General features: G+C 48.7%; 2 protein-coding genes across 3 annotated transcripts; one reads left to right on the top strand and one right to left on the bottom strand.

Annotated features, from left to right (window-relative positions):
- Positions 1-36,617: 36,617 nt before the first annotated feature.
- Positions 36,618-61,224, bottom strand: ADAMTS8 (ADAM metallopeptidase with thrombospondin type 1 motif 8; the record flags this gene model as incomplete). 2 transcript variants are annotated; one of them, XR_013997813.1, is made up of 10 exons in its annotated part: positions 36,618-41,381; positions 41,436-42,321; positions 44,101-44,276; positions 44,417-44,589; positions 47,020-47,203; positions 49,364-49,665; positions 50,583-50,750; positions 51,395-51,530; positions 52,303-52,542; positions 60,499-61,224. XR_013997813.1 is itself a non-coding variant. In XM_081123031.1 (9 exons), the coding sequence occupies 9 exons, from the start codon at positions 61,222-61,224 to the stop codon at positions 41,751-41,753; spliced, it is 2,676 nt and encodes an 891-aa protein (XP_080979157.1). In that variant the 3' UTR covers positions 36,618-41,750. The 2 variants fall into 2 exon arrangements, 1 of the variants encoding a protein (XP_080979157.1); XM_081123031.1 differs by having other exon boundaries at positions 36,618-42,321.
- Positions 61,225-76,078: 14,854 nt separating this feature from the next.
- On the top strand, positions 76,079-101,054 carry ADAMTS15 (ADAM metallopeptidase with thrombospondin type 1 motif 15). Its single transcript, XM_081123030.1, has 8 exons — positions 76,079-77,973; positions 88,215-88,347; positions 88,643-88,810; positions 89,027-89,310; positions 94,230-94,407; positions 95,419-95,600; positions 95,706-95,881; positions 97,662-101,054. The coding sequence occupies exons 1-8, from the start codon at positions 77,017-77,019 to the stop codon at positions 98,431-98,433; spliced, it is 2,850 nt and encodes a 949-aa protein (XP_080979156.1). The 5' UTR covers positions 76,079-77,016; the 3' UTR covers positions 98,434-101,054.
- Positions 101,055-126,558: the final 25,504 nt, after the last annotated feature.

Genomic DNA, 126,558 nt, shown 5'->3' with positions numbered 1-126,558 from the left:
AAAACATCATATTCGGTAAAACTTTCCTTTAAAAATAAGAGAGAAATTAAGATATTCCCAGGAAAACAAAAGCCAAGGGAGTTCATTACCTCTAGGCCTGCACTATAAGAAATGCTAAAGGGAGTCCTTTGGATTAAAATGAAAGGATGCTAGACAGTAACTTGAAGCTGTATGAAGAAATAAAGATCTCTGATGAAATATTTGACACAAATTCATAAAAAGTAATTATAAAGGTAAAAATATTATATTATTGTGTACTATTTTGGGTTGAATTTCATCAAATTTGGGATGTTTTTGCAATTATTTCCTCAAATAATATTTTTCCCTTTTTCTCTCTTCTTCTAGGACTCCTATTTGTGTATGTTGGTCTGCTTCATGGTGGGCCACAGGTCCCTTAGGCTCTGTTTACTTTTCTTCATTGTTTCTGCTGCTTAGACGCCATAATTTTGATTGTCTTATTCTCAATTTGTTGGTTTTTTCTTCTGCTTGCGCAAATCTGCTGTTGAATCTTTCTAGTGAATTTTTCATTTCAATTGTAATTTTCAGCATCAGAATTTCTTTCTGGTTCCTTTTATAGTTTCTATTTCTTTGTTGATATTCGCATTTTGTTTATATATCATTTTTCTAATTTCCTTTCATTTTTTACATTTTTTTTTAAACTCTTTGAGCATATTTAAGTTTGGTCTAGTATGTTTGATATCTGGACTTCCTCAAGAATGGTTTCTTTTGAATGAACAATGTTTTCCTATTTCTCTGTCCTGTGATTTTTTTTTTTTTTTTTGCTGAAAATTGGACATTTAACTATGATATGGTAACTCTGGAAATCACATTCTCTCCTTCCTCACAGTTTACTGTGTGTGTGTGTGTGTGTGTGTGTGTTTTGTTGTTGTTGAAGGCTATAGTAGTCTGTTTTCAGAGCTTTTCTAACTATTTTTGCAGAGGGTATTCCTTGTCATATGGATCACGAAGTCTCTGTTCTTTTAGCTCATTCATGGTCAGCTGATCTTTTGACAGAGTTCCTAGAATCCCAGAAAAGTTTCTAGTACTTGCAGATTGGCTCTGTCTTAGGGCATTCCTTCAATGCTTAGCTAGGGTTTTACTGAGGCTAATGGTCAGCCCGAGCTGAAAGCTTATTTTTCTCAGGTCTTTTCTGAGCATACATCTTGCCTGGATGTGCATATGGCCTCCTAAATTCCCTAATGCATTTGTCTCCTTTGGAATGTCCCAATTTTCCTGTCGCACCTCAGCTTTTCCTCTGGGCCTGAGGTGGTATATTGCATGTCTCCACCTGTAATCTCTTGCTCTAGGAGTCTACATCTGTAGTTATCTTGCAAGTTTTATGAGCAGTTCCCATCACTTTTCCCACCTGAGTTCTGTGTTACACATAGCATAGACAAGCTTCTTGTGTCAGTCCTTCAGCTATCTACCAGGTAATTTATAACAAATATACACAATAATTTGCAAATAAGGTCTGCTCTGCTCCTTCTAGTTTGTGGTATGGCACTGGAAACCAGGCTGCCACCACTTCAAGACCAAAACAACTGCCATCCTGGGGAGGAGTACAGCAATGGAGAGTAAAATCGCCACAAAACAACCCTACCATTTTGAATATGACTTTTTTTTTTTTAAATTCAACATTTGCTTGGTGGCCAGAAGCCTTTAACTATTCTCCAGAGCTCCAGTACGGTTGGTTCAGACAGTTTCTGCCTTTAAAAAAAAAAGTTTCTGTGGGGGTAGATACAGAGAACAAACTGATGGTTGCCAGATGGGAGGTCAGTTGTGGGGGGGAAGGTGAAAAAGCTGAAAGAGATTGCGAAGTACAAACTGACAGTTATAATCATAGTCATGGGGATGTAAAGTACAGCATAGGGAACATAGTCAATAATATTGTCATAACTATGTATGGTGTCATATGGGTCCTAGACTTATTGGGGTGATCACTTTGTAAGGTATATAAATGTCTAATCGCTATGTTGTACACCTAAAACTAATATAATATTGTATGTCAGCTGTAACTGAAAAATTGAAAAAAAGTTTCTGTGGGGGAATGAAAGCTTAAAGCTTCCTAGTCTGCCATTTTGCTGATGTCTTCAACAAAGTTTTGCCTTCATTGGATGTTCACTAAAGGGCATCAGAAGACTTGGCATGTAACCTACATGAAAGAATGTACAGTCACAAAAAATGGTGGGAACAGAGAGACACCCTTAGCCGCTGTAAAGAGGCCCAGAATAGAAAATTGTTTAGGGAATTAAACTTTTATAGATGAGGAATCCACAAGGATACTGGATGACAGTTGAGCATCGATAAGCTTATGAAATGAGTTCTGTCCAGATAGAATAAATTGTTTGGGGAGCTGGTACTTGCTGCCAGTATGGGACAGCTGCAGTTCCATGCTACAAATGGTTGGGTCTGATTTCTGGATGCAAATTAATTCTAGCCCATGAAGGGTCCTGAGCCATGCCAAAAATGACCAAGTAGAAGAATATGTGAAAAGAATGAGATGGCTCGTTCTGGCACTAAATTAGAGCTTTCCCTCAGAGCTCAGAGGATCTGTATAATTCAGTTCATTCCTAATGGTAGCTGTCATAGTAGCTTGTCTCAGCCCTTACTGCGGTTCACAGCGTATCTGAGAAGTGACTTAGAAAGTGAGCTTTTAGTAACTGCCTTCACCTCTCCATTTCTACTCTCCCCCACAGTGCTCCCATCAGTAGTACCCTCTGCCTCTCTTCTCAAGTTTTCTACTCATCTCCTTTGCCTCCTACTCCCTCAATGAAAATATGCTCCAAGGAAATAGTATGCTAAATGAACTCACAGCAAGGTACACATTGTCCACAGGACTCCAACGGAAACCCTCCCAGGGGCTATTTGCATTTTAAGAGAAGTCTGTATTTCAAGCTAAAGAAAAGTTCTAATTCTGAAGCTCTAAGTGTTAGCTGTTCCATAGGAAAAAGAGTTTTCAGAGGACCTGGTTCCAACTGAGAATATTTTTCTGTTTTCCTGGTACACTCTATTTCAGATAGCGTGAACAAATTCCAGACTGTAAAGGAGCTTCAGAAAACCAAATTTCTCCTCCCAATATGAAAAGAAACTCTGGGGCTGATTCAAGTGTGACATCATTGAGTAGAGTGACCTTTCACACCCTTCCAGCCAGACATTAGGGATGAAGCCAAGACCTTGACCGCACTGGGAAGTCAGGTCAGGGAGATTTTCACCTTGCTGCAGAAAAGGCAGGCCGATGAACAGAAATAGAACAGATCTAATTCAGGATCTTGCCTATTTTAGAGGATCATAAACAGCCTCATACCGTTATATGGCCTTTTTCCTGGCCATCGGTGGAGAATCTTCCTTCAGATGCAATAGACTGTGGGGAGTTGCTGGTGCTGAACGTATGAAGGCCAGAAAGCAAGAGCTAAGAGCGGGAAATACATCATCACTGTGACTGAATTTAACCTCTGCAGCCTCTGTTTCTTTTTCTGTAATTGGGGAACAACAATATCTGTTGAAGAGAGCCAGAACTCTTTTGATTGCAAATTACCAAAAAGCATTTAAACTACGTTAAGTAAAAAAAAAAAAAAAAAAGAGGCTTTCATTCCTGGATGTCCAAGGGGCACTGGCTTTTGGGCAAGGCTGGATCCAGAGACCCCAAGGACGCCTTCAGAACTTTCCGGCTCTCTATTTCTTAACTCTGCTTGTTTTTACTTAGTTTTATCCTCAGGCAGTTTTAATTTATGTGTCAGTCAAGATCTAAAAAACTTATCCCGCAGCTTAACAATTCCAACAGAAAATCTAATTCAAATATCACTCCCAGGGAGGGTTATATTGCCTTGCTCACGTCAGATGTCTAAGCCCTTACAAATCACTGTGGGGCGAGATGTTTATGTTTTGTTCTGTTTTGTTTTTTAATCCTTACCCGAGGATATTTTTTCCATTGCTTTTCAGACAGTGGAAGGGGCGGGGTGAGAGAGAAACATCAATGTGAGAGAGCCACATCGATTGGTTGTCTCCCACTCCTGCTGGATGAGACCAAGCCTGCAACTGAGGTACTTGCCCTTGGCTGGAATTGAACCCAGGACCCTTCAGTCCACAGGCCAATGCTCTAACCGCTGAGCCAAACCGCCAGGCTGGGGTGTTTTTGATTGGCCAGCCTAGGTCATATGCATAACCCCATGATTTGGCCAGTATACCACAATCTCCTGCCTCTCCAGGGTCATTGTGTGGAGGGAGAGTTCCCTGAAACATTCAGGAAGCGAAGGATGGGAAAGTGTCCTGGGCATAAAAATATCATAACTATTATAACCTACCAATCCTACCTCTCCAGGTTAAAAATCAAATGAGCAGGCACAGGGAAGCTGTTTATAACTACAATTACAACTGAAACTTATTCAAATAATTATAAATACCATGGCTATTAAAATCAAAAAAGCTGTATCATATAAAGATGGCTTTACAAATCAGTGAGAAAAGATGAACTGTTCAACAGTTGGTGTGGGATAACTGAATAGGCCTCTGGAAAAAAAATGAAAGTAGGAGCCACACCTCCCACCACACACTAGGATATGCTCTAAAATGAGTAAAGATTTAAATGTAACAATGAAACCACAAAAGTATAAGAAGAAAACATGAGAGAACTCTTTTATAATCTCAGAATGGGGAAAGTCTTCCTAATCATTATTCAAAACTCTGAACTCATAAAGAATATGACTGATAAGTAAAAGTACATGAAAATGAAACATTTGAATGGTGAAAAAAAATCACTCGAGAAAAAATAAAAAGGCAAGACAAACGGGATGAATAGCAGTGACCTGTTGGAGATGGCCAGCACGGTTTCACACGAGCCGATCAGTAAGTTTGTAGGAATTTTGCAAGCTGGTTGTCAAACACAGCCATTGCTTAAAATTATTATATAAACATATAATTAAATTAATTATGTTACAAACAAAGGTAAAAAATAAATCCCAACTCATCGCTCTCTAATTGTTTAACTGTATTTTATTGTCACCATGCTCCTGAGGTTCTTCGCATCTATTATCTCTGTATTGTGGAGATATTCTATGATGGTCTGCTGGACATCTCTTTCCAGCTCCACGTTTAGTCATGTCATGTTGGCAGTTTGAGTTTGACTGTGGTGGGGATATCTACATCATGGAAACTGGCAAATGCTATAAACCAGGGTTTATTTCCCCCAAAACTATTGTTAAACATTAACCAACACAGCACGGGAAGACAGGTTTTGCAGTCACATTACAGAGAAAGGGTTACTCTCCCTATGTATAATGTACTTCTATAAGCCATGTATAGCTCCCATTACCTAATCGAAAAGTAAGAAAGGTGCAAAGTGCCCTGGCCAGTGTGGCTCAGTTGCGTGGGCATCATCCCACGCACTGAACGGTGGCCGGCTCCATTCCCAGTCAGGGCACATGCCTGGGATGCAGGCTCGATCCCCGGTGTGGGGTGTGTGCAGGAGGCAGCTGATGGATGTTGTACTCTCACATCAATGTTTCTATCTCTCTCTCTCCCCCTCTCTCTCTAAAAAATAAAATTTTTTTAAAAAGGTACAAAGTGTCCATTCATAGAAATAAAGAGGTGCCTTGTGTCACAAGAGAAATGCAAATCAAAACCATACTGAGATGATTTTTTACCTATTAGAGTAGCAAAAATATAAATTTGACAAAACTTTGTTGGCAGGGCTGTGGGGAGACAGGCATTGAGGATATAAATTTGCACAACCCTTTGGAAGGCAACTTGGCTATATAGATATAAAATTACCAAAACATAGACTGTTTGACCTAGCATCCTGTCTCTGGGAATTCATACTATTTTATTGTATAGAATGCTTCTGTTTTTTTTTTAATAACAAATGATTGGAAACAACACAAATATGCATCTACATGGGCTGGTTTAATAAGCTGTGAAAGTTTTATATAATGGAATGGACCAGAAGTGTAAAAAAAAATCGAAGATACTATCGAAGTTGAGTATAGAAGAATCTCAAAGTTACATCTTCTCCTCCCAGTTTTATTGAGATATAATTGACATACAACATTGTATTAGTTTAAGGTGTACAACTTAATGATTCGATATATGTATATATTGCACCACAATAGGTTTAGTCAACATCCATCACCTCATGCAGTTACAATTTCATTTTCAGGTGATAAGAACTTTTAAGATGTACTCTCTTAGCAACCTTCAAATATACAATACAGTATTGTTAACTATAGTCTCTGTGCTCTATGTTAGATCCCTAGAACTCATAACTGGAAGTCTGTACCTTTTGACCACCTTCACCCATTTCTCCCACCCCTACCCCCTGCCTCTGGCAACCACCGATCTGTTCTTTGCTTCTATGAGTTCATTTTCTTTTTTTCAGATTCCACGTATATGTGAGATCATACAGCATTTGCCTTTCCTTGTCTGACTTATTTCTCTTAGCATAATGCTCTCAAGGTCCACCCATGTTGCTGCACATGGTAGGATTTCCTTCTTTTTAATGGCTGAATAATATTCCATCATATATGTACCACATTTTCTCTATTCATCAAGTTACATTATTAAGTGAAAAAAAGCAAGGTTAATATCAGAGTGTAGAGTATGTTATCTTTTGTACAACAAAATAAAAATATAGTTGTATTTGATCTGCATAAACAAGGTCTGGAAGGATAAATAAGAAACTAATAAAAATGGTTTGGAGGGAGAGTTTGCTGTGCAGGATGTGGGAACTGGATAGGTAGGGAGTGGGTGAGAACAGGACTTTGCTTTATCTTTTTGCACTAAAATAAATGTTGAACTATGTCAACATACTACCTTTTTATAAAATTAAGTGAAAAGAAATAAATGAAGGCTTCATTGAAGAGCACTTGATTGCTTAATTCACTAAACACTCAATAGTTTTCGAGCATCTACCACATGGCAGGCACTGTTCTAGGAACTGTGCCCAGAAGGTAGCACCAGATGTTGTAAGAGTTGTCTTCTGTTGCATAAACCACTCTGCAAATGCCACATCTTCCATTAAGCCTGTCCAACAGCTTTCTCTGTCTTGTCTAGTCTCATATTCATCACCTCAACATGGTAAAAGTATCCTCCAAGCCATCTAGGGCTCATAATAATTCAGTGTCTGTGTTCCTCTTTGTGTATGTTCTCTCTGTATGTTCCCACATCTTTGTAGTCTTTATTTTTGAGTGTGTTGTTTAATGTAGTCTGTAGAATATGGTATTTTACAAGTTCAGGGCTTTCATTTTTAAACTTTATTATTTATTTTTTACAGAGAGAGGAAAGAGAGAAAGAGAGAGAGAGGGAGAATATCATTGATATGTTGTCCCACTTATTTTTGCATTCATTGGTTGATTCTTGTATGTGCCCTGACAGGAGACTGAACCTGCAACCTTGGCGTGTTGGGCTGATGCTCTAACTAACTGAGCTACCTGGCCAGGGCCTAAAAGTTCAGAGCTTTATTTTATTTTATTTTTTTAAATATGTCTTTATTGATTTCAGAGAGAGGAAGGGAGAGGGAGAGAGAGAGAAAAACATCAGTGATGAGAGAGTCATTGATCAGCTGCCTAATGCATGTCCTCTGCTGGGGATCAGCCTGCAATCTGGGCGTGTGCCCTGACCGGGAATCGAACTGCAATTGCCTGGATCATAGGTTGATGCCCAACAGCTGAGCCATGGTGGCTGGGCGACAGCTTTAATTTTATGGATAGTGACTAAATATACAAAGATCCCAGCGAGTTTACATTCTGTAGATATGAAAGATATGATGAAGTGTGGCTTGTCAGTATCAGGGATTATGCTTGTAGGTTCATAGTAATTATTATTTCTGCTGCCCTCAAGGAGATTGCAAAACGTTACACATGTACATGTACCCTCTCCCCTATATTTACCCTTATTTATGAGTATAATGCTGCTCCCAAACTACGTAAGGGCTGTATCCTCCTGATGGCATATCAGATGATAGGTCTGAACGAAGCAAACTATCTGTGGTCTCCTGCTCTGGCCCCCCAGTAGCTAAGGACCCAGTAGACATGTGCTAGGCCCCTGGCTCAGCTTGATGGGTAAACCTGTGGACACAGGGGCTTTATTTTTGTTCAAAATGAAGCTAAATGGTCCATAAAATTAAAACCTTGACTTAAAATTTTTTTTTAATTGATTTCAGAGAGAGGAAGGGAAAGGGAGAGAGAGAGAGAAAAATCAATGATGAGAGAGTCATTGATCAGCTGCCTCCTGCACGCCCCCTACTGGAATCGAGTCTACAACCCGGGCATGTGCCCTGACCCGGAATCGAACCGCGATCTCCTGGATCCTAGGCTGGTGCTCAACCCGCTGAGCCACGCCTGCTGGGCTAGAGCCCTGACTTTTTAATATCATATTCCACCAACCAGAGCAAACAACACACTCAAAAAGAAAGACGACCAAGATGTGGAACATGTATAGAGGATATATACGGAGGAGAACACATTAAATTACTGCTAGACCTTCACCGCCGTGGGGTTGGATAAGAGAAACTGTTGGGTGGGCATAATGTTGGGTGGCATTTGAAGACTGATTTGTGTGTGTTTGAAGATACTCGCAAATCCTTTATCTTCAGAGCACAGCTTACACAGTCTGGTGCCTATTGCCAGGGCTCCCACAGGATCTGTGCTCTCTTTTATCACAGCTCCTATTGCATTTCCCCTTTTTTGTAATTGTTTACTAGGTGGTGAGCTCTTTGGAAGGAAGTACACAAAAAACCAAACCAAACCAAACCAAAACAAAACGGAGGAATGAAAAGGAGGAAGTACATATTTCCTCATGACCCCAGCCCCTAGCACAGCCCTGACATTTAGAAGGCTTTTAAGCAGTGTTTGTTGAAAGACTGTGGAGACGCCCTAGGAAGTAAGAAACTGGGTGACACTGGAGATGTCTCTTAGGTTGGGGGATTTGGAGTCCAAAAGGCCTGCTTTGTTTTTCCAGTTGGGTGGGCTGATGGGAGGCTGGGTGTTTTCAGTAAGTGTTAGGATTCCCTCCTCCCAGTTCGCTTGCACTCTGCACACACGAGGCAGCTGGCTCAGCAGAGCCGGCTGTGACAGTTCTCAGCTCCCTGCCAGCCAGTTAGGCTCTCCCGTCCATCTGTCTCAATGTGTCCCACTCCCTGTGATCTGACAGTAATATAATCCCCGTGCTTAGATTTCTCCAATCGCCCGCCCGTGCTCTCCTCACCTCTGTCTGCTGCTGTCTGAGCTGCTCAGACTTGGGCAGCCATGAAGGGCTAAAGCAAAGTGAGTTCATCCATAGAGCATGTGCGCAGGCAGCCAAGTCCTCCAGGTTTGAGTAAAATGACCCAATCTATTTGGTATTTACTGGGCAGGCACACAGGGACATGTCCATTCTGGGATGTCCCTCAGCAGGACAGATGCTGCCTCAGCCAGATTTGCCAAAGGTCCTCGAATGGGGTTCCTGGTGGGAGTCATGGGAGGTCAAAGTCCACTTTCCACCCCTCCCCCCCAATTCTACTAGCCACTGGTTTTGCCTTAATAAGGAATTCCAGTAAGAATTTCTATTCCCAATTCCAATTAGATTTTTCCCAAATTGAAATCCCTCACCTGGCCAGCCTATAGCTGCAAAGTTAAAAGACTCCAAATTTCGGCTTTCAAAGACAATGGACTATTCTGTTTCCAGGGGTAAAGAACTGGCACTGGCTAATGAGTTATATTGCAAAGTACAATGCCCTCTGATTGTGTATTATATATTAGCCTCTGGACTTGAAAGAGACAATTGTGCAATGTTTGCCTATTAACAGAATAATCATCTCAGCTGCACAGTATTGCACACCAGCCAAGCTTGCGATTCTCACATCCAACAGCTTTTAATTGTTGTATTGCCCTTTAATGGCAACCTTTCTCAGAGTTTGGGAATGAAAAGAGAGACCTACCTAAATATCAGCCCCTTCCCACCATGAGAGAAAAGAATCCATTTAGATGGAAAAGATTTGAGTTTCCTAATCCCCAGAGAATGGTCATGCCTTGGAAATTTCTATTATCCATTAAATCTAAATGCTAAGGCCATAGATTGCGTCTTCCTAATAACGTTAGGAAGTATATCAGACAAAAAAAGGCTTGCATGATTACACAGTAAGCTGGAGACTAAAATAGAAGAAATGCCTTAAAAATCATTGGCAGGACCCCTTTGGATGCAAGTAGCAGAAAATGTAACTCAAAATGTCTTAAATAAAAGTTTTTATTGTCTCACCTAACTGAAACGTCCCGGGATGGGATGGCTTCAGCATGTCTAGATTCCAGGGCTCAAACATGTCTTCAAGATTTGGTCCCATGCTCTCCGCAGCTCAGCTCTTCTTTCCTCTGTTACTGCATCCTCAGGTGGTGGGTCCTCCTGTCCTCTGGCAAGATGGCAGCTGGCAGCTCAGCTCCAGGCCCACAGTGCCAGTGAAAGACCCAAGATTGAATGTCATCGGACCAACTTGGGTCATGGTCCTCCTTCCGAACCAGTAATGATGGCCGGGGGGAATGCTGATTGGCCAGGCTTTCATCATGTCACCCCCAGGGGTGAAAGGCAGGGTCAAATCCATCAACCTGAACCTTGTCAACTAACAACAGAAGGAGATGGCGGTTTTCCAAGAAAAAAGAAAAAAACAGGCAGTTACCAGAAAAACAAGACTGGATGCTGAACAAATAAACAACAAAACGGAGGCACTGTACCTTCATCTCAAATTCAAGAATGAATGTCTTTGTAGGCTGGTAATGTAAGCCTCATGTCTTCTTCCAGAGCCTGTCTAATAATAAAGATGACCATTTACTGAGTGCCAGACATGTGTGAAGTGTTTTACACATAACCTCTCATTTAATCCTCACGACTACCCTACGGGGGGGGGGTGGGGGGGGTGGGTGGGTGTGATTAACGCCCTTTTCTAAATAAGAGTACGGAGGCGCAGGGAGGTTAAATGACATGCTCTGAACCACACAACTCTAAAGAGTGTCATTATTCAGTCCTGGCCTAACTCCAAAGCCCACGCTTATTACCCTTTAGTGTGTCCCAAACTTGTTCGTTTATAAGACTTTCTGGAGTGTCTATTAAAAATACTTGTTCTCAGGCACTCTCTTCACCCCCTCACCCCCCAAAGACTCTGATTCAATAAGTCTGGGAGTATCTTCTGTTAACAAGCATGCTCTGTGATTCTTCTGATCGAACTAATTTGAAAATGCCCAATATCATGCTGCTTCACACAGGTTAAAAGACCTGCAGGTGGCCACTGCCCGGTGCTGGCCCCTCTCCCGTCCTCTCCCTTTCTCCGCAGGTGGCCTGAGGGAACCGCTCGAGCTGCCGGTCATGCTCAGCTCTCTCCCTAGTGTTCCCCAAAGATGGGGTACATAATAGGTTCCACTGCTGTATGAGGAGGCAACATTTTCCCATTTTCTTCAATAGCTATTTACTTATCTAAAAAAAGAAATCTAGCTTTACTAAAATTTGATATCCAAATTGACACTGGCATTCTCTCTCAACCATGAACCCAGGGTCACCTATGGTACCCTAGGTGTCCTGAGAGGGGACTGAGTGTCCCACGATACAGAGGGACAATGGCACCCCATCCTTTGCTACCTTCTAGACAGTTGAGACCTTATCTGTAGCTAAGTGAATTACAGGTTATATTCTCCTGCCCCCTGTTGCCCAAAGTCGCCAGGCTCAGATGGTTCCAGAGACAAGTTTTACAAAATCAACAAACATATAGTCTTCATATTATACCTATTTCAGATGATAGAAAAGCAGAAAAGCTAGCCAGATCTTTTTATGAAGTTACTATGACTTTGGTACTAAAGCTGACAAGAACAAAACAAGAAAAGAAATTTATTTATTAATCACACTTAAGAATGAAGGTGCAGAATTCCTAAATAAAATATTAGCAAATTTAATTCAGCAGCATAGTAAAAATAATAGGCATCTCATACTTCATGTCAATAGGATGCATGCATGGGACATGGTCATGCAGTCATCTGTTCGTCTTGCTAGTGTCCTTGTAAGCTGCATTGTGGGGCTAGGTCTTTCTTACCCCTAAATAAATGAAAAGTCATTGACCTCTTTGGCCACCCCAAGTAAATGGTCCTTTGCTGTATAGTCCCAGGTAATAGTCAAAACTTCCAACATTGCGAAGTTAAGGCTTATCCTCACCTCTGACCTGAGCCCGCAGTAGGTGGAGTAGACAGCGTGGTAGTGCCCCATGTTTCCCTCCGCTAGATTTTCTCATTCCCCCTTGCATTTGTTAGGTGGTCTCTGACTCCTCTGGGGTTGAACCAGGGGAAGGGAGAAGGGCGACAGGAAGGGTTCTACTTGCCCAGTGCTGTTATGAGGTGGTATCAGAACACCCTGGGCTGGGTGGAAGTTTAAAGCTGATTCTCTATAATGGAGCTCTTCTGGGGGCTCTTTTTGAGTCCACCCGTTTCTGGGAATCTCCATCCATCTGCAGTTTCATTCATCTTTTCTACCTGGTTACTTGGATTCCTCCCATAGCAACTCTAGTTCTTTATAGAAGCTGGCCTTCTTAAAGGGAGCTAAGATGATTCCACAAAAGGAAATAGTCTCTTTCTTATGGCCCATATCTGGCCTATGGGAAATAACTCCATGCTTTGCTCAGATAAATTCTGGGAATGTGGGAGTGCCTCCCTTTGCTCCGCATGAGAGCAGCTACCAGCCAGTCTCTCATTGTTTGGATTTCTCAGATGTTAGACATGGTCTACACTGTCCTTCAAACTCTAAAAGGCTCTATGAAGAGCAAGGGGCCAAGAACCCAGATTCATTAAAAAAATGGTGGGACTTGTCCTATGAAATATGAAAGCTTATTTTTAAATGTCATAGAAATTAGGACACAGTGGGATGGTGCAAGAATTGGAAAACAAATCAATGGAACACGCTCACTCATTTCTGGACATTCGGTATATGATAAAGGTAGAATTACAGATCAATGGGAAAGTAATGACTATTCAATAACTGGTGCTTGGAAAGTTAATTATCCATATGGGAAAACAAAATTGGATCCCTTTCTTACATCACAGGTGGGCTAAAATGCTGCAAAAAAACAAAAACAAAAAAAACACTTTAGAATTTTAGAAGAAAATATAGGTTTTTATGACCTCGTATATAGAGAGATTTCTTAAACTTTATACCAAAAACTCAAATTATATAGAAAAAATAGGGATAAATTTTTATTACATTACAGTAACATTAGATGTCCTGCAATAACAAAAGATACCATAAACAAAGTAAAAAAGACAAATTTCGGACATTTGGGAAAAGATATTTAAAATGCAAACTCTGACAAAGAAATAGTCACCAGAATATAGAAGGGAACCCCACAAACCAACGATGATGATGATGACGACAGCCAGGCACTGTCCTAAGCACTTGAAATATATGAACTCGTTTAACTTTATCATGTGCCTATGAGATAGGTGTTTATTATCCCCACTTTACAGATCAATAAACAGGCACAGAAAGGGTTAGATAACTTGTCTAAAGTCACACAGCTGGCAAGTGGTGGAGCTGCACTTGAGCCTAGAAGTCTGGCTCCAGTCCCTACGGTCTTAACCACTATGTTTGCTCTCAAGTTCAGCAGAAATGGAGACCCAAGTAGTCAATGCATATATAAAAAGAATCTCAACCTCCCTAGCAATCAGAGAAGTGCAAATTAAAGTACCAAGGTGAAATCACCACACACTCATGTGTCGAACAAAAAATTAAGAAGTCTGATAATACCAAGTTTGAGTGAAGATGCAGGAAGAAACTGGGAACTTTTGTACATTGTTGGTGGAAGCAATTTGGAGAGCATTTTGGAGAGCAATTTGGCAATATCTAGTAAACTGGAAGATGCTCATACCCTATGACCCAACAGTTTCATGTCTAGAGATATCCCCTAGAGAAACTCTCATGCTGTGCACAGGGAGATATGTTCAAGAATGTTCATTGCAGTATTGCTTGTAATAGCAAAATTCGAAAACCTAATTGTTCATCAACAAGAAAAAGAATTGTGATATATTTATACTGTGAAGTAACATGCAGCAGTTAAAATGAACCAGCAATATATCTACCATTACAGGTAAATATAAACAATATAACTTTGTGTGGAAAAAAACTGGTTGAAATAAGAAATGTATAGTATGGGGGGCTCTGGTCAAGGTGGCAGTCTAGGTAGATGTTGTACTCGAATCCTCTCACAATCAAATAAAAATTGAACCTCCTGAACAACAGTCATTGAGAACTACCTGAAATCCAGCTGAACCAAAGTCCTACAACTAATAAAGAAGCCACATTGAGACTGGTAAGAAGGGGGGAGATGGGGACAAGCTAGTTTCACACTTACATGTGGCAGATAAAAATCAGGAAGGGCATCTTGGCTCCAGAGGTCCCCACTGAGGAACCAGGGGTCCCAGCCTCACACCAGGCTCCCCAGCCCAGGGTTCCAGTGCCAGGAAGAGAAGTCCCCATAACTTCTGGCTCTACAGACCAGCAAGAATTGTGGCTAAGGGAGACAGAGGGCTGCTGGAGCCCCAGGCATTCCTCTTAAAGGGCCCACATACAGACTTACTCAGACTCACTTGTTCTGAGTTGTAATGCTGTGGCACCAGGGACGTTTAGGAGGAACTGAGTTGTTTGGCATCAGGGAGAGAACTGGAGGGGCAGCTTTCTCCCAGAAAGAAGTGCTGGCAGAGGCTATTGTTCCTTTTCTGAATCCTCCCCCCATGGAGCCGGCAAGTGGCGCCATATGTGAGTCTCCATCAACCTGGCTAGCACACTGCTCATCCACCCTGTATATTCCCTGAGACCCCACCCTACCCTACTTGGGGCCCACCCAAGCTGTTTCCAGTGCCTTTTCCATACAAATGGCTTGTTGTGCCTTATGCTTCACAGACTTTCCTAAGATTTCTCAAACAGGTAGCATCTGGCCTCAGCATGCTGTGCACCTCTCTCTAAGTGGCTCTGAGCCCAGCACTACTGTCAACCAGCTTTGGTTCACAACTTCACTTTTCCCAGGTACCTCCAAGCTCAGCACAAGTAGCAGCCATTTTCAGATCACTTTGTAGCTCATGCCAGGTAGGATTAAGCAGGGCACAGGTGATGGCTGACCTTGGCCTGCACCTCCCAGGAGGCTGCAGAATCAGCGCAACAGGTGGATAGCTTCAAAACCACACCTGAGCATGACTCAACATTTTCCACAAGGGACACACTCAAGGGATGGACTCAGCAGGCACCAGAGTCCCACTGAAGTAAGTCCTGCTCTGTGGGGTTGGCCCCTGCTCAGCTGATCCTCCATGGTGGTTGCAGCCAGTTTTTGTAGCCAATTGGTCTGGGAGGTAAATCTCTTCCATTGAGGTTCCAACACAATCAAGGCTCAACTACAACAGGAAGGTGTACACAACCCACATGGGGGTGCATCTGGAATGCCCAGCTTGGATGATCAGGGAGGCTGTGCACTGGACCCTAACCCTATAGGAAATCTACTGCATAAAGCCACTCTACCAAGCCTGGGAGATGTAACAGCTCTATCTAATAAATAGAAAAAAAAACACAAAAAAAACACAGCCAAAATAATGATACAAAGAAACATGCCCCAAATGAAAGAACAGAACAAAACTCCAGAAAAAGAACTAAATGAAGTGGAGACTTAACCTACCAGACGCAGAGTTCAAAACACTGGTTATAGTGAAGTTCAATGAACTTAGGGGAAGAGTAGACGAACTTAGTGAGAACTTCAACAAAGAGAGAGGAAGCATAAAAATGGAGATAACACAAAAAAGAATCAGTCAGAAAAGCAAAATACAATAACTGAAATGAAGCATGCATTAGAGGGAATCAACAGTGGAGTAAATGAAGCTGAGAATCAAATCAGTGATTTGGAAGATGAGGAGACAATAACATCTAATGAGAACAACAAAAGGAATTCAAAAACATGAGGATAGTGTAAGGAGCCTCTGGGACAACTTCAGGTATACCAGCATTCACATCCTGGGGATGCCAGAAGGAGAAGAGGGAGAACAGGAATAAAAAACCTCTGTGATCTCTGACTGGTGTGGCTCAGTTTGTTGAGCATTGTCCTGTGCACTGAAAGGTTGCTGGTTCCATTCCTGGTGAGGGCACATACCCAGGTTGTAGGTTTGATTCCTGGTCAGGGTGCGTGTGGAGTGTTTCTCTCTCTCTCCCTCCTTCTCCCTTCCTCTCTCTCTAAAGTCAATAAAAACATATAAACAAAAAGCCCATGTGAAAAAATAATGAGGGAAAGCTTTCCTAAGCTGGTGAAGGAAATAGACATACAAGTCCAGGAAACGCAAAGTCCCAAACAAGATAAACCCAAAGAGGCCCACATCCAGACACAAAGGGTGGAGCAAAAGTAGATTTCCAGTTGTGAGTACATGAAACACAGAGTTTATTCTTGTATTATTATTTATTAATTCTTGTGTTATTTTTTATATAAACAACTGCAAACCTACGTTTGCCCCAACCTGTATAATTAAAATTACAAAGGTTAGCCTGGCCAGAGTGGCTTAGTTGGTTGAGCCTCATTATGTGCACCAAAAGGTTGATGGTTCAATTCCTGGTCAGGACACATACCTGGGTTGTGGGGTCAAGGCATGTACAGAAGGAAACCAATCCAAGTTTCTCTCTCTCTCTCTCTCTCACTTTTTTTCTCTCCCTCTCTAAGTATGTCCTCTGGTGAGGATAAAAAAAAGTTCCAAAGGTTAAAAACAAAGATAAAATCTTAAAAGCAGCAAGAGAAAAGCAGTTACCTACGAGGGAGCTCCCATAAGACTGTCAGATGATTTCTCAACAAAAACTTTGCAGGCCAGGAGGGATTGGCAAGAAATACTCAAAGTGATGGAAAGCAAGGACCTACAACCAAGATTACTCCACCCAGCAAAGCTCTCATTTAGAATCAAAGGACAGATAAAGAGTTCCCCAGACAAGAAGAACCTAAAGGAGTTTATATACACGAAATGTTGAAGGGTCTTCTTTAAGGCAACAAAGAAGAAGAAAAAGATAAAAAATATGAACAATAAAATGGCAATAAACACATATCTATCAATAATTATTTAAAATGTAAATGGATTAAATGCTTCAGTCAAAAGACATACGAAGACTGAATGGATAACAAAACAAGACCCTTACATATGCTGTCTACAAGAGACTCACTTCAGATCGAAAGACACAAACAGGCTGAAAACAAAGGGATGGAAAAAGGTAGTTTCATGAAAATGGTAACAAACAAACAACCAAAAGCTGGGGTAGTAATCCTTATACCAGACAAAACAGACTTTAAAACAAAGGCTATATAACAAGCGATGAAGAAAGACCCAGCAATTCTCATAGGTATTTATCTGTAGAATCCCAAAACACTAAAAGGAAAAGACATATACATCCATGTGTTCATTGCAGCATTATTTTCAATAGCAAAGATATGGAAGCAACCTAAGTGTCCATCAATAGATGATTGGATAAAGAAGGAGTGGTGCATATATACAGCAGAATATGACTCAGCCATAAAAAAGAATGAAATCTTGCATCTGCAACATGGATGGACCTGAAGGGTACTGCACTGAGTGAAACAAGTCAGACAGAGGAACTACTTAAATGCTAAGGATTTGATTGGCAAAATCCAGAAAGTGGGATATTCTGTAGGAAAAACGACCCAGTTTTGTCAACAAATCCCCATTATGCTCCAAAAAGCTGGCATTAGAGAAAAGGGGAGGGTGGGCTATCATAGAATAAAAAAAACTTAGAAGAGACAACCACCAAATGCTCGGTGAGGCCCTTTTTTGGCTCCTGATTTGAATTAATCTATAATAAAAAGATATACTTGAGAAAATCAAGGGAACATGAGTAGGGATTGGTAGTAGAGGACGTTAAGGGTTATTATTATTTTTGATAAGTGTGATGGAGTCATGCTGATCATGCTTTAAAAGTGTCCTCAACATTAAGATAAGGACACTTTAGACAGAGTGTAACGTGGCGAAATGCTTTTCAAATGGTGTCTTATCCCCAGCCCTTCAGGGGACACTAATGAACCACAGGAACCAGACACTTCACTCGGGCTGCCTACATGATACGGGGCCAAAGAGGAGAATGGAATATAAGCTGCGAGGAGCGGGCTTCCTGCCCTTTGGGGAGGCAAGTGTTGGAGCGAGCACTAGAGGGTTGCATCAGTGTTTGTGGGGGCTGGCCCAGCCTCTCAGTCCAGAGTAGGGGCGCCCATGGGATCGGTGCAGCCAGGAGGGCACTGTGTTCTGGAGGGTTCTGGGGGCGTTGGGCAAGGTGGGGAGCTGCCGGAAGGAAGCTGAGCTCTTTCTACAGGTGAGAACTGGGCCTGGAATGACTGTTTGGTGAGGGTTCCCACTCCAGGCTGATGTGGCTTGAGGACATTTCGTTGGCTGACACTCATAGAGTGTAGATTCGGTGTTTTGCGTACAAGCACACAGTCCTAACCCAGGCACAAACCCATTTCACAGTTAGGGAAATAGGCACAAAACTATTTAGCTTTTTATCTCTTTAAAAAACTGGGCAAGAACTATCTCCTGACTCCAGGCTGCTGCTCTAACAGCCACCTGCTTGTAAATCTTTCTGATTTCCTGCTCACCTTTTTCTGAAATGCAGAAAAACTGTCAAAAGAGTTATAGGCCTCAGCCCAAGGGTGTTAATAGCTTCTATCTCCTTTCAGAGCTTTTATCAGGAACTGCTGTTCTCACAAACCAAATTGTGAGAACATTTGCCAGAGATTTCCCAGGAGCAGGCTCAGCTCTTCCTGCTAGATCAGAATTGGCCTCTTCACGGTCTTCACACTTATTGGGGGCCTTGGGCCACTGCCACTCGCGGGTCATTCTGTCCCGAGAAGCTGGTGCTCTGCTCTTTGGATTTGGTGCCTGCTTCTCCGGTGGAGCCCTGGGTTGGAATGTCTCTGTGGCAGTTTGCCAGCAGCGAGAAGACTGAGCTTGCCCTGAGAATTTCCATTCCTGGGCTCTGAACCCTCCAGGGAGCTGTCTACCAAGGAGATCCCTGTGGTGTCGTGGGAAGGGGCGATAAGAACACTTCCTGGCCCTGCCTGCTGACAGAGCTACCTGTGGTTGCTTGACTTCTCACATTCCCCACAGTTAGGCAGCTTTTTTGATAAATTCTCCTGCCACTCCCCAGACTCTAATCTGGGAATCATTTTTGATCTCAAAAGACTTTTGCTTTCTATTTTATTTTATAGATTTTTAGAGAGGGAGGAAAGGGGAGAGAGAGAGGGGGAAACATCGACACTAGAGAGATACATCAATTGGTTGCTCCCGTATACACCCCAACCAGGGATGGGACCCACAGCCTAGGTATGTGCCCAGACCCAGAAGTGAACTCACAACTCTCTGGTGCACTGGCCGATGCTCCAATCAGCTGAGCAGCACTGTCCGGGGCAAGACTTTTGCCTTTTGGACTTGTTTAGACTCTGTCTGCCTTGTTTATAATGTGAAGGGCATCTTTCTATCATGAGGTAGTGTTCACCTGTACTCTCTGTGAAGGCGTGGGACCCAGGTGTTAATGAGAAGAGGCTGGAAAGAACGGGGGTGTCTTGCCTGGCCGGTGTTGCCCAGTGGTTGTGCTTGGACCTGGGATCCAGCAGATAGCTGTTGGCTTCCAGGTCAGGGCACGTGCCCGAGTTGCAGGCCCGATCCCCAGTCTGGGCTGCAGGAGGCAGCCGATCAATGACTCATCATTGATGTTTCTATCTCTCTCCTTCCTTCCTCGCTCTGAAATCAGTAAAGATATATTAAAAAAAAGAACTAGGGAGTCTTTTCTGGATTTCACAAGGATATTCCCATGACACATGTGCCAGATATTGGAAAAACAGAGACTACCATTGAGCAGAAAGCTATAAAGAGGTCTACATTGAACATTATGACTTCGACAAGGCATGTTGTATACAGCAGCCTCAGTTGCCTCATCTGTAAAATAAGGCTAATAATAACTAATGCAAGTAAAGGTAAGAGGTTTAACCTGATGGATATCTGGAGAGACTTTTCTTTAAATCTGGGAAATACTGATAATTTATCCCATTCATGCAATTATTTACAATTGCTTTACATACTCGTTCATTCATACATTCCTTTGCTCAACAAATATTCATTGAAGATATAGTATACAAAATTAACAATGCATGATACATTAAAGGATAAGATAAAAGGTTCTGCCCTCAGGAATTATTTTTTTAATTGGAGAGAAAAGACATGCATGGAAAACTATAATACAGAGTGTGCTAAGTACTGTAAGAAAGGTGTCAAGTGCTATGAGAGTTCAGAAAAGGAGACATTGCTTCCAGGAGGAATTTCATGGAAGACTCGATTAAGAATGAAGTGGTTGAATTGAGTTTTGAAGAATAAATAAAATGGACAAGCAGATGTGGAGTGAGACCGGGGAGTGACTCTTCTGCCGGTACAACAAAGGCCTGAGCAGAGACTTGGAGATGGGAGTGTATGGGATATGTTTGAGGAAACTGGAAATCATCTAGAAACAAATTGGAAACTGTGCGAGATGTATGAGTGCAAGACTCATTAGGAGACAACTGTCACAGTTCAAGGGACAGTTAGTGAGCATCTGAACTCAAGGGTTGGGGGAGAGAAGGAGATGTGAAGACTGTTCAGGGAAAGTATGACTGGGGCCATGAAAGGGAAGGGATGGAGGTGAGGGAAGCTGGAGGTAAGAATCCTCACATTTGCTTGTTTCCTTCAAGGTTGGTGGTCATTTTTCCAAACCTGGCTGGGTCTCCACTTTTCTATTTGAATAGCACTGGTTTTTATACCCTATCAGCCATTCAGAGCAAGTCATAGAGTTTGGCCAAAGAGTGGTACAATATGCGTCATGACCTTCATTGTGGAGGATATTTGTGTTTTGCTTGATTGTGCCACTTTGCTCTAAAAGTCAATTAACATTTTGCTCTAAAAGTCAGCAACATTTATTGAGTCTCATCTCTCCCACCCTTTGAGTTCAGATGCTCACTAATTGTCCCTTGAACTGTGGCAGTCGTCTCCTAATTGGCCTTCCATTCAGATCCTGGACAGTTTCCATTTTCTTCTAGACTATTGATAGTTTATCAATTGTATAAAATATATTTGTGTATGCTTTCTATAAGAGTTCATTGAATATCCCTGATGTTTAAGGTGGCATGGGGGAAAAGAGAAATGGCATTTTGCTTAAAGGAGTTCACAAGCTGTACGTGTAAATACTTATTAGATTAAATGAGATATGTGAAAAGTGCCGTGAGATTAGAGTAAATTCAAAAGAGGACGCATTCAGTTCTAATAATCTGGGGAAGTATTAGGAAGGAGATGGCCAATAAAATAAAACCTGTATCTGTCCATAAATGCTCTAGGGTTGGGAACCCGAGAGGAATGGAAGGCTGGTGGTTTGGAACTAAAGGTCAGTGTAGAAGTGGGTTCTGTGAGGGTAAGCTGCCCATGGTGGTATCTCTAGGGGCCTTCAAACTCAGTTCAGCCAGTTTCCACACAACCAATCACGCTGACTTCTGCAGTCTGCTTTCCTTTGGGTTGAAACTGGCTTAGTCTCTGGGAAAGGACTGTTTGTAGGATACGCCTGATGAATCAGGGAATGAACTTAGTGTAAACTACGTGATTCCCCAATAACAGAACTTTGACAAGACTGGAGTTTGAGGGTAAAGCTGATGTGAATGGGACAGATAGTGCCCCAGTGCCCCGCATCTTGCCCTCCCATCTTTCAAAATTGGTATGGTTTGTTCAAAATCCCATTTACTGCTTTCAGCGTGACCAGCTTTCCACACTCTGCGAACGGATTTCTCTTTGTGGTCGGCGAGGCCACTGTGCGGTGCGCCTCCTGGGTTCCTTCTTGTGGTTGGAGGTCAAACCCTTTCTTGCCTGCTGCTTCCAGGAATGTGTGGTGTGCCTCGGCGTGCTACTCGGAGGGTGTTATTTTACCTCCCTTGAATGGAATGGCAGTCCTCCGGCAGGCCTGTGTGCATGTATAAATAGAGGGACACGTAGCCTGCATTTAATATCCAGAACATAAACCAGCCACCGCTGCGTGCCTCCCCGTCACGCTTTGACGAAAGGCTGCTGTCAGCACCGCAGACCGTGCCGTGGGGCCCAGCAAACCACCTAATCCCACTGCTTTATCCCAGGCCGAGATGGAGCAGATTTCAGTGCCAGGAACAGTTTCTTTCCAGCCACCAGCAGCTCTGCGATTTTTTGGCTTTTCCTGCTTCAGCTGCCCATTACTTATGAGTCTTGGTCAGAGAGGGCAGGGTGGACATGGGAGACTGAAACGTACAGCTAATCCCCACATTTTTTTTTTTTTTAAGGCAGAAGATTTAGACTCACTTGCCTGTGAATCCCTTTCACTGCAGAGTTAATGTCAAAAGGGCCTGTTGAAAGTGCAGCATTTCCACATCTCCTGCCTGACTTTCTACCATGACCACAGGAGAGTGTCCCTTCCTACCCTCCTTAGGCCGAAGGATGAGTTCCTGCCATCCCCGGTCTTTACAGGGTGGTCCTAAACCCCCTCTCCCATCTTATAATTACTGCACCCCCCTTACTTTGGCTTCTATTTAAGTAGACTGGTCTACTCACTGTTTTCCAAGACCACCTTTACCATTGTTGTAGTGACTTTCTCCCTGAGAATAGCTCCCCTTCTCTCCACGTGTTGAAAATCTTTCTGTCTATTAAGGCTGATTTTAATTCCAGGGCCTCCACGATCATTCCCATCCACAAGTATCTCTCTCCATAGCGTGTATTATTTCTAACTGTTTACTCAATGAGTAATTATATTACTTATGATATAGTCTTTACAGTCTTATATATGGATTAGAATGGACAGATTTTAGATTGGAATCCTGGATTCTAGTCTCCAGAGAATGGAAACCCCATGAGGTCAGGGCTCATGCTCGATCTTCTTTGTAACTCCTATAGTGTTAAGTACTATGTACTATACATAAGAGGAGCCAGAAGGTGCCTAGTGATTGAAAGAATCATAATCCACTCTTGAAAAAGCAGAGCTGTGACAGTGTCAATTAGCAAATCCTGTGACCTTTCAAGGACATTCTTGGGCTAAGCAGTGGAAAATGAGAACATGAGGTAATCAAGTTATTCTCAGGTCCAGAAGGGAGCTGAGAGACTGTCACTCCTGTGAGTTCCCTGGAGCCATCTGAAATGTCAGCTTAACTCGCTTCCAGGTTGAGTTACCTCCAGTTTCGGGCTTCTTGGGATTCTATGCCATGGCTCAGAAAACCAATTTTTCACAATTGTCATCCCTCAATAGCCTCCACAGTCACATTCAACAAGCACTTGATGATTTCAATTAAGTAAGGAACAGTCAGTCTAACCTTTTACTGGTATTGTGGAGAATGTCTGGGATATCTGTACAAGATGTAGATGCTTTTTCCCCCTTGGTTTTACAGAATTTAGGTTTTGAGCAATGCCATCGGAATTCTTTAAGTACCTAAAGCATATAGTCAATGGTGGCAAAACTTTTTTGTAAACAGTAAATCTGACTCTTGTAAACCTCTAAATATAAGTTTTAGATAAATCAGATTAATAACACAAAGACTCAAATATAATAATATTTTAGCACAAAATAGGAATGTAAAAAAAATGGAAAAAAACCATTATGATTTTTGCATGTGGCTTATAAAAAGGGCTTTGAAGGTAATTCTAAGTGAGAACTTTGGCAATGTATTGAATTACAGAAGGATTACTGTAATAATGATAACTTTCACTTCCTGAGCGTTTGTTGTGAGTCATTAAATATTTGATATTCGAAATTTCTTTTAATCATAAAGCCACCCTGTGAAGAGGGATTGTATTAGCTCCATTTTAGATACATGGAAACTAAAGGTTAGCATGGTTGATCAGATTTGAAATAAAACTTGTCAGACTCCAAAGTTCGTGGGCAATTATGCGGATCACCTGGACATGGGCTGAATCCGATCAGCTCCCCGTTTCCAGCAGCGGAGCCTGCTCACCGCCCAGCGGCAGGGGGCAGCACCAGCCTCCTGCTCAGAGCATATTTGGATGGTTTTTATGACAAATTTCTAGCAGATGGCAGTAAAGTGTCTGGAGCAAGGGGTGTGGTTCCTAATTCACAGTCGCTCAAAACTTGTTCTCAGTGCTCTATGGTCACATGTAGAAGGCAGGGTCCCCAAACTGGAGAAATTCAAAATCCTGAGCAGTTTCTAAATGAGCCCCCTTGGAACCGACGAAGAACAGTTCTTATTGCTTAGGGTCTGAAGTGGTAGCTCACTTGCCTATATCATGGTGTTGCCTTTCTTCTGTCTTTGGAGTGAACTGTACTCTCTCCTAATCTTCTTCGTTGCTGATTTAATTTAATGGAACAAACAATGTGTTGAGACTGTCCTAGGTGGAAGGTGCTAAAACAGGCCCTCCACAGGAGGCATGAGAATTGGGAATGGAGGGGCACGGGGTGACACTGCAGAGGTGGGGATTGGAGGGAGGGGGCAAAAATGGATATTTATAAACTGTAGAGGGGACTGAAACATGAGGATTATACATAAGTATTATAATGGGATGAAAAGAGAACATAAACGAAGTCCTTTGGTTAATCTTTTTTATTTATTTATTTATTTTAATTTAATTTAATTTTTAAAAAAATATATCCTTATTGATTTCAGAGAGAGGAAAGGAGAGGGAGAGAGAGAGAGAGAGAAACATCAATGATGAGAGAGTCATTGATCGAGCCCACAACCCGGGCATGTGCCCTGACCGGGAATCGAACCCCGATCACCTGGATCCTAGGTCGATGCTCAACCTCTGAGCCACACCCGGCCAGGCTGGTTAATCTTTTTAAAAAAAATCCTCACCTGAGGATCTGTTTATTGATTTTAGAGAGAGGAAGGAAATGAGGGAGGGAGAGAGAGACAGAGAGAGTAACACTGATCGGTTGCCTCTGGTACGCGCCCCAACCGGGGTCTGAACCTGCGACCTGGGTATGTGCCCTGACCGGGCATCGAACCCATGACCATTCAGTAAACGGGACGGGGCTCCAATCAGCTGAGCCACCCGGCCAGGGCTAAAGGAAATCCTTTGGGAACATAGGGGAGAGAGGAGCAGATTCTGTCCAGGAGAGCTCGAGAAGCTTCATGGACGGTGGGACATTTGAGCTCCCTCTTGAAGGATGGGCAGGCCCCTTAGGCATGGAGAAAACACAGGCAGCAGGGAAAACATAGGGGAAATCGGTCTAACAGCTCGAGTGCGAGCGAGGGGGGTGTGTTAGGTCGGACGGGGCGGAGGTGAGGCTTGTGGCCGGAGAGGTAGACACTTGAGCATCCCCTCAAGGGCTTCAGGCTTATGTGGGCAATGGGGAGTCACTGAAGAATTCTGAGCACTGGAGATGTTTTGATCTTTCAGAGATGGCTCCTTTTGCACGTGCAATTATTGGGCAGAGTGGGCTATATTATTTATCTATCTATTTATTTTCAGGGGAGCACTTTTAATTTTTTTAGGGGAGTCGTCTGAAGGAAAAGGACCTTATCGTGCTTTTACCACCCTTTTGTCCAGGTTGATCTCCTATTTGCCATTTCCTTGCTCTGTCCTTTGGCGCTTTTGGCAAGGGAAGAGTTAGACCATTGGTTCTGGCTGTTGACATCTGGGTCAGGTATTTGATCTGTATTACGTCATGACTTATTTTTGGTGAGTTAGATGGGTCAGAGAGTAAGCTGTTGTTACCGTCCATGGTTGACAGCTCAAGAGTTTAGGAATAAAAGAGCTGGAGAAAGAATCATGTAGACAAAGAGGAGGGACACGCATCAAAGCCCAGGACAGCATGCCAGGGACTGAGAGAGGTCTCAAAATAGAAGGTGCTTCTCTGGGGATTCACACCACAGGCCTTTGCAGGCAGCCTACCCTTATCACCATTAATTTCAGAGTTTGGAACTGGGCACCACACCCTGGTGTTAAGCTGTTAACCTCCAGCATCAAGGCCACAGCTGCTGGGAAGAATTCCTCTTTCCAGCTTTGGCCTCATTGGAGTTCTTCATCTGGACAAAGGGTAGATGTTCCTAAATTCAGTCTCATGATTCTGGGTTTCTATATATACTCAGGCACCTCCACTCCTTACTCCAGGACACACACACACAGCAGAGCCTTTGTGCAGGGGTCATGGCACTGGAGTAGCAGTGTGTGTGTGCATGTGTGTGTGAGTGTGTGAGTGTGTGTATATGAGTGAGTGTGTATGTGAATGTGTGTGAGTGTGTGAGTGCAACTGTGTGTGTGTGACTGTATTTGTGAGTGTGTATGTGAGTGTGTGTGTGTGTGACTGTGTGTATGTATGGGAGTGTGTCTATGTGTGAGTGTGTGTGAATGTGTGTATGTGAGTGTGAGTGCGTGTGTGAGAGTGTGTATGTGAATGTGTGTGTGTGAGTGCAACTGTGTGTGTGAGTGTGTGTGTATGTGTGTGTGTGACTGTGTATGTATGTGAGTGTGAGAGAGAGTGTGTGTGTGTGTGTGTGTGTGAGTGAGTGAGTGTGTGTGTAGCCCTCTGAATGCAGGACAAGAACCCCCTTCCAGTGATTTTTTTCCTCTGTTATTCAAAAGAAGAACACCTGAGCAAATGGGGCTCCTTCGAGGAAATGAGGGCACCTCGAGCGCGGCTGCTGGCAGCAGAGGGCTGCTCCAGGTGGAGACAGGCTTCGGTTTTCAGGTCCCGAGCTCTTTGGCCTCACCCAGGTTCCCTGCCCCGAGCCATCGGCAGAGGGCTCCCTCCGCCTTGGAAGCTGGGGCCGAGGCAGGAAGGCCGGGATGCGAATGGGAGAACTCGCCTGAGGGTGAGTTTAAAACCCAGGGCCCCAAAGGGCTCTAGTAGAGGAGCAGCCCCCGCCCAGCCTGGAAACGGACCACTTCAGCAAGAAGGTATTTGCTTGCGTTTACATTAAATGACACTGTTTAAATTCCTGGATCGAGGTCAGCCTAATGTTTATGCTCAGAGTAACACATAGTAAGTTATTCTTCAGAGAACCTAAAAAGCAGAGCAACTCCCTGACCAATGGTTTAATTGTTTCTGAACTGGCGGCTCGACAGTTCCTTAATGTTCAATCACAGCCCCATCAATCACCGTCAGTCCCAGGTCGGGACCGAAGCTTTGCAGATGCCAAATCCCCAGGTGGCATTTGCCGGGATTCACGGGGGCTACGCAGAGCGCCTGATGCAGCACAAGGTCAAGGTGTCTAACGGCCAGTATCTTGCGGGCCATCGGGCTGGCCAGCTGCTCTCTTACAACCCAGGAGGCTGCATGGTGAGGGTGGGGCTGGGAGAGGCCAGAGGACCTGCCCCGAAATCCTCTATCCCAGGTCGCTATCTCTGTCCCGTATTCCACTCCGGAGGCGCAGCCGTCTAGGATCCAATAGCAGATATGACTTAGAATCGGGCTGTTCTCCCTGGAACGTGCTGGACAACCTCTGTCCAGGTTTTACTCTCTCTGTCTTTCTCCTCAGCTCGGGGCGAGTAACCACATTCCTTTATTATAACCTCATCTGAGACATGTTACAGCGAACGGTGTCACCGCTTGTTTGAGATCAGGTACGCTCCCCAGAAGGAAATTACAGGAGAACGCCCCAAATTCCTTGACTATGTTTGGGAGGTATCTTGGGCTTTTATTTGGGAGTGAAGGGGACATATCTAGTCAGTGGGTGAGGTTTTCTGAGCTTTTCAAATTCCAGGGAAAAGGAAGCATCATACGGAATCCAGAAAAGCTGGTGAGTGCTGCCGGTCTCTGCCAGAACCAATAAGTACAGACGAAAATTGGGTCTTTATGGGCCCTTTATTCAGACGGCCGGCGATCTGAGATGACGGCGGGTTATGTACCCTACAGACCGTCTTACATCTCATCTCAAGCCGGCCTTTTTTATAAGGAGAAGAAAAGTGTAGGTAAAGGGTTTAGAATTCAGGAGAAAGCAGGTAAGGGGTTTGGAATTCAATGGAAAAGATTAATCAGGTGAAAGCTGCAGTTAGTGATTTTCTGAGCATCCCTTCATCTGCTTCCTGGGCAGTGGACTTTCTGTCCCCAGAGCCCAATGGGTCAGTTACTGTCTTGGTCACTCACAGGCCTCCTGGGGCACAAAGATTGTCGAATTGCTGGCGGATCTACTGAAGTCCAGGCAGGTCCAGTCATACATTCCAGTCACTGGAACAATAGCTTTCTACATGCATTAATTACCAAGCCTATTAACTATATAACCAAAGCTAAAAATTTAAATTCTTGAATTCCCCATCAGTGCTGTGAAGAAAATAGACCTCCACTTATCTCCTACAAAAATGGATCAAACATGGCAACAGCGGCAAAGGGCCACCTGGCCAATGACAGCCCAGAGAACTAAGTGAACTTGAGGAACAGTGGGGTCTGTGAGGTCAGCGTTAGTCACATACTCTGGAGGTGTTTCTGGGAAGAAGCATGTTTCCTCCTTCTGATAGAAAGGCCAGCACATGTGAGGAGAAGGTTTGGGGAAGCCACTCCAGGCTACTGAGGTGGGAAACTCAACCGGTTTCTATTTGTACTGGCTCCTCTCTCACTCAGATGTTTCTCATCAGCCACATTCAGATTGATTCCATTTGCAAAACTCTCCTGGCAGTCTTGCTTGGTGGAGGAGGCTTGGTGGCAAAAGCTCTGGCATTTTCTGATCCTGCCCAGGCCCTGCTCTTCTTGTGTCGTTTCTTGGTGCTTTGGCTCCTTAGCAGAAGTTGGCTAAGCAGAAGCTGCTGTTGAACAAAACCAAATGGAAAACAGAACCCTGGAACACTGAGCGGAGAGAGTTTTCTAAATGTGGGGGCTGGGGATGCAGCGAGGCCAGTGGGGGTCAGGAAAGGGAGGGGCTTCCTTAGAAGCAGACTGAATCACGCTCTGGTGAGCGTTTGTCATGGTCTCATCTTGTCAGCATCCTCGCTAATCGAGCCAGAGCAAAGGTTACGTACCCTTCACTCTTTGATCTCACTAACGGATGCAGCAGAAAATATTTGGATCCCCCCAGGGCCATCCTCTCACTTTCTGTCCCTCACGAAAGTTTGTGACCCATGACTCCCTGACATCACTTATTTTTTCTCGTACGCCTTCAACTCAGCCTTGAAACCTCTCATCAGCTTCCTTCTTGGCATTCGCCTCCCAGCCCCACTGTTTCACACATGACCCACCACGTGCTCCCCCACTTGAAGCTGCCTGTTCCTGTCCTATCGGGGAGCATGCTCAGCCCCCTACCCTGCCGCAGCGGGGCGAGGACATCCTGTTGGAGAGACTTCTGATCCCTCTCTTCCCACCGTGGCGACCGAGACAAGGGTGCTGCTGTCCCTAGCCCTTGGCTGTCTCTCCCAGGGCTGGATTGCATGTGTTCTGTTGCTCTTGTCTTTCATGGTGCTGTCTGGGTTTCATTTCCCCACGCGTGGGTCATGGGGTCTGAACTTAGGGTGGAGACCCAAGTATTAGGAAGCGGAGAGCCCACTGCCTTCTGGTCCAAGACGATTACCCAGTCCAATAAAGCTGATACACACACATACACACATGTCCACAAAACAGTATAACAGTCATGCAGTTCAACATGCAAAAGGCCCAGAAGGGCATACGGTGAAAAATATTCCTGCACATCTGTCTCCCAGCTTCTCAGCCCCCTCTGTAGAGGCACTTGGTGTTTACAGTGTCTAGTGTATTCTTCTGGACACATTTTACACATACATCAGCAAATAAATCCATACTTTATATTTTGTTCACCATCTTTCTGTCCCCCCCCCCCCCCCCCACTTTTTTAAATGGCTGCATAGTATTTCATTGAATACATTTTCATGATTTATTTAACTAGTCCCATCTGGATGGGAATTTGGTAGTTTCCAATCTTTTGCTCTTACAAAAAAATAAAGTTGATGTTGGTCCTTAGGTCTTGTGTTTCTTTCCTAAAGGCTTAGCACTCCGAGCGGAGAGCAGAGTGGCCCACACTCCACGTGTTGGCCAAGACTGGCACTGGACTTGAAGTCCCAGGTCAGTGAGTCAGACACATCCAGGTTTGCTCTTCTGTTTCCCCTAATCATCTCCAACTTGTCACCACGCAGAGAGTTTATGCTGTGAAAGCTGGCGCTCGCTAAATTAGGTAATTTTCCCTCTTCTTCCGCCTACAATCTCCTTCAACTTAGGGGTTTGGTTGCAGCCAAAATACTTTCCCAGCAAGTGATGCTCCCAATCGCCTAACACGTCAGGTACTGAATTCCCTGAATTTCTGTAGCATGTTCTAATTTGCAAAGCACTTTCAAATAACGTTCGTTCACTTAATCCTTACACAAATTTTCTGAGGTTGGCAGGACATTTTCTCAACGAAGAAACTGAAGCTCAGAGGGACCATGTGGCTTGCTCAAGGTCACCTAGTTGATAAATGACACAGACGAAACTTGAAGCCAGAGCATCTAACTCAGTCTGCTGCTTTTCTAATACACATGCTAACCCTTTACCGTGTACGTGCCAGTAAAGTCAGCTTTCAATTTGGAAGATGGTGGAGGCTGAAGTTCAACAAATTCTTTTTTTTTATTTTTTATTCTTCCCCCAAGGATATTTTTCCATTGCTTTTCAGAGAGAATGGAAGGGAGAGAGAGACCCACACACAGAGAGAAACATCAATGTGAGCAAGACACATCGATTGGTTGCCTCCCACATGAGTCCTGACTGGGGGCCGGGGATCTAGCCTTCAACCAAAGTACATGCCCTTGGCCGGAATCAAACCTGGGACCCTTCAGTCCATGGGCCGAGACTCTAACCACTGAGCCAAACTGGCCAGAGCAACAAATCCTTCATTCCCATCAGCAGAGGCGATTCAAACAAGAGGAATCATGGACCAATTTATCCACATTGATCCACTGGAATGGGGCAACACATGACAAGGGCAGGAGAAAGAATGGTGGAGGAGTGCCAGGTGGGAAGCCTTTGATGTTGGGGCACATGTGTCATGTGGAAGTCAGGGGATGGGCTTGCAAGCTGGGGGACAGGAAGAGGGGCAAAGAACGTGTACCTATTGAGTGTCTGCTGTATGCCATGCTCACCTGTCAATCACAGAACTTGGAAGGGGTACCTGCACAGCTATATGAGGCCAGCTGGTTCACTCCAGATCTGGTGGAGTGGTGACGGTGCTGGCGTGGTGCGACTGCTTCTGCTCTGCCCAGCAGGTGGGGGCCAGGGTGGCAAGGGGCTGTGTAACTGGTGACAGTGCCGAGTGTTAGAGACTGTGCTTGTCTCAATCTCTTCCCTCCAAGGAGGGTCTCAGGTCAAGCTCAGGTGTGTGGATCTCCTCCCGCAGATGTACTTTCTCTTCGGCAGCTCCTCAGCTCCTAGGAGCCCAGGTTTCTGTCTGTTCTAATGCATCCATCCTCAGATGAGCTACCCCTGCTGCAGCGACTTATGCTGCGAGAGAGCTGGGACCAAGATCCAGTGCCATCCCTGAGAGGAGAGCTGCCCCCCAGGTGGCAGGGGTGGGAAAGGACAGGAGCACTGAGCACAATCCTGAAGGAGAAACGGGAGCTTTCCAGGGGGAACTGAAAAGCCCATCTCCATGGGCTGAGGGTGACATGGACAGAGGCAGAACTGGGTTATCATGGGCCCAGACACTGTGCTAAGGACTTTAAGAAGTGCCCTATAGACGGCAGAGCTTCGAGTAAAGGAGGACACGATTCAATATGAATTTTAGAAATCCCACTCTGTCTGCTGATTGCTCATTTGTTTCCTAAAAGCTGAGTGCCTGCCATGATTGAATGTCTGTGCCCCATTCCCGCTACCATCCCCGGTTCATATGTTAAGCCTTAACCTCCAGTGTGACGGCATTTGGAGATAGACTTTTCAGAGGTAAATAAATTTGTTATCAGAGAAAATGTGATTCGTCTCCCTTGGTTGCTTTTGAGGTCCCTGCTATATCCAGAGAAAAGAAATTTTTTGAGACTCACACGGGAAGATGTAATATAGTAGGGAGCTTTACTTCCATAGAATTACACCCTTGGGTTTCCAAAGTCCCATTTCCCTTAGTCCGATCATAGAAGAAATGTAGCTGGGGTTTCAAGTAGAGCTAGAATCAGAGCCAGTGTCCAGAGTTTCCGTTCCATGTTGGACCCGAGTCCAGTCCAGCATCAGGCTAGTTGCAGTCCATTAGTCCATTGGGTGTGGGGGTCTGCATGGCCATGGGCCACACGGGATAATGCCAGGAAGCCAAGTGTGCCAAGAGGAACCAAAAGAGCAAACTCCTTTGTTTGGGGATTATATATTCCCCAAAATTTGCTCCCTTGCAGTGGCCACTCCCATCCTGGCCAACCATATCTGTCCCCAGGTGTGATTGACAGCAAGTATCTTCCCTGTGTCATCCCAACTTTATTGGACATGCATCTATTTTCCCTTTGTTGGATCCCTGGGGATTGTAAAGTTGTAGCTTCCAGGTGAAGCTTCCCAAATGACATGCCCATAATGTCTGGCCTTCCCTTTGCTCCTTTCATATTATTAATAACTAGTTAATTGCAACGGTATCAGGTTTAGATGAGGTCATGTGGAGTTAGTGTCTGTATAAATAGGGACTCCAGAGAGTGTGTGCTCTCTTTCTCTCTCTCCACACCAAGGAAGGCCATGTGAGGACACAGGGAAAGGCGGCTGTCTGCAAGCCAGGAAAAGGGCCCTCACCAGGAACCTTGGTCTCAGACCTCCAGCCTCCAGAACTGTGAGAAATAAATTTCTGTTGTTTAAGCCACCTAATGTATGGTACTTTGTATGGCAGCCTGAGCTGATGAAGACCCCACACACCATGCAGCCAGCTCTAGCTTGGCTCTAGGTAGTCAGCGGTGAGCAAAGAATCCTTGTCCTTACATGCTTGCAAGTCTAGTAGAGAGGGAGCCATGAAATGAGCAATCCACACCAGACATACACAGTTACCAATTATGAAAGAGGGTGGGGGGCTCATTTAGATGGGGGAAGATGGGAGAAGACTTATGAGGACCTGCCAACCTGATACCCTAAGGATGAGTCAAGCAGAGCCCGGCATGGGCACAGGAGAGCAATCCCAGCCTTGGGAAGGGCATCTGTGAAGCTTCTGGCAGTCTGGGGCTTGGTGAGAACTGACCAGACACCAGTGTTACCAGGGGAGGAAAGTGACGTCAAGTAAGACTGGGAGCTGTTAGAGGACGGTTCGCACAGGAACTTGTAGTTCTTGTTAAAGTTTCAGATTTATATTCCTGGTGCATTACGGAGCTATTAAAGGGTTTAAGTGGAGAGATAAAATGATCCCATTTTCCTGTTTAAAAGATAACTCTGAATAACGTGAGAACCAGATTGGAGGGCTGTCAAATGGAGTGGGAGAGGCTGGTTCTGAGGGCTGACGTGGCCATGCTGGTATGAGGTGTCCTGAACAGCAGTAAGAATAGAGGGAAGGGGTGCATTTGAGGGGCAGTGAGTAGGATGGGTGGGGAAGAAGGGGGACAGGAGGTAGGTCATAGGGACAGCAGCTGGGAGGGAGAGAGAGAGTTTGAGGACGCTGAGTCTGGTGGGATGTGGGAAACATATGGGCCTGTGGTTCAGGAGATGGATCCAGCCTGTGCAGAAAGGAGTAAACACAGCAGGCCGGCCACTGCTGTCCTTAGAAAGTCCTGACTACACTTGGCCCTCAGCTGGTGTCTGGGAACTTGGCTCTCACAGTGTCCTCAGGCAACAGTCAACTGATAAGGCTGGTTCCCTGCAGCTAGACTGTTTTTGCAGACAATATGATTTATGCCGGACACCTGCTTTTCTTCTGGGAGTCTGGAACTTTGGTACATGCTAGGGAGAGAGAGCCTACATGACCAGCCCCCCAGTTAAAACCATGGGCACCAAGTCCTTCATGGGCTTCCCTGAGCAGAAACATCACACACATGTACTTTTGTGGGGGAGGAGGGAGCTTTGTGCACCCTTCACAGGAGGGAGAGAGCATATAGAAGCCTCATAGATTCCTCCCAACTCTACCTGTGTCTTGGTTTCTTACAATTCAGCTAAATATCCTTACTGCATCTCTATAATAACCTCAGCCATGAGAACAACTGCAAGCTGTCGCATGAGTTCTAGCAAATCTCTGAGTAATGGGATGACCTTGGGGACCTCTAACACAGCCTCAAGATTTAAGTTTGGGAGTGATCAGCATATAGAAAAAATGAAACCGTGAGAGCATTGGGGATCACCCAGGAGGAGTAGATAAAACCCTGAGGATCCCTGGAACTTAGGGATGGTCAAGGGGACAGAAACTCCAAAGGAGGCCAAAGTCCAGGTGATAGTAGACAGGACTGTCTGCTGGATTTAGGTCATTGACCACTTGGCAGGACAGTCCCCATGGACAGTTGGGGGAGAGCTGGCTTGTTTGGAGGTGAGGAGGGGAGAGATCCCCTCAGTGTGACCATGGAAGAAGGAGAGGAATGTGGGTCAATATAAACGTATTGTTTTTAAGGTAGGACAAACTTGATCATTTGTTTTCTCATTTATTAAGTGCCTGCTGTGTGACACGCTCTAGGCTAGATGAGAATGAAAAGATGTAGTCTGGACATCTGTAACACTCTCAACAATAACAAAGACATTTAAAAAAAGATGTAGTCTGGCCTTAAGGAGTGTGGTCCAGCCACGAAGACTGGGAGGACTAGCAGAGCACCGTGTATTTGAGATGGGAAGTGCACAGCGCCATGGGGGGCTCGGCCTGACTGCAGAGTTCCTCTGAGGAAGGGACTTGGGGAATAAGTTTGTAGTTTGTTGAAGTGGGGAGAGGAGAGAAAGGAAAAGGGGAAGCTCGGGAAGAAGGAAGACTATACCTGAGTGTCTGGAGGGAGAAAAGAGTGCGTACTTTGGAGGAGCCACGGGAACTACGAGAGTAAGGAAGGGGTGAAGAGATACGGCTGCAAAGCAGGTGGTGCACCACCTGCAGGCGCTGATGGGGAGGAGCCACAGAGAGGAGCTCAATCCACAGGACAGAAAGGGGTCGTCGGTGGGCTGAGGACCTTGAGAGCCTGGAGGGTTGTGGTATCTAGAAGGGATTGATTCTGATGGTAGGAAAACACCTCATCATTGTAACAGAAACAGGAAAAGAAGATAGATCTTTAAAAGGATAGCTGTAGCTACAGGTAAGACCTTAGGGTTGGTGGCAAGGGACTGTGCCTTCTTGTATGATGACTTTCCTATTCTTGTGGGCAGGTGTTTTTCCCCCCACCCCACCCCCCTTCCTGAGATTGAACACATCTGAAGGCCAGGAGGGTAAGAGGGGTCTTTGGTAATGTGACTCAAGATGGAGAAGAGAAAGACACTCTTTCAGCCTCACAACACACAGGAGAAAGGCTCACAGGAGGCCAAGGTCAGCACGGTGGAGATCTGTTGTCTTTAAGACATGTTGTCTTTGATCTTGTCCCTGTGAGAACTTTTTCCATCTTCCCTCACCCCACCCTTGAAATCTGGAGACCCAGCTTTATGTAGCAGTGAAACTAGACAGAACGAAATGACTGGTAGATCATGTCAGGGGCCAAGCCCAAGTGACGCGTCACTCTGGGTAGGCGGCAGAGGACAGAGGGGCTGACAAAGATGATGGGGGTGGGAGGCTGAGCCACATGGAGGTCTTGGATGTGTAGAGCTGATGCTCCGTGCCTTTTAGAAGAGCCAGGAGATTAATTTAATAAGGTCGAGAAGTTATCTTCTGAACCTGTACCCGTCTGTGGACTTCATAGGGATTGGTAAGTGCCTCTTGAATCCAAAATAAGGTAGAATCATAATGTTCCTCTAGATCTGTGCCTGTAACTTGATCTGTTAACAGTGAGACTGTGTCCCTTCTCTCTCTTCTCTCATGGGAGATGCAGTGTTGATTTCTGGTTAGTAGAAGGAGGTGAGGTCATCTACTCATAGTGAGGGGAAATGTGGCGGAATCACGAACTTGAGAGTGGAGAAAATAAAAAATAATGTTGTAGAGAAGTAGCAATAGAGCTGACTAGGGAAGGCTGCTTGGGTGGCTGGCCAGACTTTCCATTGGCGACTATGAGTTTTATAGTGGTAACTATGCCCTCAGTGGCGTGATTTCCCTCAGGGTGTGGAGCCTGGTTGTAGCCTAATGATGATGGGCCTGTGGCAGAGAGTTGACTGGCCCTGCCTGGGCTCTGCCTGTGGAGCACCACGGAGCGTCAATGGGACAAGCAAGTTGGGAATGTTGGCAAGATTGAAGTTGAGGTGCTGGGACATGAACTCTAAACAGCACAGGGAAAGTAGAGATAGAGGAGAAATAAAGACAGGGGAACGGGTGCCTATGGGGGTGACCAAGGATCTGGGGGGGGGGTCCCTAGAATATGTGTAGTGGGAGCTAGTGAGGGATCTGGAAGGACAGGAAGTTGTGGTCGGGAAGTAGGATATTTACATGTATGACTTCAGAGGTGGAGAAGTTCTGAGTAATCAGCAAGCTCAGGATGTGGCCTTGGGAGGGCCCACATTGACCCTTTGACCCTTGTCATCACTGGGACCCTCTCTTTGATCCAACGTTCACATGGCTTCTCTCTCTCCTTTCGGTGTCTGGTGCACCTCCCATCCCAGCTACCCTTTTCCTTCTTTCTGGTCCAGCAAGAGGAACTCACAGCATCGTTTTTACTTCCGGAGAAATTTATTCCACATGTGTCTGATTCATTAGCGTTTATAGAAACTTGAAATCTCCAGTGTCCAAAAACCCTTTCAACTAGTTTTTTCTTCCCTTTCTTAGAAACAGGAAGTTGTGTTTGGCTGAGGACAGGCTCTTCAGAGTGCCTGGGACTTACACGTTATTTGGAATGAGGAATGATGAGGTCTGAGAAGGGCCTCTTGACTCTCTCCCTTCCTGGGGCAATTGTGCGTCTTCCAGGGGCAGGTTGGGCAGCTCGCAGGGATGGCAGACTAGCCAGCACCTTCCAGCACCAGCTCAATCCAAGGCCTGAGGGAAAGTATGTTCTCGAAGAGACAGGTGTCCTAGAGGCCTCCTGTATTTCTTTCTCCCTGCACTAGCATTACTGTGCAGAACATGCTTGTACAAGGGTCTCGTCTTTCTCTCCCCAGTACTTGAGATGTGTCTCTGAGAAGCCCCTTTACTTAGTTTCTGGGGGTGTGGGTTGGCTGCCACTCGATTTTAAGCAAGGAAGGCTACCTACCTCAGAACTGGAATGTCAGAGGAGCTCCACACCTGGCGGAAGATGGACAGTTGTAATGGGGCGCACTGTTGTGATGTGTCTGACCAGGTTGTTGGGAAGTTTTAGCCTAGAGAGCAGACAGGTGCCTGGAAGGGCCGACATGGTGCTGTTGAGTCCGAAAGAACCCAGGGGTCATAGCCCAACCACCCTGCTCACTCAGCATCCCAACTTTTAGCTCCCCCGAGTGTGTTGTTTTGTTCTGTTTAGAATTTTTTCAAATCTAAGATCGACATGACCACAACATGTCACTTCAGTGATTACCCAGATTGAACCATCAAAATGTCAGTTAGGTTGGGAACTTCTTTCCCTTTCACCTTCCACACGCAGCTTTCTGGAAGCTGCAGCTCAGCCAGGTACCACTGGAAAGCGCGCCATGGGGGAAGATAACTTTCTCATAGAGACATTCTCCCCTTCAGCCAAGGGCCATCATAGGTGAGCAAGTCCCTGTTTATATTTCTCCAGGGCAGGGGTGCTCCCTTCCCCTGCCTTCCGTCCTAGCCTTCATGGGCAGTGCCTGCTCAGGGTCTCGGGGTGACATCGTCTAGCTGATGGTGGGCTGGGGGTGGGGAATGCTGGTGGGAATATTCTTCTCTTCACTTAGGGGATCTCCTCCCACTCTCCACAGAGCAGAGGACAGGTGGACAGAGGACAGGTGTCAGACAGTCAGGTAACCTCACCTAGAAGGCCGCCTTCACTGTCCTCCCCGTGCTCAGCCCGTCTCATGTTTTATCCTGGCCAAGTGTTCAGTAAGTTAGCTTCAACTCGCCATGGAGGCGAAAGGAAGTAATAAGGCCGTGGCAGCGGAAATCTGGAAACTCAGGGATAATACTACATCTGATTCTCTTTAGCAAATTCCAGATTTTAGTAAATCCTGTTCACTTTTATAGACAAACCATTTCTAGTTTCCAAACAGCACAGGGGACACCGCTGCTTCCTATAAGGACCAGTGATGTGAGGCCAGCACGTGGAGCAGAGAGGCTATGGGCCCCTGAGCCTCTCTTCCTGCCACCAGGGGAGACTCGGACACTGGGAGCCTGGCCGTGTGCGAAGCCCTGGCACCTCGCAGCGACACTGCCTCACCACTTCACACACTCAAGAATGCAGTGGGGACAAAGCAGCTCTCTTTATTTTCCCTGGACCATGAGTTGAAAATATCAAGCCAAAGCCAAAGCCAACATATTCTTAAGAACTTTCCTATTGTTCTTGTCATTTTTTTGGCCCCTTTTTTTTGCAGGAGAAGAGAAGCTTGGAAAAAAGAAGAGGGCTCCAGAGGAAAGAAGCAGCGCTGCATGTTTGAATCACAGGAAGGAGAAACAGTCCTCATTAAGGGGGCCCACTGGGTTAAAAAGCCCGAACACAAAGGATCTAGAACCTAGTGGACATCATCCGAGAGCAAGATGCAGAGCTGGTGGGAAGATGGCCCCATTACCCCTAGAACATGTTCCTGGGAGAGAGGGGTGTTTTGCTGAAGTGAATTGTGTTGCATATTTTTGTAAATTCACAATACCCTCTGGTTGGCTACAGGGGAATACAGGCAGACAATAAATTCCAGACAAGGATTCACTTATCTTAAGGATAAAAGGCTGGAAATGAACTTTGATGCTAATGTACCACCTTTGAAATATCCCTGGCAGGTACTTGGAGAAAGATGAATGACCAAACTACCTGCCGAGTTGGGGCCATGGGGACTCCCATCAGGAGGCACCAGTACCAGCGTTCGTGAGGCCCACCAACTGGAAAACACCGCTTCTCAGCGGAGGAAACACAGCTTCTCACCATCCTTTCTTCTCGGGGCACGAAGGGTGGTCGTGGTTGGCGGTGGGAAATAGAGATGAAGCCTCTCTCTGCAGATCTGTTTTCCGAGTCCCTGAGCTGCAGCTGTTGAATTTCCAGACACAAACAAGTATGTATTCTGTGAGCCTGCTGAGCCCACACAGCGAGGAAGAGCCAAGCGGGATTCCATTCTGCTTCGCACATCAGCGGCTCTGCTGCCAGCTGAACTCCAGGGCAAACGCCGTGCCTGGTAATGATGCAGGCGGCGGGGATGGCACAGCTGGACTGGCATGGGCAGTTACTAGGGGACACGCTTGGCCTTGATTAATTTTGGGGAGAATGAGAAACGAAAGGAGATGAAGAACCGCAGAAACATAGATGAGCCTCAACAAGACTGATGCACAGCAAGGACAAATCTGGTGTCACTAGTCATTGTCAGCATGCCTGCGTGAGTGCTTGTTTATGTTTAGGTAAGTCCGCCTCCGCTCACTGAAGAGTCGGCAGATGGGAAGAGCAGACGGGAAAGCGGTCAACTCTCAGTCGACAGCCACCGTGCACCACACAAATGTGACCAGCAAAGGGTACAGTTGGGGCTGAAATCCCATTTGCCTCTCTTGTACCCAAGGGCCCGAGTCTTCTGCTGGCTGTTTTTTCCCATTCACACAAGGCTCCATAGACTGTAATAGATGTTATAAATGGCATAAAATATGCACAGTATGGTCATGGTCCTCAAGGGAGTGCAGTTTAGCTAGAGACCCAAACCCCCTTTACAAGGCAAGTAAAACTTAGTCTGTGAAGCAGAGACTACAGGCTCATGAGGAATCCAGAGCAAGGCCGAGCCCGGACCGGTCAGAAGCTTCAGAGAGGGAGATCTGAGCAGAGCCTGGGAACTGAGCTGGTGAGGAGGTGTGGGAGTATGGGCCGGGAGAGGAGGGGTCTCAGAGGGGCTCTGACCCACTCAGGTGGAGCCCGTGGAATGGACCAGCATATCAAGGGCAGATGACAAAGGTCCGTGAAAGAGAAAATGGCATCTAGAATTCCTCAGTGCCAGCTGTTTTGCCAAGTCACCTGGAAAGGGTTTTCAAACACAGAGGCCCAGGCCCCTCAGGTGTACTGGTCAGAGTCCGAGGAGCGGGGCACAGTCATCTGAAAAGTCTTCACAGGCCTCGTGGATGTCCAGCTAAGCTGGAGGACCTCAGTAACAAGAGCAGGGTCAGTTTCAGGGTTGAGAAATAAAGTCTTGCTTTCCCTGGAAGATCAAGGGAACACGGTCTTCCCTGACCATGTCACCATATATTTGAAGGGGTCTTAAGAGAAAGCTAAAGGGAAGACAAATGGGTAAAAGGTGACAAAAGAGAGATTACAATTTAAATATTTTCTCTCTTTTCACTAGAATGTCATTTGTTCAGGTTGCCTGTTTCCCTTCGCCTAGTTATGACCAAGGACGACATAACCTCTACACCAGACAGTATGGAAGCCTGAGCAAGGGGCTTTCTGAGAGCCAGGGAAATATGAGGAGCTAGGGAACGGAAGATGGGACTTTAAAGCCTCTCAGGTAGGTTTCCAGTGGCTGGTGAGACATGCCACCCTGTGTGAAAAGACTGGCTGGGGCAGTGGCAAGCAGCTCGGGTCCAGAACTGTGAAGTGGGGATGGGTTTTGGTGTAGGGAGAGATCTGGGGACTCAGAATTCCCCAGATCCTGAGGGATCTTGTACCTCCAGCTGAACAGAAGGTAGAAGTTCAGAAAGGAAGGGGAGAGTCTTTCTCAGGAAAAACGAGCCCAGAGGCACCGCATAACAACTCTTCCTCTGAGCTGGAAGTTTCCACTAGAGCATAGATTCTCAAGGCGCAGCCCCAAGTCACCTGGGAACTTGTTGGGAATGTAGACTCTCAGGTCCCCTTGGACCTGCTGAGTCAGAAACAAAGGGGCCCAGCAATCTGTGTTTTAAGAAGCTCTCTAGTGATCCTAATGCCCAAGAAAGTGTGAGGACCATTTGTCTGGATTATGCAAATGAACAGCTGCCAAGATGAGGGATGAGCAGGATTCTGGGGGTGTCTGAGAGGCCAGGGGGAAGGCCTGAGAAGACTCAGGCGAGGTGCTTCTTCCCTGTGTGCTCAAGGTGCTGACCTACTTTCAGCCTTTGTCCTTGGGCTTTTGGTCCCTGCCCTTTCGAAAGAAAGACCGAACCAGACCAGACCACTACATTAGCACAAGATCACACTTTAGTTCAGAGACACATTTGCATAAATACTTGAAATGGATCCACCCCTGCAGGTGGAAGCCTGAGAACACGTGGCTCTCCACAGCCCTGCAGCCCTTTTGACAGTGGATTTTAATACTGAAGAGAGTCATGATCACGTTTAAAGCCAGCTTAGGGGCTTGCTTTGACATTCACCATTGACCCCCTGCCCCACACCTCTCTTGGACTAATTTTTTCCCCTCTGAGGTAGATTATTTATAGGGGAAACCAAATAGAAAACAATTTTTTTTCCATTTAACTTTGCTAGTCTTTGGGCTAGTCCTTTGCTAGTCTGCTGTTTGGTTAAACAAGTGCACTTTTTACCTTTAACCTATGCCCTCTACTTGAACCCAAGCAAGGTCCCATTCACTAGAAAGTAGACATTATGATCAATTGGCCCATCCTCTCTTCCCCTCCCTGTGCCGGAGGGGCTGGTGCAATGTGAGGCCTGGGTAAGCCACACCACCTCCTCACAGAGGGTCACCACAGTGGGGACACTTGTCTGCATCCCAGCACCCCGAGTCCATGAGCACAAGACTGGCCCTGCCCCGCTAGGTCACAGAGGGCACGGCTGGCTTCCACAGGGCTTGGCGTCCTCGGGTTTCAGAGCCTTGTTGCAGGTGGCGGAGGCCTGGCCGCTGGGGTCCCGGCAATCCACGGTCCGTCGCTGCCAGCCAGCTCCGCAGCTGCTGGAGCACTCAGACCAGTCCCCCAGCACCCACTGTGCGTTGAGCAGGGGCTGGATGACGTTGGTGGTTACTCTCTCTTTGCTGCTCTGGATGCTGAAGTTCACGTCATTAGGAACAAAGAAGGAATACTTGACTTTGGGGGGAAAGACCTCACCAGGGACTGTCAGGAGCTGCACGGTGAGCGGCTCAGGCAGGGGCCGGAAGCTCTGCAGCCGCTCCAGGGAGGCAATGGAGCCACTGTACTTGAGGATGGTCCCCTTCACCAGGATGTCCTGCTCTATGGCGGAGATGGCCAGGTTCCCGTTGAGCAGGTACTGCCCGTCAGCTGTCTTCAAGGCCAGGTAGTTGCCATCGTTTTGGACCCCCGGATGGCTCCGTTGTTTCACATCGATGTTCGTGGCACCAGCTGGGATGGTGACGATGTCATTGTAGCCATAACTAGGACAGGAACAGAAAGGTACCCTTAGGATCAGTGGCTTCTTAGCCCAGAGCCTAAGGAAGTGAATCTGCTGGTGTCTGGGGTTGGCAGACGAAAACCAGCAGCAAATAATTCTGCAGTTGCCTCGAAGTTCTAAATCAATTAGCTGCCGAGGCTGACAGGAGTGGTCTGTACACTGGCTTTTCACGGGCTTTTGCTCTGCCTGGCAACTCCATTTCAGATGTCGGGGCTGAGGAGTTTGGATGTGTGGGTCTTGACAATAGCCCGTGGAGGAAGGCAGCCCAGAGGGGTTTGAAAGCCGCACTGGGGCTGCCAAGCCTGGCAGCTCTTGGCTCAAATGAGACCTCAAACACATTTAGTTTTCTGCACTGGTATAAACTTTGCTTGGCCACTTTCATACCCAGAGCTCAAACCCATGTGGAAAAATATGGTTTTTTTTCCAGACATGCTCATTCCAGAATCTGGCTCCTCACCCCACCTCAGAGTCAGTCAGTTCTCAGTATTTGGTTAACATGGCTGTAGGGCAGGAACTAGGGCATAGGGGAGCCATCTTCTGCTGCACCCAGATACCGTGAGCTGTGCTTCTGGGTGGATGGGTGCTGTTCTGGGAAAATGCTTTGGCTTTATTATAGGGCTTTATGTGGCTGGAGGAAAGTTGGTTCCTATTTTCATGTTCTGGGGTGAAAGCATTCGGGTTATACAGGTTGGGAAGAAAGTGAAAGGGACCGAGGAGCACAGCAAGTCGGTTCTTCACTGTTTTTGCCTTATGCCCAGCTGGGGCCAGCTGCTTAGTTTAGGTCCATGTAAAAGTATCCATGGGCCAATTTGTCTATTGCCTAAGAGAGAGCCAGCTACGAGACCCAGTATCTGAACATCCCACATCCCAGGCTTTTTTCTCTATCCTCTTATTTTAAATTTGAAAAGACCCCCAGGTTGTCTGCTGTGGGCTGATTCTGTTTTCTTGAGTCTGATGACATGTGAGACAGGGAGATACAGAGGAGTCCAGAGTGGTTGCATAACACCTGCCCTCGCCTTCCTCTCCAGGAAGTGCCTAAAATGGCAGGAAGAAGATTGTTCCAGGAGTTAAGAAGCCTGGGTTCTCCTTCTGGCTATTATTAATGGTCAGTGTGACCTTAGAAGAGTCAGGTAATCTTATGGAACCTTAGTTTCTTCATCTGTAAATGGGGAGTAATCGTGTTGGCCTTGCCAGCCTCAGAGACTGATTTTAGGAATCAAACAAGGCCACAGAGGTGAAAGCACTGAAACAAATAGTAGGAACTTTATGAATGTGGGTTGTTAGGTTGTAAGAAAGTGTCTGGAGTGCTCAGACTTATGAAGACACTGAGGCCACTGAGGCCCCCTCCCTTACCCCCTTTTCTAATGATTCAGCTGCAAGAAGGATAGGCTCACCTGGAGTGGGGTGAGATGCACTTCCCTAAACAGGCCTGGAAGAGCTGCTTTCTGGCAAAGGTCCCAGGTGCTCAGTGTAGCTCTACTGCCAGTGGACTCAGGGATGATCCATCCCTGGCCATGTGGCCTCTGGCTGCCCCGTGCAGGGTCCTCTCTATGAGCCAGACCCTGTACCAAGTCCTTTGCATGCCCCATCTCATGGCTCTTTACAATGACTCTGAAGTATGGAGGACTGCTGACATTTTATTGGGAAACTGAAGCTTAGTACTCCATGGGTATTAAGAAGCGGCTACAATCGAACTTACAGGGATGTGATTCTAAAGCCTGTTTTGCTTTTGACCTCGGTAATGAACTACTAGGAGGCTCACCTGGAGGGGCTGAGGGAACCAGAGACCTTCCTGCATGAGGTGCCTTTGCCCCCACACACCCCGCATTTGTCCAGCTTCCTAGGTGAGTCCACCACGTGGTCACAGCCAGCCTTGACACACTGGCCACGGACACAGATGGCCAGAGTCTCGGGCCCACACAGGGTGCCGTCGATCACCTGCAGCAGGGGAAGGGGAAGGAAGAGAGGGCATGGTGGGCACAGAGGCAGCCCATGGCTGGGGGATGGGGTGGGGTGGGGGTTGTTGGCAGGTGACCTTGGTCCTCATCTGTGTATCTCTGTTCCAGGAGGATTCTCACCTTGGCCTCAAACACTTTGAACTCACTCCTCCCCCGGGCTCGGCAGAACAGCTTGCAGCGGTCCCGGGGGGACACCCCCGAGTACTTGGGGACCCACTGCAGGAGGTTCCCATCCATGTCAGTGTAATTGTAGGAGTTATACTTCTCACACTGCTGCTCCCGGAAGCTTTTCCCTGGAAAGAATAAGAAAAGGCATGGAGTCAATGCCTTGTGCTAAAGCTGGTAGGACCTAGCGGGAGAAGTGCCTAGATTCAGGTACTTTTCTTTCTCCTGGTTTTATCCTGAGCCCAGGACACAGGTCCAGCATCACCTGGGCCCAGCATTTCTAGGTACTCCCAATCTAGGTCCATGTGGGACCCTTACTCACAGGGGCAAGGAAAGGGGCATCCAGCCTCAGCCGGCTTTCTTGGTAAGTATCCTTTCCACTTGAGGAAGATGTAATATTACTTCTGTTTTACAGATAAATAAACTTAGGTGAAAACGGGACAGTTCAGTAAGTGTGGAAGGCACAGGCTGACACATGGAATTATATTTTTGGGCCTCTGCTCTCATGCTCTATCTCGACTTCCTCAGTGACATTGGACACATGGCTGTGGACTTTCAGATCTCCAGCTCCAGCTTTAGTCTTGCCTTATACCCTTAGTCTCGCCTTACACCCCACATGCTGTGATTCTGGGTGTCTACAGGGGACCCCGTTTGTAGGTGCTGTGATTACCCCCAGCTCAGCACAGCCCAACTCCATATGGTTCCTCCATGAACTGGGTTGATTTTCATTTGGTGAAACTTGTATGTTCCTGTCTGAGACTGAACATTTGAGCATCTCCACCCTTCACTCCCAAGCTGTCATTAAATCCTACTATGTTCAGGACAACTGTAGTATTAAATGTCTCTGTCTACTCTCACCACCTCAGTACCCCGCACAGGCCCAGGCCTCATGGCTTCACCTGGGACCTAGTGTCTACACACAGCTGCCTCCTTCCCATCGTGCTGCTTCCAGAACAATCGTCTGAAGCAAGACTTTATTTCTCAACCCTGAAACTGACCCTGCTCTTGTTACTGAGGTCCTCCAGCTTAGCTGGACATCCACGAGGCCTGTGGAGACTTTTCAGATGACTGTGCCCCGCTCCTCGGACTCTGACCAGTACACCTGAGGGGCCTGGGCCTCTGTGTTTGAAAACCCTTTCCAGGTGACTTGGCAAAACAGCTGGCACTGAGGAATTCTAGATGCCATTTTATCTTTCACGGACCTTTGTCATCTGCCCTTGATATGCTGGTCCATTCCACGGGCTCCACCTGAGTGGGTCAGAGCCCCTCTGAGACCCTTCCTCTCCCGGCCCATACTCCCACACCTCCTCACCAGCTCAGTTCCCAGGCTCTGCTCAGATCTCCCTCTCTGAAGCTTCTGACCGGTCCGGGCTCGGCCTTGCTCTGGATTCCTCATGAGCCTGTAGTCTCTGCTTCACAGACTAAGTTTTACTTGCCTTGTAAAGGGGGTTTGGATCTCTAGCTAAACTGTACTCCCTTGAGGACCATGACCATACTGTGCATATTTTATGCCATTTATAACATCTATTACAGTCTAGCCACACATGAGGCACTAAGAACATCCCGGTGCACCTGAAATCATGGTATCACTTACTGTCCGTGTCTACCTGGCAAACTCTCACAACTCCAGAGAATGCTTCACCTGTATGCCAGGCAAACTCTCACAATTCCAAGGAACACTTCACCCGTATGCCAGGCAAACTCACAATTCTGGGTGAAGTTTCCAGAGCCCCCTGCCACTGCTGATTCTCCCATCTTGCAAAACTGCAAAAGCTACAGATTTCCCCATTAGCCACTAACCCTGTGCACTTGGATGGAGCTCTCTTAAGCTCTGCTTGTCTTCTGTTGCCTGCCAATACTTCCCAGAGCTGCACAGAGGGGAGCTGAGAGGGATGGCAGGGAACAGCTTCTAATGACTCCCTCTCACCAGCTCACTGCTGCCCACTCCTGCCTCTGAGGCGGTGAGTGTGCTTTCTAGCTGGTGCGAGGGGTCGGAGTATGCCAAGGGAGGTGGAGGCAGGGCTGCTTCCTGGGAAGGTTCCGTCCGGCAGCTGCCATGGCCCCAAGGGAACATGGGCAACTCTTCTCTGAAAGAATGTGCACTAGGATCAGATTCAGAAATCCTCCGTCCGCCCTGGGCTGGATGTTGACTGGGGAGACGTTGGAGGTTTGGCTCTGACACTTGCTTTGGAAATTGCTTCCATTCTGCACACAGACGTGGGTTCAGATGCCTCCAGGAGGAATATTATCCTAGATGCTAGCTCCTCTGCAAGCCTCCTCCCCCGACACAAATTTGGTTGGGAGTGACATCCTCTATCTCTACATCTTGGACAACCAGGGCTACTCCTCTCCTGGGTTTGCCATGTTCCCCAGCACAAGGGGAGCTGTCCTGGGTCACCAAGGGCTGCCCTAAAACTTGGTGCCTCGCAGAGCCCATTTACATCTGGGTCACAGGAAAGCTCTGCATCAGGAGATGCACCCTGCTCTCTCTTCTTCTGGGATCTTAGGTGGCAGCAAGAACAGCTGCTCTGGCAGATGTGGCCATAAGTGGCACTTACCATCAGGGGGACATTCCTCTGTGTGGCATGACTGGTACTTGGTTCTCTGACCCAAGCAGTATCTTCCTCCGTTCTGAGGCTCAGGGTCCGTGCACTCGCGGTGTGAAAACTGCACCCCTCCTCCGCAGGTCCGGGAGCACTCTCCCCAGGGTCCCCAGGGGGCCCAGCCTCCGTCCATCACCGCCTGCAACACACAAAGCCACAGAGTCAGGAGCTGAGTTATAAATGGCGGGGAGGGCATGGAGTTCAGTAAACTGCCCTAATCATTCGTGTCGTGACTATGTGGCCTGCCGGGCCATCAGCTTTGTCAGCAGGGGCTGGACTTGTTCACAGCTGACTGCTCAGCATCTAAAACAGTGCCCTGCCCTCAGCAAGGTACTTGGTGTTAGCCTCTTTTATGGGAATAAATAAAGTTGGGCCTAAAGTAGTGGTTCTTCACCGGGGCCAGTTTTGTCCTTTGGGGACATTTGGAAGTGTTTAGGGACATTTTGGTTGTTACAACTGGAGAGGGTCACTGCTGCTGGCCTCTAGTGGGTAGCTGGTGCGGGGCTGCTAAACATCTAACAATGAACAAGACACCCCCTAGGACCAAGACTTATGCAGCCCCCAGTGTCACTAGCACCGAGGTTGAAAGTCCTGGTCTAAACAAATAACCATTGGGAGGTGTGGCTGCTAGTCCACCAGCCAGTTCAGGGGGCAGATGATCCCTGGGAAATAAACAGAACTGCTCCCAACTTTACGGCTGCCGTTGGTGGGTTCATAGAGTTTTCAAAATGAAAATAATTTTTAAAACTACAAAAATAATATTTGCTCAAATAAAAAATGAAAAATACAGAAGAGTGTAAAAAAGAAAATAACACTTTAAAAAAAAGTGCTAAAAAAAAGTGGTTAGAGCATGGGCCTGCACACTGAAGGGTCATGGGTTCGATTCCCGGTCAAGGGCACATAGCTGGGTTACAGGTTCGATTCCTGGCTAGGTCCGGGCGCTTGCGGAAGGTATCCAATAGATGTGTCTCTCTCACATCGATGTCTCTCTCTGTCTCTCTCTCTCCTTCCCTCCCTCCCTTCCTCCCTTCTACTCTCTCTGGAAATCAATGGAAAAAATATCCCTGGGTGAAGATTTAAAAAAAAAGCATTGCTACCCAGATAAAACCACTGGCATAATTTTCATCCAAATCCCTTCATACTTTTGCTTTGAATATATAATCATAAAGAATGTGGTGTTTTTTATTTTATACAGATATGATTATATCTGTCATATATAGAGTATTAGATGATAAATAGCATTCCATGAGCTTCCCGTGCCAACCTCTCCTGGCACTGAGCTTGGCTCTGGTGCGGCGCAGGTTGCATGGGCCTCTCCCCTTCCCTGCCCTCAGTGGTGTGTGAAGCACGTGCTATAGGAGAGGGTGACCCCTGGACCAGAAGTTGTGTCTGAATGGGAGGGTGAGAGGCGGCTGAGGGTGAAGCTGTGAATCTTACCCTGGCCCAGGCTTAGAACCAGGGTGGGGCTCACCTGGCCCCGGCAGGCTCCTGAGACTCAGTGCAGAGGACACTTGTCACTGAGAACAGCCCTTGGGAGAGACTGCCCGAGCCACCCCGGTGATTCAGTGCTGGGCTGGGACCAGGCTGCTTAACTCCACGGATGCCATTCCACAGGGACGGCTCAGTGACTCGCAGTAAGAGAAATTCGATCAGCCCACAGTTTGGAAGTATTAAGAGCAGGGCAAAGAAGCGAATCATCTGAAGCTCTCAGCGGCATTGCCTTGGCTTTTCTTGCAGATTCGCTGTGTCCTGGGCCAAGTTTCCTCTGCCTGTCAGAGGCGTCTCATTTCTCCTCCCGCCTCCTCTCTGAGTGTGGAACCCCCACGATGGCTCTCATTCCCCGACTTCTACGAATTCAGCTCAGACGTGGGTAGGATAGGAACCCTTTCCCGTCATTCGACTGAATGTTCCTCCTCTGAGTCACTCTCATCTGTTGATAAAGAATTCGGAACAGCTTCCGTGGACTGAGTGCCCACGTGCCAGTCTCTGGGCTGGAGTGTTTCAAGCTTATCGCCACCTTCACAAGCCTCAGGTCAGCTCCAGAGAATTCCAGTGGGAGTTCCCTGAATGCCTGGGGCACCGGTGGCACCCTCCTTTCATTACGAGCTCACTTCAAAGGCTCCTCTTGTGTTTGGATAAATATGCTTTGCTTTGTTTGTAAAAAGAGTGATTTTACTCAGAAGCCCTAGTTGCTGCCTGGCCCAGAGTTCATGGCTCTCCAGTGTGGTTTCTCCTCAAAAACAGCTCTCCCTACACCACCCCTCACCCCACCTCTGGGTCCCCAAGTGCCATTCCTCACCTTGGGGCTCTCCACTTCCTCCACAGGAAGACAGCTGCCATCCCAGCAGAGGTGCCCAGGCCCGCAGGGCGTCCCGTCCGCCCAGGGCAGGCTGCCATTCTTCGTGTGGCAAAAGGGCTCTGGACCTTCCAGGTGGCACCAGAGCTGGGCGCAGATGTCCTGCGCGGAGGTGTTGGGGCAGTGGCGGAAGCCCAGCCCGAAGATCTGCCTGCACTGCTGGTCCAGCTGGTACAGGGCCCTCTGGCCCGGGAGGTCTGTTGGGAGGGGCAGGGCCGAGGTGGGGGTGTCGAGGAGACAGTCTCCTGAGAAATGGAGGAAACGGAGGAACACGAGTAAGGGGCCAGAGTTTCCTCTCGCAGCCCTCCCTGGCTCCTATATTACCCTTAAATCCCCATTGACAGGGTTTAATGTCCAGATGTCACGCTCTCCTTGACCTCAATCTGAAAACTCGACACTCACCATCTAGATAGAACTTGTCCAATTTTTGACTATCAGTCGCAAAATTTACCTTCAAGGTAGAATTTCTTTTGTGATCTAGAATATCTTTCACGATTCAGAGTTTACCTAGGGAATTCCCGCTGATTGTAATACTAATTTAAGTCGATATAATTGGGGGTGTAAATGAACTCTTCAAAACCATGTTATGCAAAATAAAGCCAAAGTACTGATGTTCGGACAATCCATTATTTTTGTATTATATTTGTCCCTGTCTCCTTGGAGCAGAGGAATCAAGAATAAACCGTGTTTTCACTGCTTTACCCCACAAGCCCAGCTGTCTTCACCAGGCGCACACTGCCAGCCCACGTCACCCCCACTCCTTGTGCTCTTGGCTGTTTCTAACTATCCTACGATGTCCCACTCCAGCCGGACCCTCTTCCCTCCTCTGTGCTGCAAACATTCTTCTGTCCCTTCAAGCTCTGTTCAAACCCACCTCCTGCAGACAAACCTCAGGCTAATTCCACCTGCTTTGTGACTAACAAGCTAGACTAGCCAGCCACTCAGGCTGCTGGAGAATGGGGCAAGGAAGAGCATGCTCTGTGGGGGTGGTGAGGCCGTGGCACAGGCCGTGGGGCAAGGGGCAGATCTCTGAAGCCTCTTCTAACCCTACATGGCTATGATGCTTCGTGATGGAGCTCAGCCAGAAACAGCAGGTGCCACAGTGATCTAAGGAGCCGGCTGGGCAGAGCTCCACTGCCAGCAGCTGGCCAGGGATGCCTACCATGCCCACCGTCCAGGAGCTCCGTGAGGTACATGGCACTGCAGGGAGACCAGGGCAGCGTCTTGTTTAGGTGGACGAAGAGGGGTGCCATCATGTGGTGCTTGCCCATGGGCCCGAAGAGCCGTGCACAGGGCTTGGAGTCGTCGTGGGGCATGCTGAGGACGTGCCCTGGGTACAGAGAGAGACCAAAGTCTACCCCAACAGCCTCCCCTGCTCTGCAGCCCTCCCCACCCTGCTCCAGGGCCCCCCACAGGGCCCAGGGCCCCTCCCTCCCTTTTATGGGAGAGAGAGAGGCAGAGAGAGAAAGAAGGAGGGAAAGAAAAAGAGGGAGGCAGGGAGGGAGCAGCATGTCCTCTCCTTATTTCTTAAAGATTTTTTCACTCTGGGCTTCTCCCGCCCAGGAAGCTTCTTCAGAGCACCGAGGAACCCCGCTAGCCCTGCATTTTCTGCCTCAGCCTGTCTCAGAGACATGCTCACCTCGGTTATTCGCTCGCCCTCTCTTCCCAGTTAATCTTCCCAGATTCCTACCGCTTAGCTTGGCTACGGCATGGCAACTTTAGCCCGGCCGTTTCACGTGTGGGCATTTTCCTGGCGATCTCTGGGGATGGGCCAGGACTCTCTTTTACTGTTTTGGCCTCGTGCTCAGGGTGGGAGCGGAGGAAGCACAGCATGTATTGGCACACAACCAGCCTGCCAGGACCATGAGGGGACCTGGCTGACCGTGAGGGCTGCGGTCCTGGGAAGCTGGGGGAGCCCGGGTCTGGAAGAGGCAGCTCTGAGGGCGCGGGGGAGGCGGGCAGGGCAGCTCTTACCCAGCTCATGGGCCAGAGTGTAGGCCGCCTGGAGCCCCTCGTCCTCGATCACAGAGCAGCTCTTGCTGGGGTCGCAGATCGTGCCGATGTCTGCCACGCCCAGGGTGTCGCACGTCCCCTCCTTCCCACAGAAGTTCTGCATGGGGAGAAAGTGAGAGTGTGGGAGCAGACACAGGAGAACATTTCCCTATTCCTGCTCCTCCTGCGCTGAAGGACGTTTTTCAAGCCGAAATCCCCATTTCTCCGCAAAGGACACTCATTTGAGGAGGACCTTTCTCCTGTGCTGGTGTGTGCTGGGCTGGCTGGGGCCTGGGCGGCTTGTGTGGGGAGGCAGGGCAGCACTGACCGGGGCTGGAGTGTGGGCGCTGCCACTCTGTGATACCCTGGGCCTCAGTGTCCTCGGCTGTAAAATGGGGAGCTGTACAACAGTTCTTGCCTCGTGGGGTGTTGTGAGGACTGAGTATAAACAGGGCTCTGCACATGTCTCTAGCTTTGAGGACGTTGCCCGTTTCAATCACACCAGACAGGGGGCAGCCTCCTGATCTGGGGACTCTTGAGGGACCGCCTGGTTACCTGGCCCCATGTTTAACAACCCCCGCAGATGGACCGCCTCTCTCAATTCCCGCTCCAGATCGCTCACTGGGCGGTGTGGCCCGCTTCCTCTGGCTATGACCTCAGCAGACAGCTGGTCACGACCGTTTGGAAAAGAGCCCTTATGAGATTCTTCTCCTTCCCTCGCAAATACCTCACACTTGTCCTCGTGACCTCCTCACTGCACACCCGGGGCTCCTGGCTCCAGCTGGGGCCAGCAGGGAGGCATTTCCTATGCTTGGGCAGGCCCAGTGGCCCTGCCTTTGATCGCTGGTCCCCCGCCCTCCCTCCGCGGGGTCTCGGGAGCCATCCCAGACCTGTCTGGTGAGCAGGATGGCCGTGTCGAAGTGCTCTGGGTGCCGGTCGCTGGGCTGGTTGAACTGCCGCTGCCAGTTGCAGAAGTTGCGCAGCGTGAGCCCGCCGTTGTCGGACACCTCTGGGCCCCAGCTCTCATCTTCTACTATGAGCACCTTCACCACCACCAGGCTGATGGAGTTCCGGATGCTGGGGTGCTTGTAGATGCGGGCGGCCACGGACATCAGCGTCAGGATGTGGTTCTGTCGGGAAGGAGGGAACAGGAACAGTGAAGGGCTCGACCTCCCAACCCGTTGCCTGCCCACGGCCATCACCTCCTGTTACCCTGCCCTGTGGCCCGCTCTGTGCTGAGTGTCTGATAAATAGCATCTTGCTGACAACCCACACCTTCGAGACCCTTCATTTTACATGAAAGCAAGTTGTGTCTCAGTAGCTGTCCCAAGACCCCAAATCTAATGAGTGCACAGCAGCATCTGAACCCAGACTGCCTGGCTCCAAAGCGCGTGCATTTAATATCTTGACCAGATTGTTATGTGTATAGCTATGTAAATAAAAACTAATTAGAATTCAGTGAAATTAAAATGACAGTTCCCCTGTCACACTGGCCACATTTCAAGTGCGTCAGTTGCTGTCCATGGCTTGTGGCCACTGTGTTGGGCTGAGCAGACAGGACAGTCCATCATCACGGAGAGTTCTATTGGACAAATCTGGTTATTCTGCCTTGACCTTGACCCCAACCGGCTCCCTACCAGCCACCCCTTCCCTCTCCACTCTCAGCCTAGAAGCAGTGATCTGAGTCCTCCAGGTGAGTAGAATTTCCCTCTTAGAGTCCATGAGCATTTTCCTGGTGTCTTCTGGGGTAGCCTCTACTATTGAGGATGGAATGTTAACCCTGAAAACTTGGTTCTGACAATCACTACGAACAATAGCCACTCTGCTCCTGGCACAGGGCCCACACTTCACCAATGTTACTTCATCACATGCTCACAACAACCCTATGAAGGAGGCACTGCAGTCCCTACTCCTGAGGCCACACAGCTCTCCAAGCCAGGATGCAGCCCAGGCGCGTCCACCTCCGGGGGCCACACTCTTCTTGTTAAGTTTCCCAGCGCTTGGCCTTCTGGGGTTTGCCTGGACAGCCCTAAAGAGTTTATTCCCTTCTGCCTGGGGCTTGAGAGAACCCAGTGGGCCTAATGAGACCCAGATGCTTAGGATCACACCTGCTTTCAGTCCCGCCCGGGCCAGCTGAAACAGTCTACGTCAGTGCTTGGCCTCTGTCCTGTCACTGCGCTGCCAGCTGCTCCCACAGCTTTGGAGGAGGCCAGCCTGGAGCTCGCTCTCCTGCCTCTAAAAGTAAGTTCTCTTGGGTTATTTTGCAGAAGAGGAGACAAAGGGGCAGAGGCACATGAGCGTGAGCATGGCCAGCTGAGCGGCCACTCGCTGGCCCTGCCCCGTTCTCTGGGGCACTGTCTCTGCAAGCCTCTCTTTTTTCCCCTCCAATGGTCTGGAAAGTGGGAGTGGAAGGAGGGTAAGGGAGCGTGAAAGGCTAGAGGGGGACATTCATTCTGTCGTTTGAGGCCATGTATGGGAGTTCCAGACGAACCCCATCATTTGTGAATGGGATCTGTCTGTTCACCTCGAAGGCAATAAGCCAGGTATTTTGTAAGCCCTACAAACTGGGGTTGGCAGGTTATTGAGGGTGTTAAGTACTCCAGCTATGTTTAGGCTGATGTCAACATCTTATCAGCAACGCTGAAACTTGGCTTGCTCTTGGAGTTGGATTCCTAAGGGGAAAAAGCAATCACATCATTATGCAACTGGGGGTGAGGGCTGAGGAATGGGAGCTTGCTGAGGCCGCTTCCTGTCCAGGTCTCCGCTGCTCCCAGGGGGCAGGAAGAGTCTCCTGGTCTCTTACTCTAGGAAGGGCCAGAGTCTGATGGGCCAGGGGCCAACTCCTGGGATTTCTTCCCAAGCAACCTGCAGCTCTCCTCATAACAACTTTGAGTTCTGATTTTGCAATCTCACAACTGGGGAGATGATGCCTTACAAAGAAGGTGTGAAGAGAAGAGATGCCAGCTGCTCAGCACTGGTCCCAGAAAAACATATACAGAACCAAAGACTCGCTGCACAAAGGATGGGGTGGGGCACTGGGATGCCTCCCAACACTGAGGTTTTCAGGGAGTCTCCCCTTTGCAGCTGAGGTAGCTCATAGCATCTACTCCAGACAATGAATAACTAACTGTTGGGCTGAGCTGGCTTGAGAGCAGTTTCCTTTAAGGCAGTGGGTTAGATGTGAGGATGTTTGAAGGTCCTCTGGCTGCTCTCTCAGAAGATAATCTCCATTGCAGGAGGGCTGCAATGTGGCCCAGTGTTTCTGTTAAAATCCCCAAACCTTGTCCCGCTTACCCCCCTTTTCTGTCTCACTGAGCTTTTGAAGATGGAAGTGTCACTATCCCCACCATCGGCCCCTCTGAGAAACAGTGGTAGAATGCCTGACACCTGCAAGGCCTGGTTTCCCAGGGGAAGGACCACTGGGCCATGGTGGGTAGTGGCCCTGAGTCGGTGAGCCTCTGTTTCTCAGCCAATTCCCTGGGCCAAAAGGGCAGACATGAGTTATAGTCCCATAGGGAGTGGGCTCAAGAGCCACGAAGGAGAGGGGCAGGTGGCTGGCTTCAGGGCCTGCTGTCTATTTACACCTCCCTGCACACCAGTGCAGGCTGCTGGAGGAGGCAGGTGAGTAAGATCATGCCCCTGGAGGGTGGGGTCCCAACACAGCCGTCGACCTCCCACGAACACAACTGGTAGGCTGGACAGAGCCCATGGCCAGCCCAGCCAGCAGGTTAAACAGCCCTGCTTTTGAATGACTTGGGGATCTGTCGCGCTTCACTCTCTCAGGGAGTCTCCTTCTGCACTGGTGCCCCCAGGACCTGGAAAAGAGGAAACTTCCCCAGCCAGCTTGGAGAAGTGTTTTGATTCTTTGAGCTACAAACAAGGAGATCCCACCCCAGAGCTCTGGTGCAGCCAAAGCGACCAGGGTGGGAGTCCGGGGGAGGTGGGGCCTGGGTCAGATGTATTTCTAGCAGCTTCTTCTGCTCACAGTGCCACCTGCTAGGCTTTGCTCATTTGCTCTTTGCACTGCGGGTCCTCCTGCTTTTCCTTGCCACACGCCTGGGAGAGGCAAGGAGAGGAAGTGTGGAAACATAGGAAACCCTCTGATCTCAGGGACCTGTGCCCCCCTCTTCCTTTTGCCTTTTGGGCATCTCTCTAGGGCCTGAGACTGTGCAGAGGAAGAGATGGAAGAAGCAAAGGAAAAGGAAAGAATAGAAGAGAGGGCCCTATACTGTGTCTGTTTTTCTGAAGATGTGGCAGGCAGGTAGACAGACATGAGCAAAGCAGGGACCATGGGACAGGTACAAAAGGTCATCAGGGTGGAAAGCCCTGGGCGCCTAGCAAAGGACAATTGTTGGGTGGGACCTCATCCCCAGGTGACCTCTCCTCCCTGGAGATAACATGTAGGCCTATTGTATTTCAGCTCCAGTTCCCAGAAAAGCAGCAAAACCAGACAAGCATCACAGCTGACCGCAGGACCAGCTGCACTGAATGACCCCCTGCCCTGGCGCTGAACAATCAGTCAGTGGAGACCCCGACCCTGAAAGGACACACCTGAAAAACTGATGAATATTCTATTGAGATCTTCCCCTGGGACTGCCCCTGAAAACTCCACCTTTAAAACCCTTAGGACTGAGGACCCAGCTCTGCTCTTCCACCCGGAGCAAGCTGGAGCCTTTCCCCTCCCCCTCGCTAGGCCCCCAGGCGCATCACCTTGACCTTCCTCACTCTCAAGCTCCAAGGGCCCTTCCTTTGCCTCTATAACTTGTTTCCTAAGCCTACTTCTTCTACAAATTACTTTTTCTACCTCTGTGATTTTCCAAATAAATGTTCTCTTATAGTTTAAACCTTGGCTCTAATTTCTTTCCTAGCCAGAACCCAAGTACTGAGGTTGCTGAACCGAGGCCCGGTCTGACCCCACCAGTCTAACACCTGGTGCCAGTTCTGCTGCCCCCAACAAAAACAGCAAGTGTGAGGCCACCTCGCCAAAGCACACGCTTATCAGAACCTCAAGATGTCAAGCGTAAAACTCTGAGCCAAGCAAACTGAAAAGAACACCTCTCTGCCGTGGGACCGCAGAGCTGACACAGCGGTGGCTATGATGGCATGTGACCGCACTGCCCTCCTACTCTGACAAATGCCATCACTGAAGGCAACTCTAGTATCAGTTATGCTTTGTCGAGCACCTACTGTGTGCAGGGCACCGGGCTGGGTGCTTTCCATATTTTATTGCACCCTCAACACAATGCCAGGACATTGTACACCTGTTCTTACTGTGCTGGTGAAAAGGAAGGTGCTGAGAAATTGACAGCTTGCTCGAGGACACTCAATTTTTTCTATTGCCCTTCAAAGCCTATCCTCTTGATCATGACACTGACTGCCACCCCTTTCGCTGCCTCAAGGAATATTACGGCCCAGCTGAAACACTGGAAGCCCGCAGGCAAGCTGGCCCTGAGGCCGTCGATGTGCACCCCCACCCCCCAGCGCAGGGGCAGGCGGAAATGGCGAACCAAAGCCTTTGAACATTGAGGCATTTTCCTTAGGAAATACTTCATATCGTCGATCATTCTGACTGCAGCAGACCAAAGAGATGGAAAAGACTCATTCTTGTGCCAGGGAAGAGAACATAATTCACATTCACGCAACACTTGTCTTTCATCCAACGAAGACTTGGGTGGTGAGGGAGAGTGGGGCATGTATCTGCTTCTGTTATTTTCCAAAGCAGGACACTGCTGACAATTAGATGACACTGAACTGGCACTCTGCTGGGTAAAGTAGGATACATGGTCACCGTAGCGTTAGGACTTGTGGGTGACATTTCCCCCAGAGGATATGGTTAAGGAGGAGACGAAATGGCTGTGACTTAGCCCTTCCCTGAAGTCACTTGCTAGTAGCTTGACATCTTGGGGAACCTCTGGTCTTCTCTGGGGACACCGAGTGCCACTCCTAGGATCCTCTCTGCTGAGAATGAATTCAGAAGCTCAGCTCGCCGCTGTCCCCTGGCAGGATGATTTTCCAGACTGAGCATGGGGCTGCTCAGCCACACTCACTCCTCTCCTGCTCCAGTTTCCTCCAGAGCGAGTAGATGCAGACAGAGTTAATGGCCTCTTCTGAGGTGGTCCCCCCTTTCAGAAAGCCCCCTTTGTCTGGGCTCCTTCACTCTGAAACCAGATAAGAAGGTGGGAAGCAGGGGCCCCTCTGTGGAGGGATTAAGTGAACTAAAGTGTAGGAAGCTCTGGAAAACTTCATTGTCACTCAGCGCGGAGACCAGCCCGGAGCATGGCTGGTTCTTGCTCTCGGCCTTTATGGGGGTTTCTTCTTGGTATCCGGCTTGGGGGGGCATCCCTGGACTGCTGGCTTCAAGGATCCATTCCCACAGTATGGACAAGTGTCAGGAGGCCACAGAGCCACAGTCGCATGCCCTCCCTGAGCTAAGGCAGCCTGGCACAAACAGCACTGCACTTGGGTTCAGGGACGTGGGTGGCAGCCCCAGCCCTGCGTGACCTGGAGAGTCACCTATGCTCTGCGGCAGGCACTTTATTCCTCTAACCCCTCACAGGTATTTCCACTGAGGTGACGGGTGGAAACCACTCAGCAAACTGAACACACTCAGAGGGGTGTCCCTGCATAGCGCTGAGCTTTCCAGAAGACTCGTCATGAAGCAGGCTCACAGGTGACCTAGTCCAGGTGTCTGTCTTCACAGATGAGGAAATCCAAGCCCTTGAGGGAGTAAAGTCTCTCCTTGCCCTCATAATGCCCTTCCTGGTCACTGACACCCCAGAGTGCCTCCATCTGTGTGATGAAGTCTCCAGGAGACTCCTTGGAGAGTCACTTATAAAGACCTGTTACTTATAAAGGGCCTGCCCAGACCCTTCTCTGTTTTGGGGAGAAGGGTCTGGGCAGGCAAGGTCTTGGGGAACCAGACTTGACATTCACTCTTGGCTGAGCTCACGGGCCCATTCTCAGCCCAGGGGATGGAGCTGAGAAGTTCAAGTTTATCCTGTGGCATCTCCACAGCTGGTGAGCACTCAGCTTTGAAGGGCCAGTGGGCAGTCACAGAAACAGCTGTGCCTCAGCCCGCCCCACCCCAGCAGGGGTACAGGTGGGCTGTGACATAGTGAGAGCAGGGAGAAGTGGCAGGACTGGTCCAGCTGAGAGAGGACTTCTCTCTGGGGTGTAAGACCTAGCAGTAGACACCCTAGGGAGAGGAACACAGCCTTCATAGGTACCTGAGGCCCATTCTGATGTGCTCTCCTGACCTGGTCTGGCTGGGAATGTATGCGGGGGGGGGGGGGGGGGGCGGGGGGGGGGGAGTGTGCGCTAGGTCATCAGCCAGGCAACACATGAGGTGTCATCCTGGGCGGCTCTGCAAGGAGAAAGCTGATTTTCTGGTGCAGCAAATTTGGGTCAAAACGCAGCCCAGCCTCCTGCTCAGTGGCCTGGGCATCCTGGAGCCCAGCACCAAGCCAAGCCTGCTTCTAGATGGCTCTGGTGGCTGCAGAAGCCAAGTATGCCCTGGAGGCAAAAAACCAACATCTTCAGTGTGTAGGTGAAGAACTTAGACAGCGAGACGGTAGGAGGGCAGTAGGAAGGACATTTTGGCTCCACAGACTGACAGGCAATTACTTTTTCTGCTGCTTCTCCGTGTTCTTGTTATTGGTACTTCCTGGCAGATGTCAGACACTGGTCCACGTGTGGGGTGAGGCTCAGCAGCTCAGCTCTGAGCTTGCAATGAACGGACTTCTGGAGGGCTCCCAGCTCTCATACCATGCTCCGGGAGAAGTGAACACAGCCAGGCAGCATGCAGGGGAGCCTGCCCACGGTTTAACCTGCCCTGCAGTGCTTCCCATCCCCCCAACTAGAATGCATGTCCCAGTGATTGCAGAGTGGGAAAGATGGGGTGAGAAACAGAGAGCCGACTGCATCTTGTCTGGACTGTTCTGCACAGGTGATACCGAAATGCTCAGTGCCTCCAACAGCCAGGCACAGGCTGAGCCTAGAACAGGGCCCCCAGCCAAGATGGCCATCACTGGAAAGGCATTAACTGAGCTGCCCCAGTGGCCAGGATCCCCATTTCAGGGCATCTGACCTCCAGGCAGGTCAGTTCTTCTCTACCTGGCACATTACTGGTTCTGTGCCCCCAGGGAAGAGAAAATGCTGCCTCTCCATGTCACCTGGTGTGTGGGGGAGATGTTGGGGCCAGGGCAACACAGACACCTCCTGCTGCGTCTGCACCATCTCTGAGTTTAGTTAGAAGCCAGCTGGCTATAGGGGTTATGCCCTGGACATAGTTTTCCTGCCCCAGCTCAGTAGACAGCTGTGTCTGGGCTTAGATCAGCTGGGTGGACCAAGCTAGGAACAATAACTGAGAGTTCATATCCCCACTCCCTTCTCCCCTCCCTTTTCCACTGAAGCTCAGTTTCCCGCACTGAGCCCCCAGGCAGCAATCCTGTCCCCTCCCTTCCGCGCTGGTGCTGGCACTGCCAAGTTCTGCAGGGCCCAGGGCCAGGCTGGCAAGGTAGTCCACGCCCCCTGATCAGAACCAGCTGGGCGCACAGAAGTGGGGCAGCCCCTTTCCAGGTTCAGTTCCCTCCAAACATTGTGTTTTATTTATGGCAACCTCAGTTCTGTACTCAAGGTAACGAAGAAGCCACATCTTTCCACCGGGGCCTCTCAGGTCTGGAGACAGCAGAGGGCTGAGAGATGGGGGGTAGGGTGGATGTTCTTGCAAAATGCTCAGTTTTCATCTCTGTTGGGAGAGGCAGGTGCCTGGGGTGCTAAAAAACCCCATTTCAGTCCAGCTTGCCCAGCGCTGAGCTGCGGGGGGTTCAGGGTGGGAGGAATGGGGCCAGCAGCTGAGAGGGGAAGCCCTGGGACCTCCGCCCCAAACCGGAGGGGACCTGCAGGGAGAGGCAGTAGGTAGCCCGCTGTCCGAGGCTGAGCCAAGAGTCCCTGCGCTTTCTTAGAAAAGAAAGAAACTTTTTTTTTTTTTTTTGGCGTCAGTCTTGGGAGAGTGGAGAAGGGGAAGGGTTTCCTCAGGGGGACAGGGAAGGGGAGAATCTGGAGACTCGGGGCGGAGCGCGTCCTACCTGCAGGTCGGGGCCGTAGAAGGCGGCCATGGACGCGTCCGCCACCAGCAGCGTTTCCACGAAGCGAGCCTCGGACACAAACCGCTTGGTCCGCGCGGCTCCCGGCGGCGGCGCGCGGGCGCCTCCCGACTCCCCGCGCCCGCCGTGCTCCTGCGCCGCCCCCCGCGCCTCCGCCTCCCCGCGCCCGCCGCCCGCCCCCCGCCGCGGGCCGGCGCCCGGGGACGCGGGTCCCGGGGGCAGCGGGTGGGCGCGCGCGCCGGGCCCCCAGCGCTGCAGGAGGTGCGGGCGGCGCAGGGAGCCGCCCGCGCCGCGCGGCCGGATGGTGAACTGCTCGCCGCCCAGCAGGAAGGAGCCGCTCAGCCCCCCGCACAGGCTCACGGCCGCCAGCGACCCGGGCGCCGCGTTCACGGTGCCCGAGAAGAAGCAGCGGCGCAGCTCGCGCTCGCCCCCGGCCGCCGCGCCCGCGCCCCCGAGGCGCTCGATCCTGAACCCGGGCGCCAGGAAGCTGGCGTCGGGCGCCAGGCGCAGCTCGAAGCCCCGGCCGAAGGCGGACAGGTGGAGCGCCAGCTCGCCCGCGCCGCCCGCCCGCCGCGCGGGCACCACCAGCGCCGAGGCCGGGCCCGGGGCTGCGGGCGGGGCCGGGGCGCCGCGGGCGGGCGGCCGCAGCAGCGGCAGGAGCAGCAGCGGCAGGAGCAGCGGCGGCCTCCGGGGAGCGGCGCGGGGCATGGGGGCTGCGGCCGCGGCGCGCGCGGGGAGAAGGCGCCGGGCGCGGGCAGGTGCCGGCGGCGCGAGCGCGGCCCGGCCGCTCCCGCCGGGAACGGGGGTCCGCCGGGGGCCCGCGCGCCCGGGCCCGGGGGCCTGGCCGCGCCTCCGGCCGCGCCGCGCGCCGCTCGCCCGCAGACCCGAGCGCGAGCCCCGGCGCCCGAGCCGCGCGCCCTCCGCCCCTGCCGCCTGCCCGCCGCGGGGAGCGCCGAGCGCGCCGCCCGGCCCTCCGTATTTATACTTCCTCCCCGGCTTTGACATAAGAGGTTTATTTTTGATCTCTCACCATCCCCGTTTCCCCTCCCCTGGGATCGGAGAGAGAAACTGAAAAGAGGGAGCGGGAGAGGAGAGAGAGAGAGAGAGAAAAAAATTTGGATGAGATGTAAAACCAATCAGGAGTCAGCGAGGCTCGCTCCCCTCCACCCCCCACCCTCCCGAGTGTCAACTCCAACTTCTCTCCCCCGAGCGCGCGGTCCCGCGTTAACTCCTGCGGTGCTGGGCTCTCCGGCGCCGTCCCGCGGGCGCCCGGGGCTCCCTCCTGCGGGGCCCGGGCCCAGGACGCACCGCCCGAGGGGCCCCCGCCCCGGCCGCGCGGCAGCGCTCGGCGCCCGGCGGAGTCACGCTGGGCCTCGGACTGTGCAGAGAGACGTCTGCTCCCGAGAAGGTTCCAGAGCTTTCAGCTGTGAAGCAACGGAGAGAGATGGGAAAGGTCCTGTTTAAATCATGCTCCCCACTAAAAAACCGCATTTTCACCGCCAGCTGGGGACAGGGAAAAGTCTCCACCAGGCCAGTGGAACCAAGGATGCTGTTACTGCCCCCGCCAGGGCTGGCAGGGCAGAACCCAGCACAGTGGGAAATGACCAGGAGTGAGGGTGGCGTCACAGTGGGGTCACCCAGAAGGAAGGCAGGCCTTTCCCCAGGAGGTCACCAGGTCACCAGGAGCTGCAGGTCTGGTACTGAAAACTCCATGGAACTCTGCTCAGTTCCGGGTGGGGTGGGGTGGGGTGGGTGACTACACGTCATGGAAGGTGGCTGTGGGTGCCGAGGAGGGTGAGAGTTGATTCGTTCTGTCCCACACTGCCACCTCCCCCTGGAACAGGGGACTGAAGCACAAAGGAGGGAATGCTGTGGTCTCTACTCCTCTCTCAAGACCACAAAACACAGCGCCTCCTGGCACCCTTACCTGCACGGGCCTGGAGGCTGGATTCGGGGTCCTGGTCTCCAAGGACAGGCTCCGGAGCCACTCCTCTCTGCTCACCAGTTTCCTGCCTGTGTTGGGGGCACTGACAGCTGAGGTTGTCCACCTTTCTTCTTAGCCCATCAAACTCCTTCCAGCAGGGATGGAGGTTCAGCACGCACGTGAAACTTTCCGGGCTTGGTACCATTACCGAGGCGGCTCCCAGAGCCGCGAAAGTACTTCTGTGGCTACAGAACCACCTCTCTCTGCTTTCTCAGAAGCAGGGAAGGATGGCCTTGAATGAAATGAAAGGAAGGGTGGACTTCCTAGCCTGGCATGCTGCCGAGCTGTCTTTCTAGGATAATTTATAAGACAGGGATAACTGGAGTCTCAGATGTTCCCCCCCCAAAACACTTCTAGAGGCAGGGGAATGGAAGGAATGGCCTCTTCAACCCTTTTCCAAAAACGAGCACAACACTCTCTCCCAGCACAGGGGTGCGACAGCCCTGGGAGGTTGACCGGGGCAGGCGATGCGTAATCCTGTTTGCTTCGGGCCTGTTGTAACGTTTCCATCATTGGTCTTTGCTTCCTAAAGCACCTTTGCCATTTCCCAGAGTAAAACTCCTGGGTTTCAATAGCAGTTAGGTTCCTATAGGTTTTCCTTTTTTCTCCTTTGCAAGCATCTGAGAGGGATGGGATGGAGTGGTCCTGCCCAGTTTCCCTCCCTCTCCCCCTGAATGCGTATTCATGGCGACAAGTGGGAGACTTCAGCAGACCAGAGAGTCTTGAATGTCTTTGGAGGCTTCTGGTCTCCGTTGGAAAGGCTCTGGAAGGTTTTTTTGTGTTTGTTTTTTGTTTGTTTGTTTGTTTTAATAGAATGAAATGCCCCTGGAGAGAGCCCTTTGGAAGTTTCTGTGGAGAGAGGAGGACTCCATCCTGGCCCATTTCAACAACAACAACAACAACAACAGCAGCAACTCCTGGCTGGCTCACAGCTGGATTGAGCCAGCAGGGCTGCCCCTTCCCTCCTCCCTCCAACCCACCTGGACTCATACTTCCCAGCCAGGGAGGCGCCTGCCACTTGCAGTGCGACCTCAAGGTGTCAGGCTTGCCTTAGCTATGCTTAAGCCTGTGTCCTTGCCTCTAGGACTGAGAAACTGGTTTGTGGTGGAAGCCCTTAGGAGAAAGACGGAAAACAAACACCAGCCAAACAGCGCAAATCCCAGAGGGATAGCTGCCAATTCCGGATTTCCTACATCACCATGTTCCTTCCCAAAATATAGAATGACAGCAGGGGCTGGCAAACCGCGCCCAGTTAAATCCTGCACTCGGCCTGTTTTTGTATGGTCCACAAGCTAAGAATGCTGTTTACATTTTTTAAATGATTGGGAAAAAAAAAAGGAAAACAAATTATAAAATTTTATGCTTGAATACGGTATGAAATTAAACTTTCAGTGTCTATAAATACAGTAAAGGTTTATTGGAGTGCAGTCATAGCCATCCATGTACACATGGACTGTTCTTGTGCCATAAGGGCAGGGTCGATTACCCAAAATACATTTACTACTTAGTCCTTTGCAGATGGGTTTGCTGACTCCTGAATTACAGTAAAGCAGCATTAACTTGGAGTCCTCAAATTTCGAATGTGGGATTATTTAAACTCAGTATATGTGATTCTTACGAAATAAGCAGCTTAACAATTTCTTGCTCTGAATATGGAAGGAAATTATATAAAAATTAAATTGAAAATATCTGTTTGTCTTGAATTCTGTATCTAGCAATTATTCATTATTGAATTAACCCTTAAATGATCAAAGGACTTTTATGTTTATAGCACCTTATAGGTCTTATAGTGATTTTTGAGTTTTTAATTAATTATTAGTAACTGGTATTTCTTATTTTATAACTAGAGTTTTATAGAGTGCATGTCATGAATTTATAGTGTTTACCAAGCTCTGGTATTCTCTAGAACCTCTCTCCTATTGGAAGAGACATTAGTGGTCATCTAATCTACTTACATTTGTATCCATAGAGGAGAAACAGAAATACAGACTCGCCCAAAGACACATAATATTGCGATTTCCCCCCCTTAAAATACTATGTAGATAAAGGAACGATATTGCTTTTAAATTTCATTTGCAATTCATACCTTCTTATTACAATTAAATGCTTACTCTGGGCCAGGAACTATTCTAAAGCCTCATTTTCATTTAATTTTAATTTTTAGTAATAATAGCTTCCATCATGTTCTGAGTGCTTGCTGTGGGCCAGGCACTGTGCTTTTCACTTTATCATCATGGCAATCCTCTGAAAAAGGCAACCTACAGATAAAGAAAGGTTTCGAGGCATTATGTAACTTGCTTGGGGTCACTCAGTTAGTAAGGGGTGGAAACAGTATTCTTAACCAAGGTCACATTCATAAGCTACCAATTAAATTTAATATTTTTCTGGTGATGACTCTGGGGCTGAATTAGTGTTCCTTTGTTTAGAACCAGGGATTAAATCATGGTATTACAGAGCTGGAAGGGACTCTCGGACTTCATCTTTAAAGAGCTCAAAGAAGGGAGTAAACAGATTTTCTCAAAAGCCTGTTACAGCACTTAAATATAAACAGAGATTTTTTTTGTTTTTAAGCAAAATAATACCCTTTTGCCACAATTTATGTTCATGTTCTTTAACTCTGGCTATTCTGCAATCACCATAATCCACGTTGCCTGTACCAGAGAGAGAGCTTTCTGGTCCTTATGTATCATGCTGCTGAGCACACATCCGGGCAGGCCAGGGCTGACTCTTGACATCGCTTTTGTGCTCACACTCGCATTATATTCCCTCTGGATTTCGTGATTATCACTTGTAGCTACACAAGCATTCCTATTTATTTTTATCTGTTTAATTCTTTCTTAATCCTAAATGTTCTATCTTTTGGAACCGTTGTAACTTCTCCTAGCATCTAGAAAGCCATTAATTCATATTCTTGAGGCTACTCGAAGTTCAATTTCCTAACTCCTGTGAAGCACAAGCCTGATGAGTTTCCTGCCTTCGGGGGGCCGGTTTGCTGTCTACAGGTGCCCTCCATGGGTCCGCTCCCAGCCCTGTCATCGAGGTCACTGGAAACCAGATCTCTACGAACGGTAGCGCGATGCTGACATTGGTGCCTGCTCACCAGACTTTAACTGGCTTTATTACTTCAAGAAGCAAACAAACCTTTTTGTTTCTATCCTTTATATTTTCAGTGCCCACAAACTGGGCTCATTGTGGGGCACCCAAAATATAAAGTTTCCTGAGGTTCTGTGTGGAATGCATCCGGATTACAACCTGTGATCCCTAATGCATCTGGCTGCTGAGTTACTTGCACATTTTGAGTCTTATGTGCAATTACAATGACCACGATTGAAAATTGAAACAGAGGCTGAGGACGTGCTTGTTTTTACCACTTTATGGCCAGCAGGCGGCACTGTTGGAATTTGGTATTTACCCTCTTGGACCATTTTCAGAGCAACTTTTTCAAAAGTTAGAAACCTCTAACATGTCATCCAAGTAGGAGACAGCAGTCCTTCGAAACTGTACAAATAAAAAACTGGGCGTTCACTAGGTTTCTTACAAGCACTCACTGGAGAAGGTTGAAGGCGGTGTTGTGTGGTTGCCATGCTGCACGTAACTTTCACGTCTCCCCTTCCTGCAATCCCTTCTTCACCCGGATGCCTGGTCTCCATCAGACCTGGGACCCTTCACTCATCAGACAGGCTTGGACAGCTGGTCAAGCTGGGATGTCTCTAGGGTCTGGGACCACCTTAGTCGTGAGAACGCTTTGCTTTCTGTACTCCGGTTAATTACTTAATGCAAACAAGACCTTTTCCTCAAACCATCATTATTGATTCCAACCACCAGATGGCAGTCTCACCCCACTTACCTTTTATAGCTGATTTAAGAAGCTCTGAAACCTCTAAACCATGGGTCTAGTTCACCACTGCCGGTAACACACACACACACCGCCCCCTATAAATATATATTGTATTGTACTAACTTGCCAAGCTGCACCCCTTTCTCCTGGTCTTAAAGGGAAGAAAAGAGAGACAAAAAGAAAGGAGCCAGGATTTCAGGATGGAGGGTGATTTCTCAAAGCAGATGAGGTGCTTATTCAAGGTCATTGAGGGGCTGGATGTAAAAAACTATGCATTTTTTAGAATGTGTTTACAATGAGTTAGAGTGTGAAGTGCTAAGAAGAGTGCTCAGAGCCTTAGTAAGCGTACGGAAATGTTCATTGTGTCCTAACATCATTGTCGTCATTGCCCTCACAGTTATGTGCTCCCACCTGGCCTGGCAGGATAGTATCTGGACTTCACCTTGGCACTGGTCCCTCAACCTCAGGGGCTCCTTTCTTTCTTTGTTAGATTTTTAAATTGATTTTTTAGAGAGAGAGGAAGAGAGAGGGAGAGAGAGAAACATTGAATAGCTGCCCCTGCATGCCCCCTACTGGGGATAAAGTCCACAACTTGGGCACATGCCCTGATCAGGAATCAAACTCTGTCTTTGGTCCTCGGGACTACGCCCAAACAACAGAGCCACCCCAGCCAGGGCAGGGACTCCCTTCTTTTAGAGTTGCCCAGGGTGCTCACCTGACCTTCTGCTCTCATGGGCAGAAGGGAATCTAAGCTATGAACACTTTGGCGTGATAACAGGTACTGCTAGGAGTGTTTGAATTTTAAAAGACCTGAGGGAGGGGAGCCAAAAGAAATAAACAACTAATGGTAGAGTTTCAGACACTGTGGCTGTAACATGAAGGAGAAATCCGAGGGCCAGGGACATATGTCAGGGCTCCGAAGCATTAGACAGGGGCACTCACAGACATGTTGAAAGAGGATTCTTGAGTTGAGTGGGAGATGAGATTATGAGGACTTTACAGCCCCATCCATCCTACTTTTCAAGTATTCTTGAGTAGTAGAGGAAATTAGCATTCTTTTGACTCTGGGTAAAAAGATTCAGGTGTTTTCTTTTTCTTTTAGACATCCAGGTCTAGTGCAAATTGTGCGGCTGTCCGCCAATCCCACTTCCTGAGATTACCGGGGTTATTTCTTTGCAGAACATTCTTCCATGCAGTTGCTCGGTGTAAAGTCTCATCAGGCCCATTGGAATTGGAGAATTTAAAGAGGGACGTAGACATTAGAGGTGCACAGGAGAATCATTTTTCTAACCTCTCACTTTGCACACGGTAAGTTGAGGCCTATGAGGATGTCACTGTCCCAGTCACACAGCCGGCCGACAGGAGACTCAGGGCTGGAACACGGGTTCTCAGTCCCACGTTCTCTCCATGTCGCATCTGATCCCACTCTCTTCTGCAGAGCAGACCCAAGCTCCCAGGGCTCGCGTGAACCCACCCAGGTCACAGTCTAGCTGCCTGGAGGTGGGCCTGGGGGAGAACCCAAGTCCATGGAGCGCAGTGGGACATGCTGCTCTGTTTCAGCCCCCCTGCCACCCAACCTGACCGTGTTGTCTTCACTCAGAACTTGTCCTCGGGGTGTTTGAGTTTCCCCCGAGTAAAAGAACCTTCCCCTATGGAAGGATTCCAAGTACTTAGCATTTAGCCATGTTAGTGACCTACAAAGCAGGGTTTCACTTGTGTGGAACTACCTGAGAATGTGAAGGTACCTCTTGGACGTCTCAAAGGTGATGGAGAAGCAGGAGAGGCCTGAGGATTTAGGAAGAGTTCCACCCTCAGCCATGCGGAGGGGAGGAAGGGGGGGACGGATGGAATGGCCTGGTGCTCCCAGTGGTGAAGCTCCTTTCATATCTTGCCTCGTGTGTGTGTGTGCGTGTGTGCGTGTGTGCGTGTGCATGTACACACTCATGCCCATTCACTCTCCCTCTGTCGCTCTGTCTCTGTCTCTGTCTCTCTCTCACACACAGGTAGTAGTGGGGGAAGTGGTACACCTTTCCATTCTTCTCTTTCTTTTTTTTTAAAAAATATATCTTTATTGATTCCAGAGAGAGGAAGGGAGAGGGAGAGAGAGAGAGAAACATCAGTGGTGAGAGAGTCATTGATCGGCTGCCTCCTGCACACCCCCTGCTGGGAATCGATTGAGGCCACAACCCAGGCATGTGCCCTGACCGGGAATCGAACCGCGATCTCCTGGCTCCTAGGGCGACGCTCCACCGCTGAGCCACACCGGCCGGGCTTCTTCTCTTTCTTACCTTTCTCATGCTCTCATCTCTGTAGCTCCTGACCTGTCTTCTCTCTTCTCTTCGGGCTTTACTCAATGTTCTCCTCTTTCTGCATTTTCTTATTTCCTCTTTCCCTTTCTCAGATCTCCATTCCCTGTATTTTCACTTTTAGTAAATCATTTCGTAAGCCTACTATGCGCCAGCAGTGGTCCTAGGCAACACGGGCAAAGAAATACGAAAGATGGCTCCTGTGCTCTCAGCATCTGTTTTATCCAGACAGCTCCTAGTCTGGGGAAGGGAAGGTTAAATAGCCACATAATTGTAATATAATGTTGCAAGTACAATAATAAAGCTATATGAAAAAAGCTTGGCATACAGAGCAGGAATTCAGGAAACATTTGTTGAGTGAATTGATTAATAAATTATGAGAACCCAGGGAAGGTAGTGATAGCTGTGTTTTGATGGGCAAAGATCAGGTTGGAAAAGCTTCCATTTGGGTGCTGTTTTTATTGGACTTTAATGAATGAGTAGTTCACCAGACACTGGAGGGGAAGAAACCATTTCAGAAAGGTGGAGCTACACCCCCCCATCCCCACCCCACCCCCACCCACCCACACGCATACACACTCACACACAAGGGGTGGGAGGCAATGACATTAGGAAAGTCAGCTGGGGCCCGCGTGTGACGCGGTGTGTTGGTTACCTGGGTACTGTGAGGTCTCTTCCAGAGGGTGATGCGGACTCTTTAAGGACTTTTGAGCCCGGCTTGCGTGGCTCAGCGGGTGAGCATCTACCAAGGATCCAGGAGATTGAGGTTCGATTCCCGGTCAGGGCACATGCCATGGTTTTGGGCTCCATCCCCAGCAGGGGGCGTGCAGGAGGCAGCCGATCAATGACTCTCAGCATTGATGTTTCTCTCTCTCTCCCTTTCCTTTCCTCTCTCTGAAATCAATAAAGATATATTTTAAAAAAAAGTTTTTTGAGCAAGGAAGTGATATGACTGCATTTGTCTTTTAGTAAGATAACTCTAATGATTATATGGAATAAAGATTGCATTAAGGAAGCGATTGGAGTAATGGAGACCTGTTAGGACGAGCTCTCCAGAGATGGTGTGGGCTGAGCTAAGGAGCTGGCGGTGGAGATGGAGAGGAAATACCCTGGAGCCTTTTTGGGTTAGCCCATGGGGACCGGTGATGGGTGCAGGGGCCATGGGAAGGAGGTGTGAGGGTGGCTAGTTGAGTGGTGAGGGAACAGGGATGCCATTGGCTGGGTTGAGGAAAACGGGAAAGGTATGTATGTACATGTATGTTGTCTTGTGGATGTGCATAGAAGGGAGTTTGGTTTTAGATCTAAGGCCTCTCTGGGAAGTCAGGTGGAGATGGATACACGTCAGTGAAGCTCAGGCAGTGGTGGGCCTGGGACTGTGGACCCGGGAGCCAAAGCTGGGAGTGTGTTCTGCCGTATGAACATGTATGAAAGTAGGGATTCTCTTTGTTTCCACTTAAACTTCTACTTATCCTTTCAGCTTCCCCATCTCTCCACTGTTCTTTCTTTCCACACCTCTAAGAGCAGAGGTGGGAGCTGCCTGTCCGGGTACCCTTATTGCAGTCTTCTCTCCTCCACATCTGGGCCTTTCCAGAAGCAGTAGGCACCTTTGGTTTTTCTTTGTGAAATGCAGCGGTTTCACCCAATTGAGCTCTGTGGTCTACAGGTGTCTTCCAGTTGGTCTGTTGGCTGATTCAAGACGTCATGGTGGGGTGTCCCGATGTGGAGGAGAAGATTCCTGGCTAGGCTGGAGAGGAAAGGGGATGACGGAGAAATCTTTACTTGGAGGGACTTGAAGTTTGGAGACTTACCAACCACAGCTTGAAAGTATTGGACAACTCGCTGGGCTGCTCCTGCCAGGTTGGCTAAGAAGTGACGTTGCTGGATCCCATCACCTCTTGGCTCTCAACAGTGACAAGGGAGGGTGCACAGAGGTGCAGGAAGGAGGAAGCCAGGGCAGGCAGAGCACGGACAGCCTTTTTAAAAAGGAGATAACATCTGGTTTCTCAGCAGAGCACTGGGGAACCCAAGGTGGGAGGAGAGAGGGCTCTGCTGGGCACCTCGGCTCTCTCTGGGACCCACACTCAGGTGGGAAGTGGGCCTGAGCCAGGAGAGCCACAGACAGCTTTCCTCCTGCCACCAGCCTGGGTCAAGGGATGATCTTATGTCGTTCTTTAGTTAAATACCAGAGTTTTCTGCCCTTTAGTTTCTAATGGTCTTGAGGATCAGAGAAAACTCACACGTATAAGCCTCATTCATACCAGGTTGTGGATGCTCAGTTAGTGATTTTCTTTGCCAGCCTGGGCTCTCTTCTCTCACCTTGGAATCATGCTGTTCAACCCATTGCTCACTCACCTCTCCATTTCAAGAGTGACCTGAAGGAGTGTGAAGCCTGGAGCGAGGTAATGTGCTCTGAGGAGGTCAGTAAGAGGTGGGGACAGAGGAAGCGGGCAATCCACAAAGGGTTTCTAAATGAGATGCCAGAGAAGAAACTGAGGGCAGGAGCTTACTAACTGGAAACCCTCCCATCCTGGGAGGTACAGTCAGAACGCTCCCAACCTGTTGGGCTCAGCAAGAGTGATGAGTGACAGCAGGTGGATAGATGGAGTCATTTATTTCTCGTTTATAAGAATTGCGCCCCGTAGTGCTGGGCCGTGCACTACCTGCACTGCCCAGGGGGGACCCCGCCTAGGGAGGTCTTTGGCCACCCCTCCTCCCCTCTTAAAGAGCCCCCCGTGGTCACTGCCTGACATTCTACTATCAGAACTTGGTTTTGAAAAAGGCCTCCATCCTGTCACGGTGTAAATATATGTGAATGGGAAACATTTTAAAGCTATTGCCAGCGATTTTCCCCTTCGTGTCAATGAAGATGCTGGCAGTAGGGAGTGAGGGTGCATGAGAAGAATTAGAGCTGGCAGAAAGCATGGGGCTGCGGAGGCCAGACGGAGGATGTAGAAGTGGAAGGGAGAGGGTTGTGCTGAGAGGAGAGAAGGGAGGAACACAGGCCTATCCCCGAATTTACCTAAATGAAGAGAGCAAGAGCCTGTAGCCCACCTCGGTTTTTCTTGGCAGAACTCAACAAATAAATTGCAAATTCCTGAAGTGAGAATTGTATCTATCATGCTTTCTAGTTACAAGAGCCCCAAATAATGTTCTTCACTCTGCAACTCAATGTGTCCTCACTAATGATTGTAAGACTCCTCCTCTTTCCTCAATGAGAAGTTCAAAGTTCCAGGAGACTGGGCCAGTTAACCAGCACCCCAAGTAACCCAATGTATAAGGGGGGAAAGTTCAGGGTGCCAGAGGGAGGCAGCCTGGACTATTATTGAGTTTTCCCAAGTCTGGTCTGGACCCTTTGTTCTGGCCTCCTAGGTCCAAGAGAACAAACGCAGGAGTTAGGTCCCAGAGGAAAAAACAGAGTGGGTGGTTGAGAGGGAAAAAATAGAGTTAAATATTTCCTCTGAGCAAAGAAGAGTGGACCCAGGCCCAGAGCTATAATTCATGGGTCCTTAGATGAATGTCCAGCTGCTTCAGCTGCCTCCACATCTGGGAGAGGACTGGCCAAGGGGACCAGCGCTTGAGGAAGCCAGCAGATGATGCTCTCACTCCCTGAGCCTTCCAAGCAGCTTCCCAAAGCCAGTGCCTTTCGAGATGGCATCTGCTTTGCCCAGCTCTGTGGCAGTTTCCACGAAGAGCAGATTAAACACATCTGGGATTTTTAGGGATCTTTGGCAAAGAATGGTGGAGATGTAAAGCGCACACACATACAAATGACAAGTTCTTAATCTATTTTCTGTGTAAAACCTGGTCTGAATCCTCACATGGTAAATCAATGCCTTAATAATGTCTGATCTGAGGAACTGGGAGATTTCTTTCAGCCACTTCCTTCCCCCTTGCTGAGATCATAGGGTTTGTTCCTTGTTTTTTTATCCTACTCTCTTCTCTCCTTAATTCTTTACTCCTGTTGGGGAGATGCTCTGGGGTGCTTGATTTTACAGGCAGGCAGAAGTCATACTTGGTCCCGATGTTGGCGAATCAGCAGGATCTGAGAGAAGCGAACTCTAAGTCTCCGAGCTGAATTCTGTGGTTGCCTCCCTCTGGCCTCAGGGCCTCATACCTTTGGGCTGAGCATCCACCTGGAACCTCCTGCCCCCCCCGGCTCATCCACACAGCCTGCACCTGCTCTGGGGACTGCCAGAAAAGTCAGGAAGCCTCGGTATTGATGAGTTTCCAGTTTAGGGTGGCTGTAGCCTGGTCTTGGCAAATGGGATTAACATTTAATTAGCAAAGGGCAGGTAAGTTCAAATGAAATATTCCTGTGCTAGAAATGGATTACACATATGCTGAAGACACAGAGGAAGATGGAGCCCTCGAATCTGTGTGAGTTCCATTAAGTTGCTTCCTAGAGGAGGGGAGTTGCCCACATAGGCAGAGGTGAGGCTGCGAGGGCCCCTCTGTGGGAGAGAGAAATGGCTTACGCAAAGCAATGCGTCCTGAAATAACAGCTTCAGAGCAGAAGAAGCCAAGCTAGTTAATTTAGGTAGAGCTAGGTTTCCACGTAAAGGGTAAAGAGAAATGAGTTCATAAGATGAGCAAAGCAGCTGGCTGGGTTGCTTTGGACGAGTAACTTTATCTTTCTGGCCCTCAGATGCCTCAGCTCTGAAATGAGAATGCTGGGCTAAGTGACAAGGGTATTGGGCTGAGGTTTCTGTTGCAGAGGTGTAGGAAGTTGATAATTATGGGAGCAGTGTGGTAGGCACTCCGAACTTTCCTAGGAGATGTGGCCTTATCCTCATTGTAGAGATGAAGTATCTTGTCCAAAGTTTCACAGGCTGTGAGTGACAAGCCAAGAGTAGAATTGAGCCCATTTATTAGTCAGTCCTTATTAATGAAGGGCTCTTATTTGTCAAGTACTGTGCCAAGCCCCAGGGGATGCACAGTTGGGGGAGAAGGGGAAGACATTCAATAAAAAAGTAGAGATTCAAATGAACGAAATAGGTTTAAATAGAAGTAAATGTTACAGAGAAAATAAGACATGGAATAGCAATCATGATTTAAGGCTTCTTCAGTTGGGTGGCCCAGGAAGCCCTCTCTGAGGAGGTGGCACTTGGGCTGAGACCTGAAGGGCAGGGAGAGGTCAGCTGAGTTGTCCAAGGGCCTAAAAGGCCAAGCTGAGGTATTTAGATTTCACTGCATGAGCTAGGCCCCCAACTTTGTTTTGGGGAAGGAGTTGCTTTTTATTTTCAAAAATCATGGAAGACAGGGAGAAACAAGAGGATGACAATTATAGAGTCCAAATATGGACGTAGGGCTGCTAAAGGAACCTTGGAAGCTGAGAGTTCCCATTAGCTTTCCTCCCTTCCCAGTTAGAAATACCAGAAACCGTTGGAGGTTGATGATGGCAGTCATCTTGGGGGGCCGAGTAAGGCTTGGTGGTAGTAAAAAAATAATAATAATAAATGAGAATATTAACAGCACTGTTAGATAACATTTAAGTAACTTTTGAAAAAAATGCATTAAGCACTTCTGAGCACTGTTTAAGTATTAACTTATTTCGTCCTCGTGATAACTACAGAGATGAGCAGTATTGTTATCCTAATTTTAATAATGAACAAGTGGAGGCTTTGGGGAGTAGAGCAACTTATCTGCAATTGCACAACTGAGACCGGTGGAGCCCAGATGCACACCTGGGTTCTCCAAGCCTGGGCTCTTAATCATTGCGCTACGTTGCTTTCCGCAGGCCTCGATCAGTCCTGTAATGTTTGATCTGGAAGTGAGCTTAGATTTTATCTAGACCAGAGATTCCTAATGCAGTCTTGTGACTGAAGACCTCTGACCTAGGATAACCCCTCTTCTTTTGACAGGCGAGGAAATCAAGTCAGAGAATCAGATCAGTGATGCAAATGGAGTACCGATGCTGAGTTCTCACTTCTACTCCAGCGTGCTGTGTACTCAGCAGATACCTAGAGTCCCCAATTCCCGGTTAGGAACCTCTGCTAAAGTGACTATTAGGTAAGACAATGTGTGTAGAACTCTTGGTGCAGTGCTTAGCATAGAGTAAGTGCTCAATGCATGCTAGTGACTTTGAGGAAGTCCACACGCGGGGTTTCTGTGCCCAGAGGTGAGCCGGTTCCGCTGAGATTGGGGAAGAGGGAGCTTGACTGACATGCTGCAGCCCTGGCCAAACCCCGCTGATCACAGTGAAAGTAAAATGTCTTTGGAAACCTTGTAAGTCACCATGATAACTGCTGGGTATAGGAAAACAATTGCTTGCCCTATATAAGTGGCTTATGATTGCCCGTGGTTGTCTGAGTTTCTCTTTAATTATAGTCCCTCTTTAAACACTCAAACACACGGGCCTTTGTAAACATGAACTCCCTCTCTCTGACACACAGTCCTCCCACATGCACACTTTCCCTTTCATTTACAGAGCATAAACACCCCTGTCTTACTCACGCCCATAATGGGTTTCAGCCCCATGAATCTCAATGGAAGAGGGGCCCCTGGAGAGCGATGGGCATCCGGGCAGTCTTCCTGTTCCGAGGCCCCAGGGGGCTCTTGGAAGAGTGGATCCTTTATCGGGGAGAAGATAATGGATACAAAGTGCTCCTCACCGATGGAGCAGTCCCAGCTTCCCCTTCCCTTCAACTATGGAATTGTTTACGTGAGTTGCCACTACCCTAAGAAAATGTCAAAATGCTTCCACACTGCCTCCTTGTTATGTTTCATAATTCTGTCTTCTCTTCTTCTAAACTCAACTCAGAGCCTTCGGGTTCTGTGAAGATAGTCTAGGTATCAGGAGAAACAAGGAAAGCCTTCCTTTCTCTGCTTGCCTTCCTTCCTTGCCAGAAGAATGCAGTTGATTTTACCGAGAGACATGGAGGATCTCAAGGACCAGAGCTTGAAACAGGGCTCCTCGGGGTCCCCTCCAAACTACACGGGAACTCATGACTAGATGGTCTGTCTCCACCCACCCGCACTCAGTCTCTCAAGCCAGGGCCCTGCATGGTACTTGGTCAAGGATCAAATGAGATAAACTCATGGGTGAAGCACCCCCTGATTTTTCTACTGCACACTGGTCCCTCAGCCCCTCCCTGGCAGGAAGACAACCACATTCTCCACATCCCCTCCAGGCACTGGTGAGCTGGTCAGTGTTGAACAAGGGCCCCCCTCCCTTGGCTAAGCCGGGAGTGGTAGCGTTGGCCTATTTCTGTGGTGTAAATACTCCCTCCAGGATCTATTCCAAGCTCAGGTTGTGATGCCCCTAGTGGGGAGAGGAAGAGTCGCACACCACTTAGCATTTCCTTCCTACCTCCCTCTGCGCTCTCCTGGGAGCTGTGGGCTGTCCTGGAGGGTTGCTGGTTCCGAGGCTAATGGTCAGTTAGGAAGTGATGAGGTTTCTTTCTAAACATAATTTATAACTGTAAGTTTACGTAATTTAGCTTTTAATAATGGCTGTGTTTAACAGCTGGCTGGCAAAATTCCTGGAAATGTAACAATCTGCACCGACCCATCCAGCGCTCCAGGCCCCCTGGGCAGGCTGTGGGCAGAGGCGGCCCTGGGTTTCAGAAGGGCTCTCCGTGTTCCTGGGAAGTTGCCTTTCTGGCAATAGGACATTTACAGGGATGATTCTCGGTTCTGGGTCTATTAGGGGGACACTGTGATGAAGAACCAACAGGGATGTTGCAACAGGAGGGGCTGGGAGAGGGGGGTCAGTGGTGGGCCTTCATTCTCAACTCCTCAACCCAACTGCCTTGAGGTCAAGGCTAAGACCCCAGGGAGTGGGCGGAGGTCCGTCGGGGCAGAAGTAACCCATGTGTCGGGCACTAGGGCATAACTAGAGGGCAAAAAAACTCGAACCGAGATTCCAGCGCCGGTTTCTCGGCCAGCCCACGCCTCCTGCCTCAGCTCAAAGCCACTCCCTCCCCGCTCTCGGCTCCGGAGGCGGGACCGAGTTCTTTGGTGGCCCCTGGAGGCTCGGGGCTGCAAGCTTTGGGAGGCTGGGAGGCGAGAGAGGGAGGGGCGCCGACGGGGCCGTCCAAAGAGAAGGGGGCCTTTAATAGGCTCGCCCAGCGCCGGGTCCGCGGCGCGGCGAGTGGCTGGGGTTGGGAGCAGCGGCCCGGCGCCTCCCTGCAGTTCTCGGCTGCAAATCTCCGTCCCTGCACTTGACAGCGACGGCGCTGAAGTTCCAGGGGCGCGCTCCGCTGGGCAGGGAGGCACAGGTAGGAGGCGGGCAGGCGGGCGCCCGCTCCCGCTCCGGGAGGAGCCGCCCCCTCGCTCGCCTTTCTGGGAGCTGCGGGCTGCCCCGAGCGGCGGCGGTTCCGGTGCGCGTGCGGGCGGCCGCTCCGGGAGCCCGGTGTGCGCCTCCCGGCGCCATGCTTCTGCTGGGCATCTTAACCCTGGCGCTCGCCGGGGGACCCGCGGGCGGCTCAGAGCCGGAGCGGGAGGTGGTGGTGCCCATCCGACTGGACCCGGACATCAACGGCCGCCAGTACTACCGGCGGGGTCCCGAGGACCCCGGGGATCAGGGGCTCATTTTTCAGATCACGGCGTTTCAGGAGGACTTTTACCTACACCTGACGCCGGATGCTCAGTTCCTGGCTCCCGCCTTCGCCACTGAACATCTGGGTGTCCCCCTCCAGGGGCTCCCCGGGAACTCGCCAGACCTGCGACGTTGCTTTTACTCCGGGGACGTGAACGCCGAGCCGGATTCGTTCGCTGCCGTGAGCCTGTGCGGGGGGCTACGCGGCGCCTTCGGCTACCGAGGCGCTGAGTATGTCATTAGCCCGCTGCCCAACGCCAGCGCGCCGGCGGCGCAGCGCAACAGCCAGGGCGCACACCTCCTCCAGCGCCGCGGCGCCCCTGGCGGGCCTCCCGGGGATCCCACCTCCCGCTGCGGGGTGGCTTCAGGCTGGAACCCCGCCATCCTGCGGGCTCTCGACCCTTACAAGCCTCGGCGGACCGGCTTAGGGGAGAGTCGCAGCCGGCGCAGGTCTGGGCGCGCCAAGCGCTTCGTGTCCATCCCGCGGTACGTGGAGACACTGGTGGTGGCGGACGAGTCAATGGTCAAGTTCCACGGCGTGGACTTGGAGCATTATCTGCTGACGCTGCTGGCCACCGCGGCGCGACTCTACCGCCATCCCAGCATTCTTAACCCCATCAGCATCGTCGTGGTCAAGGTGCTGCTTCTCGGAGACCGCGACGCAGGGCCCAAGGTCACAGGCAACGCGGCCTTGACGCTGCGCAACTTCTGTGCCTGGCAGAAGAAGCTGAACAAAGTGAGCGACAAGCACCCCGAGTACTGGGACACCGCCATCCTCTTCACCAGGCAGGTAAGTTGACCTGTCACCTCTCTGGACCTACATACCTTCACTTTCATAAGGTCACTGCCCTTAGCTCTCCAAATGCGCTTTGTGCCGCGCAGTGTCCCCCGAGTTCAAGTTTCCTTGATCTCTTCCAATTCTCACTTTAGATCCTGCAGGGAGAGCCCGCTCCTCTGCTCAGCAGAGCCCTGGCTCGCGTGCGTCTGGACGCACGTGGGCGGTCAGCGGGGCGCCTGCTCCCTGGAAGGTGTGGGCCCGGCGTGGCCAATCAGCGCCTCCTGGAGCCGGCGCCAAGGGGCCGGGGCCCAGGAAGCTGCCGCCCAGGAGCCGCAGTTTGTCTTTGAGGCCGATAGGGGGCGCTCTGAGGATGGCACTGGAGAGGGCGGGAACAGTCCGCCCCTTTCTACCCGGGCGCCTAAGTTGCTTCAGACACCTAGGTTTCCTCCCTCTGCTTGTAGAACTGGAAGGTGATCCAAAGGGCCCAGTTAAGCGCCTGGCTACATTTCTCATGGGCAACATGCTCAGGTATCCTCTCTGTTCTGGGTCTGGGAAAACCTGGATTGGGATGGAGGGAATCATTTGGGATATTTTGTAGGTTACAGTGAAAGGACAGACTCAAGTACTGGGACCATTCCCTCTGTCATTGCTGCCTTTCCTACACCCTTCTGGGCTGGGCCTGTCTTCTATTTGAAGGGCTTCCAGTGCATTCAGAGCAGGGGGACTAGTTAGGGCACCTGTTTGGAGCTTGGGGTTTCACTTGGAGCTGAGCTGGGGAGATCTCTTTTCAGTTTTCCCATGACCTTGTTGGTGGAGGGTGACCCGTTTGCCCTGATGTGTGCCGCGGAACAGAGCAGGCAAGGTTGCTCATGACCTGGAATCACTGGAACTTCTATGGGCACCCTTGACTGCAGCGCTCCAGCTTCTGCCCCTGGCAGGGTGAAGTGGTGTGAGTGCAGTAAAGGGCACTTAAAGACCCTAGTTGGAAAGAGACTGGATAATGGGATTGGAAAGCAGATCAGAAAAGCAGCTCTTCCTTTTGCTACGGATCTGTGAAAATTTACATTTGTAGATGCTGGAGTACTGTGAAGTTTTTAGACTCTTAAAATTTCATAGATACGGGAGACTGGGAGGAAGAGGGCATTCATGTGACCTGCTCCCTCGGATTTTGGGGGTTGTGACTTGAATCTGTGCCATGCCCTTGCTTTGTTATTTTAGCCACAGCCTTCTGGGGATGGCACAGAATCCGTGGTGACCTGTGGGGCTCTGAGTCTCCACAGTTTCCACATGGCCCCTCGAAGCTGGACTGGCGCACTTGGGGCTGGAGCTGGAGTCTTCTACACTAACCCATTTGGCACAGCTAGTCCCTTCCTGGAGTTGAACTTCCTCCTTTCCCAGCCTTCCCCTCCCACCACCTGGTTTCTCTAGGGAGGTCTTTGGCCCGAGTCTGTTTCCTTGCGCTCATTCTTCCAACTGAGGTCTATAGAGCTGCCACTGCCCAGCCCTGCAAGCACCGCCTGAGTCATGGGGAAACTACAAAGGAGGTGGCTTGACCTCTGCACACAGGCCAACTTGGCAGCCAGATTGCCTGGGGAAGAAAGCAAAGGCTGAGAACAGTATATCTTAATGGGCAAAGCAGCTGTTGTTCATCTGCTACCTGGGATGCCCTGTGGAGGTCACTCGCTGGCTCTAAAGCACCAGACCTCAGGCTCCGCTTCCCAGTGGCTGGGCTGACCTTTCGAGACAGCCCTAGGAAGAGGAGTCCTGCTGGGAATATGGGCCATGCCATCAGGAGGATCCGCCTTTTGAGGAAGAAACCATCAAACGGCACGACAGCTTCTGTTTGTCAGGGATGTCTGCTAGGCCCCCAGGGGGCTAGGTTGACAATGCGTAAGGGGTCCAAGATGTATGACCACTTGGGTCAGAAATAGTGATTAGCAAGATGTGACTTTTAGAAGCTCTCTTTCTCTTAGGCGTCTATAGGGCAAAGGCAGAGGCGGGGAGGCGGGGTTGGCAGGTCCGTTCTCCACGTATGTGCTCTACGCATTAGAGTAAACAGCGCTCCCTCACCTCCTTGCCAGCACAGGCTTCGGAGCCTGCTGCATTCCCAGAGTCTTAGGAACGGCTCATTCCCGAACTCCCCCGGGAAGGTACAGTATGCGATGAGAACATGCGCGCACAGCTGCGCTTTCCAGACCCAGGCAGATGTGGGCTCCGGGAACCTGGAGGAGTCTCCCGCCACCCTCCAACAAGAGGGACTTTTGTTTCACTTTGTAAGGGTCAGTAGTCATCTTTTAAGTCACATGCATGAGCTACTCTGCTTAAATCTGGTTTATAAAGTTGACGTAATCAATGCATTTCAAACTAAAATTTGAACATATCTATATACATGTACTATATATGTAGTTTGTTTGAATTGTAAGTCACCTTTTGTTTATAAAGGACCTGGAAATGATAGACGCCTTTAGAGTCACCTGTTTCTTTATACTTCCAGAGAAATCTGAAAAAGGCTAGTGACTCTTTCTAACTGATCACACTCTAGTTGTGGTTTCCACAGAGAGAAAGTGGCTAGGAAGGGGCCGGGCTTGGTCCCCTGGGGCTCCAGGTGCTAGGGGTACCTGAAAGGAAAGTGGTAAGAGCGACAAGACCTGCAGGCACCGGAGCCCCCCTTTCTACTGACAGTTGAGTTGCTGTGCATGAAACAAGTCTGGGCCGGGCTGTGGGGAGATGCTGTCCGCCTGGCAAGCAGAGGGAGGGGTGTGGGGTGTTGAAATCAAAACATTGGGAAGACAAGACCCAGGGAGTATCCTGTGCACGAAGGAGAAAAAAATTGATCATACGACAAGTATTTTGACAATTTGAGGAGTTTACTTAGAGATTCAGAGAAAGTTCATGTTCCTGGAGAAAGCGAGCACATCTGAGTTTCTAAAGCGATCAGCTTTCAGCCTCATAACAGCGGGGTGAGGTCAGCATAGGATTGGAACCAGGATTGTGCAGAAACTGAGCCAGGCTTGCTGGGTGGACATTTACTTCTACGAGGAGAGAAGTTTCTGAGGCTTCCTGTTGCACTGGGCGGCAGGAGCCAGCTATCCCATGCTGAGACCCTTCTCTCTTCAGGCCCAGTGCCTGTCCCCTGAACCTCTCTGCTGTTTGGGGAGCTCTGTGACAGACTGGCTTTCATTCATTTTGCTCGTACATTCTTTTAATACTTATGGAGCATCTGTTATTTCCAGGAACTACCCTGGGCTGTGGAGATACAGATAGTAGTAAGACGTGGCTTCTGGCCCCCAGGAATTCCCCACATGTCAGGGACCCCAACAAGAAAACAGCTCATTACAATATGGTGGATTAAGCACCCTGGGGGAGGCTTGGCCCCTCCTCCGCTGGAAGTCAAGCGAGGGGGTCATTCTTCTTAAACGAGAGCCTGGGAAGCATCAGAGGGACAGGGCTCCAGAAAGGCCCTGGGGTTGGGAGCTGGTGGTGAGGGGGCAGGAAGCTTCTTGTCCACCATGTAGGCCACCTCTCCTCCATCCAGGCATCTGTTTTGCTATTTGTGACACTTCCTCCTTTGGACTGACTTTTTTTTTTTTTTTAGGATTTGTAATTTTGGTTTTTCTGCCTTCTTGGTCTTTCATTTACTTTACTTTTTCTGTTGCGCTTGGTACCACTTCACCCCATCCCCTCTCCCTCTCCTCCTCTCCCCGTTTTCTTCCATGCTCTCCTCTGACGTTTTTAGAACGTTATTGAGGCAGGCTCTTTGCCATCTTTCCCTTCTCTTTTATTCTCTTAATTCATACTCTTACCTTTCTGCCTCTCACAAGCCCAAGCTCGGCGCTTACCTTCCTGTGCCTTGGGTCCTTCTGTGCCTTGTGGGGGGATATAATACATACATCTCTGTACTGTGCAGAGTGGAGCAGCATTCTGGAAACTCATTTGCAATAGAAGCCGGTTCTTTCTTTAATAAACTAGTTGCCATATGGCAGTGAAATGTAATATTCAGATAAAAAATGAAATGTTAAAAAATAAAATGATAATATGTATTTTACGCGTATCTTCCAATACAATAAAAAGAATCATAGTTTTGTCAGGATCTTTTTCCAAGTCAGGCCTTGGAGGATAGTAACAGAGAGGGGCTTCTGCAGGTTTAATTTTTAATATTTTATAAATATCACTAAGTGGAAACTTAAGACCATGCCTTCTGGGAGGGAGGAAGATGGGGGGTGGAGAGGAAGGCGTGGAGTCGGATTTCTCCCTGACTCTCAGGGTGATTCCTCTTCTCCCTGCTTGTCTCCCTTACACCAGGTAGGTCAGCCAATGGCAATGTGCACTGGAGTCTTTTTTTTTTTTTTTAAACACTGGTTTAGTCAGGAAGGCAAATGAGGTTTCCTCCCTCCTTGGGTCTTGTCGTCTCCTTCCTTGAACCTCTCTGTAGCTGTATCACTCTCTGCACTTACCCTCTCCTTGCCTTGACACCTGACTTCGGTTGATTGGCGAGATGGAAGAACACAGGAGTCAGGCAAGCCGAGTTTGAATCCTTACGCTGGCACTTTTAGCAACAGGCATTGAATCAGCTGTTTGAGGCATGGAGTGAGGATAAGGGTGACAGTGATGGTACCTAACTTAACGGCTGTTGCAAGGAGAAGCTGCCGAGTGTTCTAGAGTAGGCACCCAGTTAGTTAATGGCAGCTGCTCTCATCACTACCTTGGTAGTCACTCAGGACAGTAGTTCCCCCTTACCCACGGTTTCAGTTACCTGCTGTCAAATGCAGTCTGAAAATATTAGATGGAAACTTCCAGAAATAAACAATTCATAAGTTTTAAATTGTGTGCCCTGAGTCACTTAGTAGCCCTCTGGGCTATCAGACTGATTGCTGTGGTGTCGCAGTGCTTGTATTCGAGTCACCCTGATTTTTCTGAGTGGCCCCAAAGTGCAGGAGGCACACCAGCGAGATGCTGTGAAGTACTCCCTTTAAGCGAAGCGGAGAGTACAGTAAGATATTTTGAGAGAGACCACATTCACGTGACTTTTATTACAGCATATTGTTATAACTGTTCTATTTTATTGCTAATCTCTTACTGTGCCTGTTATAAATTAAACTTTATCATCGGTGTGTATGCCTAGGAAGAAACGTAGTATATGTAGAGTTCATTACTATCCATAGTTTCAGGCATCTGCTGGGGGTCTTGGACCGTATACCCCATGGGTGCAGAGGGGGACTATACATGTCTGTTGTTGTTAAATGATTACCTACAGGTCCTCTGCCAGATGTTACATTTGCGACAGGCTTGATTTAAAGCATTCTGTCCCATTGCCCTTGCAAGTTTACTTAACACCTGTCTGATGACATTCCTGTTTTTGTGTGTAAACTGTGGACTCCAGCATTTGCCAGTCCCACTGATCTGTCAGCTCCTTTAAGGCAGCCTCTTTACACCTTTGTGGCCCTCTGCTGGGCCCCTGCACATCGCCCTTGTCAGTATGTGTCCACAGGAGGAAGGCGCTGACATAGTGAAAGGACTGCGCGTAGCTGCGGCGCTCAGGTAGCTCACCTCCCTCCCCGGGGATCATTAATCCAGCGCTGTTGCAGGCTGTCAGGCTGCAGGGTGGGGAGAGGGAGTTCTGGGTTCCTCTGGCATTTCATCTTGGCTCTTTGCCATCAGACTTCTCCCTGGAGAAAGAAGGGGCCCCTTGAGGAGCCAGCGGGCAGAGTACACAACAGGGATGGGGTCAGTGTGTCAGTGCAGGTGTGGGGCACGGAGCCAAGGGCTTATTCATCCAAGGAGGTGGCGAGGACACTGCTCTAAGAGCACTCTCGGCACCTAATCCTGCAGGTCCCCTCTCCCCTGGCCTCTCCCTTTCATAACCGTGCTCTGGGGCTGGGATGTGGGGTGCACAATCTTGCCCTCTTGAGATTCCCCAGCCCATTCATTCTCGGGGTGCATGTGCACTGGAAGCAGTTCAGGTTCGTGGGAATTGATCAGTTCTGCGGCTGCACTGCCTGGATTTCATCCTCCTTCTGTTCCCCCGTCTCTGCCCAAGCTGGGCTCACTGTTTGACTCTGGCCTGGTAACTTAGCTTCTCGGGGTCTCATCTGTAAAATGGGACTTCATAATGGCACCTCCCTCCTAAAGCTGTTGTGAGGATCGAATGAGCCACTACAGGTGAAACTCCTCGAACAGCGTTTGGCACATAGTAGGAACTCAGGAAAGGTGAGCCACTCTCGCTGAATTTGGTATGTGCGCCCTCGGGAACTGATGGTTTCTAGAGAAAGTTCGGTCTTCTTGCAAGCTTTGGGTACCTCTTCTTCCTCACTGAGGTAGATCTTGGGGTTTTGGTGATCTCAGTCTGTTGCTATTTTACCATTTGTCCACCCTGAGGGGTTTATATCCCAGTGAGGCAGAATCTGCACGTAGAAGTTATAGGGCAGGTTATTTTCTTTACCCAGCACTGACTTGCTAGATTTTTTTTCCTTCTAGCAAAGTGAGATCCTCGCATCCTCGAGGATGAGAGTGAATTTGGGTTGGATGAGAAAATACAGTGATGCATGACACACTCGGATGGGAAACAGGTTAGAGACTCAGATGGGAAACAGTGGTAACACCAGTGCAGGTGTTGACCTTGGTGTCAAAGGCATGGATTCAGGACCCCATTCTTCACTTGGTAGCCGTGCGGCCTTGGGTGATAATCTGAGTCCACTGAGCCTGTCTGCTCATCTGCAGAAGGACAGGATGCCTCTGAAGCTCCGTGAGTGTAATAGTGGGTGCCGTGATGTGGCCGGGAGTTCAATGTGAGCAGGAGGTCGGTTACCAGAGAACACAAGTATCTTCTGCCCCTTTAGAAAAAATTAATGCGATTGATTTTGGTGGGTTTCTCCTTCCTGCTGGAAAATGCTGAGCACCTCGGTACATGGCAGGGGAAGTGAGAGGAGGTGGGAAGAGTGCTGCTGGGAGTTGTGGTGGAAGTGTAGGGAGCCGCCTTGATAAAATGGGCCTGGCCACTGCAAGATGTTCTTCTTATTTATTTATTTTCAAATTGTGGCTCCAATCTTTAAACTATTTTATAGAAAGGGTCAGTTAGACAAGAATAATCCACGAGGATTAAGCTCTTACCCAAGATGATTCCTGGGTCATCTGGGACAGCAGCTGCAGCTACAAGGAGAAATGACAAATTATCAGAAATCATGAGGCAGGTAGGGACTGGGCTGGGAAGTGTGTACATTTTCTAGGCGGGAAGAGCCAGAGCAGTTTCCATTTATGGAGACAAGAGCCTGAGCTGAAGAGGTTAAAGCAGTCTGAGTGCATCTGAGTTCATTCCAGAGGGTGGAGCCATTTAGTGCCACCAATGAGGCCCCAGTGGGCCCTGCACACTGCCTGCAGGCGCTCACTGCACTGTGGCCCAGCACTGACCAGGGGAAGAGGGACAGGCAGAGCCTCTGACCCCAAACAGCTGCATCTTGCCACAATGAAGGAACTGGTTACCCTAGGACAGTTGCTCTCAGCTACACCCTGACCCTCAGGAAATTTGCCGGCTCTCTCCTTGTTCCCCTTGTTTGATCCAGGGAAACTGGGATTTCTTAATGGAAAGAACAGGTTGCTCCTGGCCAGGAATGGCCTGCAGCTGCTTGTCTTTGCTCCGCAGAGAGTCCACCCTCCCTCAGAGGAAGGAGGCTCTGGCTTTGAGGACCTCCCAGCACAGAGGCGGCTGCAGGGCAGCTGAGCTCCAGTGGCTGCCTGGACCTTGGTCTGAGCTCCCTACCTGCTCCAGTTATTTCTGGTGAGCAGAGGGGATAGGACTGTGAACTTGCACATGGGTGGCCTTCACTTTCTGTGAGTCAGTTTCACTCTATACCTCATGGGTCAGTAGACAAGATCATCTTCAGGGGTATTCCATTCTGAAAGTATACCATTCTCCATGCTCCTTCTCAACCCAGAAGGCAGGAGGGGCTGAGTGCCCTGGCACTGGGGAGGGAGCAGAGGCTCAAGGCCCTGGTACAGTCTTGGTTCTAGGTGAGAATGGGCCCTTCCCCAGTGCTGGTAGCTGAGGCCCTGACGAGAGATGCGACTTGCCCAAAGTCACGCATCTACTGGGAGATGGGACCAGGACCAGATCCAGGCTCTTTATTTCTGAGCCCTCTCCCTCATAAGGTCAACAGTGAGTGTACGTGGTGGCCCCAGGGCAGTGTGGCATGCTTGTCTTATGGGCTCTGACCATAAGGCTAGAATTTTCAGAGGCCACCACCTTAGGGGGTTCTGTACTCTAGCATCCAGGGACATATGGGTCCCATTGCCCAACCCCCTTCCTTATGCCCCTTCCTTATCGTGGGCCCTTAGCTGCATCACAAGCTGGTCCATATGATTTACTCCTGTTCCCCAGCTGTCAGGTTCCCTAGACTGCTTGTCAGGTGAACTTCCCCTCCCAAGTCTTGGCAGCGGTTCTCTTCTAGGTTTCAGAATCCTGGGGAAGGAGAACTTTCTGGGACATGAGCCTTTGGGGGGGGAAAGGTCGTTGGACAAGAAGGGAATTTGAGGTTCACCCTGTGGGACTCCCAGCAGTAGAAGGCAGGCCATGTGCCAGCACAGGACAGCAGATCGAGGCTGCTCATGCGTTTCGCTCGCCCTTGGCTGTGGGTTCAGCCTGGTCACCCCGGAGGTTCTCTGGCCGGATAACTTCACTCATTAGGAGGTGTGACTATCACCTGACCATGGAAAGCCAAGTTTGACTGCTCAGGTGGTAAATGTCTGAGTGCGTCGGGTTAAATTTTGCTGATTTTCTGTACTATGACCACTTTTCCTCCTGTGCCACCTGACCTCACCTTTCCCCCATGTCAGCAGGCACCTGCACACACATGCACAGCCCTCAAGGGAACAAAGCTGAGAGCAGCTCTGTGTGTGTGTGCCTGTAAACACCGTGGCTCCCAGAGGAGAACACGCACAGCTTTGTCTCTGGAGCATTAGCTCAGGAGTTGCTGGGCAATTGGCTGCGAGGTTTGGGAAAGAGCACTGCCTGTTCCAGACCCCGAGGGCACGCTTCTGCCCGAGACATGCACCCCTCTGAGCTTTAGCTTCCTTGCCTGCGGAAGGTGATAATGATAGTCGGAGTGGAAGGTGATGATAATGATAGTCGTTACTCCAGCAGGATGTTCTGAGGATTCTGCAGGGTCCTGTGTGAAGTGCATGCATAGTGTCAGCATTTACTAAATCATCCCCATGACTAACTATGATCAGGAGTCTCAGTTTCCACCTTTGACAAATAGGCATAATATTATATCCAGCTCCAAAGACTGTTGTGGGGCTGCAATGAGGTGACGCATGCAATGTTCCTTGTCAGCTGTAAAATGCCCTAGACGTGAAAGGCAAAGATGGAGAGAGGAGAATGCCAGCATCTCCGGTCCAACAGTGTCCCTCAAGAGGAGCAGAATGTGTGCAAGGGTCTTATTCTGTCTCCGACTCCTGGGCCTTTAAGGTACACATGCATCGCTGGCCCACGATGTTCAATACATTCTTAGAGACAGCCGCCCAGCAGCCCCACTGCCCTTCCACACCCGCTGGAAGTGCTTCCCGTCAGGGTTGCTGCTAGAGGCCCTACTTCCTGTTGCAAGTTACGTTTCAGGGTAAAAGAGGGACCTTCCTGCTTAGGTCACAATCCACTTAATTCGTTTTTTCTTCCTAGCAGCCATTGAGGCCATGGTCCCTTGAGCTTCTGTAGCAAGTGGCCTGTGTCTGGGTAGGGGCTTGTGTTCGCCTCCCTCTGCCTCCTCCCAACCCAAGGAGGCCAGATCGCAGGCACGGGAGGGTCCATGGCCAGTGACCCTGTGGCTGAGCGTCTGAGCTTAATTCATGGCCGTTCAAGACCGAGGCTGCACAGAGCTGACTGCTGGAGAGCTGCCTGCCTCCCCCCACCTGCCTCAGTTGGGCACAACCGGAGACTCGCTGGCTGTGCGAACCACGATTTTCTGGTCTGGAAGGCCAGTGCTATATAAAGCAGTGGCCCTGCAGTTTAATTCTGTACCTCCTCATTTCCTCCCACAGGCTCTCCCTGGATAGGATTTGTGAGCCACAAGCTGTCTTCGGAGGCCTCCCCCCTCAGCCCGGTCCATTCCATGAATAGCCCCACAGCCCCCGGGAAAGGGCCTGGCTGCAAAGGTGCTGCCCCCCTTAGCTTGGACCGGGAATGAGCTGGAATGCTCTCTTCCCTTCAGGGCCTTTCTGCCACAGTCTCTAACCTCCCGCTGGCTTCTGCTTCCCTTGCCTGGCAGGACCTGTGTGGGGCCACCACCTGTGACACGCTGGGCATGGCTGATGTGGGCACCATGTGCGACCCCAAGAGAAGCTGTTCTGTGATCGAGGACGATGGGCTCCCATCAGCCTTCACCACTGCCCACGAGCTGGGTAAGGCTGGAGGGGCTCTCGGGTGGAGGGAGAGCTCCCCTCCCGGGTCTTTCTGGGTTCCCTGGGTGCTCAGCGGGGTGAGCGGGGAGACACATGGACATGTCTTTGCTTTCTCATGTCCCGAAGCCTTAGGGATCCTCTCTCAGAACATGATCTTGGGGACATCTGCTAAGCCACCTATCAATACGTAGAAATTACCGGCCTGAAAACCATTGACATGGGCTCCCTAGTTTCCCAGCCTCCCCCATGCCTTCTAACCGCACAGCCCACTGAGTCTTCTTGCCTCACCGGACAGGCCACGTGTTCAACATGCCCCATGACAATGTGAAAGTGTGTGAGGAGGTGTTCGGGAAACTCCAAGCCAACCACATGATGTCCCCAACGCTCATCCAGATCGACCGTGCCAACCCCTGGTCAGCCTGCAGCGCCGCCATCATCACTGACTTCCTGGACAGTGGGCATGGTAAGCGAGGGCGACAGAGCAGGAGTGCCAGTGTCAGGGTTGGCGGTGCTCACCACATCTCGGGGCCTGTCCTTTGTTACCCACAGTGTGCATGACCCCAAAGAGGTGGCTCTGAAGCGGGTCCATTCCATTGCCCCTTGCTGCATTCAGACACTGGGCTAGCCAAGCCTCACCTTCCCCAGCTCATCCCTCATGAGTACCCTTGGCTCCCTGCAGGAGACTGCCTCCTGGACCAGCCCAGCAAGCCCATCGCCCTGCCCGAGGACCTGCCGGGTGCCAGCTACACCCTGAGCCAGCAGTGCGAGCTGGCCTTTGGGGTGGGCTCCAAGCCCTGTCCCTACATGCAGTACTGCACCAAACTGTGGTGCACGGGCAAGGCCAAGGGGCAGATGGTGTGCCAGACCCGCCACTTCCCCTGGGCGGATGGCACCAGCTGCGGCGACGGCAAGTTCTGCCTCAAGGGGACCTGTGTGGAGAGACACAACCTCAATAAGTACAAGGTGAGTATGCTGGAGGGGGTAGACTCCGGGGCCTCCACTGGGAACTTGTCTCAACCCAGGTTTGCTGTGGGGCCATAACTGTATCACATTGCTGTGCTGTGCCTCGATTTCCCTGTCTGTGATTCTGTTACCTTCTTGACTCTAAGACTGGAGAGAAAAGATGTGTAGGTGAGAAAGCCTGGCGAGGCCTTAGGCAGGTGGGCAAACCCTTCAACCAGAGTGAGGGGTCCCAGCGCTGAGCTCTGCACCTCGCCCCACCTGGGAGGAGCCCTGGACCCAAAGCTGAACACTTGATATTTGGAGTTGCTCATTCGTTGGCTCCTTCCTTCCCTCATCAGCTCTTTCTGAGTGTGTTCCGTGTTCAGGGAGCTATGGGCAGAGATGAGCAAGGCTCAGAGCTGAGAGGAAGCAGCCCCCTGGGCACGCCCCAGTAACCTGCTACGTCCCTAACCAAGTATCAGTTTCAGTTGTGATTTTTGTTTTTTGAAGCTGAACCACAGTTGAACAAACTTTATTTTTCCTGAATAGCAGTCCAACCAGAACACATTTAAAACCCCAAATATTCTCTGAATATAATAAAAACTTTCTTCAGGTTCTCGGTTGGGACAGTAAAGGGATTTGTACTTCCCAGGCAGGAATAGGAAGCCCCTCTGCTCCCTCGATCCTGGTGAGGATCACCCCCTCCCCACCACCACCCTGCTGCAGGAAGGCTGGGTTTGGGGCTGTGTGTACCCAGGAGCAATATAATCAAAAGCATTCACTAGGCATTTTAGCAATTTGCCCTGAGAGGGGTGTGGTACAGAATTATGTCAAATCTTTTTCTGTGTTCTGGGAATATATATTTTAATTAAACAGAAGCCATTTATTAGGCAACAACCCCTTGTGTTCAGGGAGCTATGTAAGATGCAGTGGTGGTCAGAAAAACAAATAAAACTGGGCCATGTCTCAGAGGGCTCACAGGCCAGTAGGGAAGCTGGAAGTGGAATTAACACAAGACAGGGAGGTGCGTGTGATGTGTTGAGGCAGAAGTATGAAAATGTACCATGGGAGCACAGGCGATGAAGATTAGTGATCGTTAGAGGGGTCTGCAAACACTGATGAGGGGTCAGATTTGAAGAGAGCCTGAAGGGGTGAGTAAGGAGGGATGGAGCAGAGACGGAGCCAAGTCAGGGCCGTGGGACAAGCTGGAGCGTTGGATGGGTGAGGGCTCTGTCAGAGCATCTTTGGGAAGGTGGTTTGGGGCTGGATTGCAGTTGCCTTGACCACCAGGCTGATGCATTTAGACCAGAAGGCCCTGGCCAGCTCCTGCTCCTGAGATGAGTCAGGAGGATATTAGATACAGAAATGTGATCCGAGAATCACAACCTTTCCACATGCTTTCTGGAATTCTCAGTCCATCAGCGGCAAAGTCCACTATATCTTCAACCTCTTTTATAAACAGTTTCTTCTCCACCCTGTTTCAACTGAAGCCTAGCCCTTCACATGGACACTGTCCTCGTCAGCCAAGGTCAAACGCAAGCTTCTTCTGGTGATCACAGCAGCCCCTAGTGATCTCAGCTGCAAGAACACTCTGGCTACCAAGGCCTTGTTTTCTCGCTCCCTCCCTTCAGTGTTTGGACTCCAACAATTCTTCAATCCCGTCTGGACCTACAATCTTTTGATCTGGCCATCTTGCCATTGTTTCTCACGTTTCTCATGCCCTCGCCAACCTCTTTACTGAGCTAGGATTCCCTGGCTCGTTGTTAAAGTCACTCCTTCACATACACTGTTGACTCTCACCTCCTTGATTGTGCCAGTATAGATGGATGTGGCTGGGGAAGGAATGCAATTGTGCTCACTGGTCTCAGTTTAAATTCATGACTTGGAAGCTTAGGTGGGCCTGTAATGCTGCCCAGGAGTCATATCAGATGTTGTTTCTCTAGTTCATTCGCTTTCTCAACCTCCTAAACTAGTATTTCACACTGTCACCTCTCTCCTCCCATCACCAACTGTTTCTTCCTCATTTTCACTTTTGCCAGAGACCTTCCTATTTCACTAAGAAAAAGAAGCAATAACATAATCAGAATTTCTGCCAACTCCCACCACTACATCCACCGTCCGACCTGCCTCTGTGCCGATAACTCTGCTTCCTCCTTGACGGCGGATGACCTGCCCATGCTCTCATCTGAGGCCGGGCTTCATGCTTTGCACTGGAATGCTGTCCCCTCTCATCCATTTGAGGAAAGCACTCCATCAATTCCCTCTCTCCTGCAGTGTCAGATTTCCCCTCCTGAGTTATCATTCCTAGCAGGGTACAAACCTGCTGTAATGTGTCCTGTCTCACCCAGAACTTCTCATGATCCTGCTTCCTCTCCGCATACTGCATCCCATCTCTTGACTCCCTTTGCAGCAGAGTTCCTTGAAAGGGTTGTATAAACTTGCTCTGTGCAATTCCTGTCTCGCTATTTTTCTCTGGAGTGCATTCCAATGAGGCTTTCATTCCCACCTTTTCTCCACAATAACTTAGTAAGGCCAAGAAATGGCCTCCATGTGGCGAAAGTCACATTGCCTGACTGTTAGCAGCATTTGTACGGCGATGCTTTCTCTCCTGGGGAGATGTCTTCACTGTCTCTTGGTTCCCGCCTCCCTTCAGCCTCCCTTCCAGCCTGCCCTGTCTCAGTCTCCTTTATGGATCCTTTTTCATGCCCTTGCTTTCCCAAAGTCGGAGAGCCCCAGGGCTCAGTCCCCAGCCCTCCTCACCACTCACACTAACTTCTTAGGTGATTCATCTAGACCACTGGCTTTAAACACTATTTGTATTTCTATGTCGAAGATGCCCAGATTTGTATCTCCAGCACAGACCTATCTCCTGAACTACAGGCCCCACTGGATCTTGACATCTCCATGTGGGTAACCGATAAACTGTAAATTCAACATCTGGGAAACTGAGCTCTTGATCAGCTCCCTGAACCTGCTTTGGCTCCATCTTCCGGTTGCTCATACCAACGCCACTTACCTCTCACTTCACATCCAATACCTCACCAATTCCTATTGACTCTATTTTTAAAATAAATCCAGGATTCAGCCATTTCTCACCACCTCATCTGCTGTCACCCTGGTCCAAGCCTCCATCACATGTTCCTTGGGTTACTGTGGTTGCTCCCTGACTGATCTGCTTACAGACTATTTCCACCATAGCAGCCAGAGGGAGCCTTTAAAATGTAAGCCAGGTCATGCCACTTCTGGGGCTTTATTTGTCTCTTAGAATGAGTGAGCCCTAACTTTCCTCCTCTCTTGTTTCTCTCGCTCTGTGATCCTGGAGCACTCCAGGCACCTCCCTTCTCCAGGTCTTTGCGTTTGCTCCCTCTGCGTGGAATGCTCTTTCCCCAATCTCTGCACAGCTCACTCCTGTACTTCCTTTAGGCCTCTGCAAAAATGTCACTTCAGTAGTGCGGCCTCTGTGACCCCTTATAATTCAGAGCAGCCCAGCTCTCCAAGGCCCTTCCTTCCCACCTCTCTTCCCCCCCCTGCTTTTAGCCCCACCTGACACTCTGTGCACAGGCTTACTTTTATTGTCTACCTTGCCCTGCTAGGATGCAATCGCTTTGAGGGAGAGGACTTACCGCAGATGGTACCAGGCAGGTAGAAGGAACTCATCGAATATTTGGTGAATGAATGAATGAATGACTGGCATGTGGGAGGAGCCTGAGGAATGCTCCCTGTAGGATGGGTGGGAAGAAGTGATTCCCGGCAAAAAACTGTCAGAAGCCACAGAAACAATGTTAAATAATTGCGGAAAAACTGGAGATGGCAGGGCCTACGCAGGCTCTTTCAGTCTTTAGAGGTCCTTGCTGAGGGAGAGCAGCTTCCATGGCATGATGGGGACGGGACCCACATTGCCAGCGCTGAGCAGGGAGCAGGGAGAAAGCAGACACCGAGGGCTCTCCTAGAGTAAAAGGGTGGAAGGATGGAATGGTGGGGCTCCAGCTTGAGGAGAAAGCAGGGCTGAGGGCAAGTGTTTTCTACAGGATGGAATAGTCATAGTGACACAATGAAGCAAGAACTGACAGAAGGACAGACAGAATAAATATGCTGCATCTATGCATAAATGAAAGCTCTTATATTGCACGCAGCCAGCTTCTGATGAGCTCCATGTGGATTAGTGGTTTTGGATGATCTGTGACTGCGTTTTAATCCCAGGCTTGTTCAACGGGGCTGATTCCTTTATTGCCCAACTGATGTGTGCTCAGGGGATAAAAACTCACTTTACTGTCATCATAAGAAAAACATCACGAAGACTATAAATTTCCTATCCCCTCTCCACCCTCTTAAAAATAAGACAACACTGCATAATTCAGCCCAAAGCCAAATAGAGTTTTAAGATTGCTTAACAGTCTCTTATGTGCATCTCCTCTTAGCACAGCATTGGGACTGCTTATAGTGAAATGTTTTTAAAGGCAGCTCCCTGTTGAGGGTAAGATCAGTCTGGTTTTATGAAAAGTCTGAATGACAGACAGATAAACATTTACAGATAAGAATATCCAGGTATCTGTGGTTTACTGGCAAGGCTGGGACTGGCCATGCCTTAGGTTTAGAGACTTGTAGGTACACTAACAACAGATAAGGAGAAGCTTTGAACTCGGGCAGGGTGGCAAGCACAGCACTAGGAATTTCATGCACGTTGCATCGTTTAAATCTTCTGTGTGACTACACACCTGAGTATTGTGGCCTTGTTTTTGTGGATGAAGGATGTGAAACTTAGGAAGTTTCTCTACTTGCTCAAGACCACCCCTGTGGTGAGGGCAGAGGAGAATGCAGAATTTGGCTTCATTCCGGCGGGATGGGGTCGTGGAGGTTGTACCATGTCGCTCTTCTGCAGGCTCAGGGTGCGGGTGTGGCACCCCAACCCCTGCAGGAGCATAACACACTCTTCCTCACAGGTGGATGGCTCCTGGGCCAAATGGGAGCCCTACGGCCCCTGTTCCCGCACCTGTGGCGGGGGAGTGCAGCTGGCCAGGAGGCAGTGCAGCAACCCCACCCCTGCCAACGGGGGCAAGTACTGCGAGGGAGTGAGGGTGAAGTACCGATCTTGCAGCCTGGAGCCCTGCCCCAGCTCAGGTGAGGAGGGAGGGCAGCGCTGCCCTGGGCCTGGGGAAGGCCAGGCTGGAGGTCACAGCCCCCACTCTGGGTCATTCATGGCCACAGAGTTCCTGCCATCAAGGTTCTATACCTTAGGCCGGAGCCTAGGGATGCACAGGTGCACATTCCTTTTAGGATAACTTCTCTGTCTACTCCCTGGGCAAGGGCGCTTGTTCCGGATGCTTAGATTGGGAGGCTAGATGGCCCAAGGGAATGAGACACTAGAAGTCCCCTTGGTTACGTACTCCAAGGCCCATCATCATAAGCAGGAATTCATTACCCAAGGCCCATGACCTCAGGTGGGAAGAAAATGACATCTTTATTTTTACTAACCTTTTTAAATTAAAATTTAGAATTTCCTTCAATTAGAAATTTAGTATTTTTGCTAATCTTTCTATCCAAAATTGAGTAGTAGCCCTACCTATGACTTTGTCACCAATAGAAGTCATGGATATTTCACATTACATTTTAGTCCTCACAGATTTCTCAAAATGCCATTTGTACTTGTCTCTATTTTGAAGTTGCAGTCGTTTTAGACTCATTATTGAGTCTTATTAATTTAATGTGTTAAAAAGAACATATATCACAATATGTTTCAAATGTATTGGTAATTGTATATCAATATAATTGGTATCCTTCATAATCTATGTGATTTATTTTATACATTTAATAACATTCTGAAAATAGCTTCCGTAGGCTGCTGAAGGGTTGGTTCGAGGGCACAGAGGATTAGGACACCTGTTACAGCTGGCTGGCTGTAAGGCCAGATTCCTGGGGAAGGTGGCACAGTGCCTGGGAGATGCCTACTGTCCATGCCTTGCATCCGGTGGTCCCAGCCGGCTTTAGTCCTTTCGATGGGGTGGCTTCAGTGCTGAGGATCACTCAGCTGAGGGTGGGGAAGGGCTGTTTAGAGCCATGGGAGGCTGAGCTACTTTGCCCCCACCTTGGCCCCTCCCTTTAGCTTTCTGCACCTGCTTTCTCCCTCCCCAGCCTCTGGCAAGAGCTTCCGGGAGGAACAGTGTGAGGCCTTCAATGGCTACAACCACAGCACCAACCGGCTCACCCTCACTGTGTCATGGGTGCCCAAGTACTCAGGCGTGTCTCCCCAGGACAAGTGCAAGCTCATCTGCCGAGCCAACGGCACCGGCTACTTCTACGTGCTGGCACCCAAGGTGAGCGAGCCTGGGCCGGGAGGTCAGAGAAGGTTCAAGGCCTTCAGGGAAACATCCAGCTGAGCTGTCCCTCTCTCCTTTTCTCCCCTCCTGGGGGCGCTGCAGGTGGTGGACGGCACGCTGTGTACCCCTGACTCAACCTCAGTCTGCGTCCAGGGCAAGTGCATCAAGGCCGGCTGCGACGGACACCTGGGCTCCAAGAAGAAGTTCGACAAGTGTGGGGTGTGTGGGGGAGACAATAAGAGCTGTAAGAAGGTGACAGGACTCTTCACCAAGCCCATGTGAGTTCTGGGCCCTGGAGGGTGTGGCCAGGGTCCAGGGGAGAGGAGGGCTGAGTGGCCTTGCTCCCAGGTGTTGGAAACTTGAGTTCGAGTGGGGAAAATGTCAGATCCTGACCAGTACCTTTGCTGTGGAGACCACTCACACTCTTCTATGAGCATGACATTCATTCATTCATCCATTCATTCAGCAAACAGATGAATGCAAAGATGAATGCTTCAGGAGGACCCCACTCAACAGGAGATGCTACTCAGGGAGATGGCAGAGAGTTGTTAGGGTCTGTCTAGAGTCCCGGGGTAAGACTGACCTGAGTTCACATTTCGGTTCCCAATATTCCGGATGACACTGGGCAAGTGACACACGCTCTAGAATAATAGATTTCTTCACTTATAAAGTGGGCATGTCACTAATATATTTCATGTAGAGCTGTTGTGAGAATTAAGGGAGTTAGTACCTGGTGCATAATAAATGCTCACTAAATGTTTATGATGATAACTAAAGGTGGTAGCAAAACATAACTATACTGGAGGCAAAATGTGACAGCCTCCCCTTCTCCCTAAGCCCGAGGCCCTGAGACCGGAGTGAGGTGAGAATGGCACTAAACTGTAGAGACAGGCAGTGTGAGGGGCTGGGACTGAAGGAACGCCCCTTCCTGGGAGACCTGTGCCGGGACCTGCTGAAGAAATGTCTTTGGGCTTCTTCCCTTCCCAACTCCAGAGCCTGAGGCTCCCTAGCTTGAGCTTTCTGAGGTCCAGCACATTCCCTTTTATTTTCCAGAGGAATGTGCTCCTTCCAAAGTCCTGACCCATGTTCTGGGAGCAGCTAGGGCAGGCAGAGCTCCTGGGTCTCATTTAAGGGGCAGACATGGCTGGCCAGGAGCCTCAGCTGCCCCCCTGGACACAGGGCCCTCTGCTGAGCCCCTAAGTGGGCAACTCTGGCAACTTGGACACTGCAGGCAGATGGTGTCCTAGGCTGTCCTTCACAGGGGTCTGCAGGGGAGGGGGCAAGTGAGGAATTAAAGGTTATAGCTCCAGACTTGTTCCATTGGTTAAATGACAGGTGTTCCTTTCATAGCCTATGGGAACTAGAGGAACCTTTGCTTTCATCTAGTTTAACCTACTCATTGTATAGAGGAGGACACTGGAACCCAGAGACACTGACTTTAAAGCCACCAGGGAGTTGGTGTCCCAGCCAAGGCTTGATCTGGGTCCCCGACTCCAGGGCCTCTGCATTGAGGCCCAGCCTTGGACTCAGGGGCTGCAAACATTTCCTCTCCCTCCTCCCTGTAGACATCCACTGAGCGCTTGCTCTGTGCAGGTCCTATGCTTCATGCTTTATGTGCTGTAGATTATTTCGTCCTAATTACAATGCCATGAGGTGTGTGTGACGATGGTTTCTATAGGGAGGAAACTGAGAAGCTGAGCAACTTATCTCAGGCCAACAGCTAGGCGTGTGGCAGGGATCCCTCTGACTCCAACACTTCCACTTTTACTCACATGCTAGAATTCACCAAAATATAATTGTACTGAAGGAAAAAAAGGCCACGAGGCGATACAGCCAGCAAACTTAGTTTTAGGTGACCTGAAGACAGTCTCCCTCCCACCTTGCAGCTCGGGTGCCTCCATGGCCCGGGCGCCCTGGCTGAGGCAGCCTGGTGAGCCTTTCTTCTCTGCCATCTTCCTGACCTACCCAGGCTTTGTGAACGGGAATCATAGGACTTTAGAGGGATCGAGGCCGTCACGTGCAGGCCTCTGTCTAACGCACGGTCCCCTCCCACCGCAGGCACGGCTACAATTTCGTGGTGGCCATCCCTGCAGGCGCCTCGAGCATCGACATCCGCCAGCGCGGCTACAAGGGGCTGATTGGCGATGACAACTACCTGGCCCTGAAGAACAGCCACGGCAAGTACCTGCTCAACGGGCACTTCGTGGTGTCGCCGCTGGAGCGGGACCTGGTGGTGAAGGGCAGCGTGCTCCGCTACAGCGGGACGGGCATGGCGGTGGAGAGCCTGCAGGCCACCCGGCCCATCCTGGAGCCCCTGACCGTGGAGGTCCTCTCGGTGGGGAAGATGACGCCTCCGCGGGTCCGCTATTCCTTCTATCTGCCCAAAGAGCCTCGGGAGGACAAGTCCTCCCACTCCAAGGACCCCCGGGGATCCTCCGTGCTCCACAACAGCGTCCTGAGCCTCTCCAACCAAGTGGAGCAGCCGGAGGACCGGGCGCCCGCGCGCTGGGTGGCGGGCAGCTGGGGGCCCTGCTCGGCCAGCTGCGGGGGCGGCCTGCAGAGGCGCGCGGTGGTCTGCAGGGGCGCCCCGGGCCCGCGCGCGGCCGCCTGCAGCGCCAGCCACCGGCCCGCGGAGACGCGCGCCTGTGGGGACCCCTGCCCGGCCTGGGAGCTCGGCGCCTGGTCGCCCTGCTCCAAGAGCTGCGGCCGGGGCTTTAAGAGACGGCCACTCAAGTGCGTGGGCCACGGAGGGCGGCTGCTGGCCCGGGACCAGTGCAACCTGCGCCGGAAGCCCCAGGAACTGGACTTCTGCATCTTGCGCCCCTGCTGAGTGGGACCCATGGGTGCTGCCAGTGTCTGGCCAGCTGGAGCCGTGGGCAGAGGGCAGTGGCCAGGGGCCCACGCCGCGATGTCACCACATCCAGGGACAAGGATCATGGGTGGGAGTGAGCGGTTCGCTCCTACTCCCTGGCCTGGGCGGGGAGCTAAGTAACTAACACAGTCTACCTCACACCAGGCTCCTCCCGGGCCCAGTCTTGGGACGGGCTGAGAGGTGCGGGTGCTGGGCAAGAGGTGCTGGGGCCCAGCTTCCAAGTGACCCGGAGGATGGGCACCCCCAGGCAGAACTTCAGGGACCTTGGCCCGCATCAGGGAGGCCACAGGCTGCCGGAAGAGCCGTGGCCCAGCAGCTTGGCACCCTTGGGGGGCCCTAGGAGCTCTGAGCCGTCTCTGAACAAGGTGCTTTAGCCCACTTTCCTTTTCTGACATGGACTGAACAATGCCGATGGGCTGGGGGTGCAGGCGCTGGGGGAGCGTGGGGTGAGGCGTGCCTGCAGCCTGGAGGGCTCTTCTCGGAAAGAGCTGGATGTATAAGGGAGTCCTGAGCTTCTCCGCTTCCTCCTCCTCTGGGCCACTCTTTAAAGAGACACCTCTTCTCCCTGTGTCATTCAGGCCACCAGATAAGTGGGGGGGTGCTTTCACAGAGGTGTCTTCTGAGGCTCTGCAGGAAGGGAAAGGAATCCGTAGGGAGCCCACTGTTTTCTTCAAGAGGGATCCGACCATTAAAAATGCTGAGACTTATAAGGGGAGATGGATTCTGTAGCTGAAGCAGGGAGGTTGGGGAGAGATCTAGAGGGCTCTGCTGTCATGGCTGGGTCCGAGCTTGGGGGGAATGTCACCCTAGGATGGGGAAGACGAGGCCCAGTTCTGATGCTTCTTCCTCCAGGAAGGCAGGTGTAAATCAGGCTGATGCCCGCGCTCTGCATTGCCTCAGAGAACCTTCACAGTTGTCAGGGGATTTGCCCAGGAGGGCTGGGCGCTGAAAATGCGCATGCCTGCAGGTTGGTCTTCATCCGGCCAGCTCCATGCAGTCTGGCCTGGGCATGTCACGCTGCATCCCAGGCCGTGGTTTCTGCAGTTGGAAAACGGGGTTCACTATTTGCTACCTCAGGCTGTGCTCTCTGGGAACCTACCCTGGTGCTTCCAGAAGACCTGGCTGTCATCCTCGGTAGACTGAGCTGCCCAGGCACGAAGAGCCTGGGTGCATGGCTTTCTGCTCTCTACAATCTGGCTACTCACTGCGGCTCCAAACACACAGACGGGGTCTCTTTCTTCAGGCGCCCCGGCAGCAGGTTTCAGGAGAACCAAAAATCAGTCACCTGACCCAGGGGCCTTGCGAACCGCCAGTGGGAACTGCTGGAGACCTGTCTATCTTGGAGACATGTTAGGGGAGTGGAAACCAGGGCATTTCTAGAGCTCCAAGTGGGAAGATGTTTTGGGCTTAGATCCCTTGGCCAAGTAGGGTATTTCTTGAGAGTTCAGCTGCCTCAGTATGTACATGGAAGATTCTGCTTCTGAGTGTAGGCAATGAGTCCTGGACTTCTGTGAGGTGACATCAGGGCAAGTGTCTTTTATTTGGTTTCCCCTAATAGTCAGAATCCACAAACAGCCAGCCAGCCAGGCAGGCCTCTGGGATGGTGTTCTCTTCCCAGTCTGACCCTGGGCTTAGGCCTTGAGCAGAGCTCCTGCAGGGGGCGTGCAGGTCTGGGGGCCAGGGCTGCAGTCTGGGGAGGCAAGGGACCAGAGTGAGGAGGACTCCTCCCCATGCAGGAGTGAGCACTTGCCGGGCTGCAGGGCTAAGAGGAGCCCAGGGTGCCAGGCCCGATGCAGACCCCACTAGCCGACGACAGCACTGTGCCCTGTGCCTGGTGCCCCCATCCTCGGCGAGGAGAGGGTGGCATGGGGCTGTGTGGAATGGGCAGGGGATGGGGTGGGTGGGAAGGGGGCTTCCATCAACAGGGTGCTTGGCCTCCAAGCAGAGCAGCTTTACAAATCATTTCAAGGAGGGACAACCAGTCTTGTTCCTGACACAAGCTGGGTCTCGATGCTCTTTCCTGTCATGATGTTTTTCTTTTTCGTTTTTAAAAGATGTATGACCAAGACAACTTGGGAGGTTTGTCCTGTCTTTGACCATTTCACTAATCCGACCGTGTTCTCCAAGGCTGAGCACAGATGAACCTCAAGGCACAGGTTTCTAGTGACGGAATAAAAAGTGCCCAATACTCACGTCCAGTGGAAGAAGAGGAACATTCTGGGGGCTCCAGGAACGTCTTCTGTGGGGTGTGGACCAGGAAGGACCTGGCTCAGGAGCCCTCCACCTCCTCTGACAATCATGTGCACTGATCGGAGGAGTCAAGCATATGGGCCTTGCCAGGCTGGCGGGAGGTGGGGGGGCTGAGGGCAGGTAGAGAGACTTGTGTGCTTCCAGCCCGGAGTCGGCTCTGGAAGGCACGGGACACTGTCATTACGGAGCCCCCTCCGCGTCTGGCTCTTTTGCATTCCGTGTACTGCAGAAGGATGGAAGGACCTGGGTACTGGCCGGGCTGTGTATACTGTGTATACGGGGGGGCTGGCTGCTGCGGGGACAACAGCCTACTCCTAATAAAGTTGTAAGTATTTAAAACCCGTGTCCTGTGACTTCATCTCATCAGCTGAACACTCACCGTGTGCCAGCCACAGTGCCAGGGGCTGTGATAGAACAGTAACTAAGACAGGCACGGTCCCTTCCCCCACCCCCTGCCCCCTGCAGCTAGCTGAGGAGTCAGGCAAAGAGACGGCAGAGTGGCAGATGCGGCAAGTGCCACGAAGAGATGAGCTGACACTAAGGAGGGGAACCGAGGTCTGGGAGTGTGGGGGGTTTGGGGTAGAGTGACCAGGGAAAGCCTGGCTGAGATCGGGACAGCGCCTGTTGAAGGGGACAGGAGCCTTCCAGTGGAGCAGCATGCTGGGGCCTGGGGCCAGCAGGAGCAGGAAGGCCTCCGGGGCTGCACCATGGTGAGGGGTGAGGCGCAAGAGAGGCCAGAGGGTCCACCGTGCAGGGGCACCCGGGCACATGCCATAGGAGGAAACCCCAAGTTTCCTGAGGGCAAGTCCCATTCTTTTCTTTTTTTTTCAATATATCTTTACTGACTTCGGAGAGAGGAAGGGAGAGGGAGGGAGAAAGTTGAAACGTCAGCGATGAGAGAGTCATTGATCCGCTGCCTCCTGCACGTCCCCAACTGGTGATCGAGCCCACAACCCGGGCATGTACCCTGACCGGGAATCGAACCGCGATCTCCCGGATCCTAGGTCGATGCTCAACCACTGAGCCCCCCTGGGCCGGGCAGGGCAAGTTCCATTCTGTTTGGAGAATGTTTCTTGCTTCCTAGCTCTGGTTTGGTTTGACAGTATTAGCAAGTCGATGGGGAGGGGAGGGGCGGGATGCCTTTTAAATAATATCCAACTGCGAGTCCAGCCATGTGTTGGTCTCAGATCTGAGATCCTCTCTTGGAATCCCATCTCCTATCTGCGAGGTGAGAAAGGCGGGTTCAGTATGGAATGTTCCTTTAGGGTGCTCTGGCTTTAACAGTCTGGGTTTCTGGGCACAGTTATGGTTGAAACTCTGGTAGACGATTATTTGGCGTCAGCTGCGGATCAGAGATGAAGGGCCTCCTCCTCGTGCCTTTCCTGCAGGGCGAGGCCTCAGGGACAAGGGCTTCTCAGGAGCCCGCTGCAGACTGAGAGGGGTCAGGGTGAGGGGTCCCGAGTGGGGGCGTGGGCAGGGCTGCAGTGCATGGTAAAGGTTCTGGTGGAGGGAGGAGCTAGGCCGAGGAGCCCACGGGGAAGTCTGGAGGGATCTGGAGGGGTTCGCACTGGTGTCTCAGCTAGAAGTCAGCAACTGTAAGATCCTTGTAAATTCACACAAAATGCTGTCACGTTCCCGGGCTTGTTATTTTTCTATTTCTTCTGTTTTCCATTATAGCCATTGCCAATAAAACCTTTCTAAGGAAAAGTTCCCATGGGTCGGTTTAGGGATAAAGGAAAACTTTCTCTGCGTACAACACTCTGGACACCAAATGTGTGGGGTTTTTTCCCCTGTGCCAACCCATTTTCCAGCTCTCCAGACACCAACTGGATGTCCTATAATTTTTTTTTTTAATCTTCACCTGAGGATATTTTTTCCATTGCTTTTCAGAGAGAGTGGAAGGGAGAGAGAAACATCACATCAATTTGGTGCCTCCTGCACTCGCTCTGACTGGGGCTGGGGATCAAGCCTGCAACCTAGGTACATGCCTTTAGCTGGAATTGAACCCGGGACCCTTCAGTCCACAGAACAACTCTCTAACCATGGTGCCAAACTGGCTAGGGCCTGGTGTCCTGTAATTTAATTCATTTCTGACACTAACTAGCTGGAGTCAGCATCAGGCTCCATAGGTTCAAAGGCTCGGACCCATAAGGAGCCCCCACTTCAGACGCCAGTCTCAAGTTGAGGGTCCCCAGGACACCTACATTTCTGACAGTCTTAGCTACAGAGTTGAGGGTTACCATGGTCCCCCTCAGGGTTGGTAATTTGCTGAAATGGCTCACAACACTCAGGGAAACATTTATGTTTTTTGGTTTATTATAAAGGCTACGATAAAGGATACAGGTGAGCAGCCCAGTGAAGAGGTACGTGGGCGAGGACCGGAAGGGTTCTGAGTGCAGCAGCTCTGTCCCTGCGGAGCTGGGCCATGTCACCCTCCCTGCACTCAGATGTGTGCCCCAGTCAGTCTGGAGCTCTCCAAGCCCTGCAGTTTAGGGATTTTTATGGAGGCTTCCTCAGCAGGCATGATGGATTGTTAACATAATCTCCAGCCCCCTTCCCTCCCCAGAGGATGGTGGGGCTGAAAGTTCCAGGTTTCTAATCACGGCTTGGTCTTTCTGGTGATTGGCTCCAATCCAGGGGCCACCAGGAGCTCACCAAGAGTCACCTCATTAGAACAAAAGTCACTTCTATCACCCAGGAGATTCCAAGGGTTTTAAGAGTTCTTTGTCAGGAAGGAGGGGGCAGATATCATTATATATAATCAATATCTATATTTCTTATTATGTGGCAGCAAATACAAGAGGCAGGAGAGGAGGCTGGGTCCCACCTCAGGGGACCTCCAGGTGAGGTAAGGGGGTAGCAGCTGAAGCCCCTAGAGCAGACAAGCCTCCCTGGTTTTCAAGCTTTCAGGAGAAGAAAGGAGCAGTTTCCTAACCTCACTGGCCTTTGAAGAGAGGCAGGAACACTTTGCTTTGTAATTCATCCTCAGGAGAGGAATGCATTTCTGTCCCAGAAGAGAAAAAGCCTCAATCATGGTCAAAAGGCCTTGACTCCCTGGGCCATGCTCCCCCTGCCCAGCGAGCCCTGGCTGGTCCCCAGCAGGCTGAGCTGGCAGGGCCAGTGGCAGTGTGTGTGACCCAGAAAGTCTTTCCGTGGCTCCCTGGCTTGCACCCAGCCCCGTTGGGTGAGTCAGCCCTCAGGCCTGCAGTCCTAGCAACGAGTCCCAGAGGAGCCGAACGTCTCCCCCTCCAAGCTCTCCAGATGCCACCACATCGCCCCAGCCCAGGGTGCCCAGAGGACCGCAGTGACATCGTCGCTGCTCCCGACAGGGGCTCCACTGCTCCGGGCACTCAGGGCCCAGCTTCCCCGGGCTCGTCCGGCAGCCCTTGCGTGTTTGTTCTGTGTTTGGTCAGTAACGTAAATCACATTCCAAGCACTGGCCAGAGTGTTGCTGAGGGAGATAAGAGCCCCTGGCTTCCAGGGCATTCCTAAGGAGAGACAGAACGGCGTGTTTCCCAAGGAGAGTGACTTTGGCAGAAAGGAAGGGCGAGACGGGGAGAACAAGGGAAGGGAACCTCCTCAAGAGGAATCCGATTTGGGAGCGCAGAGAAAATGCTGTCATGTTGGGGGGCTGATGAGACTTTAGTCACATCCTTACATTGTTACAGGCCGTCCTTCCCACCTCCTCTCCCCCGCCCCTTCCTGGGGCCACAGAACCCCACAATATGAACAGGGGCTTAGGCCACTGCTTTCTCGGGCTTGTGACCACCTGTCCAGGTGACCTCATGGGACTGGGCTTCTAGTCTCTGCGGGCGGTCTTGTCACTTCTACCACGGGGCATCCAACAGGTATTCCTGACCTGCTGGTGCTGGTGTTGAGGATTTTGAGGAAAGAGCCTTTGGGAAGGGTAAGGAAATGTTCTGGAGAATGTCGTGGCCTCTTGAAGGGCCCTCCTTGGACTGTTTGCAGTGCCCCAGGCAGCCAGGCAGGCGTTACACTCAGCACCTGGCCAGGGGCCTGGGACACAGTCACCTGTCGGGGAGGGTTCCAAGGTGGAGGCTTCCCTGGGAACGTGCAGCAGACCAGGAGGGATGCCAGAGCCCGTCTTCTCCGGGGCCCTGAGGACCCCGCCCTTGGCGGACCCTGTTCCAGTTGTGCAAACACGGTCCCATCTGGTCTTCACAACCATCCTCCGAGGATTGATCAACCCAGAATGCAACCAGGGTTTCAAAATGTGAAGCGACTTGTGCAAAGCTGCCCTGGCTAGTGGCGGGGCCCAGGATTCAAGCTCGAGTTTGCTTCCTTCCAGAGCTAGGCTCTTACTGCTCCGCTGCAGTTTAGGGGGTCTTGTCAACCTCTTGGTAAGGCAGGGAGACAATAACCTGGTCATTTCCTTTTCCCTGGGAGATTCCTTGGAATGACCTAGGAGCATGCTCTTGAGGCAATGTTTTGTGATTTCCAAAGGGCCTGTTAACACAACCCAAACAGGCCCTGTTCCCTAAAATCTCTCCTAGTAGGAAATCTATCTACTCAACTGCTTTCTTGTCTGTTCCCCAGGGGAGCTTCTTCTGAGGTTCTTAGGGCTGGCATTTGGCTTTTGGAATGACCCTGCTACCACATGGACCTGGAGTTCGGAGGCCCTGGAAACCTTGAGTGGTTTGAGCTACTTTGAGTGTCAAAGGGCAGAAAGGAATTACAGGAAGTGAGGAGACTCTGGCAGTGGAGTCCAGCAACCCCTGTGGCTCTTTATCTTTCCTGGAAACCTCCAGAAGTTTTTTCCCTTTCTTATCATTAAAATAGTGATTAAATATTTAGGACATGCAGAAGGAACAAGGAATAATAAAATAACGCCTAGGTGCTTTATTTTATTAATCACGCAGCACGAGAAATACATCACTAATAGAGCTGAAGGCCCCTGTGGAAGCCTCTCCCTCCTCTGCAGGGGTAATCGTCATCTTGAATTTGCTGTTTACCACCCCTAGACATTCCTTTATTCTTTCTCTACATATATCTGGATCCCTAAACAATGCGTATTTTGCTTTGCGTGCATTCCAACTACACATGCAGGGCGGCTCCTGCGTATACCTGCATATTTCCTGTGTTTCTCTGCAATTTACTTTCTTTGTTTAACGCTACATCTGGTGGAATCATTCCTGTGGATACACGTAGTTCTAGTTCACTTGTTTTTCAGTCTGGGATATTATTTCACTATTTGGAGATGAATGATTGACATTTAGGTTGTTCTCAGAATTTTGCTAATACAAACAGTTCTACTGTGAAATTCTGTACGTGTTTTCCAGGGCATGCATTATATGAGGGCTGTTAGGGGTGAAGTTTTGGGGCCATAGGTGTGAGCACCTTCAACTTGATTGTGAGCTTTTTCCAAATTGTTCTCCAAGTGGCTTTACCATGCCCAGACTTTTGCCAATTTGCTTTTCTTTTTCCAGGGGCTGCCTTCTCCACCAACTGGGGCTGTTTCCTGACCCACCTTACTGTTAGGGAGGATTCCAAGTTCTCCAGTTTCCTACCCCCCACATCAGCCAGGATTCCAGCGGGAAGTAGACGGCCCACTCAAATTAGGACAATTTGGGGAAAGAGTTGAATGAAGAACAGATTACAAAGGTGTGGGCAGGGGGTAGGGAAACCCCAAGAGCTAGTGCAGCTCCCCTAGCTGGTAACTGTTGGGCTCAGTTTCCACATGTGCCCTGAAAGGCAAGGGGAGAAAGGACGTGAGGACCAGAGCTAGAGAGGTCTAAATAGGTAGGGCGGTCGGACAGGTGCTGAAGCTTTTGACTGGGGACCCAGTTTCCGCTGCTTTATCTACAAAAGGGGAAACAATAATACCTCATGCCGTTATTCTGTGAGTTCAGTGGGCTGATGTGTTTAGCATCTTGCCCAGCACGTAGCGAGTGCGCAGTGGATGCCTGCTGGTTATGACTTTGAACCAGGAGTAAGTGACATAGGCCCAAGAATGCTCAAGGAATTTTCATAGTTTATTTCCCAATCTGTGTTGAAATATAAGTGGGTTAAGGTTATTCTTCTCATAGTAGTTTCCCAACATTGAAAAAAATAGCAAATGTGGTATCTCCATTTTTTTGTACTTTCCTGGGATCAAACCTTTCTATAGCTCCTCAGAAGTCACTACGGTGCCTGCTTTCTGAATGTTGCAGCACTGCTTTGGGGAGATGAATCTCCAAGGTTCTGGAGGTGATATTTCTCATTTCTTTTCCCAAAATTTTATTATGAAAAATATCAGACATATAAAACTGGAAAAAAAATAATGGATGATCATATATCCGTTACTTAGAATCTATAATTATTATTTTACTGTGTTTGCTTCATCTCTTTCATAGGCTTTTTTGTGTGTGTCAAACTGTTTGGAAGTGACGTCCTGACACTTCACTTTTAAGTACCTGTGTGTGCATTTCCTAAGAATAAAGTCAGTCTCCATACCGTGACAGTTCCCTGAGAGTATCAGGTATCTAGCCCATATTTAAATTTCTCCAATTGTTCCAAGAATCTCATTTATAGGATGCAATCAAAGTTCCTACGTGGAATTTCAGTCTCTGATTGTTTCCTCATGGTGCCTCTGACTTGTCCTGTTTCCCTGTGTTTCCTGTGTGGCTCTCATGTTGCATCACATCTGCAGGCTCCTTGTGCAGGTTCTGTACTGGTAGTGAGGCTGGTGGGTGACTTGGTCTCCCCGAGGCTCTTTCAAGGGGCCTTGAGGAAATGTGTTCTCTCTTCATTCATGGAATGGATTTGAGCCATCTCTCCTCAGATTTTCGTGCTCTTCCACTGAACTCCAACAGCCCTCTCTCCTTAAATACGCCAAAGGTTCTGTTAGGGTGAGATAATAGGTGTATTCCTGTTCCTATGAAAGACCTTTCCTATGTCTTCAGTTTTAAGTTCATCTACATACAGTCATTCACTCATTTGTCTCACAAATACCTGTGTATCTACCAGGTACCAGGCACTGAGTAGCTCTACTTCCCGCTTCTGTGCTGGGTCCCTCTTCTCTCTTTGCTTGTTTCTGCTCAGTTTCCCTCGTGAGCCCCTCTTTCTCCCTAGGCCTGAAATACAGGTGCTCCTTCCAGTCCTGCTTGGCTCATTTCACACACTTTCCCTGAGGATCACATGCTCTCCCATTGCTTCAGTTAAAACTGACTTATCAATGGCTCATGAATCTGTATATCTAAACCTTTCCCAGACCTGTGCTCACCCAGACTCCTCCCTGGCAGGGACCCCCACATCTCATGGGTCATCTAGTCACATGGCTTGATTCCACCCTCCCCTCCTCCTCCCCAGTGTCTTTAAAATTGGTCCTTCTGTTCTTTTCTAGGGCTGCTGCCTCAGTTTAGACCAGCGTCACATCTCACCTAGAGTATGTCAATAGCCTGTCCCCATCTCTCTGGTTCCAAGTGCTTCCCCTTCAATCCTTCCTTCAGGAATGGTGCCCAGTCTGACGAAAGATGCCCCATTTAGTGCTCTCCTGGCACCCTCTGTGTTCTTTGATAGAGATATCTATATAGATCTATGGGATTACAGAAGAGCAGTTGCAGTGTATCTCTCAGTGGATCTGGGAAGACCTCACAGACTGGAGCTGGGTCGTGAAGAATGAATGGGATTTGTTAGTAGATAAAGAGGAAAGGCATTCCTTGTAGTGGGGCAAGCATACACAGCGGCGTAAGAGCTTTAATCAGCTCACTACTCTAGTGAGCTTGAGTAGCATGATTAGGATAGGAGGAGACTGTTGGCAGAAAGACCAAGTAAGAGACTCCCGCAAAAATCCAGACTCCAGACCAGGAAAGCCTAGGCTAGGGCAGTGCACATGGATTGAAGGCAATGACAAATTCTACAAATGCATAGGATTAAGCGTGAGCTGGTCCTGATAACGAACCGTGTACAGGGCTTGACAGTGAAAGGAGTGTCAGAGGCAACCGCAGATTCATGTTTTCCCTTTCAATGACTTCCTTTTTTTGCAAAGGAAGTAAATAATTAGGCTGCTCCTGGCCACATGGACATGAGCACAGAACGGGGGAGTGGGAAGTGGATATTCTTGGTTTTTCTCTGGGTGAAGCTCTCAGATATGGCACTGCTGGGGTTCACAGGGAAGGAATGACTGAGGTTTTCCTTTCTCCTCTTATCCCTCGCTTCCAACCACACCTCGGACTGACTGCCTAGGCTCCTGGCATCGCAACCCCCTACCTCTAATCTTACTATTCCGTGGTTAGCTTGGCACCAAGAGAGCACCCAGGGAGACATGGGGGATCGAAAGAAAAAAAGAATAGATTAGAGGAAAAGACAGAGAGATAGTCCACATACATGAGAATGAAAGCATTTGTAGGTTATTTCAAATGTATTTTGGCGTAGGTCATATAAACAGATTTGTTTTTTAATATACCCCCTGTATCTTTCAATTAACCATACATTGTGTGTAACATATTTAATACACATATCTGAGGATGAGAATAGCAGAAACATATGTTAACGGAGTTTTATTAACTCTAGGGATAATACCACTGGGTTACGAGATATTATGGCTCCATATGTTACCCATAAAGAATCCTGCAGTTTTAATGCGGAACACACTCTGCTTTGGATAGGCAACTGGACTGGAGTCGGCGTGAGAGAATGAGGGTCTTTCGAATGAGCAGGTTTATGTGTTGTATCTGGGCAAGAAAACCTTCCTCAACCAACCTGGGTAAATCTCCTTGCTGCCCAGTCTCTATCTGAAGTGGAGTCTCCTACGGTTTAGGCCACTGCTATTTTTTTTCCCTGCCTTCCTGGGAAAGTTTGACCCATAGAGATTGCTTTTTGAGATAATTAGATATATACATAGTTGCTTATTGGGAGAGTCTCTTGGTTGCCATGAGTTCAGGGCACCATGTCTGGGTAAGTCCCTTGGCTTTTATTCCTTCAAGAACCACTTATTTCTATGTGGCCCTGGGGGCGTGGACATCCATGGCCTTGGGAATCAGTAGACCCAAATTTCTAGGCTCTGCTACTCCTGGGCCAGTGACCTTCTGCAAATGACTTGCCTTCTCTCGGTGTCCATCTCCTCATTTGTTAGATGAGACTTTGGACCATATGGTCCCTTTCAAGCTCTAAGACTCACCGATCCCATAAGTTGAAAATTTCAGCTCCAAGGGGATTTTCCAAAGCTTTTGTCTGTCACTTCTTCTGAAACAAAAGGCGACGAATCTTTTGGCTTTGTACTTTGTAAGTTTCCATGCTTCTCCACTCCTTTTGGAAGTTTCCCACCCAAAGCGTTCCTACCTGATCTTCTGTATGTAGATGGCCCTCGGAAGAAGAATAAATATTTCAGAAATCTCAATACATCCAAAACTGCCTCTGGGATTTCCTTAGTCTTTCTTGATCTTTAAAGTAGCTTTGGATGTCAGGGAGCAGGAAAATGATACTTAAATATTTCTGTTTCTTCCCTGTACTTGTCAGGCCCAAACCCAGACACCAAAATCCATTTTGAACTCTGCACTGCCCCCCAGTGGGTGGCTCTCACCACTGCATTCTCTTTGCACTGGGCCTTGGGGAAAGAAACCTGAATCTATTTTGGAGGATGGGATAACAAGGCCGCTGCTGCTAATAGCGGAGGGTTTCTACATCCCACCCAGACACCGTTATGTCTTTACAGGTTGTATATGTCATATGGTTTTATAGGTTATAAATATTTATATGTTACATGTTGTGCATCCTCATAGCAGTTCGACGAGGTAGGTTCTATTATTAGCCCCATTTTGCGGATTAGAAAACTGCCATTGGTAAGGGACAGCTAGCTTGGTAGGATTCAGGGGTAGACACAGAATGGTTCCTCCTAGGCCTCTTTCTCGCAGGAACTTTTCACAGCCAAGTTTCTGTTCGAGGGCTGTCTGGGCATCAGGAGAGAATGGATGTATTGTTGGGCCGTGTTTTCAGTTCAGCATATCGCAGCCTGTGTGTGGAGCTCTGGAGCGCACGGAAGAAGCCTGAGAAATGGTCCTTACCCTTATAGGGCCCATGGTCTAGCTCAGAGGGTTGTTCATATACTTAAAAAGAAAATAGTGCAGAATAGTCCAGAAAGTTTCACGGAGGAGGAATTGAGATAAACGAGAGAAAGACACATCAAATTTGGAGGCTGGAGCTAGACGGGAGATGGCTGGAGTATGAAAGGACTGGGAAGGTAATCTTGAGACAGGCACTGTGTCTGCCTTGTTCTTTTTCTCAGCCTTTCCCCTGTCCAATATTTATCATTTTCTCCCTGGAGTCCAGGAATATGGAAGGTGAGGCATAGGATCTGCACTCAGAAAGCTCACGGTCTAATGGAGAAACTGTACAATTAGCTTAAGTAAAGGCACCAGGCAGGGGTCACTGAGGCCTCTTTGCAGGGTGGTGAAGAAGCGGCTTAAAGCAGAGGCCCTGAGCCGAGGGGTGCGGGACCCGGGCTGTGGGGGCTTGAATTCCTGCCCAGGAGGTTGGGGCATTATGTGGAGCCATAGCCGTAGGGGGTCTGGTTTTTCAATGGAGGACTAGCATTCTGAGATTTCATAGTATTGACTTTTTTTTTTTAAAGTAAGAGAAATGAGGAGAAGAGAGAAGATCTGCATTAATATGTTGAACTCTGAAGCCAACTATGGAGGATTCTCCAGCCCTGCCAGGCTGTTACCTTTCTCCAGCCACAGCCATGCCTGCAGGGACTTCGCAATGACCGCCCATTGCTTCCCACGTCATTTAGTATGGTCTCTGTAAGTTTAGGAAATTGGTTAGGGAGCTCAAGAGTTGGAGAGCCCCCAACCCAAGCTGGAGACAGAATAGACTTCAGGACTCCTACAAGATTGAGGGGTCCTCTCATTTTCTGGAGTTACTCATGGGATTCGTTCTATTTCTCTCTCTTTAGCTCCCTCTCTATGAAAAAGGTCAAGTGCAATCCAAACATTGAAACAGGTAACATAAAAGAGATTTAGCACAGAAAAGAATGGTGATGAATTAAAAAACTGCATGCATGCAAAACTTAAAGCTCCCAGGCTATATGCACTGACTTGGAAAACGTGCTTCTTATTTGACATGAGAATTCTTCTGTGATGAATCTAATTTATAGAAACACTCACCCATAAATGTGCAAGATTATACCTAGGCATGTTTATTACAGCATTATTTGTAACTGAAAGGAAGAAAGAAAAGAAGAAAGGAGGGTGAGCCTTATATTCCTATTGAAAAGGGAACTAATTAAAGCAATTATGGTACCCTTATAAAGTGGAATTCTATGTGGCAGTTAAAAAGCAATGCAGTAAAGCTGTTTGTTTTCTAGGGTTTTTGTAGCTAGTACCACAGACTTGGTGCCGGAAGCAATTTTCTCACAGCTCTGGAGGCTGGAAGTCCAAGGTCAAGGTGTCAGTAGGCTTGGTTTCTTCTGAGGACTCTCGGCTTGCAGCAGTCTTCTTCCTGTGTCTTCACAGGCTTTCCCTCTGTACATGTCTGTGTCCTGTTCTCTTCTTGTATTGGATCAGGGACCCTAATGATCTAATTTTAACTTAATTACCTCTTCAAAGGTCCTATCTCTACATACAGTCACATTCTGAGGTACTGGAGGTTAGGACTTCAACATATGAATTTTGGGGAACACAATTCAGCCCATAAGAAGCTACATACACTTATATGGAAAGATGTCTAGAACTGTTAAAAATAAATAAATAGAAATCAGTGTAATAAGTATGATACCGTTTTGAAAACAAATAGTATATATGTAACATATATGTGTATATGTACAGCAAAAAGCATATGGGAGGATATATGTCAAACATTTAACAGTGGAAATTCATGAGAAAGAGATGGAATTGTAGTAAAGTGGATGTGGCTGTGTAGGGATGGGTTATGGGGATTTTCTCCTCATTTTATTTATTGTATTAATTTTTAATATATTTTATTTTTGGTAAAGAGCACACACCCTAGTGGCAAAGAGCACACACCGTAGAGTCAGGTTGTTTAATTCATGATTTGAGGACAGGCTCAAACCCTGGGTTTGCCCCTTTGTAACTGCTTCATGGGGAAAGTAAGGCTTTTATGACAGTCACATTAGATAATGAATGTGAAACACTGGGCACAGTGCTTGGCACCTTACTAAGGCCAATGAATTTAGCTATTTTTATTACTATGGTAATAAAGATAAAAGCTCTCACTTGCAACTGGTAAAGAGGTGTGTTCTTAATTCCAGAGTGTTATTTATTGAATCTAGCTCAACTGAATAAATAATTGAGAGTCTCCCATGTAGTCAAGGCACCGAGCTAAAATCTGCAGAGAAACCAAGTAATCAGGTCAGTGGCTGCCTGTAAGTAACATAATAATAGGCAGACAGGGCTTCCTCTACAATACAATAGTCGCTAGACTGTCTAAGCAGGAAACACCTACAAAGTACTTAATAAGAATTGAATACATGATGATTGCTGTTGTTGTTTTTTTCCCTCTCTTTTGTAGCAAATTCTACTTGGAAAATGAAATTTAGAAGGCAGACTAGGAAGGATAGATTCAGCAAAAAATTGCTTAAGGGAGGTGTCACTAACCATGCCCATTCCGGGTCATTCTAGGATGGGAATGCCTGTGATGCTGGTCAGGGTGTCATCTCCCAGCCTGCGGGCTGGTGGGGGTGGGGAGGGGAATGGGACAAATTTCCTTTTCAATGTTCTTTTTTGGTCACCAAGAGCTTCTTTAACTATAGCTGTACCACAGAGATATGCTATAGCTTCTCAGATCTCTGCCAGAACCTAAGAGACTGGCTTTTTCTTGCGCTTCCTCCTACAGGATTGTTTCTGAAGGGTTCCTGCAGATTCTTGTCCCTTGCCCATGTGTCTTGAAATACAGTTTTGTTTGTGGTCCTGTTGGCCAGTCCTTGGGCAGGTACATGGTATCATCATGGGTCAGTAGTGATGGTGATCGTCTGGCAGTGGGCTTTGTTCTCTTGGACTCGTCAACAGGCCCCAGGTTCTTTGTCTTTGTGCTCCGGTGAGTCCAGCCTGACCCCACTGTGCACACCAGGGCCAGTGGCCGGCCAATGGACTCCTCCAGTGAATCATAATAGACTCGCTTTTTCTTTTCCTTGAGAGAGATCATGTAGAATTAGCTTTTGTAGTGAGAGAGGAAAATACAGCCATGCACCTCTTAATGACGGGATATACGTTCTGAGAAATGCATCATGAAGCAATTTCGTCATTGTGAGAACACCAGAGTGCACTTACACAGACCTACATGGTCTAGCCTACTGCACACCTAGGCCCTTTGGTATAGCCTATGGTTCCTAGGCTACAAACCTGTATAGCATGTTACTGTACTGAATACTGTAGGCAACTGTAACACAGTGGTAAGTATTTTTGTATCTAAACATAGAAAAGGTACAGTAAAGATAGGGTATAATATAGTTAAAAAAGCACACCTGGATAGGGTGCTTACCGTGACCGGAGCTTGCAGGCCTGGAAGTCACCCTGTGAGTCAGCGAGTGAGTTCTGAGCAAATGTGGAGGCCTAGGGCATTGCCGCACAACACCGTAGACTTTATAAACAAGGTACACTTAGGCTACATTAAATGTATAGAACAACATGGGATTAAATTAAGCACAAGAGAAAATGATGCTATTAAGAGACACGGCATACTGTTTTACAGCAAACTAATTTTTTAATCAGTAGATTCTATTGTTGGTATACTCTAACAATAAAAAGTACAATATAGTAAAGACATAGGCCAGTAACGGGCACTTATATCAATATGCCGCATTATACACTGTACATAATTATGTGTGCTATGCTTTTATGCACCTGCAACACAGTAGGCTTGTTTATACCAGCATCACCACAAACACAGAGTCATACTTTATGTTAGGATATCAGGACGGCTACGAAGTCACTGGGTGATAGGACTTTTTCAGCTCCATTATCATCTTACGAGATGGTCTTATGCGGTTTCTCGTTTACTGAAATGTTACGCAGCGAGTGGATAATCCAACGAGAGGCGTTGGGTTTGGGAGTGTGGCCAAAGGGCTACAAGAAGAGGCCCAAGGGGAGGGGGCATGGCGGTGTCGCCTGTGGATGGAACTCTAATCACCGATGGAGATAAACTTCGAGGGAAGCTCAGGTGAGCGGCTGGAGGCGGGGCTCAGCCCGGAGGCGGGGTGCCTAGGGCCTGTGGAGAGCCCTGCAGCCAGCAGCTCCCCGAGCCAAGGACCCAGGGCCTACCCGGGTTGAACTGCGTGTGACCTTGCGATTGTTGCTCTTCCTGGTGCTCTGGCGCCCTTATCTGTAAATGGAGATGATATGAGTACCTGCCTGGTAGGTTCGCAGAGATAACACATGAAAAGCACTTGGAACACTGAGTGCCTGGCTCTTCTTATCGCCACCTCGAGTATGCGGGGCTGTGAATGCAGAGAGCAGTCGGGAGCATGCAGGCTGTGAGGAAGGGAAAACTTCCCTCTCCCAATAAGGTCACTTTTCCAGCCCCTCTGGTGGCACCTCCCTGAGCCTCAGCCACTGAGGTCCTTTTTGTGAAGACCTGGCTCTTTCCTCCTGTATCCTGTTGGCTCTGGGCGCTCAAGCCCAGCTGGCAGAGAAACATGCCTCTGTCACTGGGTCACAGAGGCCTCCCCCTTGGCCAACAGACCTGTCCCTGAAGAAGGGAAGTGGGGCCAGTCGCCTCACCAGCTTTTTTCCACTCGAGGTCCAGCCCTTCTCGGGCTTTCATGTTGGAAATATGAAGTGTGACTTCCCTTGCACAGGGAGGCCTGAGCCAACCCACGTTTGGGCTTATCTCTTGACTCAACATAGTGTTTGTTTTAGGAAAATCAAAGCACATTCTGTTTCTGCTTTCTTCAAAAGGAGGAAGAGCCAGGCTGGCTGCTGCTTGGGAGCAGGGGATGCTGAATTCAGAGGGGTCAGATCCGAGCTCCTCTCTGAGCCGTTTCCCCTCTGGTCCCCAGAGCTGATATTTATGGCATTAGGTTGTATGAGAGTACCCATGCTCAGGGCTCTCACTGGCAGTCTCTCTGAATTGGGCTCTGGGAGTGGAGGATGCCTACGTTCACCAGCTCCTACAGACCCCCTCACTCCATCCAGGTCACAGCCCTTCACCACTTGCACAGCTGAGGCCCCGCTCCACTCCAGGCTCTGCCTTGCTGGGCCACCCTCTAGATTCTGTAGTTCCTGCAGCTCACCTGCAGGGCTAACTCGTAAGTTTGCAGCCCTAGAGGCCTTGGATCCATAAGAAAGTTACTTCCCTCTTCAAGTTCCTGCTTCTTTGGTTCCCTTCTTCCCACCCCAGACCCACCATCCCTAGGAGACCAGCACCACCTTCTCCTGCCTTCCCTCCAGCGAAGGTCAGAGCCCGTGTTCCCCTTGTTCACCTCCACTGAGGTGAGAGTTTCTTGCTGCAGGATCAAAACGAGTGAGACCAGCTCTCCAAGGCCCAGCCGCAGGGAACAAGCAGCTCATTGTTTGAGATGCTTCTAGGAGCACTGGGAGTCCCCTGGGTCAGGGGTGTCCTCAGCCAGGACTGGACCAGGCCTGTGTGTGAACTATGGAAGGCCACTTGGGCCTCCTGGGGCTGCTAAGTCCCAGCCCCAGTGACAAAAGTTCAAATCACCTTTCATAGCCAGAATCTTGCAGTATAAATTGCAATGCTCTTAGGTTAAAAAAAAGGGGAGTGGTGTGTATTCTTAAACACACAAAAGCAGAAAGAATAGAGCAATGAAAACCCAGGTACCTCATCACCAGATTCAAAAGGCCCTGACATTCTGCTGCTGTTCCTCAGCTCCCACTTCTCACCAACACTCTGCAATACTCTTCTCTTCAACTTGCAAACGATTGATGACTTTTTAGATAAATTTGGTCCATGCCCTTCTGCCACAGCAAACAGAAAACTAATGCTATTATCATGGCTTTTTTTTTTTTTTTTTTTTTTTTTTACACTCAGGAAACATGGTCTGTTTTAACAGAGAGCTCAATCCAATGGCAAATTATTGTCAGAGAGAACAGCCCAGCCTAATGCCAAGTGGAAAATAGTTGTTTTAGGCAGGCATTTTTCTACACCCAATCAGACAACATTAAATAATGATGTGACTGGCCAACTTATGCAGCTGCTTGGGGCTGGGGGTTTGGCTGGGGGCTGGCTCGTTACTGAGAGCCCTGTCCAATCTCCCCAGAAGCGGGCCGGCCTGGGTCAGAGGCTCTCCTGCAATCTTGATGGTTCAGGGAGGGGGATGTTGCCTATGATGTTACTCACCAGTCTTTTTAAAGAAATGACTCCATAATTTCTGCAAAAGGCAGCTCCAGGAAAGGGTTTGTCTTTCCTGATATCTAGTATGATCTTTCTTTTCTGACCATGAGAACTAAGAAAGCTGTTGTGTTTTGCTTTTTGCCTTGGCTACCAGGAAGCTTGGCACTTAATTTATAGCCCAATTACAGTGACTGTTTCACCTATGGTCCAGTTAAGTTACCTCCCCCCATTTCCTCTATATGATTTCCAATTTCTCACTTTTATCTTTATATGCCTTGGATACAGGGGTTTGATTGTCCCCAACCTTCATTTCGTTTCTTTGAATTAGGAGTGGTGGAAATGAAAAAACAAAAGCAAACAGAATGCAACTGCGCCTTCCCTATCCACAGGGCCTTTGTGAGAAATCCAGAGGTTGAAGTACTGGCCAAGACTTCGCAATCAGTAAGGGCTGAGGGAGGGTAACCAGACCTACTTAAATACAGCACATTCACACTGTGTAGTTTATGGTTTTTACTTTTAAAAGGGCTTCCTCATATCTTGAGCAAATTGTCTCAATTTGTCCTTGATTTACTCTTTCAACAAATACTCTTTGCTCACTTTATCTCTATCATAGTAGGCATTAAGGGTGGATACATACAGATAAAACAAACACTGTTCTTAGGAATTTACAGTTTAATAGGGAATATCAGACATGTTCATCTAATTATAACACAAGATAAAAATGGTGGGAGTGTTTTAGATAAAGTTTATTGGAGTCCTTTATTACTGATTACTTTCCTGGCTCTGTAGTCTGGTCTTTCTGAAATTAAGATAGCTACTCCCACTTTCTTTTTATTAGTGTTAGCATGATATATATGTTTCTTTATTCATTTACTTTTAATCTCTATGTGTATATTTAAAGTGGGCTTTTTTATAGACAATGTAAGTTGGGTTTTGTTTTTTGATCTACTGTGACAGTCTCTATCTTTGATATATTTAGATCATTGACATTTAAAGTGATTATTGATATAGTTGGATTAATATCTACCATATTTGTTACTGTTTTCTGTTTGTTACCCTTATCTTTGTTCTTACTTTTGTCTTCCATGTCTTTTCTCTCTTTTGTGGTTTTAACTGAGCATTTTATAATCCCATTTTCTCCCCTTAGCACATCAGTTATACTTATTTATTTAATTAATTCATTTATTTATTTACTGTTTTACTTCTTTTAGTGGTTGTCCTAGAATTTGCAATATTACCTTTACAACTAATCCAAGTCCACTTTCAGATAACACTATTCTGCTTCACAGGTTCTACAAACAAGTACCTTATCATAACAAAATAATCCTAATTCCTCCCCCTTGTCCCTTGTACAGTTGCTGCCATTCACTTCACTTATATACAAGTGTACATAAATATATATGTGTATGCACACAAGCATACATAATTGAATACATGGTTGCTCTAATACTTTGGACAAACTGTTATCTGTTAGATCAACCAAGAATAAGAAAATAAAAGTTTTTATTTTACCTTCCCCGGTGCTCTTCCTTTCTTTATGTAGAACCAAGTTCCTGAGCTATGTCATTTTCCCGCTCTCTGATGAACTTCTTCTAACATTTCTTTCAAGGCGGTCCTAGCAACAAATTCCTTAAATTTCTGTTTATCTAAAGAAGTTTTTATTTTTCTTTTGAAGGATAATTTCACAGGGTAAAGAATTCTAGTTTGGTGATTTTTTTCTTTCAACGCTTTAAATATTTCACTCCATCCTCTTCTTGTTTGCACGGTTTCTGAGCAGTCAGATAAAATCCTTATCTTTGCTTCTCTAAAGGTAAAGTATTTTTAAACCCTGGCTTCTCTCAACATTTAAAAAAATCTTTGATTTTCTGCAATTTGAATATGATATGCCTATGTGTCCTGTTTATTTATTTTTTTTGCATTTATCCTGCTTGATGTTTTTGAGCTTTCTGGGTCTGTGATTAAATTTCATTAATTTGGGGGGAAATTCTCAGTCATTATTGCCTCGAATGTTCCTTTTGTTCACTTGTCTTTTTTTTCTCCTCCTGGTATCTCCATTACATATATGTTACATCTTTTGTAGTTTTCCCACGGTTCTTGGATATTCTGTTCTGTTTTCAGTCTTTTTTCTCTTTTCAGTTCTGGAAGTTTTTATTGAGATATCCTCCAGCTCAGAGACTTTTTTCCTAAGCCATGTCCAGTCAACTACTAAGCTCATCAAAGGCATTCTTCATTGCTGTTACAGTGTTTTTTATTTTTAGCATTACTTTTTGATTCTTTCTTGAAATTCCCATCTTGCTGCTTACATTGCCCATCTGTTCTTACATTAGAGCTCTTTGTGTATTAATCATAGTTGTCCTAAGTTCCTGGTGTGATAATTCCAATACCCTGCCATATCTGAGTCGGATTGTGATGTTTGCTCGTCTCTTCATACTCTGTTTTTGCCTTTTAGTATGCCTTATAATTTTTTTGGATAGCTGTACATGTAGATGTACTAGGTAAAAGGAGCTGTAGTAGATAGGCCTTTAGCGATGTGGTGGTAGAGTGTGGGAAAGAGAGGCTGTCTATAGTTCTGTGATTAGATCTGCCTCTCAGTGAGTGCATGCCTCCGAATGTAGCTTCACACACGCTTCTTAGCCTTTGCAGCCCCTTAGGTGGTAGGATAGCTACAAGCCCTGGGGTTGGGCATTCGGAAGGCTAGAGTGGGCTGACCTGGAATTTTCCTTCCCGCAGGTTGCTCAGGCTGGAGGAAGACCTCAATAGTTTAGGCTCTGGTTAGACAGTTTCCCTCGAGGGCAGGCCTCCTTAAGAACAATGCTCTGATGAATTTCAAAACGGTTCCTTCTCTCCTCCCCCCTGCTAGGAGCACAAGGGTTTTTCCCCTTTGGTATTCACTGTGATGTAAAACTGGAGGTAAAACTCGAAAGAGTCTCCCTGCAGTTGTTGACCCAGATTTGTCCACACCGAGCCTCTAGCAACTTGCTAGTTACAGTTTAGATTTTCCCGTCCCAAGGCTGGTTCCCACAGAGGCTTCTGCTCTGGTAAGTTGTGATCCTCTGTACTTGTCTGTCTGGGCCTCCAATTTTGGGGATAACAGTTTGCCCTGTGACCTTATTTCTCTGGTGGATAAAAAAAGAATTGTTGATTTTCAGGCTTTTAAGATTTTCACTTGTTGTTAGGACAAAGTGACGACTACTTAGTTCCTTACATTCTGGCCCAGAAACCAAAAGTCGGGGTTGGCTTCTTTTCACTCAGTATAATACTCTGGTCATTCATCCAGGCTGTTGTGTATACATAGGTTATTACTCTCCGTTTCTGAGCAGCATTCCATGGTGTGGATGTGCTGCATTTGTTTCACCATTCATGCATTGGAGGGCATATGGCTGTTTCAAGTTTTTGGCTAAAATGAAAAAAGCTGCTATAAATATCTGTGTATAGTATTTGTGTGAAAATGTCTTAATTTCTCTGGAATAAATGACCAGGAGTGAAATTGCTGGGTCGTATGGTAGTCACATGGTCAGGTTTTTGTTTTTTTAAAGAAACTACAAAATTGTTTTTCAGAGTGACTGTACCATTTTATATTCCTACTCATGATGTGTGTGTGATCTTGTTTTTCCCCGTCACTATTTTTTATTTTAGTCATTTTGATAATTGTGTAATGATATCTCATGTGGTTTTAATTTGTATTTCCATAATAGCTAATTGCTGAACATCTTTTCATGTGCTCGTTTGTCACCTTTTTACTCTCTTTGGAGATGTGTCTTCATGCCTTAGCCTGTTTTCTAATAGGATTGTTTATTTTCTTCTGAGTTTTGAGTGTTCCTTATATAACCTAGATACTAGTCCTTTGTAAAATGTGTAGCTTGAAAATATTTTCTCCCAGTCTGTAAACCTCTTGATAGGGACTTCTGCAGAAAAAGTGTTTTTAATTTTGATGAAGTCCAGTTTGTCATTTTTCCTTTTGCGAATTGTGATTTTCATGTTAAGTCCAGGAAATCTTTGCCTAGCCCTAGGTCCCAAAGATTTTCTCCTATTTTTAAGAGTACTTTTATAGTTTTATCTTTTGTATTTAAGTCCACAATCCATTGTAAGTGAATTTTTAAAATAGGAGGTGAGGCTTGGATTGAGGGTCATTTCGTTGCCTCTGAGGGTCCTGTTATTCCACCACCATTTGTCAAAAAGGTGATCTTTTCCTCCAGATTGCTTTTGTATCTTTTCAGTTGATCAGTTAGGCATATTTTTGTGGATCTATTTCTGGGTTCTCTATTCTGTTCCATTGATCTGTGTTTTTCCTTTTGCCAGTACACAGCCTTTATTACTGTAGCTATATAATGGCTATATAATGCCTTTAAATTGGATAATTTTATCTTACTTATTGTTCTTAAAAATTTTTGATCAATCCATAGTGCTTTTGAATGTAACTCTTTGTATAACTTTCTTAGTGGTTGCTCTAGTTATTACATTGTGTATACATAACTTATCAGAGACAACTGGCATGGCCATTTTACCATTTTGAGTGAATTGTAGAAACCTTACCTCCCTTTACATCCTCAACCTTAACCTGTTTATAATTTGTCTTAAATATTTTTATTAAATATTTAGGATCAGATCAGATAGTGTTACAGTATTGTCAAACATTATTTAGAAAACTCAGCATGGAAAGGAAAATATGTGTGTTGACTCCTATTTTTACTAGTTACATTGGATATCCTTCCTCATGTTCTAACATTATTTATTTTCCCTTTTCTTTCTGTTTGGAGAACATCTTTTAGCCATTCTGTGAAAAGGGTTGTTGACAAATTCTCTTAGTGTTCCTTCATCTGAGGATATCTTGACTTTTTCTTCATTTCAGGAAGAAATTTTTGCTAGATACAGAATTCTGGGTTGACAATTCTTTTCTTTCAGCACCTGAAAAATATTATGCCACTTTCTCATGGCACTCACTGTTTCTGGTGAGAAATCCACTGTCACGTGAAATTTTTTCCCCATGTAAGGTTTCATTTCTCTTGCAGAACCTTTTAGAGTTCAGAACTTTTTCTGTGAGGTCTTGGTAGGATTTCTTTGGGTTTATCCTATTAGGGATTTCTCAGGTTCTTGAGTCTATGTTTCTGCCTTTTGCTAAAATTGGGAAGTTTTCAGGAATAATTTCTTCAAGTACTCTTTCAGCTTTGCCTTCTTTCTCCTCTCGTTTTAGGACTCTGATGGCTTGAATGTTAGGTTTTTCTCTCTCTCTTTCTTGCAATCCCTGCATACCCCTAAAGCTTTGTTCATGTTTTTTTTTTTTTTTTGTTTTTTTTTGTTTTTTTTCAGTCTATTTTCTCTCTGCTGTTAATATGGAATATTTTTCATTGCTTTATTTTTATTGTTCACTGATTTTCTGACTTTTTTGTCTCTGTCCCTCTATTCTGCTGTTGCACTCACCAATTAAGTTTTAATTTGAGTTAGTGTATTTTTCAGTTCTAAAATTTCTTTTTTTTTTTTAAAATATCTTTTATTTCTTTACTGAGACATTCTATTTTTTATTTGTCTCAAGGATGCTTATAAATTACTCATAGAAGCATTTTTATGATGGCTGCTTTAAAATATTTGTCAGATAATTCTAAAATCTCTATTATATTGCTATTGGTGTTTATTGATTGTATTTTTTCACTCAAATAGTTTTCCTGGTTCTTGGCATATTGAGTGATTTTCAATTGAAACCTGGGCATTGTAGGTATTCATTTATTTTCTTTAAACACTGTTCTAGCAAGGAAAGGGCACCTTGCTATTGCCAGATGAGAGAAGAAATCTGAGTCCTTCACTTGATCTCCAGTGATACTGGAAGGGGCTTGTCATTACTGCTAGGCAGGGGTGGGATTTCTGGATCCTCACTAGACCTCCACTGAAACTTTCTGACTGGCAAGGGTAGAAGGGCTTGTTCCTGCTCCCCACATGGCCTTTACTGACACTAAGGAAGGGGTGTGTGTGTTGTTTTTTTACTAATAGGTGACAGTAAGTCCTGATTTTCCACTAGATCTCCTCTGACACAAACTTGCTGAGGAAAAGGACACCTCATTATTTCCATGTGGACTTGATAGCCAGGCAGGCTCCTTTGGTCTTCACCTATATCCCAAGGGAAAGTGGGGGTAAAGCTCCCAGCTCCTTTCTTGACCTCCTGTGACAGCACCATGCAGGAACGTTGGGGGGATCTCATTATAGCCTGGTGAGGATGGTGAGGAGTTACTCTCCACTCAGACTTCTCTGGGAAAGATCGGGTGGAACCACAGCCTTTTTTCTGTGGCATAGTAGAGCAGTGATTATCCACAAGTTTTCTGTCTTGCTAGGCTCCCTTTTCTTGGTTCTTTGGTCAAAGAGAGAAGCTTTTATTGGGAGTTTGTCTGCCTTCTGGTCTGTTTGCCACCTTCTTGTGGTTCAATTTTAGTATATATGAGGCAAAACACAAGCCCAGGGAATTTACCAAAGTGCTGTGAGTCCCAAAGTCCCTAGCCAGTCTCTACCTTTTGGTCTTATTATGTTTGCTTTATATATTCTGTCCAGGGCTTCTCATTGTACACGGCAAAAGGAATAGGGAAAAGTATGTCTATTCCATCTTCCTGGAAATGGAAATCTAGCACTGTTTTTGCACCCTCACAAAAGTTATCACAATGATCTCAATTGGAGACTGAGATCCTGGGGAAGGACAGCTTCTACAACTTTTTTAGTTTAATGTTTTATACATTATTATTAGTGAAAATATATTTAACATTTACTATTAAGATTTAATGACCAGGAACTGTGCAAACTGCTGTGCAAATATCCTCTCATTTAACCTTCCCAGTCTCCTCTGTGTGCACATTGTAACCACCCTGCCTTTACAGATCAGAAAACTGGAGCTTGGTCAGCAGTTTGCCGAGGGCTGCACAGGTCAGCGCAGGGCTGGGCCCTGAACCTGCACCTGATTTTAAAGATTCGACTGAGAGGAGAACTGCCGCATTCTTCTGTCTTGGAGGCCTGGCAGGCTGCTGGCTTGTTGATGGATTGTTGACTAAAAGAGTTATGTGGTTTGGCCAGAATCTTACTTGCTGTGGTTGTTGGTGCCTTTCAGGACTCCCACTGACCCAGGAGGTTACTCGGGGACAATTCTTAGAAAGTCAAGAGTTGAACCCAGGATCTCAGGGCCACCTTTCCTCTTTTCCAGTCTATGAACCAAAACAAGTTCTTTCCTCTACCAGAGGTCTGTCCTATCTGTACACCTCACAGGGAGCTGAATTTGTTGAAAAGTTTAACCACATTATTTGCTCTAGTACCTGACTTTGTTCTTACCCCTGTCTCTAAACTAGAAAAGAAAACTTGCTTGTCTAAGAAGCCCTCTCGCTGTGCCTGTGAATGCCTGTAAAAGGAGGTTCCCCCTAGCATAGCTTGTGAGGTTTTTAGCTCAGGAGGACTGGTTTAAAAACAAACATCTAACATTTGTCTTGGATCTTAACCAACTCCACCAATCTCACATTCTCTTTAAAGTGCAGTGTGATTCCAAAGTATGTGGTGAAGGAAAAAAGGGAACACCCTTCATGCTTCTCATGTCTGTCCCTGGCTGGAGCTGAGAGCCCACCTTTACCGCTGTCGCCTGTGTGGGGCCAGTTCTACTGGGGAAGCGGCTTGGGCTGTGGGGAAGGAGAGGCCAAGGAGCACAGAGTTCAGAACCTGTAGGTTCCTAAGATGTTTAGCCATATGCAAACAAACGCATGGGGTATTCTCTGATTCTCTCCCCCTACTCCCCACAGTTTAGAACCGTGACGAACCCACAGGCAGAAAGAATACATTGAACTTGAGATGACTAAGGGCAAGGGCCTTGGAATCCCAGACGTGCTAGTTCAGTCTCAGCTTTTCCACATGTGCTTGTTTGTCATCAGAAAGGTGCACTAACCTCTTTGAGCTTCAGCATCCTCAGTGGTGAAGTGAAGATGATAACACCTGGCTCTCAGGGTTGCTGTTCTGAGGATTACACTGGACGGTGCAGGGAAAATGCCTGGCACATAGTAAGCACCCTATAAACGTTGACAACTCATGATGTGACCAAATGCAAAAAAGTATTTTTATGTATTTTATATTTATCATCTCTTTATTTTATTTGTTTACTTGAGGATATGCTTAGAGAGAGAGATCGAGAGAGATCAGTTGCCTTCTGTACGTGGCCCGCCCAGGGATCGAACTGGCAACCTTTTGGTGCACAGGATGACACCCAACCAACTGAGCCACTCCGGTCAAGTATGCCTTCCCTTTAAAATTATTCAGTGGGTGCAATCTTAGAAGGAAACTTCAGCAGGTACATCTTATCAACACGTTAAATCTAACAGTCTCAGTTCAGAAACTGCAATGTCTAAAGATAATAAAAATTCTGAACTTTCTGTGGCTCAGGTGAGCCTCAGGTGGCCTCCCTGTGAAGCCGGCAGTGGGAGGGAAGTGGGGGGGGGGGCGGGGTGCTGGGGTTTCTGGTTTTTATCTCTCCTCACCTGCCTCTCCAGCTTCGTGGTTGGTTTCTGTTCCCTCCCTGTGTGGAAGGTGGAGGGGGGTGGTGAGATTGGGGGTTTGCTGGGAGGGCACAGGAAAGGTGTTTCTTTAGTGGGAATGTCCCAGAGCCGCTCTGTACAGCAGGTGTGTAGAGCACTCTTTACTTGTGGGTGCTTTGGTGGGCTCTTCAGTCACTCCCAACACACTCCCTTCTGCAGACCCCTGGACCCAGTGGCTGTATTTCTTTTTTTTTTTTTTTAATCCAGAGGCACCATAAAAAAAGGAAACCTAGACAATATTATTTCCCTTTTTTTAAAACCAACAACATTGAATTTTTCAGATTACTTCTTTGGGGTATGCTAAAAGTACAGATTTATTCAGTGAAAATCACCCCCACCCCCAGCACAGGGCCTTATAGTTGGGAAGCAACCCCAATTCCCAATTTCTCCCTGAGGAGTGAAGATTTTTTCCCGTATATCTAGCACCCCAACTATTAGAGCTGCCACCAGAGCGATGGGACCCCAGAATCACCTAGCTCTGAGAGCCAGTGGGGTTGGCCATCACAAGTCCCACAGGATTATTGTAAACAGAGACAGTTGCTAGCTGGGCGGGTGCACAAACACCTGCTGGGCTACTCCTTGGACTCAGAGCTCAGGGTCTCTCTGCGTGAGAGTCGGCTGCAGGCTGAGCTCTGAGCTGGCACAGGGAGAAGCCCTGCCCATGCTCCCCCCGTTTGGCTAGCTCACATGGAGCACACACCTAGTTCTCATGCTGGGGCTCAGGCCAAGAGGCCTCACCCCCCTGCAGCCTCCACGTGGCTCCTGCTGATGACTTATGGCTGCCCATTACCTCTGTTCAAATGGCTTAGCTCTCAGGAACATCTGCTCTGTGGTGGAGCAAGCTGTAATATTTGCAGTGACATATGGTCAGACACTTCTGGGGACAGATTAGGCTTATGAAGGGACAGAAGCCTGAACTTCTGCTGTCTGGGGAAAGTCAGGCTTCCTATTAGCTTATCAGAGAGCAAATAGACCTTCTCCTTACCTTCAGCCATTGCCCCAAAGTATGGCAGGGTCCTGGGGCTCTGCCTGGCCCTCTTCTGTA

This window comes from Miniopterus schreibersii (genome assembly GCF_964146895.1).
Source record: "Miniopterus schreibersii genome assembly, chromosome: 20".
In the NCBI taxonomy this organism is placed as follows: Eukaryota; Metazoa; Chordata; class Mammalia; order Chiroptera; family Miniopteridae; genus Miniopterus; species Miniopterus schreibersii.
Note: the sequence above shows the minus strand (reverse complement) of the source record. Positions and strands in the feature narration are given on the sequence as shown.

What these genes read in the sequence shown, in the direction of transcription:
- ADAMTS15 (XM_081123030.1), top strand. Translation starts at nt 77,017, where the DNA reads ATGCTTCTGCTGGGCATCTTAACCCTGGCGCTCGCCGGGGGACCCGCG. An exon ending in TCTACGTGCTGGCACCCAAG is followed by an intron (nt 95,601 to 95,705) that starts GTGAGCGAGCCT and finishes GGGGCGCTGCAG; the next exon opens with GTGGTGGACGGCACGCTGTG. An exon ending in GGACTCTTCACCAAGCCCAT is followed by an intron (nt 95,882 to 97,661) that starts GTGAGTTCTGGG and finishes CTCCCACCGCAG; the next exon opens with GCACGGCTACAATTTCGTGG.